General features: G+C 47.2%; 11 protein-coding genes and 1 non-coding gene across 18 annotated transcripts; 8 read left to right on the forward strand and 4 right to left on the reverse strand.

Annotated features, from left to right (window-relative positions):
* Positions 1-31312: 31312 nt before the first annotated feature.
* LOC120683504 (NAC domain-containing protein 41-like) lies at positions 31313-33525 on the forward strand. Of its 2 annotated transcripts, XM_039965589.1 has the most exons (4): positions 31314-31874; positions 32003-32292; positions 32914-33079; positions 33146-33525. In XM_039965589.1, the coding sequence occupies exons 1-4, from the start codon at positions 31700-31702 to the stop codon at positions 33280-33282; spliced, it is 768 nt and encodes a 255-aa protein (XP_039821523.1). In that variant the 5' UTR covers positions 31314-31699; the 3' UTR covers positions 33283-33525. The 2 variants fall into 2 exon arrangements, with proteins under 2 accessions (XP_039821517.1, XP_039821523.1); XM_039965583.1 differs by having other exon boundaries at positions 31313-31874; positions 32914-33525.
* A 409-nt stretch (positions 33526-33934) lies between these two features.
* Positions 33935-35533, forward strand: LOC120695423 (predicted GPI-anchored protein 58). The gene is made up of 2 exons (XM_039978678.1): positions 33935-34373; positions 35478-35533. Exons 1-2 carry the CDS (start codon positions 33935-33937, stop codon positions 35531-35533), a joined length of 495 nt encoding a protein of 164 aa, XP_039834612.1.
* A 506-nt stretch (positions 35534-36039) lies between these two features.
* Positions 36040-41324, forward strand: LOC120683494 (pyruvate dehydrogenase E1 component subunit beta-2, mitochondrial). The gene is made up of 14 exons (XM_039965573.1): positions 36040-36278; positions 36389-36469; positions 37177-37257; positions 37342-37368; positions 37473-37535; positions 37626-37712; positions 38236-38361; positions 38797-38930; positions 39008-39080; positions 39328-39393; positions 39713-39751; positions 39872-39996; positions 40074-40188; positions 40974-41324. Exons 1-14 carry the CDS (start codon positions 36240-36242, stop codon positions 41040-41042), a joined length of 1125 nt encoding a protein of 374 aa, XP_039821507.1. The 5' UTR covers positions 36040-36239; the 3' UTR covers positions 41043-41324.
* Positions 41325-43160: 1836 nt separating this feature from the next.
* On the forward strand, positions 43161-49149 carry LOC120683519 (uncharacterized protein At2g33490-like). Of its 3 annotated transcripts, none has more exons than XM_039965606.1 (10): positions 43161-43506; positions 44404-44476; positions 45065-45139; positions 45767-45828; positions 45917-45985; positions 46526-46554; positions 46633-46840; positions 46939-47175; positions 47538-48518; positions 48722-49149. In XM_039965606.1, the coding sequence occupies exons 1-9, from the start codon at positions 43375-43377 to the stop codon at positions 48516-48518; spliced, it is 1866 nt and encodes a 621-aa protein (XP_039821540.1). In that variant the 5' UTR covers positions 43161-43374; the 3' UTR covers positions 48722-49149. The 3 variants fall into 3 exon arrangements, with proteins under 3 accessions (XP_039821540.1, XP_039821533.1, XP_039821548.1); XM_039965599.1 differs by having other exon boundaries at positions 43193-43506; positions 47535-48518; XM_039965614.1 differs by lacking the exon at positions 43161-43506 and adding an exon at positions 43640-43663 and having other exon boundaries at positions 47535-48518.
* Positions 49150-51149: 2000 nt separating this feature from the next.
* On the forward strand, positions 51150-56705 carry LOC120683541. 2 transcript variants are annotated; one of them, XM_039965626.1, is made up of 7 exons: positions 51150-51313; positions 51951-53520; positions 53615-53866; positions 54432-54515; positions 55545-55686; positions 55766-56184; positions 56527-56705. In XM_039965626.1, exons 2-7 carry the CDS (start codon positions 52288-52290, stop codon positions 56581-56583), a joined length of 2187 nt encoding a protein of 728 aa, XP_039821560.1. In that variant the 5' UTR covers positions 51150-51313; positions 51951-52287; the 3' UTR covers positions 56584-56705. The 2 variants fall into 2 exon arrangements, with proteins under 2 accessions (XP_039821560.1, XP_039821567.1); XM_039965633.1 differs by having other exon boundaries at positions 51156-51313; positions 54435-54515.
* Positions 56706-57469: 764 nt separating this feature from the next.
* Positions 57470-63334, reverse strand: LOC120683556 (acyltransferase-like protein At1g54570, chloroplastic). 3 transcript variants are annotated; one of them, XM_039965642.1, is made up of 14 exons: positions 62824-63322; positions 61551-61602; positions 61420-61475; positions 61065-61223; positions 60868-60972; positions 60454-60557; positions 60187-60308; positions 59888-59996; positions 59639-59769; positions 59097-59466; positions 58871-58984; positions 58472-58557; positions 58270-58379; positions 57470-57793 (listed from the first exon to the last, which is right to left on the reverse strand). In XM_039965642.1, exons 1-14 carry the CDS (start codon positions 63278-63280, stop codon positions 57603-57605), a joined length of 2166 nt encoding a protein of 721 aa, XP_039821576.1. In that variant the 5' UTR covers positions 63281-63322; the 3' UTR covers positions 57470-57602. The 3 variants fall into 3 exon arrangements, with proteins under 3 accessions (XP_039821576.1, XP_039821591.1, XP_039821582.1); XM_039965657.1 differs by lacking the exon at positions 62824-63322 and adding an exon at positions 61887-61923 and having other exon boundaries at positions 57603-57793; XM_039965648.1 differs by lacking the exon at positions 57470-57793 and having other exon boundaries at positions 58270-58395; positions 62824-63334.
* Positions 63335-78700: 15366 nt separating this feature from the next.
* TRNAN-GUU lies at positions 78701-78774 on the reverse strand. Its single transcript has one exon. It is a non-coding gene; the product is annotated as a tRNA-Asn (tRNA).
* Positions 78775-78813: 39 nt separating this feature from the next.
* On the forward strand, positions 78814-81133 carry LOC120683587 (cysteine-rich and transmembrane domain-containing protein WIH2-like). The gene is made up of 3 exons (XM_039965679.1): positions 78814-78973; positions 79213-79489; positions 80901-81133. The coding sequence occupies exons 1-3, from the start codon at positions 78934-78936 to the stop codon at positions 80947-80949; spliced, it is 366 nt and encodes a 121-aa protein (XP_039821613.1). The 5' UTR covers positions 78814-78933; the 3' UTR covers positions 80950-81133.
* A 785-nt stretch (positions 81134-81918) lies between these two features.
* LOC120683596 (cilia- and flagella-associated protein 20) lies at positions 81919-86387 on the forward strand. The gene is made up of 6 exons (XM_039965686.1): positions 81919-82108; positions 83698-83777; positions 83871-83902; positions 84652-84893; positions 85696-85932; positions 86023-86387. The coding sequence occupies exons 2-6, from the start codon at positions 83725-83727 to the stop codon at positions 86029-86031; spliced, it is 573 nt and encodes a 190-aa protein (XP_039821620.1). The 5' UTR covers positions 81919-82108; positions 83698-83724; the 3' UTR covers positions 86032-86387.
* Positions 86388-90877: 4490 nt separating this feature from the next.
* Positions 90878-93064, reverse strand: LOC120683606 (transcription factor bHLH137-like). Its single transcript, XM_039965694.1, has 8 exons — positions 92700-93064; positions 92407-92556; positions 92227-92292; positions 92069-92137; positions 91870-91953; positions 91595-91753; positions 91356-91502; positions 90878-91177 (listed from the first exon to the last, which is right to left on the reverse strand). The coding sequence occupies exons 1-7, from the start codon at positions 92925-92927 to the stop codon at positions 91407-91409; spliced, it is 852 nt and encodes a 283-aa protein (XP_039821628.1). The 5' UTR covers positions 92928-93064; the 3' UTR covers positions 90878-91177; positions 91356-91406.
* Positions 93065-97190: 4126 nt separating this feature from the next.
* Positions 97191-110153, reverse strand: LOC120683613 (ADP-ribosylation factor GTPase-activating protein AGD3-like). The gene is made up of 19 exons (XM_039965705.1): positions 109684-110153; positions 108764-108840; positions 108508-108608; positions 108209-108279; positions 107856-107918; positions 107724-107768; positions 101716-101781; positions 101580-101627; positions 101387-101482; positions 101275-101316; positions 100584-100799; positions 100351-100482; positions 100021-100242; positions 99809-99895; positions 99381-99725; positions 98975-99117; positions 98776-98872; positions 97755-98254; positions 97191-97651 (listed from the first exon to the last, which is right to left on the reverse strand). The coding sequence occupies exons 1-19, from the start codon at positions 109726-109728 to the stop codon at positions 97534-97536; spliced, it is 2514 nt and encodes an 837-aa protein (XP_039821639.1). The 5' UTR covers positions 109729-110153; the 3' UTR covers positions 97191-97533.
* An 11370-nt stretch (positions 110154-121523) lies between these two features.
* LOC120683624 lies at positions 121524-123012 on the forward strand. Its single transcript, XM_039965715.1, has one exon. It carries the CDS (start codon positions 121696-121698, stop codon positions 122761-122763), a length of 1068 nt encoding a protein of 355 aa, XP_039821649.1. The 5' UTR covers positions 121524-121695; the 3' UTR covers positions 122764-123012.
* Positions 123013-138147: the final 15135 nt, after the last annotated feature.

The raw sequence follows: 138147 nt of genomic DNA on the forward strand, positions 1-138147 counted from the left end.
CTTTTTCCAGTGGCTTCGGGCTTGCGTTGCCATGCTGGACGCCGGTGCGCACTTCCACGAAGATATCAGCGCCATGGTCGCCGTCCGTACTCTGAGTGCCGCGGTGTATGGTCTTTTTTCCTTCCGAAGCTGGCCAAGCGGGCGGAGTAACGAAGGCTCAACTTCGTTCCCTCCGCGACTCATCCTGCTTCAACTTGTCGTACTGCTCTTGGTGCTCTGCTTCGGTGAGCATGGTCTCCTTCCCCTTCGCTCTTGTTACCATTTGCGGCTCCAAAAGCTCTGCTTCCAAAGCCTGCCGCTGAGCTCTTTGTGCCTCTTCGATGCAGGCGTCGATGCGACGCATCGCCGCAATGTCTTCGGCTGAGACGTCGATGTCCAGAAGGTTGACTTCAAGCAGGCCATCTGCGAGGGCGTCGACGGAGACGCCGTCGCTGCTAGTCCCGTGCGCCTGTGTTGCCGCCGCTTCGCCTTGCGAGGGTGTTGTCGTCGTCGTCGTTGTCGTATCCTCCAAAGTGGCTCTGGTGGTTCCCTTCTTCTTCGTCGTCATGTGGTGTATCGAACTGATGAGTGGGCGCCAAACTGTTGGTGGAGAATGTCTCCGGAACGGACGGACACTACAACAGTAATGGACAAGCACACAATTTAAGCATTAAATATTCTCTCTCTCTATTCAATGTGTCCTGACCGACGAAGACCATGGGGTCCGCTGCTTAATCCTCGCCACGATACTTGCGTCGCCCTGTCTTCGCGTGTCCTCGTCTTCCGGACCGAGGATAAGCGAAGACGGACATCTTCTTCGTTCGCTCCCGGTGTTGGCTTCGGTGTTCATTGACGCCTTGTCTTCGCGGACCTTCGGCGCTCGGACCGAAGGTGGTGTCCCCAACAACCAAGAAGCACAAATGCTAGGTAACATAACTTTTTTTCATATGGAATTATATCAAATTATGTGTGAAAATTCCTCAAAGATAATAACATTAGTTATGATCCATATGTTCTGACTGTAACTAGGACTCATGGATGTTTTGTTGTACTTGGATCCAACTACTCTTTGTTCTATGCTTTCCCAGCGAGTTGATTCTATTTGTTTGCATTGCCTGAGTGAAGTTACTGAAGATAGTTGTACCATTCATGGTGTTGAAGTAGAGATATCGAGTTAGATTAGCAGTGCAGGTAGTGTTGTTAGAATATTGTGGGGCTACTCCATTTCTCAATGTTTGCCAGAGTTTCAGCGGGCATCAATCCATGTAGTTGTTTTCCTTCGGAGCATCTATGGTTTTGTTGTACAGTTGTACTTGATTACAACTACTATGGAATGCTCATTAGCAAGGGCAGCCGCAGAAATATTCGCTGCAGCAATGGAGTGTTGCCATGCCATGTGTTATGGGATGAACTTTCTGATGAAAAGAAAATTTTCTTCTATCCCATATGAAATTCACTTGATTGAGAATCGTATTAGTTTTCTTGCTATGTTTATGTGGACTGGCCCAGTACATGTTTTATTGTAACTTACTATCGTCGGTATATTTCAGTTTACTTCCTACTGTACCAACCTAATTTATTAAGTGCGAATTTGAATTGGGCCTTGTTGATAAATGCGGAACTGCGTGTAAATCATGCTAACACTAGCACAACCAAAATCACACAACACTGCAGAAGAATGCCCAGCTAAACCGTACGGTGAGGCCATGAATAGCTATCTACCTCTATTTTAGAAAAAGAATCATGATTTATCCTCCTAAATACGTATTATCATCTGCCTATCAGGTTAGTATCACCTATAAAAAGGACCTGGCTCTGGAATACAACAGGAATAGTGGAGAAGAGGATCAATCCAAGGTCCCAGAAGATGCTCTTGACAAAAATGCAGACGTGCAACAAAAGCAATCTATAATATGACTATTTTTGCCTGCCCATTTCGGTTCTGCTATTATACTAGACACATTTTTGTGTTGTGACTGCATCAAATTTGTATTTCTTGATGTACTTCCAATTTGTATTTATTAACCTTCTGAAAACTATCAAAGTTGCTAATGGTAGTGGTGACAACTCAGATCTTTGGTTAGCTGCTAAATGGTATAGGAGACTGTTTTGTTGGATTCCTTACACTGATCAGTTTGTTTACGTGCTATTTGCAGTGAAAATGAAAAGGTTCATCCAAACCCTCACAATGTTATCGAGCAGTGAGCACGAAGTGGTCGAAGGAAAACCTCATCTTAAGTAGGTGCGTTCCTTTGTGAGTTTCAGCTAGAGATGCAGAAGTTGAAGTTGTTACGGAAATACTCTTTTTATATGTTCCGATCCTTTTTTTGTGTTCATTCAAGGAAAAGGATTGGGAAATGGCAGTTTCCTTTAGTATTTTGGACGCTTGATGGGGTGAAGCTAGGGAATGACGCACCAGTTCTTGCAAGATTATCATGTTTTGTGTTCGTTTCAGTCAGCTAAGGCTGTTAGTTTTGAAATGTATATATGTAACGATGGGCGTAGGTGCACCGTGGAGCGACCCTAGAACTATCCAACGATCCATTCAGTGAGGCAAGGAGCACCACATGATCCGTTGTTGCACCAATGGTTCTGGTGGATCGAACCATTTAGCGAGGGAAGGAGGCCTGTCTCCGTGGAAGGACGACCAATTGAGAAACAGGGCAGCCGCCGCCAGTCTTGCTACGAGGCGCTTGCTGTTGCTGGGAATGCGGACGGTTCATGCATGCGCTGCACCTCCTCCTCCTTCACCTTCTCCGCCGCACGCCGCCGCACGTCCTGCCCCTGCTGCCATGCTGACTCGTCTGTCTCGCCCTTCCTCACAACGGCATCACCGGCCAGCACCCACACATGCTTGTCAAGCGGGCTGACGAGGAGCCGGAGCTCGCGGTTGCAGAGGGGGCCGAGCTCCCATGGCAGGAGGCGCTGGCCGCGGAAGTCTGCAAGGACCACACCGCACGCGGGCGCTGCCGATGGGAAGGGGCCGGCGCCGAGGACGACAGTCGTGACAGGCATGAACGGGGCCACAGGGAAGCTCGCCGCCTGCACGCCAGCGACGAGACGGCGCCAGCGGCGGCACACAGCGGCGCAACAAATGACGTCGCGCAGCGGCGGTAGGCGCTTAAACACCTCCAGGCCTTGGCCTTGAGATCTGCCGCCTGCTCCGTCGTCACCGGCGTCGGGCGCGTGAGCTGCGACGGAGTCGAAGCCAGGCGGCGGGGACAAGCGCTTGCGGCGTACGACGAAGGATGACGGCATAGCGAGGCGCAGCGTGGTAGTTGGTGAATCCCAGTGCTGTTTTGCGGTCCTTTGCGGTTGGCCGGACGCAACTGATTTTACGGTCAATCCGTCCACCCATCCATCCACCCATTCAATTTTTTTCTTGAAACTTTCTCTTTCAAACTTTTTCTCATCAAAAATTTCCGATCTCTTTTCAATTTTTTTCTTGAAAAGTTTCTCCGAAGAATTTTTATCGAACAAAAAAATATTGTACAACTTAATATTGGTGAAAAGATTTCAATCTGTAGGAGAAAAAATTTCTCTTTCAAACTTTTTTCTCATCAAAGCTTTCCAGTCTCTTCAATTTTTTCTTTAAAAATTTTAATCGAAAAAATACTGTTCCGACATGTGAGAAGCTGCCGGTTGGAAATCTACCGTAAAGAGATCCCTTCCGGGCGACCGTAAATTAGATGACCCCTTGGTGAATCGGGGGCTGTGATGGGAGAATGGGGAGTAGGAATTTGGGGCTCCGGTTCTTGCGGCCACGGCGGCGGCGTCAGAAGAAGACGGCCAAGCCAGAGGAGGTGGCGGCGGCGGGCATGTCGAAGGGGTGGGTCGAACCTCACGACCCTTTGGTTCGTTAGTTTTTGAGCCTCTGATCCAATAGGAGCCTATTAGGGTTGTTTTGATGGACTGGATCAGTGATCCATCGGTTCGACCCGCTCCATGCCCATCTCTATATATATGCTACCATGTGGGCAAATTCTGTGACCAAAAGCTGCACACGTAATCTGAATGATGCTGAGTATCTCTGCTGTCGTTGTGTGATCTCTGACACTGGAGTTTATTCGCTGATCAGTTTTCTAGCGTAGGATGTAACATCGCAGGAACATTTCAGTATCCGGCTTTGACCTATGTGGCTTCTAAGAACTTGTTTATATTTTGTAGCAGGGGTTGCTTCCAAGAAACTATTTATATTTTATAGGTCGCTTCCCATTCCTCTGGGTATAGAATAGAAGAGACAACATCATCGCATTTTTGTTATAGAATAAGGCCCAGTAAGAGTTCAGCTGCGCAAGGACGCTAGTTTATCTGAGAAATCAGTATGTTTCACAATCGTGGTGTTAATCTTGCAAAACTTAGACATTAGGATATCACGTTGAAGGGTAACGACATGATGAGATCATCGCCTACGTTGAAGGGTGGGTAACGACATGATGAGATCATTGCAGCAAATACCTTATCGGCAACATATAATGAAGACTAATATATTGCAACTATATTACTCACCAATACAAGATCCACGTGTTTAAGATTATAGAAATAGAGAAAAATGAGATTGCCTACAAAATTGTATAAATAGCTCCATGTACTATTCATACCAAGTGCAATTTTCTCTCAATCTATTGTTCAGCTATCAGCTATGTCGCATTTTGTATATAAGAATCCTATAAACCTCCTATCCAATACAGAAAAACTGGTCCTATGAAATCAATGAAAGCTTGCACATTGGCAGGCCATAATAAGTCAGGCTCGCTGATACCTAGGAATCCTCTGATGGCGAAAAAACAGTCTTGACAGTCTATTGATGAGAATATTTGTTGTTCCATTGTTCTCATACTGCATAAATGCATTTCATTATCAATTTTATGTTTTCTCTGACCCAGATAACCAACGAGGTAAGCAGGACATAGGAGCCACAATCCTTTCCACTAAGCAATAAACTTCATAACCCACTTGCTCCATGTGTCCTTTTGCCGCTCTGTACTAGGTGGTCGTGCACATTGCATGCTTCCTTCCTCACTTTGATAAAGCATCCTGTGTCCCACATATAGAAAATACATAATCATATTAGATGTAACTGAAAGCCCAACCGTGGTAAGGAAACTTCTCCATATTCTGCCAGGATTGTTCTGCTACTAAGGAGGGTGATCCATCGGTGAAAAAGGTTGACTTGAAATGATCTGGCTACATGCCGTTTCAGACATGTGGCTCAGCAATTCAGTTATCAAAGTGGTTGTTGCTTCAGTAACTGTACTTTCATCAACATTGTCCCTCTCCATTTCTACCACGTAGTGAGATATCATAGGCAACAAGGTTGTTGTGCCACTAAAAAATATTGGAACCAATCAACAAAACATATGACAACTAGTTTCTTAAAAAACTATTCAACTAGCTAAAACTTATGTACCACGACTTTTGAGAAGTTGTGTTTAACAAAATATAGAGCAACTAGCTAAATATATGTGTTGAGAAATTGGGGTCCACGATTTTTGAGAATTTGTACCAAAATAATATGAAACCACTTGTTCCATGGACCCTATACCCACACTGCACCAAAAGGACCTTCACCTAGACACTAATATGAGAACTCAGTTCTTTATTCACCATAACTTAGTAACATAAGACTCTTGCACTTCTTATGTGGCTACTCTACCATAACGCAACTACATTACATGACAACCTTGCCATCTCTTGCTTAAGACCTCTTATGCCATGGTATGGCAAGAGGGGAGGGTAGCACTCTTATTTATAGGACTCCATGACTCGTATGGTTTTGTCATGTGTCTATTTTCTACACACTTTTTTTTATAAAATATCTAACTCTAGAATTTTTTTCATGCTTATCTAACCATACAAATATCTAATTTTTAGAGTATTCCATATTTCACCATGAAGCATGATAACCATGGTTCATGCATACTCTATAATCTTCTGGAACTTGTTACAATTATGCATTTCTATTTCAACATCATGCATAAATCTATGAGTAATTTTGCATATATACTTGAACTCAAGAAAATTTCATGTACTTACGTCTTAGGCTTCATTCCCTCATTACATCAATGACAAAATACTAAACTTTGTAAATGACTAAGTTCAATAATAAACTAGCTAATATGCCCGTGCGTTGCTAATATGTGTTCTCATTCTCCAAGTTGGCTTTCTCTACCGCAAGATCATTTAAATTAGAAATCAGACCAGGGCAAACAAGACAATCAATAGGTGGGCTAGACTCCACGACCTTAGTCTTCCCCAAAGACTTAATCAAAGCGTTCTTCTCATCTAGCTCCGACCTAAGCGTGGGACAAAGCTTACAAGCACCAAGCAGAACAGGTCTAGACCTAAGCTTCTCTAGCTCACACACAACAGTAGCAAACTTAGACTGCAAAGAAGCTAGATCAGACTTAAAGATGGAGCACTCATCACATTCAATCGCATCACTAACGATAGGAGCGTCATTGGCCAGTTCAAGCTCATGCTTGGCCCTGGCTAGCTCGTGAGACACGTCAGCCAGCGAGATCTTGGCAACATCTAAGTTCGCTACGTTCTCATCATGCTTGGCACGGAGAGCAACAAGATCGTTCATGTGAGATATGCAGCCAGCGCACCCATCCTCACCAGATTTCTCTCTAGCACACGCCAGCTAAGCCCTAAGCTGCTTACGCTCTTTAGCTGTTTCTTTAAGCAACTTTTTCTGATTGTCGAGAGCGGCGTACAACTCCCTAACTTCAGTATCAAGCAGGTCGATAGTGGAGTTTACCTCTGAATCACTCTCGGATCCAGGAGAAGAGTCGTCGTGCGTCGGTGTAGCATGTCCACCTGGAGACGCACGAGCACCATTGGCCTCACCCGCCATGGTGCAGAAACTCTTGCGCCGACCAGCCGCTAAGTAAAGGCCGATGAAACCAGTGGCTTCCTTGCCCCGCTTCTTCTTCTTCTTGTCATCGTCGTCGGAGGTCGATGAAGAAGAGCGGTCGGTGTCGGAGCTCTTGTCAAGGTCACTGAGCTGCGCCAAGAAAGCCTTCTCTCACTTCTTGGCCTTGTACTGGAAGCGCTTCTTGATCGACTCCGTGTCGAAGCGCCCTCCCTTGTCCCGGTCATGGCTGCGGTGCTTGTGGCGCCGACGCTCCTTGTTGGAGCCTCCCTTGTCGCGGTGGCGGTGGCGGTAGTAGTCGAAGCTGTTGTTCTGGCCACCGCCGGACTTCTTGGGGCAGTCGGCGACGAAGTGGTTCGGATCGCCGCAGTGGTAGCACCCGGGGTTCTTTCGCCTCTGCCTGTTGTGGTAGATACGCTGGAACTTGCTGATGAGGAGGCACAAGTCGTCGTCGCCCAGCGTCTCTAACTGCTCATCTGTAACAGAAGGCAAAGAGTCAAGAGAAAAGCCAAGAGCAGAGTTAGCGTTAGAGCTCGATCCACCTGGGCCAGTCACAAGAGTCATGCTCTTGGAAGGAGGGGCACCATTGAGCTTGGCTTGTGTCTGGTTATCCACCTCAGTGGCCTTGAGCTTGCTAAATAGCTCATTCATGGTCAGAGTCTCATAGCCTGCAGACTCGATGATCGTGTTCACCTTGAGATCCCACACAGAGCGGTCAAGTGCGTAGAGCAACTTGAGAGCCTTCTCATGCTCTGTGTAGTCAAGGGCAACAGCAGATCTGTTAGCACTGACTTTGTTCACAATCGATTGAAACCGACTGAACATGTCACCAATGCTCTCACCCGGCCCCTGTGTGAAGTTCTCATATTCATGCCAGTGAGTCTCGAAAAGTCTAGCCTTAACCTGAGGTGTGCCCTCGTGGTAGTTCTCAAGGCACATCCAAATCTTGTGGGCTTCCTGAAAACCCTGGACGCGTGAGAACTCCGCACGAGAAACACCAGCGAACAAGGCATTGACAGCCTTGGTGTTAGCCTCGTGCTCGGTCACTTGAAGAGGAGTGACCCGAACGGCAAGCACCTCGTAAGCCTGATTCTTGGTTATATCCCAAACCTCGGCTCCCAAGCTCTGCAAGAAAGCCCGCATGCGAACTTTCCAGTAGGCATAGTCTTCGCCGGTAAACATAGGGATCTTACCAAGATTTGCCATGGTCGCCAAATGGTTTTTGAACCGGTTAGGGTAATGAAAAGCTTAACCAAGCTTTGATACCAATTGAGGGACCGAAAAGGCGACCAGAGGGGGGTGAATGGAAGCCAATTAAAACTTTCTTCAGGGAAAATTTGACCTATGATCCCAAACGTGCACCACAAGCTCTCTCTTCTAGAGTGTGCACAGTGTAGCTATAGCTGAACTAGACACAAAGCACAAACCCTAGGAACAAGATGCGAAGAGATCGAATCAAGAACGACGAGCAAGCAACAGAGAAAGCACGGTATATGAGCACTGGTTAAACCGACGTGTGAAGAAGGCCTTCACCGGTTTAACCGACGTCACAGAGCCGGCAGCAAGAGAAAAGCAAGCACCGGTTGATCCGACAAAATCAAGTGTCAACGTCGGTGCAGTTGTCCAGAGACGCCTCAAAATGGACTTAAAGAGCACCGGTTAAACCGATGAAAACAAAGCCCTAGCATCGGTGCAGTTGTCCAGAGAGACTACAAAACGAATTGCACGGAGCACCGGTTGAACCGACGTTGATGAACTTCTATACGCCAGTGCAATGAGCAAAACAGCACGCAGGGATCGCTGGTGAAGCTTCACCAGTTGAACCGATGCATGTGGAACTAATGCACCAGTGCAACCAAGCAGAAAGGCCAAAAACCCTAAAAGCCAAAAACTTCTACTCACCGGTTGATCCGACGATCTTGATCTCAAGCATCGGTTCAACCGGCGATAACGAAAAACCCAGCCCGAGCAGAACTGGTGTTTCACAGCCCGCAAACTTTGGAAAATTTGATGATTGGAGTATCAAAACAAGTCCAAAGGGGCTCAAATTTTGCAGGCACGATCACAAAGACCTTGTGAACATACCCACCAAAAGAATCGACGAATCACTCCATGGTTTAGGAGGAATCGAGGAATTCCCGAGCAAGAACGGGGTTTTCCTAGAACGTGAAAAGCTTCGATTTGAGAAGACTCGTGATTCCGTAGGATTTAGCACTAGGCTAAGTGGATTAGAATCACTTCAAAGAGTCACACAATCATCACAAACTCGTGCACCAAGAATCAACAAAGCAAATTCGAAATTCATCGCAAAGAAAGCACGATACTAGCAACTGTGAATTAAATCAACAACTCTGATACCATAGAAGTTAGTGACCCTATCCACAAGCCGGAAAGAAAGGTCAACGGTTGTTTGGGAATGACCCGACGGTGTTCCAGATGTGTGTGCTAGGTTATCCTTGCAAGGTTGAATTTCGATTCAGAATCGTCCGCCTCTCACGATGAAATGAGACTGCTTGATCTCTTTGCCACACAGAGTAAGAAGAGCAACAATACTTTAATCAATCTTGATGTTTGCTTAGATTTCTACCATAATTGGATAGTAGTTGCTTACATAGAATGGTTAATCAACGAGAATCTTGAAAGCTAAAACTTGAAAGTAAGGACATACTCTTTATTGCTTTTCAGCAAAAGGAAAACCAGAGCCTCATAAAACCTTGCATAGTCTAGTTAAAGTGGGCTACTTATACCCATTGGCAGTTAAGTCTTGCTGAGTATTAGAATACTCAGCCTTGCTGTTGAAACCCTTTTTCAGGTATGAGTTTTGAGGATCAGATCGCTAGCTTGACCTATCCTTGCTCTTTGCCTCCTGGCTGGTCCGTAGAGTGGGATACGTCTGTGACCGGCAATGACTATGACGAGTGATACCATGCTTGGGCTAGCCTGGTGTACTTTTGCGACGTGTTGTAGCCGTCGTGTTTTAACTTCCGCTGTTTTAAACTCTGAACTTATAGTTGTGGCTTGTATAACTGCTTTACTACGTTTGGTCTTGTATTAATGTTTTAGAACCAGCTTGTAATAACTTTTATGCCTGTGATGTAAAAATTGTGGTTGTAATATCTCTGGACTCGCCTTCGTGCGGGGTATGCTTGTTCGATCCGAGAACCGGTGGTTGTATCGGGACGTTACCCGACAGACCAAGAATTGTTCCGTTTGAAGTGCGTTTGAGCTGATGTTGCCTTTATGGTGATGGCCTGCGCACTTGAGCCGGGATAATTTAGGCGGTTCTGCCACAGCTGGTATCAGAGCTGCAAGCGTACACCAGAGGTATTGGAACCTTAAAAATCGCTTTCCGTATAAAATTGGAACCGTAAAGAATTTCGGAAAACTACGTTGGATTCGTTAAGAGTTGTGCATAGAACGTAAAGTCCTAGGGAATTTACGAGAATTACTAGGTGGTTATTTATGTATGGTTTATGTTATCTGACTTCCAGCATGTTTCATTTTTGTCAAACCATACTCACAAGCAACTCTTAATTCTTGTAACGACGCACCTACGTTGAGGTAAGAAGGTAAGGATCCTCAATCAGCTAAGGGAGTCTGACCTTCCTGTCGGTGATGCGAGCCGAACGCTGCCCTCAAGCAGTGGCTTAATTGAGGTGCTTCCAATATATCGACGATTAGTTGACTATATTGGAAGTAAAGTGTGCTCAGTCAGCTGAGGGAGTCTGACCTTCCCATCGGTGATGCGAACCGAACGCTGCGCTCAAGCAGTGACCTACTTGAGCTGCTGCCAATATACCGATCTCGGTCGACTATATTGGGAGTAAAGGAACTTGTGAATACGCCTCTGAGTAGCGTATGTTAACGTTGGCCATACGGCGGAAATTGTATGGCTGCCGCTTCTATAGTGAGCGGTAATGTTTGGGAACGCTTTCATGGGTGCTGGCATGAAAGGTTCAATGGATATATATATGTTCTGTCAATCTTCTGCAGGTACACTAACCGCGATTTGATAAGATAAGAACGGTTAGAATGTATCGACTAGTTATATAGGGAGAGCCGTATTTATGTATACCACCGTGCTAACCACGTAAGCCCAACGATAGTTGGCAATTGTTTATCTTGTGAGAAACGAACAGGACGTGCATGCATATTTGGTTGATGTTCTAATTGATTCCTAGTCTTTGAAGTTGTTACTTGATCTTTTTAAGGAATTCCTAGTATGAATCCTCATAAGACAAGTGTTAGTGTGCCTAAACTATAAGTGGATTAGCTTTTGATTTTAGGAGCATGCGTGTTAAATGCTTAGGTTTCCTTGGATGAAAAATATGGTTTTGAGTCAGGCCTTCATCCTAAGCCCCATCTTGTTGTTATAAGGACCTTTTCATACCTTAGAATCTCAAATGATGAACCAGTACCGATTGTGGTTTATTATTTTCTGAGTTTGGAACCATATCATTTTTGAATTAGAATCACATTTGTTTTACCGCAGTCTTCTTAAAGCTTTATTTGAGAAGTCTTGAGCTAATTGTATTACTCACATTTGAATCCTTTTTGATTCAGATGGCGACTTGTTCCCAGGTCTTTTGGGATGAGGAGGGAAATGCTCATACCGATTGTCTGTACTGGGAGGGTTTTCCGAGGATTCTTTGGGATTCACTTCGTATCTTCCACTACCCAGATCCACCCGAGTACACGGGACGCCAGTTTTCGGAGGATGGAATTAAGAAGAACAGAGTTACAATGACCATTCCTCAGCACCCCACTTTGGAGTGGCCACTGATTGAGATTGAGGTGATTGGATACCGTCTTGTGGATGCTTTTGAGAAAGCAGCTCTCAACGCTATCACCACTTTTTGTGAGCACCATCCCGAGGAGGTAGCTGCATATCCTATTGGTTTGTTTCCAGCAGTCAGTGCTGGCAATGCAGAGTGGCTGTTCAGGGTCACACACTTTGGGCACTTGATTGGAGATGTAGCGGATGAGACTATCGAGGCAGTAGTCAGATATATGAATGCTCAGTCTCACTACCAGATACTTCAGCAGCGACACATGGACCAGGTGATAGACTTGGCCCAGAGTTTTCAGCGAGGCCTTCGTTTGAGGGATATTCAGATTCAGGGACTTCAGGATGCCGTTGCTGGGAGGGATACTGCCATTGCACAGTTTGAGCATCAGGCTATGGAGCATGGTGCTGAGATAGAGCAGCGCAACATAGTTATTAGTTTTCTTCAGGGGCAGGTGAATGAGCTTCAAGCAGATTGGGCTGATGCTTTAGCACATGTTGGTATGCTCCAGGAGCAACTAGATGCCCCAGCCGAGCCTGCAGCAGCAGAAGAGGACCCAGAGGAGATTGAGGGAGTATCTGACTTAGATTCAGAGCACGCACTTGCTGAGCCTAACCCTCAGCCGGATGACTCTTCTTCCGGCAGTGCCTCTTCTGTGGGCAACCTCGACGACTTCTAGGCGCCTTAGACTAGTCCTAGATAGTTCGTGTTTTCTCTTGTTGTAGCTTGTACATAGGAAAGAGATGTTGTAAGATAGCCCTAGGGAGGAGTACCACTTGTTGTATTATATGTGGTAAGGGTGAGTGATGTTAGGTTGTAAGAAAAATGCTGCTTTGGATGTGAAATAAGTAGCGACTACCAGTTTGGAAATCATGATCTTCCTACCTACCAAATCTCTTCATTTGTGTATTTTCACGCCGTTTGATGAATACTAAAGATGTTGCAAATTTTGTGGCATGTGTGCTCATCAAATGTTAGCCTGTTGAATCTGTGAGAATAAATTTTAGTCCAATCCCTTCTATGATCTCTGTTGTTTAGCAGCATAGCACATAGCGATGAAGAACGAATTGATAGATTATTTTCTTTACCCTTTGCTCTCAGCATTGAGTCTCTATACGATGGAGCATGAAGCTATCTAACAGCTGACCAGTTTTGATTTTTGTGGGTGGCACAGTTATGTATTGTGCATATTGTGCTACACCGCATCTAGTTAAATTTTGCTGATTTTGTTTTATCCAATGTATGATCATTGCACGTACCATTGATTTTGGAACCGAGAAATATATATCTAATGGATGTCTTCCATAATTACAGATGGTTGGTCATACTCGCGGAACGCCTGATGGCTTCGGTTGTGAAGCTGGCAGTGGATCTCAGCAACCACCGCCACCCCCGTCGAATCTGGCCGAGTTAATGGCCATGCAAACAGAGTTGCTTCGCCAGCTAGTCCAAGGGCAACAAAATCAGCCACGCCAACAGTATGGAGGGCGGGAGGCACAACCAGCGGGTTACCAGAAATTCTTTGGTACCCAACCTCCGCTTTTCAGCAAAGCTGATGACCCACTGGACGCCGATGCTTGGCTCCGTACCATCAATTCCAAGTTTGCTTTGTTAGCAGTACCGTATGTTGATGCAAACAAGGCCCCCTTTGCCGCCCAACAGCTTCGTGGTCCTGCACGTATATGGTGGGATAATTATTGTGCCATGCAGCCTGCTGAACATATCATATCTTGGGAGGAATTCAGAACTGCCTTCAGATCACATCATATTCCGGATGGACTAATTGAAAGAAAGCTGAATGAATTCTTGGCTCTAGATCAGGGAACCCGCACAGTTCTACAATATGCACAGACCTTCAATCATCTGTGCCAGTATGCGGACCATCATGCTGATACTGATGCCAAGAAACGTGATCGTTTCCGTCGTAGCCTCAATACCAAGCTCAAGGAACGTTTAAACTTGGTTCAGCCCAATACCTATAATGAGCTGGTTAATATGGCCATTACGCAAGAGGACTGTATTGCTGCACATCGTGCTGATAAGAAGCGGAAGGCACCAACGGGACCCTCGAGTGCCCAGTCACCGAGGTATCGTCTAGTGCAAAACACTCCACCTAGGCCTCCACCGAGAAATGCCCCAGTGGGCAGGCTTGTCTTTAGGCCGCCTCAGCAGCAAGGAGGATTCAGACCTCCAGTGCCACAGCAACAGCAACAGTAGCAGCAACAGCAGCAATTTGGTCCAAGGCCAAATGTCCCACAATTCAATAGTGGGAATGGTAATAATCGATGCTTCAACTGCGGCAGTACTTCTCACTTTGCCAAGAATTGTCCGCAGCCCAGAAGAAATAATCCAGGGCAAAACTCCAACCAGAACAACAACAAAGGCAAGGGCAAGAGGCAAATGGTGCAAGTCCGGCAAGGGCGAGTTAACTTCACCACTCTTGCAGACCTTCCCGAGGGAGCACCAGTAATGACGGGTACTTTCTCTATCCACAATAAACCCGCAGTCATATTATTTGATTCTGGTGCAACGCATAGTTTTATAAGTGCCAAATTTGGAGCAAGGGTAGGATTGGACTTTTGTCATACTAAGGGATCTTTTATGATAACAACTCCTGGTGGGAAGATAGCTTCCAATCAAATCACTAGACATGTGCCAATTAAGCTGGGTAGTAAATTGATCGAGACAGATTTGATCTTAATGAATTTAGAAGGCATGGATGTTATTCTGGGCATGGATTGGATGACTAAACATAAAGTACTATTAGATATCTCTTCCCGAGCTATTGAGATAGATTCACCACATCAAGGAGCCACCATACTCTATCTACCACAACGAGAGTGCTTTAACTCTTGTGCCTATGCCGCAAAAGAAATTAAACTTGAAGATATCCCTATTGTGTGGGAGTATGCGGATGTATTTCTAGATGATTTGCCTGGAATGCCCCCTGATAGAGATATCGAGTTTGTTATTGAGCTTCAACCCGGTACCGCCCCTATTTCTAAGAGGTCGTACCGAATGCCTCCAAATGAGTTAGCAGAATTGAAAGTCCAACTCCAAGACCTTCTTGACAAGGGATTTATACGTCCGAGTTCTTCACCCTGGGGATGTCCAGCCCTGTTTGTGAAGAAGAAGGATAACAGCTTGAGGCTATGTGTTGACTATCGACCACTCAATGCGGTCACTATTAAAAATAAGTATCCTCTTCCCCGCATCGATATTCTGTTTGACCAGTTAGCTGGAGCTAAGGTTTTCTCAAAGATTGATCTTCGTTCTGGCTACCATCAAATAAAGATCAAGCCTTGTGATATTCCAAAGACTGCTTTCTCTACCAGATATGGACTATATGAATATCTGGTTATGTCTTTTGGCCTTACCAACGCCCCAGCATATTTTATGTACTTGATGAATTCAGTCTTCATGCCGGAGCTGGATAAATTCGTCGTGGTTTTCATTGACTATATTTTGATCTACTCCAAGAATGAAGAAGATCATGCTGAACATTTGCGTATCGTTCTTCAACGATTACGAGATCATCATCTTTATGCCAAATTCTCCAAGTGTGAATTTTGGTTGGACAGTGTGAAATTCTTAGGCCACACTATCTCCAGTGATGGTATATCTGTTGATCCAACTAAAGTACAAGAAGTGATGGATTGGGAATCTCCTATTTCAGTCCATCAAATACGCAGTTTTCTTGGTTTAGCTAGATATTATCGTCGATTCATTACTGATTTCTCTAGAATAGCCAAGCCTATGACGGAGTTATTGAAGAAGGGAGTGAAGTTTGCTTGGAATGATAAGTGTGAAGAAGCTTTCCAAACTCTCAAAGCACGTTTAACTACTGCTCCAGTATTGGCTACACCGGACAGTACCAAACCTTTTGATGTCTATTGTGATGCTTCGGGTACGGGACTTGGTTGTGTGCTTATGCAGGACAGCCGGGTTATTGCTTATGCATCAAGAGCTCTCCGGAATCATGTGAAGAATTATCCAACCCATGATCTGGAGTTAGCAGCTGTCATTCACGCTATTAAGATTTGGAGACATCATCTTATGGGAACTCACTGTAATATTTACACTGACCATAAGAGCCTCAAATATATATTCACTCAAGCTGATCTCAATATGAGACAGAGACGCTGGCTAGAGTTGATAAAGGATTATGATCTAGAAGTGCACTATCATCCAGGAAAGGCTAATGTGGTTGCAGATGCACTCAGCCGCAAGTCACAATGCCATTGTCTATCTGTAGAACCATTCAATGAAACTCTATGCCAGGAAATGATGAAGTTAAACTTAGAAATGGTACCTCAAGGAAGTTTGAACCATATATCCCTTGAGCCTACACTTCATGATAGCATCATCATGGGGCAATTACATGATGAGGGTATCAAGATCATCAAGGAAAAGTTATCACAAGGAGAAGCAAAGTATAAATGTTTCCGAGTGGATCATAGAGGAGTTCTATGGTTTGAATCTCGACTGGTTGTACCCAAGGATCATCAGCTTAGAAAGCAAATCCTTGATGAAGCACATCTATCGAAGTTTTCGATTCATCCCGGTGGTACCAAGATGTACCACGATCTTAAACAAAACTTCTGGTGGACTCGAATGAAAAGAGAGATCGCCAGATATGTTTCTGAGTGTGATGTCTGTCAAAGAGTTAAAGCTAGTCATTTGAAGGTAGCTGGTACTCTCCAACCTTTATCTATTCCATCATGGAAATGGGAGGACATCAGTATGGATTTTATCGTTGGTCTACCCACTACTCCTCATAAGCATGATTCTGTTTGGGTAATCGTTGATAGACTTACCAAGACCGCTCATTTTATTCCAGTACACACAACTTATTCTGCCAAGAAATATGCAGAAATTTATCTCGATCAGATTGTTCGTTTGCATGGAATTCCTATGACAATTATTTCTGATCGTGGGCCTCAGTTTATAGCACGTTTCTGGGAGCAAATGCAAGAATCCCTTGGAACAAAATTGATTCGTAGTTCAGCTTATCATCCACAAACAGATGGGCAAACTGAATGAATCAATCAAATCCTTGAAGACATGTTGAGGGCATGTACTATTCAATATGGCAAGAACTGGGTTAAGTGCATAGCACTGGCAGAGTTTTCATATAATAACAGTTATCAATCCAGCTTGCAAATGGCACCCTTTGAAGCCTTATACGGTCGAAGGTGTCGAACTCCTTTGAATTGGTCACAAGCTGGAAAACGCAAAATTTTTGGGCCAGATTTAGTCTCTGAGGCAGAGGAGAAAGTCAAAGTTATCCAGGTTAATCTTAAAGCGGCTCAATCAAGACAGAAAAGTTATGCAGACAAAAGAAGAGATCCTTTACAATTCGAGGTAGGGGACTTCGTATATTTGCGAGTATCTCCTACTAAAGGTGTTCAACGCTTTGGCGTAAAAGGAAAATTAGCACCCCGATACATCGGACCATTTGAAATTATCGAAACTTGTGGACCCGTTGCCTACCGACTTCATCTTCCATCTCAGTTGGCTGCCATTCATGATGTCTTCCATGTATCGCAACTCCGGAAGTGTACCAGGGTACCTACTGAGATCCTTGAACCACAGGATATCGAGATTGAATCCGATCTATCTTATAAGGAGTATCCAATCAAGATTCTTGACACCAAAGAAAGAAGTACTAGAAGGGAGAAAGTTAAAATGTACAAAATCCAGTGGAATCAGCATACAGTAGAGGAAGCTACTTGGGAGACTGAAAATTTTCTCCAAAGAAACTTTCCCGACTTTCTTAGAACCAATCAAGGTACCAAGTCTTTGCATCCTTTTCTTCCTGTAATCTCGGGACGAGATTCCTTTTAGGGGGGAAGGCTGTAACACCCCGGGTGTCTGCACAGTAATTAAAAAGGTGTTTGCATAGTAATTGTGTATGTTTGCTATGCATCATGTGCTTGAATTGCTTAAAAAGGATCTTTTTGTAATTATAAAAGGTTATATGTGTAATTATGATTTTATGCAAGGTCCTTTATATAGTTATTTCTAAATATAGCTTTTGTGGAGGGTGTTTTTGTAAAATTTCAGTGCATTTAATGCATGGCAGCCAATTTTGCTTGTAAGTCTATGGTTGAAGTGAATTTGCTTTGAAAAAGACAAAATTCCTAGAATTCAAATTCCCTTCAATGTTTTTAATTTTAGCTCTTGAATCTTTGGTCAAATAAATTTTTGCACAACATCAAAGTTGTAGATCTTGAAAAGTTGAACAACTTTCATGTTGGGCACTTTTCCATTTGAGCTTTGGTTTAAAAGTTATCGCTGGTTTACAGATTAGTCCCTGGAATTTTTGGAAATTGCAAAATCGCCCTTTTCTTCCACCTCCACCCCCCTGCTCTATTCTCGCCGCCGTCCACCGACAGCGCCGCCCGCCGGCGCCTTCCCGGCCATTCCGGCCATTAATTCGCCGCGCGCTGGCACCCACGCGTCGCGGACGACCTCCTCCACCACCCTCTAGCCTCGCGCTGGCCCTCTTCTTCCCGTGCCACGCGCTCCGCCGCTTCCAGAGCCGCCCAGGCGGCCGCCACCTCGCCGTCGCCGTGGACAGCCGCGGACAGCTCCCGCCGCACCCTTCTAGCGAGCGCCTGAGTGCTACAAGAACCCCAGGACTCGATTTCGTGCGTTCCTTTGCCCTGTCCTCGCCCTCACACCGCAGAACGCCGCCACCGCGCCGCTTGAACCCCGGCGAGCTCACCCCCGCCGCGGAGCCGTCTCACCGCCGCTCCTCCGCCCGCTATGACCCCCTAGCAAGCACCGCCTCGCCCTCGCGCAACTCCCAGACCATCTCCCCTCGCCCGAACCTCACCGGAGACACCCCGCCGCCGTGCTCCGAGCTCCACCGGCCACCGTTCGCCGTGGACCGACCTATTCTCGCCCTCGTTTCGCGACCCAAGCACATCCCGAGAACCGCCTCGACTTCCTCTCCGTTTTCCCCAACCCACCCCTCGCCGCCGGTGAGCCCCTCGCCGAGAAACGGCCGGTCAAACCCCGCCTTCCCTCTCTGACCCGGCCAGGGACATCGGTGTTTGAATTTGAGAAACCCCAGGGGGTTATCTGCGTAGTCAGTGACACATTTGAATAGTGCTATAGGGACTTTTTTGCTATGATTTTCAGTGAACTTTGAAATTCAATATCAATTCGTAGAAAATTTGTAAAATATAAAATCTTGATGTTTTGGAATCCTCTTGAAGAGATCTATGCAGTAGAACCATAATATGTTAGGCTTTAGTTGCAAGTTTTTGCTGTAGATTTTGATTTGTATTTCTAGTGCATAAATATTGGTTGATTTCATCTTTTTCTTAACTACTGTATAAAGCCATGTTTTCCAGTGAAACTTTTATGGTAGTTTACTCTTGTAACACTAGCTTTTCTATAAAAATTTCATGATCAGTTCTCTTGTGTAGCTATTTATTTGATTTAATCCTTGTTTAATAGACTTTATTTATGATAAATAGTTTCTGTTCTTGATAAATCCTGAAATTCCTGAGTGTTCATCTGGAGTATCTTAGCTTGTCCAGAAAGTTTGAGCTTCAGTTCATGGCTAGATCAGGGGCTAAAAATAAATCTTGCTAATCTGTTGTCTGTTTTGTTTATTTTGTCGTATTTATTTCTGTATAGATAAAATAATGAAAAATTCACAGTTGCTAGTTTATTTCTGTGTTGACCTGCTGTTAAATTTTGAGCTTCTACTTTGCTCTAGTTTGACCTGTATAATTCAAGCTTGATCTAGGTGTTATCTGAATGAAAGAATTGTTGTGTTTAATTGGCTACATGTCTTGGCATGATTTTTGCAGGCTAGCTTAGTCTGTTCATATTTTGTTTAGGGTAATTTTTGCTAAATTTATTGTTGTTTGTGATCTGAGTTGTTGATTTAATTAGCAAACCTTGAGTTAAATGCTATAGGAATCAAACACCACTCATTTTATGAAGTTAGTATAACTTGCTTGTGCTGTTGATCATGATGCCTTGTGTAGTTAAATTTGTTATTTAACTACTCTATAAACGATTGCCCATGTCTGTTTTTAATGTTGTTCTTGCATTACATATAGACACGACTGCCTTATCGGACGGGACGTACGAGCTGATCCCGGAATCTGACGGAGGTGATCTCGAAGCTCAAGTAAACACTGCTGAACTAACTGAAGCCCCGAACCAAAGTTCGGAAGAGCCTAGAGCTGAAATAGTTAGCGACTACCGAGAAGGCAAGCCCTGGACATAACCTATATTTCAAATTATTATCATTTACAGTTGTTATTTGCTTATGCATTTACAGTTCTTAGGATTTGAATTGAAACCCTAGATGCATGATCCTAGAAACCTATGTACTGAATACTAGACTTGAGTTCGACTACTTGCTAAGCTTATAGGACCGGTAAAAGTCGAGTGATTGCCTGTCACTCGCGAATTTTATAGGAATTGATTGTTTACCTTTCTGTTATCAATATAAGGACGACAGACGGGGTTGTGTTCGACATCATGACTTTATGTGAGACCCCGTCTGTATTGATGAACTTGCTAAGGTCGCGGTGTGTGGTAGTGCTGGTTAAGTTTTTGAAAGTACTAGCCACATGCCGTAAATATGGTACGCGGCAAGTCTAGTAGCCGATTGGACCGGGGAGTGGATATACCTTTCATTCTCTTAGTAGGGATAGGTTTTATTGTTATGTTGCGCAACACCACGACTTCAAGGGACAAGGTTCGGCCTTGGAGCCCTGTAGTCGGGGAGAGTGACCCGATCCACAAGCCGGAAAGAAAGGTCAACGGTTGTTTGGGAATGACCCGACGGCGTTCCAGACGTGTGTGCTAGGTTATCCTTGCAAGGTTGAATTTCGATTCAGAATCGTCTGCCTCTCACGATGAAATGAGATTGCTTGATCTCTTTGCCACACAGAGTAAGAAGAGCAACAATACTTTAATCAATCTTGATGTTTGCTTAGATTTCTACCATGATTGGATAGTAGTTGCTTACATAGAATGGTTAATCAACGAGAATCTTGAAAGCTAAAACTTGAAAGTAAGGACATACTCTTTATTGTTTTTCAGCAAAAGGAAAACCAGAGCCTCACAAAACCTTGCATAGTCTAGTTAAAGTGGGCTACTTATACCCGTTGGCGGTTAAGTCTTGCTGAGTATTAGAATACTCAGCCTTGCTGTTGAAACCCTTTTTCAGGTATGAGTTTTGAGGATCAGATCGCTAGCTTGACCTATCCTTGCTCGTTGCCTCCTGGCTGGTCCGTAGAGTGGGATACGTCTGCGACCGGCAATGACTATGACGAGTGATACCATGCTTGGGCTAGCCTGGTGTACTTTTGCGACGTGTTGTAGCCGTCGTGTTTTAACTTCCGCTGTTTTAAACTCTGAACTTATAGTTGTGCTTGTATAACTGCTTTACTATGTTTGGTCTTTTATTAATGTTTTAGAACCAGCTTGTAATAACTTTTATGCCTGTGATGTAAAAATTATGGTTGTAATATCTCTGGACTCGCCTTCGTGCGGGGTATGCTTGTTCGATCCGAGAACCGGTGGTTGTATCGGGACGTTACCCGACAGACCAAGAATTGTTCCGTTTGAAGTGTGTTTGAGCTGATGTTGCCTTTATGGTGATGGCCTGCGCACTTGAGCCGGGATAATTTAGGCGGTTCTGCCACAGGCACAAGGAGGGAAGGGCCTCCTTTCCCATCCAATCTCAGTACAAAGTCTCAAAAATTCACACTCCAAATCCTACCCTAGAAAAAAGAGGGAGGAAGAACAGAGAGAGGGGGAGGAGGCGCACAGAGGAGAGGGGGCTCTGGGCGCCAGGAAAGGAGAGCCACCGAGGAGAGAGTGGGTGAGAGATATTTAAGCCCACTAACTCTAGAACTAAAAGACTAAACTACCCCTAGACTTAACTAGACACTAGAAAGCTCGTAGGGGCAAAACCGGAAAAAGATACAAAGACTCATCCGACGGCCAAGGTTCTTTCTTCGAGTCGAAATCTTCTCCGCGATGCCGCCGTGGGGATGAAGATCCGGTCCGCGGTTTTGGAGGGTCCGCGAAACCTGGGTAGGTGGCCGGTTTTGAGAAAACCGCCAAAACTCCACGCGCTGGAAGATTCCCGCCTCCACGCCGTGGCCTTGGATGTCGTTCCCGCCTCGGCCTTCTGACGGCCCTAGACGCCGCCCAACACCCGTCACCTCCTCGCCCGCCACGAGACCCTAGATGTCGTCGACGCCCGTTCCTCCGCCAGTCCTGAGACCGACGCCCGTGCCTCCACGACTTGGCGTCTTCAACCGCCGTCCGCCAACTTAGTTTTGTGACGCATACCAAGAAACCCGCCATCCACCGGTGCTTGCGCCCTCGATCCAGGAGTGGACGCCACAGCTGTCGCCCCGCTCGAGCTCCGGTCCCGGTTGCCCTTTACCGCCGTCCACCGCACGGTCCATCGGCCACAGCACCTCCACGGCAGCTCTCCGTCGACACTCGACGCCCGTGTATCTGCAATCAAAGACCAAGACACGATCACACCGCACGATTGACAATTCACTCATCACAGCTAGGAGAAAGTACTCAACATTCCTCAAACTTGGAAGTAAAAATCAACGCTAGTTGGTCGACAATCTAAGTGCTGCTGTGCTGTTCATCGAAAACACTATAACTCTCTGTTTGATGTAACGTCCGTAGTCTTTCAAGACTCAGGGGGTTGTTGATCGTTGAGACCTCTCTTTGCTTTGGCGGACGCGCCTAGAGTAACGGCTTAGAACTTGATTTTGTACGCTTTGTTCTTGCAATAAAGCGAGGGAAACCTTTTCTCTAAAAAAACACTATACATGTAACGCAACAGGACCAGATGAGCCATAAGCGATTCGATCATCATATATACGAAAAACAAGAGATCAGCGACAAATACGAGTCTCCATAAACTCTTTAAGAAAAGGAAAACGCCCAGGGATAAAGGGATCTGGTGCAAGGCTGTTCTCACCTCGAGTAATCGCCGCAACTCGGGCGAGTCTCCCACGTCCCTGGTCGCCATCGTGCAAGAAGCAAGAACTCCCAAAACCCTAGCTTCGCTTCGGCAGTTTCTGGCTGGATTGGAGCCGAAGAATACTGGGGAGCGAGGGACAAGGAAAGAGCGTAGCAAGCTATTATGCGGCCGTTGCCCGTTCGTCAAGAAGGTGTATCATTGCGGCCGAAGAATACCCATCAAGAGTTTGTTTCGAACTGGGCCTTAATGGGCTCAATTTGTAGGCCCATAAATACCCATCTTTCTGCATCCTTCTTCAGAGAGAAGCAGAGCTCCGAGAAGGCGAGAACTCAAAAGGCTCGTGACATGGCGAGTGATTTTGACGCTCAAGCTACTCCCTCTGTCAGTCTGTCTCCCCTGTACCAGCTCTTTTGCCATTGCCCATGCTTTCAGTCTTCAGGTAAGGTCTGTAAAACACGTGTATGAACACGTGCTCTACTACCCATATACAAATACGATGGATGTCATTAGCGTACGTTACCATCCTCCATTATCACCATCACCTCCTGGAATAATCATAGCTTACACTCTTCAGATCCAAGCGATTACCTTCTGAACTCTCTGACTGTCTGCACACACGCACACCATGATCTAGCTTAGCGCTGCAGGCTGCAGCCTTCGGACACACCGTGCACATGGAGGCATCAGGATGGGCACTGTTGTGAGTGTTGGTGGATGGCCCCTCCTGCCTGCCAAACAAGCAATCAATCAGCTTAAAAGCAAAGCTAATCTCTGACGACGCGCGGCGTCGTCCTCAGCATCCAAGCGAAGCCCATGCAGGCACGCCCCGTGCACGTGGCCAGTGGCCCGACCTACCAAATGATCCCTTGGGGCTTTGGGAGATCAAGCCGTTTCCTCCGAAAGCGAGACACTTCACATGATCACACATGTGTGCCTCGTTACTCGGTTAGCATGGGCAGTTCTGCTGTTCAGGACATGATCTTAGACAGACTATTCGCCTCGGGGCTTTGTTTGGGACGCCAAAATTTTGCAAAGGTTTAATTTCGTAGTCGCGGTTCGTGCTCAAATGCTTCAGAGACAATTATCCCTGGTCAAACAGGCCTTTTTACCTTTGGAGATAGATTTAGGAGCAGCAACTCATGCTGCTTTTGATCAAAGCTGTATCATATCAACCCGGCAGAACCTGCCTACCCCGGTTCAGAACTATGATCACAGTCAAAACTCTGGGTTTAATTACTTTGATTTTCAACATACTTTCAACATGCTAGCACGTCCTAGTCGGCCAAAAAAGTCAAGAGCTCGATCCGGCTAAAAAAAATGTTCAGAAGTCATGTCCGGTAAAAGAGAACACATGGGAAATCAAATCATTGGTCAGGTCCCTGGTCCAGTAGTTGCTTATCCGGCGACAGAAGGCATCAACCTACCCTTCCCTTTCCTATTGCTTCGATCAGGGGGCTTCGCTTTGTTTTCCCTTCTTTCTCCTTCACAATAATTTACCGGAGAAGATTATCAATGCGCGCGGGAGTTGCTTCGTTCCACGGGCAAGCTCTCGCCGCGCACAGGTCAGAGCCGCCCGCACTCCAGAGGCATTGACGATGCGCTACACCTCGGGCCCCGGCCGCCCATGAGCTAGCCGTCGATGTCCTTGCTTGCTGCAATGGCGCGTGCATGAGCTAAGGTATAGCAATTATGCAGCGATGGAGTGATGGAACGGTCTGAAAAGAAGAGTGTGTTGATCAGGCTTAGGTCGTCTTTGATTTTCAGTAACGGCGATTGCGCCACACTGTTCACATCCGCACATGGTCGATGGATCTGAGTCCAGGGGTTTCTGAGTTCCTACGTTAGGATTGGCTAGCTTGTGTTTGAGGAAACGTCGGACGTCCTAGCTAATAACCACTCCCTATCTCAATCTTCCTCTCTCTCCTCCCTATGATTGATCATTACCTACTGTAGGAAAGATATGATGCGTATAATGCGGTCGATGTATTGCAATGAACCCCTTGTGCGGTATATATAGGAGTACAGGACTTGGAGGGCAAGGCACCTCCCCTAGAGATAAGGAAGGCTATCACAGGATTACATCAATCCAAAACTACCATATCTAGAGTTGCCTAATATACTCTAACATCCCCCCGCAGTCGTAGCAGTAATAACACGAACGGTCAGACTGGAGAACAATGGAGACGTATCCCCCTTGCAGTCGGAACGTCAGTGCGAAAGCTTTGACTGGAGACTCATGCAGATGATAGCCCTTTAGTGCCGTAGTAGCCGAGGTCGAGGTGGACGTGGTCGAAGCCGTGGAGGGGGCGCGGGTCGAAGCGCCGTCGAGGTGCTCGAGTATGCAAACTCAGCAGCTTCTTGCCGAAGACAGCAGCAGGACGGTGCGGCGGATGACGATGGTAGACGGCGCGGTTTGCGACTTAGGTCATGCTCAGGACAGGGGTGGCGACGGCGCAGGTTACAACAAGTGTCGCGCTCAGATCAGGGATGGCGACGACGTCTTCCTTCAGGAACATCGGCGGCGATGTCCGCGCGAGAACGGCTGGAGGCGGGGAGGCGGATCGAGCGCCTGCTTGACGAAGACCGGCGGCGAGTGGCGCCACCGCCTGAAAAGGCGACGATACCGGTAGGGTGGCTTGATCACGAACGTCGTTGCTGCAGCTTAGAGGGCGCAACAACAACCTCGTCCTTCGAGAGGGTCGACGATGGATCGAAGACGAACGGCAGGGTGACGCAACCGATCTTAGATCGGAAAAAGGGAAAATCAGCAGCAGCATCAAGACGAACCTGCGGGTACAATCTCGGGTGCACCGAGTAATGCCCCCCCCAAACCTTATCCTCATCCGCCTGTTGGCCAGAGGACAAAGGAAGGGGCAAAAACAGAGGGGGCGAGACCCGAGCGGCCTCTGCTCCAGCTGCGGGGTGGACCGGCGGCCCCCGGGCCGCCCTCGCAACCGCATCCTCGCGCACAAGGCGGCGGCGGAAGCGGCGCTGAGGACGAAGGGGACGCAGGCTTGACTGCGCGGAGGAGAGAGCCGGCGATGGAAGGCGGGAGGGGCGAAGCCCCTGGGCGCTGCGGCCCGGCGGCGACGACGATCGGCGGTGCGGTGGCCCGCCGGCCCCAATGGCGCAGTGGCCTGGCGTCCCCGCAGTGGTCCTACGCAGCCACGCACTCGCGCTCATGGCAGCGGTGCGGCGGTGCTGGTAGGAGTCGGGACGCCTGGCCTGATGCGCGGGAGGGGCGGGCGGATCCGGATGCAGAGCCGAGAGGGAGGACGACGCGGAGGCATGCAGGCCCAGTGGCGCCCCCATGGCGATGTGGTACCCGACGGGGACGTCGAGCGGCGCCGCCATGGGGTGGCCAGGGAAGAGGTAGGTCCTTCTGCTGTGCTTGACGACAACGGCGACGCGGATCAGAGGGATCCGCGGCGCATCCTAAGAGGGCGCTGCCCCCGGCGGAGATCAATCTCGATCTCCCCGGGGGCGCGCGGGTGCAGCGGAAGCGGCGGCGCGGCAAGGGTTAGGATCTCGTAATCTAGGCGTCCGATGCCATGTAGGAAAGGTAGGATGCGTATAATGCGGTCGATGTATTGCAATGAGCCCCTTGGGTGGTATATATAGGAGTACAAGATTTGGAGGGCAAGACACCTCCCCTAGAGATAAGAAAGGCTATCACGGGATTACATCAATCATAAACTATCATATCTGGAGTTGCCTAATATACTCTAACACCTACTGCGCATACCTTTTCATGCTCGCTTGCTTGTTCTGTGCAGCCATCCCCAGGCACTTGCTGTTTGTTTAAGGAATAGACATGGCATCAAGTGAGCTGACAGCCTTGTTGGAATGGACTTTGTGAGGCAGATGCGCTCCTAATCCAAATGCCCCCCAAGTAGGCATGACTGGCTGAAAAGGGCGCGGCCTCATAACATGCTCAGTGTTTCATGGAATTCGGTCGAGCCGATGTCGACAAGCGACAGCAAATCGACGAAAAGGCGGCGACGGATGGAGCGGCTTGCTTGAAACTGGGGAGACTTTGGGGTTCCTATTTCTGGTCCAGCATTGCCTGCCTCCTGATGCCAACCCTGTGTTTGTGTAGTGGGTAGGGGGGGTTAATTCCTGTCAACATTAATTTGCATTATTGCGTGGCAGATGGTGCTGCTCTTTTGGCTTGGATAGTTGAAGGGGACCTGTTGCTTGGGCAGGCCAGCTTTGGCCTAACCCTGTCCTAGTTAAGATCAAGTGTAAGCCTGAAAACATGCATGATACTAATATTTTCTGTTCTTCATCAAGCTTTTTGAAAAGCGAAAGATGTGACCCTGTGTGTGGTGTACTGCACTTGTGCAGGAAGAATTACAGGTTCCGTTCAGAAGTTACAACACTTTGGTAGTGAGTCTATCCATCTATATCTATACTGTGAAGATAAAAAATAATTGAAAATATTTCTTACATATATCGAGTATGTCTTACCCCTCAGGTTGGACCCACATGTTAGGGTCAAGAGAGATGAGACGAAGGGTAGACCCATAAAAATCGCATATTCGAGAACATTTCTACCAAAAATAATTTTTTTTCTCCTCACCCGCCCGCACATACCTCTCTACCACTCACAGACCCTTCCTCGCCCTCATCCTCTCCTCTCTTCTCTTCTCTCAGCCTCTATTCATTCTCGGTCTGTCCCCTCTCACCACTTAGGCTCGGCCATCTTGCCCGGCCCCATCTGCACTAGGAATTTTGTGATGGATATCCACCGGATTGAGGGCAGGGACGGAGGCGTCAGGGCTAAGGAGGGGGGATAGACGGCCACGGCGGCGCGGGCAAGTTTTTGAACCCTCTCACACTTCATTGCATAATTGTAGAATTTGTTCATGTACATAGAGACACACGCACCCCTACCTACATTACCAGACCTACAATTACACAACACTAAAACAAACGCGACCTTCTTGAGATCGACGAAGTCCTCTGAACTCCGCGGGCAACGGGGACGTTGCACTCCCTCTTGCGGCACCACGCGTGAGAGAGGGTACTGATTGAAGGTCCCAGGAGATTACAGAGGAGCCACCAGCTTCGTCGCCGACGAAACACGCCACCAGACGCTGGAGACAAGCCACCAGCGCCAGCCGCGCCGCCAACCGCCGGAACCCACCGGCTGCACCTCTGCAACACCTAGACCGAGCCGACGACCACCGCCGACTAACTCTCCTGAAGACTCCACAATCCCACCGACGGCACCGGAGAGGAAGACGCCGTCGACACGGAGAAGGATTGGGAAGCTTATTCCGTAGACGCGCCAGCGCCTCCGCATCGCTGGCACGAGGACACGCTGTCGGTGAAGCACGACGGCCACCTCCAGCAACTCCATCCAACGTCCCCAGCTCGAACCGGACGAGGTGGCAGGCCACGGCAAGCACCGCGGCCAGCTCGGGGCCCAGTGAGAGCACCGCGGCAGCACCGACACCGACGTCGCCGCGACTTCCAGCCAGCCACCGCGACCACACCATCGCCGAAGAGAATGGAAACGCGGAGGAGAAAGCAAAACCTACTTATTCATAATCTAAATAGCTAGGGTATACACACCGGACGCCGATTCCGTAGCCCCCATCCGCCCCGCGCCCACAGAGGACGCCGCAGACAAACGAGCGACGGCAGAATCGGCGCAAGAAACGGAGATCGCCTTCGATATCGCCCTCGGCTACTGTAGCGTGGGGAACGGACCAAAGAGACCAGAACCTCCCCGTGGCGCGGGCAAGTTGATGCGCAAGACTCATCGCTCCTGCGCTCCCCCATGAGCCACGATGCGGAACTGCTCTTCGTTCCGGGGCATGATGGTCGACGACCCGAGGCCCATCTACAAGAACTCAAGAAGGCCCAGTCGCACCCTAAGGCCCCACCTCGGCGCTAGCCCCGCCCACCCGCTCCTCGTCCTCACGCTCCCTTCCTCCTACTCTACGACGGTGACAGGTACCACCTCGTCAGCCTGGCACCATCGGCCATGGCAGCTGGCATCTGTGCTCCGCCACCGCTGGTGCTTCCTCTTCTATTACTGAACAGCGGTCGGGCACCTCGCCTCTCGCCACGCTCTATGCCTCTGTCTCTGCCTCCCCTCCCCCTTCCCCTCCAGTCCTCGTCTCCCTCCGTCTCTCTGCACACCGCGTCCGGAATCGCTTGCCATGGCCGACCTCGCGGTGTGGGAGGAGGCCGCAACCTTAGGAGGGCCACGGTGTGGGAGGAGGCCACCGCCTTAACGGGGCCGCCCGTGCACTGCTCGCGAACTGAAGGTCCGTGGGCAGCAGGCACTGTTGGGCGCGTGTCGTCTTGTGGCGCGGGAGGAGGCTGTTACAATTTAGAATCACATATTCGAGAACATTTCTACCAAAAAATATTTTTTTTTCTCCTCACTCGCCCGCACATACCTCTCTACCGCTCATAGACCCTTCCTCGCCCCCATCCTCTCCTCTCTTCTCTTCTCTCCGCCTATATTCATTCTCGGTTTGTCCCCTCCCACCACTCACGCTCAGCCATCTGGCCTGGCCCCATCTGCTCTAGGAATTTTGTGATCGATATCCACCGGATTGAGGGCAGGAACGGAGGTGTCGGGGCTAGGGAGGGGGGATAGACGGCCATGGCGGCGCGGGCAAGTTGATGCGCAAGACTCATCGCTCCTGCGCTCCCCTACGAGCCACGATGCAAATCTGCTCCTTGTTCCAGGGCATGATGGTCGAAGACCCGGGGCCCGTCTACAAGAACTCAAGAAGGCCCAGGCGCACCCAAAGGCCCCACCCCGGCGCCAGCCCCGCCCACCCGCTCCTCGTCCTCACGCTCCCGCTCGCCTTCCTGTTCCTCCTCCTACTCTACGGCGGTGACAGGCACCACCTCATCAGCCTGGCACCATCGGCCATGGCAGCTGACGTCTGTGCTCCACCACCGCTAGTGCTTCCTCTTCCATTACTGAAGAGCTGTCGGGCACCTCGCCTGTCGCCATGCTCTACGCCTCTGCCTCCCCCTCCCCCTCCCCCTTCCCCTCCAGTCCTCGTCTCCCTCCGTCTCCCTGCACACCGCGTCCGGAATCGCTTGCCATGGCCGACCTCGCGGCGTGGGAGGAGGCCGCAACCTTAGGAGGGCCACGGTGTGGGAGGAGGCCACCGCCTTAGCGGGGGCGCCCGTGTACTGCTCACGAGCTGAAGGTCCGTGGGCAGCAGGCACTGTTGGGCGCGTGTGTCGTCTTGTGGTGCAGGAGGAGGCTGTTACAATTTAGAATCAGGTAGTGCCTTTTCAAAACACGTGCGCGCCGCGCGAGCGTTTTACCAGTGGTAGTAACGCTGAAGAAGTTACCTTGCAAGGCAAAATGGTCGTTGTGCACACCAAAAGGCCACTCAATTGGATTCGGGGCAAGGCAAGTCTGCAAGCATCTTGTTGGAGTTATTAAGCATGTATCTGTCACGGTTAACGGCGACAGGATGATCGAAGTTACCTGTTTATTCTCCTGCTTGCTTGCACGTAGTTGCTGCCGGGTGAATCCATGCTTCGGCTTCGGCGTCATCTTTTGCATGGAAAGAAATGCACTTCGACGTCATCTCTTTGCAGCGCGCAATAATCTTCTTGCACATGCCTTGCAGATCTTTTCCTCATGAACTGCTCCGTTATTCCGTGCAGCTTTTGTTCTGCTGATGCCGGGTGATTTGAGAGCAAAACAAACAGTTTGGTACTCCAAAGTCTGAAGGACAAAAGTCAGTTTAATACATGTTATGCATAACCACGCAAAGAATGTTTCATTTCTTCAGAACAGACGCAAAGAAAATTCGGCGTATAGGATCATATAGCCTGAAAAGTCAGATGCTGCGAACTTCATCCAAGTAAAGTACATTTGTTTCTTAAAAAAAAAGAGAAGTAAAATACATTTGACAGTGCCCGGCGTGTAGAAATATCTGACGACAAGTGGACCCAAAGAGCCCCATGGATTCAGGCACCGGTGGGTGGCGCTCGGTTGCTTGGAAGGAGGAGGCAGGAAGCAACCGGCCTGATAGGCGGCAAGCAAGGCTCAATGGAGTTGCAAGAAAGCGCCATGGCCCATGGGGGTTGGGGTTGCTGCATGATTTGTTATATTCAGACGCAATGGAAAAGGCGCTAACGATTCCTTGTAATCCAGATTAAGGAGTATAAAATAAAGTAGACTGATATATAGTCAAACAGCACGTACAACACATGTCATACACAATCAGCTGACCTGACCTTCTCTTTTTTTGTTGGGAAACAAATAACTGAGCTATCAGCGCTGTTGATTAACATGGAAGATAACCATATGTTAAATCGCTTTATATTAGAAAAAATATCAAATCATCAGATTTCCAGCTACCAAAACATTGATTCTACCCTTCTTTCTTTTGGCAATCATCTACATAAGCCACATCAGTCAGGTCTCACTCTAATTTGCCAGGCCAAGGCCCATGCTGCCCATGCTATGCCGCTTAATTTTGCAGCAATTACTGGCAACGCATGGGCAAACCTGCTGAAGAGTGACTGACGAACAATTTTGTATTGGGAAAATAATCTGGAGAACAGTTCTCGAATTCAGAAGGAAAGCTAGCATCCGAAGGAAGAAAAAAGAAATATGTTTGTTTGCAGCTGAATTAAGAAAGAGTTTAGATTGCTTGCGTTAATTTACTTCATTCCGATTAGCACCTGATCTTTTCGTAGCTTTGCTTTCCCTCTCTTGTTTGCAATTAGCACTCCATCTTGAAATGGACAGCAATAGAGAAGAGATCTAGAGCAGATTTATTTCTGAATGGGATGGGATCATGACAAATCTGAGAAGGAATCATACTATTTAAGCAAAGAGCAGAGGCAGCAGGATGGAGTCCGCTCCACGCCACAGGGATCCTATAAATTCCCCGCCTTTTCCTCCCCACTCCACTCATCACAGAACCTCACCTCCCCTCTCTCTCCCCCAAGGCTTCAAGCTCTCCAGCTAGACTGTCCTGCTTCGGCGCTACTGTGCACAGCCATCGGCAGCACACAGCAGAGTCTATCCTGTCCTGTGGGCATTGAGCAGCAGCAGCAATGGAGAGCCCTGCGCAGGCGCCCAGGCAGCTGCCGCCGGGGTTCCGGTTCCACCCCACCGACGAGGAGCTGGTGGTGCAGTACCTCCGCCGGAAGGTTCTGGCTCGCCCGCTGCCGGCCGCCGTCATCCCTGTCGTCCACGACGTCGCCAGGCTAGATCCATGGGACCTCCCTGGTGCGTGCGCACGCTCTCCTTTGAGCAGCCGTCCGTGATGCTTGCAGCTGCAGAGCAGCGTGATGTTCAGATTCATGGAAATGGAAGGTTGAGACAGAGTTTTGATGTTCCTTGGTTGGTGTCTACAGGAGCGAGCGAAGGGGAGGGGTACTTCTTTAGCCTGCGGCGAGCGCCGGCGACCGGCCGCGGCGGCCGCCGGAGGAGAGCCGGCAGCGGGTACTGGAAGACCACGGGGAAGGAGACGCCCGTGTTCCTGCAGTGCGGTGGCAGGCGGCAGCTGCTCGTGGGCGTCAAGACGGCGCTCGCCTTCCATCGCGGTGAGCCGTCGTCGTCGCGGACAGGTTGGGTCATGCACGAGTACCGGCTCGCCGTGCCCGGCGGCCCGGCCGTGGCGGAGCAGAGGAAGAATGCAAATCATGTAAGAATTCCCCACCAAGGATTCCATCCTTCTACTAAATTTTACTGAGTCGGCGACTTCGTTCTCTGCTGTTAATAGCACATGCCACTGTCAATTTACGGGTCACTTTAGTGGTTAAGCTCATATCGATATGCCAAAAAGCAATAGTAGTAACATATATTCCCCTAGTTATTTAAGTATATGATGATTTCAGAAAAGTCTAGTTATTTCAAAAATTAAGCACGCTAAGAAATCATAAAAATGTTTTTCCCCCAAAAGAAGCCTGAGATCAATGCTCTGTAGCATTTGCCCGCTAGGCTTATGGTTTGTGCTTACTCTCTACTAGTACTCTACAGCCTATGCTTATGTTAGGCTTATGCGTTAACACCGGCTTCGCAAACCAGAAAGTTCCATTTCTTTGGGCAACTTGAGACTGTGACAGCTTAACAGTGACTACTGAGCACACAGTAATGTTTCAGATCATGCAGATATGAGAATCTTGCCTCCTTCTGAAGTAGCTTGGTCCGATTTGCAACCTCGATCGCGATAGTTCACTGAAACTTAATTTTTTCTCAGAACTAGGAGGACCGGTTTGTTTTTTTTGTTTTGCTTGTAAATCGATAACATGCCAACGACTCGCAGGGCCGCGTTGCTGAGCCGGGGGAGTGGATCGTGTGCCGGGTCTCTCCGAAGAACAGGCCAAGAAGCAGGCTAAACCGGGATGGCGACAGCAAAGCTCCTGGAAACCGCACCTCCACCGCACACGGCGCGGCGGCGCTGCAGCAGCACCGGGAAGGCGACGGACGGCAGCTGCCGTCGCTGTTGATGTCGCCACAGCCGTCGTCGTCAAGCTGCGTCACCGGTGTTACCGGCAAGCCGCCGTCGCTGTTGATGTCGCCACAGCCGTCGTCGTCAAGCTGCGTCACCGGTGTTACCGGCATTTCAGACCAAGACGAAGTCAGCAGCATCAGTATCAGAGATGCTCCAGCAGACTCTCAAAGAGAGGCCTAGGCGTGACGAACCTGAAGTTTTTTTGTTTCCTCCTCCTGTTCCTCCCGCTCCGTTGCCAGTACTTTTCCTGGTACCATACAGTGATGAGTTAAGCATCGGGTAATCAGGTCTAAGGCAAGTCCAGCTCAAGAACGATCTCGAGATATCAAACAGCTGTGCCATCTGTATCGGTTGTAACCTGTAAGATTCGGCAACCTGAATTAATCAGGAGCAGTAGTTGCTACGGTTCAGATGCTGTTTGAAGTTCCTACAGCACTTATACCGTGTGTTTGGTTGGAGAGCGGAGCGAGCCGGGTCGGAGCGGACCCGTCCTCGCGGCTGTTTGGATGGAAGACGAGTGGGTTGGGTTGGCTCCAGGAGAGAATATTCTGCCCAGATGTGGGTTGGCTCCGTCCTCCGAAAAATGGCGGACGGAGCCAACCCAGCTGGGTTCCGTCCCTCGCGCGTCGTTGTCTCCGTTTCGCTAGGACGTCTCGGCTTCTTTTGTTCCGAGCTCTAGCCATGGAGGGTGGGGGAGGGAGCGGAATCGGTGGACGTCGACGCCCGTGCCTGCCAACCATCCCCGCCCGCCCCCAGGCCCCAGCGCACGCAAGCCCACCCCGCCTCTCGCTGCCGCTCCACGCGACCCCGGCTCGCGCTCGCCGCCGCTCCAATGCCCGCCCAGAAGCGCCCGTCCGCGCCCTCCCCCTCCGCGGCCGCTGGCGCCGGCTCGCCCCCTCCCGCGTCCTCCCTGCCGCCGCCCGCGGCCGAGTCCGCGGAGAAGAAGCCAAAGCGGGAGGAGAATGGCGCCGAGGCCAACGGAAACGCCAACGGTGAGCGTGCCCCCCGCGCCACCCCGCCCTCTCCGCTCGCCGACGGCGTCCTTCCTCCTAGATCTCGGCGCGCTGATTCCGACGCGAAGGCGGTGGCGGCGGCGGCGGAGGCGTCGGAGTCGGAGGCGGCGGACGCCGTGAACCAGGGGCACCCACGGGCAGCTCGCGGGGCGGCGGCGGCGGCCCACGGTGGCCCGAGCAGGGAAGCTCACGGGGGCAGCGGCGGGCGGGAGGCCGGGCCGGGGCGGGCGGACGCCATGGCGGGCGGAGGAGACCGGGGTCGAGACTTCGGCGGAGAGAAAAAAATAAAAAGAAAAAGAAAAAAGTGAGAGGTTGACAGGTGGGGTCCATTGGTGGTAAGTGGGACCCTCGTTAACGGTGTTATCATGCCATCCAACCCGTATTCCCAATTCCTTCAACCAAACATGAAGTGGGTTCACTCCGTCCCCAAAATCAGAAGTACAACCAAACAATGAATAGGTCGGCTCCGTCCCCAAAATCCGGGTTGGATCCAACCCAACCCATTGATCCCGCAACCAAACACACGGATACAGGCGCTGCAGCGGCCCACCGGTGTGTAAGGTTGCAGCTGACTAGGTGAATTCCTCGCGTTGCTGCTGGAACTCGATGAATAAGTTATAAGCAAATTTATTAGAAAAAAGATGTAGAACTGAAACAGGAAAGCTCATGATCAATCAAGAGCGGTTACCACCGTCCACCACCCCTTATAGCCGATCAAAATGGCTCAGAGAGTAATAAAAGAAGGCTCATAAAAAGCAATTTCTAAATGCTTGACGTCCAACTGTAAGGTTGGAGGAGGAGCAATGGCTCCTACATATAGCAGTAGATCAAGAAAAGTTTCTCAGCATGGACGCCTCATTGGCAAAATATAAACAATGGAAAGAGACAGCAGACAGGCTAGGGTGAGCACGGTGTCCATGACAACTGCCATTTTTGGGAGCATAACCCGCATGGCATCGTCTGAAACCTACTTGATTGGAGGACAACCGGATGACCGGATGAGGAGATGCTCTTGAACCTGTACAACATTCCTACAGTGGAAGAGAGAGAGAGAGAGAGTGAGTGTCCAACTAGAGAGAGAGAGCTCATGAGGTCACCTATACTGATTAAAATCAAATGACCATTGAGTTTAGTCGTTGAGAAAAGTGGGTTCTCAATGTTGCATGCAGTTTGTTTAAAGATATTTATTATTTAAACATTAATATTTTTAAGGCAAGAAAATTAATGAATATTGGTAGTTTGCTTAGGATTCCTAAATATTTATTTTCTATTTTACTATTCTTATTTTGTTGTTAGAGTAAAAAGTTTGCGGATTCGAGCATTAATTTGTTGTAAGATTCTAAGACAGATCTCCTTGTGTAGGGATAGGAGTAATACTTTTACCACAATTGGTTATTGGTTCCACAATTGGTGTGTAATGACAATTCATTAGGATTTATTAGTTCTACTGTTTCTTAGATGGGTTATCCGCTTAGCTTTTGAGGCATATCATCAGTCAAGGCGGGTTTTTGGGTCAATAATGAATAAAGAGAAAATTAGTGGCGTACTCAATTCACGTGAGTTCAGAGAAAACATCTTAGTTCCTACAAAATAATTGCTTAATTGACATGTGGTTAAGCTTACTTTCCTGCAAAAAAATATTACAAAAAGATAAATATAAATTAAATTTCTGAAGTCCTATTTTTTTAAGAGGAAAGTAATAGTTGAATTGGGGAATGGAGGAGATTTTCTGGCGATGCTTTTAACACTTTCAACAAATCAGCCCAATTTCTCTCTCAACTGTCGTTTTCACTGACGACTTGGACCACTCGCTCGACGAATGGGCCGGGCCGGGCCGTCGTGCACACAACCAGTAAAATCCGACCACGCGGGGGCTTTCCTGCAAAAAAAGCGCGCAAATAAAAATCTCACGCAGGAGACAAATCCACGCTTTCCTTCCTCCTCCCTCGCGGCCAACAAACCAATCCCTCCTCCCCTCCCTTCCTCCCTTCTTCCTCCCTGCCATTCTCCCGTTCCGTTGCGGCGTCTCTTCCCTCCCCACCCCCCGCCTCCACCGCCGCCTCCGTGCCTAGCACCCGCTCGAATTTCCGCATCCGCTGCCGCGCCCGATCGCCGAGGACGAGGATGCTGGGCGCCGCGAGGAGGCAGCTTGGATCCGGTCCCGTGAGTGCCGAGCACATCCGCCCCTGGCCCTACCGCCGCGTGTTCCTGGTCGCCTCGCGAGGTCTCGATCCGTAACGGAATTTTTTTAAATTGTTTTTCCCTGCGTGCAGATGCTGGTGCAGGTCCTGCGGCGGCTCCGCCCGGCGGCGGCGACCGAGGCGGCGAGGGGGTACTCCGCCGCGGCGAAGGAGGTGAGGCCCCGCATGACGGAACCCTACTCATTCCTCCTAAACGTGGGCGGGTCGAGGTTGCATTGGTGTTAGATGTCATGATGTGAATCGTAGTTGCGATTGTTCCGTCTGTCGATTGGTGGCCTCACTGTGACGGGGGTAGGTGGTTTAATCGGTGGGGACGTGCGGTTGCGTTTATTGCGTTTTAGTTATTGCCATGAAAAACTGTTTCTAGTTTGGTGATGGGTTCGTCGGTTTGTTATGGGAGTGGTTGGTGGGTCATGGAAATGATTCGATGCTCTAATTTATGGCTTTTGTCTTAGTGGGGGTATGCTTTGGTTTTGTGTGGTGCTTGTTAATTGACAAATGCTATTGGAATATATTCGTCAACTATATTTTCTCTGCTGAGATTACTGCCTGCCTGTATGTCACTACTAGGGAAAATTCCAAATTGGTTGATCATATAATGTTTTAAACCGTCGACAAATCATTTGTGCCATATATATATGGATGAAACATGTTTGTAGTTCCTAAATGTTAGAATTGTACGGGGGGATTGGTACGGGGCTCTGGTCACATTATTGGGTTTAGCTATATTGTTATGCATTTTAAGATTTGTTTCTTCATTCTTTTGATCTTATTTGGTTTGTCTATATGTCAGCACCTGCTAATGTTTCTGTTCCCACATCATGTGGCAAGTTTTATACATTATTATTTTACATGTTCAGATGACTGTCCGTGATGCATTGAACTCTGCACTGGATGAAGAGATGTCTGCTGATCCTTCTGTCTTCCTGATGGGAGAAGAGGTATCACTTGAAACAAATTCAAGATTATGGTCTTTTTGATCCTATTAAATGGATCTCTTATAATTCTTGTTCATTTTGTGGTAGGTTGGAGAGTATCAAGGTGCATACAAGGTGTGTTAAAATTCTGAAGATTAATGCCTTTAATACATTGGTAACTGAATATTGATATCTGAAGTCTTACCATATTGATAGTATTCATTGGTGCTCTGTCGCAGATTTCTAAAGGCTTGCTTGACAAGTATGGTCCTGATAGGGTTCTTGACACGCCTATCACAGAGGTGCGCTATTAAAATGTTGAATTGTTGCTGCCTATTTTCAGTGTATGTAAACATGATTGCACACTTACTCATTTCCCTTTGTATCCTCAGGCTGGCTTTACTGGCATTGGTGTTGGTGCAGCTTATCAAGGTCTTCGGCCTATTGTAGAATTTATGACATTTAATTTCGCGATGCAGGTGAGTTTTTTATATTGGTAACCAATAAGCAGTTTTTTACTTGTTCGTTTCAAACAATATCCTTAAATACCTGAGCGTACTTTAATGGTTGGTAACTGTATGCAATATTCATTTGTTTCTTTTGTATGGTAAATTATCTTCTGGATAGTCTTACAGTATTTCTTGTATGGAAATCATCTTGATCACTTGGCTGCATAGAAACAAACATATTTTCGCTTGCCACTTTGATTACAAACTGTCCATAGACGTGGAAAAATTTAACTTTCGTTGCTAGTTCCATTCCTCATGCTTATCTTCCCAGAATTACTGTTGAAAGCAATCATTTATGAATGCTTTACTCGTGTGACTGAGACAAGGGGTTTATAATGCATTGTCTTTTGCCATATGCTGTGTACTGATTGTAGCTTATGCACTGATACACTGATAATAATTTCTAATGTAATTTTTCCATTAATAATGTCATCAACTGAACTCAGTGTTTCATATTTTGTAAAATAATACACAACTATCTATGCATATCCAGGCTATTGATCATATCATCAATTCAGCTGCCAAGTCAAACTACATGTCAGCTGGTCAAATCTCTGTTCCTATTGTTTTTAGAGGACCTAATGGAGCTGCTGCTGGAGTTGGGGCACAACACTCACAGGTTTGTGACAGGGAACGGCTGATGTAGTTATGTCTCTCAGTGTCTGATCAGTGATCATCATCCTACCTCTTTCTAATTTTCCATTGTTACGTTGTTGCCATATTTTTTGTTGCTTGTTTCTATAAGATATACTTGCACTATTAAGATGGCAATCCTTTGATGCTCTGCGAACCTATTTGCAAGTGTGTGTGTTTTAAATTAACAGTGAAAATAAAATGATAAGTTTTAATTTAAAGAAACCGAAAATTTGCATTGTGAGAGTGTCTCTGATACTGTAGGGAGCTGAGCAGTAGCTGTGTAATACTGCAATTATTTTACTATGGTCATGAGCTTTCAAGATGCATAGTATCTGTTTTTTATACATCTTATTGCTAGCACTCCGATTATGATATTATAACTGTACTACCTTGAAATTACTAACTCAACTTTGTGCAGTGTTATGCAGCTTGGTATGCTCATGTTCCAGGACTTAAGGTTCTGACACCATACTCTGCAGAAGATGCTAGAGGCTTGCTAAAAGCCGCTATTAGGGATCCTGACCCTGTTATTTTCCTGGAAAATGAATTGCTGTATGTCAGTCTGATCTTTTCTTATTATTTTGCTTAATAGCCTGCATTTTGATGAGATTTTATAATACTATTCGCAGTTATGGAGAATCATTCCCTGTTTCTGCTGAAGTGCTTGATTCTAGTTTCTGCCTGCCAATAGGCAAAGCTAAGGTATGTTGTCGTGTCTTCTGTGCATGTGTACGGGTGTATCGGAAGAAGCTGGTTTAGGTAGGATTATTTGCATAAGTTCGTCTTGATGGTTCGGCTGGATGAGTTCTTGTTGATGAGCCTCCTTGGGTGTAGAGATCAGATAAAGACTTATAGATATCTGGAGTAACACTTTCTATTTCCAAATCAGGCTCTCCCTGACTTACATTTCTGTTCTGTGCACTTAACTGCGGGCCTCATCTTTCTGCAGGTAGAACGTGAGGGTAAAGATGTTACCATTACCACATACTCCAAGATGGTTGGTTATGCTCTCCAGGTATGTCATGTTGCTCTTGGTAAACAATGTAAAGGAGGATGAGATTTTTAAATTTTTTGTTCATTGCCCTGTAGGCTTGACAAATAATTAGCATGTTTCTTTTTCCTATGACGTGGTATTTCTGTAAGGATTTGGTTGTACTGCATCAAGCAGTTACTACTAGTTAAGCTGATCTGCAAAGTTGTCCATTTGAAAATTGTAATTTTGGTTTTTGTTTTAAGAAGGATATTTCAATGGCAGATGGTTTTTGTAGTGCTGATATCACTTATTTTTCTCCATACTGAATTTTGGTACGTTCTCATGCTCATTTTGTCTTCAGGCTGCAGAGATACTGTCCAAGGAAGGAATCAGTGCTGAGGTAATTCCTCTTGTAGAAGATATATAGTTTCACTTGTTCAGTATAACTGATCAACACAGGATCTTGTCTTTTCTATATGCCATCTTTAGTACCTTACCTTCGGTTCATATTTATTGGCAGGTGATCAACCTTCGATCAATCAGACCACTTGACAGAGCTGCTATCAATGCATCTGTCAGGAAGACCAACAGATTGGTGACTGTTGAAGAAGGGTTCCCCCAGCATGGGATTGGTGCTGAGATATGGTTCTCTCTCTCACTCGCTCGTTCACCCTCTCTACACACGCTTGTGTGTAGTTTATTCTAACACATGTTTGTTGCAGCATGTCTGTCGTAGAAGAAAGCTTTGAGTACCTTGATGCACCAGTTGAGAGGATCGCTGGAGCTGATGTACCTATGCCCTATGCTGCTAACCTTGAGAGAATGGCTGTTCCACAGGTCCTCTTCTTTGTCTTCAATCCTAGATTTTCTATTGTCTCTTGCACACACTGCTCAAGATTGCTCTCTCCTCCATGCTTATTATGCCATTTATGACAACATTTAGTTGGTTCACCTATATGTTTAACAGAATTTACGTATAGCATGCCCAGTCCTTTGGAATTTGTATTTGGGGAGGTATGCATGGGATAAATTGAGATCATCCTGACTGACTATGTGAAAGATGGGAAGTAGTCATAAAAAAAATGTTTCCTTTTGTTAACCTTTACATTTGGACCATCAGATGTGCATGCCATAAGTCAGACACTGTTTTCAGCTTCTGCATTTCTTTTGCGCACTTCTGTATAATGTTGTCTGCCACCCGGACATGCATGAAGTGTCCTTTTCATAATTAGGAATTGGGTGGTTTCTTGTCTGTCTAGTTGTGCATACCAGGTAGCCATTGTGGTCAAAGTGGTCACAGCATAGCATCACTATTATTGGTTGGCAGCTTGGCTGCAACTCTTTGATGCTTTGCGGAAGACCGGAAACTGGCAAGACTTAGGTGTGTACTGTGTAGCTCGTTTGGTAGTGGCCTGATTCATTCGTAAGACAACTGAGGGGCATCTTTTGGGTGGCTTTTGGAAACCGAACAATAAAATTTTGGTGCAATCTTATATCTCGCTTTCTAAACATAGTGTCTGCACTGAGTGCATACGCACATAATAATTACTTCCTTATTTGCTGCCGTTGGTAAAATCTTCTTTTTTTGCAGTGCCTAACATATCATGCTGCTGTGCTTTCAGGTAGATGACATTGTGCGGGCAGCAAAGCGGGCCTGCTACAGGGCAGTGCCAATGGCAGCAACGGCCTGAACCTGATCGGTGGACAAGCCTTTTTGTTTCCCTTGGCTTTCACCTTCTAGCCAGAAACATGTAGTATTCATAGTATTTCATAAGGTGGTGGCAAATTGCCCAGACCCCAGAGACTCCAAGCGAGCTAATTTTGTAGATCTGCCATGGCGTGCTTTATTCCGTTAGTCGCAGATGGATGGATGATTGCATTCTTTCTGGTTCCAAACCCCCTTTTCTATGATTTGTATACAACCTAATCATGTTGGCATGCAAACGGATCACTTTGTTGTGACGCTTCATTTCTGTCGCATCGCGTCTTTTGCTGCTTGGACCACAAGGTCAGTGGATGACGATAAACTACTCATCACAATTGTGCATGCCTACTTAATTTATTATCTGCCTGGAATTCACAGCAGTGGACACAAAATCTTCGAGTAAATGAATTACAGTGGCGTCTTCGGGTAAAAGGATTGCAATGTCCCTGCCTGTAAGTTTGTAACTGGATATCCTTTTCCGACTTGAGAATTGAAGTGTTTCCTCATTTTTCCTGCCTTGCTCAGTTGCTCTGTTCTTCCTAAGATCAACAGCATCTCTTTGCCGATCCATATCTTTTTCGCGACAACGATCCCCCACCGACACGTTGGGTACGCGGGTACACGACCGCTCGCTTAATAGAGCCCGGATCCTGTGCCGGTAAGCATCAATCAGTAGTGTATAATAATAGCACGTCCCCGTCACCGAACGCGGCTCTGTTTTCTGTCAGCACTAAACAACGCGCGAATACCCCGTGAAACGGGGACGCCGCTGATTTTGGCATCGGGATCTCGTTGAACGGAAAGATTGGTTCGGTTACTAGGCGTGGTAAAGGTTTCAAGAATTTGAACTAGAAAAATCTAAGAGCCGGTTCTTAAAAGGGCTGGACTCTAATTTTATATAATTTTGAACTAAATATTTTAAGAGCCTTGTTGGGCTGTGAAGATGCCACTAGGGCCATGGCCTATTACCACCTCTACCGGTGACTCACGCCCCTCCTAGGCCAGTCTCAGTGTTAGAGTCATAAGAATGTCATAACATTAAAATTGCTATCATGTACTAATAATATGAGGAGAAAGAAGAGATGAGTGTCATGAAATATGAGAGGAGTGTCATGGTGATGACCCTTCACTGGCACAGTTCTTAAGATTTCAGTCCAAATAACTGTGTCGATGACACTCCCACTGAGACTGGCCTTAGCGATATGGCCTTGTTTGGACGCACGTTCTCTGGAAAAAAAATCTCGCATGCATGGAATACTAAATGAAGTCTATTTACGAAACTTTTTTCTAGGAATGAGTGTAATTTTTCGCGACGAATCTAACGACGGTAATTAATTGATGAATGGCTACAGTAATACAGTAATCATTCTCTAATCACGCGGTCAAATAATTCATTAAGATTCTTCAGAGCTCCTAACGCAGGTATTATAGAGTTATTTTTATAAATTGCCTTCATTTAATACCAATAATTAACTGTCAAAATTCCCTAGCACAAGTTGTGCTAGGAACCAGGGCTAATCAGGGGCGAAGCTAGAGCTGAATCAAGGGGGTGCCTTGTTCATGGTTCTGGTGCTAGCTCTCAAATTTATGAGGTGGAAATTTAATGATTAACATTGAGTTTTCATTCCGACGTGGGTGCCCGAGCACCCCGGAGTCAACGTAGCTCCGCCCCTGGGGCCAATTGCGTCTCCTCCTTTGCTTTCCGTAAACACACCCTCTTTGACCAGACCAATAGGCCGCAACACGCCAAAGAAGAATAGGCTACGGTCTTTGATAGGAAGAAGATCATTAAAGAAAAGATTATAGAGACCAAAAGCAACACCAGCCTCTGTGCTCCGAAAACAAAAGATGGTACCATACTGGAATGTGAAGGAATGGTAGACTGCTAAGACTGGCACAAAGCATAAGCAACGCCGACGGCTCAGTTTGACCAAAACAAAGACCGGAGCAGGAACCAAAGCTTCATCGGAGACAAGCAACCGGAAAAGAGATCGTTTATATTTTGTTTTAATAATAATAATTTTATTAATAATTATTAATTAATTAATTAAAAAAATACAATCGTTAATTTAAAAAGGGCACGTTACAACACAGTGCGCGAACGGAGTAAAGAAAGCGCACCAGCGCGGCACTCGCCCTCGAGCTCCGAAAAGGAGGAGAAAAAAAATTCTCCATTTCCCCACTCGCTCGCTCGCTCGTCAGTGAGAGTGTGCGTGCTGGGGCTACGCTAGGGTTTCCGCGAGCGCGAGGCCGAGCGCCGGCGATCCGGAGCCCGATCCGGCGCGGGCGAACCGGGTCCCCCGGGGCGCGGAGCGGAGATGAAGTCGTCGCTGCGGAAGCTGCGGGGCTTCGCGCTGCAGCGGCACGAGCAGCGGGTGGACAGCGACCGCGGCCGGGGCCACTCCACCGCCGCCGTGGCTGCGGCGGACGAGCTCCTCTTGGCTGCCCAGGTGCGGGGTTTCACCTCTTCTTCATTTCGCTGCGTGGCTGCGTGAACTGGCGGGCGAGCGAGCTTGGGTGGGCGGGTGAGTCGGTCGGGACTGCGGAGATCTTGCGAGGGAGGAGCGGCGGCGGGCCGGGCCTGGCCTTTGCGGCAGGATGCGTGAGGTACGGGTGTTGGCCTGTTGGGTTCCGGGGTTCGGTTTTTGCTTGTTGGTTGAATTTGATGGTCCGGAGTTGGTTGAATTGCATGGGAAATCCTAGTGTTCGGATCTGTGTGCTCCATTTCAGCGCACGCAATTGGAGGTCGTTGGGGTTCCAAAGGGAGAAAGGAGCTTGGGCTGTTTCTAGTATTACGGGGTATCGTCAGCTTACTTTTGATGTCGTGTATTTCCTAGAGAATTTCCGTTGATCTGCTTATCATTTTACGGTTTGCGAATTTCAACTCAATTTCCATGGCTATCTGTCATGTTTAGTTTGATTTTTTTGGGGGGGGATGCATTCTCCCCAGTTCAGTGAGGTGGTAATCTAGTGACTGTGATGCCTGTGTGCGGTGCCACGCTGGAGGTAGAAAAATCCAAACATTAGGCTGGTTTGTCTGCACTAGTGTAGTGTGCCAACAAGCAACTAGTACTAAGCTAAATCCCTTGCAGTTGGTGGCATTTTGCTTGATGGGCTCATGTCTAATCTAGTTGGATCAGACAAAGCCTTGTTCAGAAGTCCGTAATTGTATATGAGGGAGTCCTGAATAACGAAGAACTGATAAACTAGCGATGTCCTGCTGTTTACCAGCTGTACGGATTCATCCAAATTTCATAAAAGATGCTATAGTCAAAATTTTCTTGCATTAAGAGGTGCTGGTTCTGCATCCGGCTAGTTTTGTTCTGAGTTGCTGCTTTCTTTGTCAGGATATGGCAGATATGAGGAGCTGTTATGATAACTTACTTTCTGTTGCCGCAGCAATTGCAAATAGTGCATATGGTAATTTTCTTATCTAAAGGTTTCTTTTGCTCCTTGAGAGCAATTATAGCTTGTGATACGTCCTCTCTAATGTTTATTAAGCTCATTTTAGGACCGGTTAGAGTGTTGAACTCCTGGAGGTGTTGAAACTCTTATCCCAACACGGTTCGAAGCACGGCACCTTCTTAGAACAAAGCCTGAGGGGAATCTACCCTTGTGGTTGATTAAAAAAGATCATTTTATCACACTAATGTTCAGTGATAGACTGATAGTTTATGGAAATATCAGTTATCATTTAAGTTCTCTTTTTTTTCTATTTATTACTTAGGTTTGCACACTGTTTTGCGAATAGATACCCATCTGCTCTCACATGGATGAAACGTTTTATCCTGACTCAAAGCTCAAAAGATCACACTGAGCGTATTTATGACCCATTTCTCAATTACACAGGGAATGCAAACTATCATTTATTTTTTCTCACCTTACTGACATCATGTAACCGTTTGTATTTGCAAAATATTAACATATAGATGGCTTTATATATCCCTGTTAAGGTTTTAGTGGCTAAAGGTCATCTTGTTGATTGGATGTCAATAATTACTATCGCAGAGTTCTCTGAAGCCCTTCAAGAAATGGGAACTTGTTTGATTAAAAGGGTTACGCCAAATAAGGATGGCATAAATGGTAATTATGTTGTGTCTTCTTTTTTCTATGTGAACATGCTTGTTTTGATAATTGACAGCAATGCATGAACATCATTGTAATGAATATTCTGGATTTTGATAGGTGGTTGTCATTAACTCATTGCTCATGTTGGCTAGTCATCATCATTTAATTCATTATCCTGAGGGTTCCAAAGTTACCAACTTGATCTTCAGAAAATCTTATACCTATGTGCATACATAATATCATATTTATACTCTTGTATGAATCCCCATTCATTTTTTTATTGTTGTGCAGTCTATCTCTAGAAAAGGTGGATGTGTTTGGATGATACTGTTAACCCTCCTGTGATCGTTGTCCACAAAAAGAAAAATATAACATGCTGCATACATAAGTTAAATAACCTCACTTATGTTAGCTGCAACTGCAATTAGGCTCTTCAAGGAGAATGAGAGCTAGTTATCACAAATTATTTACAATGCCCATATTTGCTTTTTAGTTAGTAGTCACTGTCTCATTGATTAAAATTAAGAGAGATATAACAAAAATGTGAAATATTTCCCCTCCTAATGTTTTTTTTAACATGACGTGTAACTTTCAACTACTTCTCATTTGGTTGTTTAATTTTTACATATAAATTATCTCCAGATAAGGTTTTACTGTTGCTCGGGAAATCACAATTTGAACTTCGGAAACTTGTAGATAGTTATGTAAGTTTCTAATTACCTATTTGTTTAACTTGCTAATTGCTATACTATAATTTTCTATTGCTAATCCATGCAACTTCCTTTCTCGTAGCGTGTGCATGTTCTTAATACCATCACCACTCCATCACAGTCCCTTCTGAATGAGCTTCAAACCGTGGAGGTATATCTTTCACTCTGGTACTAGGCATCATGTGCAGGCTTGTATTTTCTTATTATTTTGTTCTATGCCCTGTATCATATTTTCTGTTGTTACACCTTTTCATCCTGTTTGTGGCCTTCTTAATGTACAACTGATTTACACATGTGCTCCCTGTTTTCTCAAGATGGGTAAAAGCTATCAGTTTATGCCATACTTATTTGCAAAACCATACAAGTGCTAGTGTCTGTACAATGGTCCCTGGTCTAAAAAATAATCTTGGCCAGATCTAATATTGGTTCGTATTTGAAAAGATTCACAAATTTCCAGTATATTTCGTAATCTTACCTATGTTTATCAAAAGGTATGTTATGCAAACATGGTTATGTTTATATGCAGAATTACATTTCTAGTTTGCACCCAGTTTATTTTTGTATCCTGTTGCCGATGATAGTGTTACTTCTTGAGTTAAAATATTTATTGTTGTAAGTACTTGATTCGAGAGCTTTAGTTGTATGCCCACCAGACAACTATGTGTGATTAATAGAATGTTTCCCATTGCAGGTAATGAAGCGTCAGTGTGATGAAAAGAGGTATGGTATTTTTACAGAATACACACACAATTTTTACATTGTGAACATGGATTTTGAAGTTCTAATATTCCTTTTCAGAGAATTGTACGAGTTCATGCTAAATGCGCAGAAAGAAAGGGGAAGATCTAAGGGTGCTAAAGGTGATACAGGAGCATCAGAGCAACTGAAACAAGCTCAGGAAGATTATCAAGAGGAAGCAACTCTTTTTCTATTCCGGTTAAAATCATTGAAGCAAGGGCAGTTCCGAAGTCTTTTCACTCAAGCTGCCAGGCATCATGCTGCACAGGTGCACATTCAATCACTTGGAAAATTCTCCCTTTCTTTCTTTATGGCAATCTGTCCAGAAATTAATTTTGTGTAACATAATTATATTATGCAAACCAGCTAAATTTGTTCAGAAAGGGGCTCAAGTCCCTTGAGGCTGTAGAGCCACATGTTAGGCTTGCTGCTGAGCAGCAACACATTGACCATCAGTTCAGTGCACTTGAGGAGGAGGATTACTTTGTTGAGGATGAAAATGATGATGATTACAATGACAGTCATGATGGAGAGCTGTCTTTTGATTATGGAGAAAATAAAGAAGTCGAGGAATCTGTTAATGCTTCCAGGAGTCATACAGAGGTACTACCATATCTTGTTATTACATTATGGTTAAATATCCTAGGAAGGACATTCTGGAAGTTGCTTGATGTGTGTGTTAACATCAACACTCTTTACTCAGTTGCTCGAGTTTAGTACTGCTGTATCTTATCATATTAAATATGTAATGCTTACAATAGCACCTTTTGATGAGTGTTGCCTGTACGGTATTGAAAAAAAACTTATTTAAATTTGTTAATCAACCGTAGCTAGAAGAGAATGGCATGATTTTTCAAAATGAATTTAACACAAGTATATATTTCCCTCTAGTTTTTTTTTGTTCTTTACCATTAACTGTTTTCTTATCCTTTTTTACTGAGTGCATCTGATTTTATGATCAGCAGGATTTTTTTAATAGAACCAAAGAAGAGTATTCTTCTATTCCACGTGAAAGACAAAGAATTGTCAGTCAGTCAGCACCACTTTTTCCTGAGAAAAAGCTCGAAACAGAAGATAAAATAAAAGATTTGCGGCGTTCCGCAACAAGGAAGTTAAACACTTATGTTTTGCCTACTCCAAATGATGTTCGAGCTACTTCTCAGATAGTTTCAGGAAATCCTACTTCTGGGCCTCTCGACAGCAGAGGTGCCTTTCCATCTCCTCCCCACCCATCTGCAGAAATGGGAGATTTGAGAGACAATAAACTACATAGTCCTGCAAGATTATCTAATGCACAGTCTGTGCTGAAAGAGAGCAATATCAATACTGCAGAAACAAGGAAACTACTCCCAGTGGGTGATATGGCCTTACCTGGCTATTATGACTTGAAGACTTCTGATAATAAAAAGGTTAAGAGAGGGTCATTTTCCGGCCCAATAGCTTCCAGACCACGGTCCACAGAGAACATTGATGTTCTTTCTGCAGCGCCCAGGCACAGCTCTGCGCATCAGCCAATTCATGTTAGAGTATCCCCCGGCAACTCACCGCCGCCTATTTCCTCACCGAAAATAAAGGAGCTTCATGAGCTTCCTCGACCGCCTGTTAATTCATCAAAACATACAGCTTTTCCCAGTTTGGTTGCTCACTCTGCCCCGTTGGTACCAAATTCTGCCTCATTGGTGCCCAAAGTCCAAGACCATTTTAGGGCAAGACAAACACCACCAAGTACCGCATCGCCTTTACCAACTCCACCAACACCACCTGGGCCTATAGCCCGTAGTTTCTCTATACCTTCTCGGGGCATGAGAACAGATAGTAAAGAGACAGAAGAGCATCAGGATAAGGGAGCTGCCAGAATGAGCCTTTCTTCTCTTCCTTCAACGCAAACATTCTTGGAAGATCGTCAGCCATTGTCAGCAGCTGCAGAATCAGTTAGCAAAACATAGGTGAGTTTTCACTTGTGTTTGTCTTATAAACCTCACATGTTTCTAACTTCCGTACATTTGCATAAGCTTCTGCATGTTGATTTCTATAACCTTAAGAACAACAGTTGGACCCGTCCAAAGTTCTTATGAGATTATTATGTTTGTGGCTAATGAACCTCAGCAATGTTGTACTAATGTTGCTATCATTTACCTTTCATGTGCAGGGTATTTGGTGCTGAGGTGGATTATTACTTATTATCAAGTGGCTCGCTGGAGGAATGTTGTACATATTAGCATGTGAACTCAGCCAGAATCGGGAAGTAGTTGGTATTTCGTGTGCCCTTTGGTTAAGATGTAGTCTGTGCAAATAACGGGTTTGCGTTAATAAATCCCCATTTTTCTCACCGATTGATTGATTGATTGACGCGAGATTTGTTGTCGTTGCCCTCATTATTTGCAATGAAGCAAGTTCTGAGCGCCATCTGTTTTCTGCAGCTTATGTAATTATCACCTGGTTTCCTCTGCTTATGTAATTATCATCAGTTTCCCCACTGATCAACATTCGAACAATCTCTGGATGTTTAGGGAAATCCTGGTTCCCTCTCTATAGGATATTGGCTGAGAAAAAAACGGACAGAAGGGCTTTGTTGTTGTTGCATTGGCTCAAAATTGAAGGCTAGTTTGGCTCCACATTTACCTCCACAGGACATTATCTTGACTACCAGCACATTCTATCTTTTGGCCTTGTGAACCATGTGAAGCTAAACAAACAAGAGTAGTGTTCATTGCTCAATAAATGGTTTACTTCCCAGTTCTATGAGATGCTGTGCTAAATCCACCCGGAGCTTTGGTTGGGGAATTGTCCAAGATGCACCAAACGTTAGTCAGCAGAGGAGGTTTTTTTTTTTATTTTTTTGGAAAAGCACACCAGAGAAGATTTTGAACGGGCCAAGGGAAGGCACGGAATTCATGCTGCCTAGTAACCTGCAAGTCCAAAACGCCAGCAGGAAAGGCGCCGAACATCCACATTCGATGCCCACCAAACTAGTAGAAGTTACAGCACGAGCACGACCCTGGGTGCGGTTCTGCCACAACTCCATCAGATACGACTCTGAAAGTCGTGAGATTCCACGACGACCCGGCGATTCTGACACAACCACGACCCACCACGGCTGCGCGACCCCGGCGAGTCAGTATCACGGATCCTCAGCGCAGCTCGCGACCGTGCGAGCTGCGCAAGACGACGACACCGGCGGCGCCCACCGGCCGCCGCACCTCGTCACCGTCGCGCCAGACGACGGCCATGCGACTCGCGCGCCTTGATCACACGCCTCCTCGATCATGAACAGCAGCAGACGACGCTGGGCCTGCCACGGTTCGGGTTCAGGTACCGTACCACTCGGCACTACCAGAAGTGCAAGCTTTCCCACCATCCTGAAGCTGGTGCCCTAATTAGTTCTCAAAAAATTTTCTACAGTACCCGTATCCGTCACATCGAATGTTCGGACATATACATGGAGTATTAAATGTAATTAAAAATAATTAATTACACAGTTTAATTGATTAGCACATGATGAATTTTTTAAATCTAATTAGTCTATGATTAAATATTACTTGTCAAGTAACAAACTACAATACTAAAACAACAACTTTTCACCAACTAAACAAATCCATAGGTCCAGACGAGTAGCTGTCATGGGGATTCCTTCACAGGTCCGGAGTAGCTTTTGGTTTGGGCGTGACGCCGAGATGGTCAGGTCCAGCAGCGTCCAGTTCCGTGCGCGGTGCCGGACGTGCCTGCGCGTCAGGAGGCGCCTCCTCCCTTTTTCCGTGAGACAGCCGTGACGCCGTCCGGGGGCGGGCAGGGGAGGTGGGAGAAAATCAGAAAAAGGACGGGGCGGAGGCGCAGCTTTCAAGGCACGGGAACGCGATCTTGGCCACCGCGTGCTTTGGTCGGCGGCCACGCGCCCAGGGGCGTTTTTCTCCACGCTTTTCCTAACTCTCCATGGTTTCCTTTTTGTTCTGCCCCATTACCCCAAATGGGAGCACGCCGAATACCGCAGAAACCCCCTCGCTTTTTTTTCTAGGGATTTTGAGGCTTTTATGATCCTAGAAGTTACCTGCAGCAAAGCAATTTGAGATGAATTGTAGGACCTACAACTACTACTATTCGTACAAGCGCCGTGATTGCGTGGCTGACAAGGCAAGAAAAGACATGGGTATAGGATTGGCGAAGTTACGTAGAGCCAGCTATTAAAGAAGCAGAACATTGCTACCGGGTACAGATTTCAAATGTTAGACGTAGCTTGATTTTATCGGATCTCAACAGATAGAGAGAAAAAAATTATGTGTAAAAAAAAGCTGAGCAAGTAAAACATCAAGAAGAGCCGGTGTAAAGGTGACCTGGTATCTTGAGTGGACGAATGATTCAAACTTTGTGCCTTTTTGTCATGTTAAATTCTTGCAAGGGGATGTATCTCCGAAAACCAGAGGTATTCTTGCACACAAATATTTCTTATCTCAGAAGTATAACTTTTTTCCAATCTTATCTCAGAAGTAGAACGCCGTTTAGCAAATTTATTGACAATTAGGACCAAAACACAAACAATCCCACACGAAAAAAAAAGTGGAGAAAAAGGGCCACAATGCTTATTGTAGGAATCTACTCCGATAGTCCTATTTAGCCATGGAGAAGGATGGAGGAGAGAGGAGAACCCAAGCATTCTCAAAGGGGAGGCCGAGGCCGCGACTCGCGAGAAGAACCACGCGGAAACCAGGAGGGGGAATCGCTCGAAGAATGCCGCATCAATGTCTCGGTAATTCCTGTTGATCTTGCGTTAAATCCCCAACGGCTGCGACCGAGTTCACCCGGCAGCAGAGTACGATTCGTTTGGGGCCCGATCGGTGTGATGTGGCTGTTTCTGTTCGCCGCCCTCCGCGCCGCCCGATCGCGCCTCGATCTAGATCCGTGGAGGGGGCGCCGTTGGCCGTCTGGACCTGAGGAGTTGATCTAGTTAATCTCTTCCTTGGTTATAGGATGTGCTTGCTTGCTTGCAGTTGCAGGGATTGCTTCTTCTTCTTCTTCTTTATTTTTTTTATACTGTGGAATCCTTTTCTCTTCGTTGTTGTGAGCCCTGGGATCCAAATGCGTGTTTAGAAAATACAGACCAGTTCATCCGATTTGCTGGTTGCTTGCGTGGTGGAGCAGATAGTAGTAATGTCGGTGGTTTGCTTTTACCTTTCAAACTTTTTGGGGATTGCTAATTTTTCTGCATTGCATCGTATTAGCATTAACTGCTGGTTCATAGTTTTTTTTGTTAATATTCCTAGGATGACTTTGCAGCTTAATTAATATTGGCAATTTGGAATCATCTTTGTGATAAAGTCTGAAGAAATTTTGTCATAAGCTAGCTTATTTAGCAGTGTAGTGACAGCCTTTGACTATATCTGCAGGATAGTGATCTGATCTCTTGGTATGGTTCATCCGAGGTTTCTTGTTGCTTGTTCAGGCTCCAAGTTGTGCTTCATCTCAAATTGTCGCAGTAACTATAGGAGCATGATTGGTGGTGGGACGGTGACATCCTCACTAGTGATGGGTTTGTGTCAGAAATCTAGATGTGGTTCTAAGGTAACCTTCTCGCATTGACAGAGTGGGATAGATAATTATTGGAACCTTCTCTTGTTGAAATTACTGGAAGTTGGAAAGTAAGGGGTGTCACTGTAACATCTGAATAAACACCTTCTGGAAGAGCGAGTTCATCTTTCCATTTGCTCCGTAAACAATATTGGGATGGGTTTGCCTCAAATTCCTATGGTAAAGGAGGAAGTGCCAACGGAACTCAGTACACCTGTAACCAGTCCTCATTTCAGTGTTAGTGGCCCCTGCAATTCGGGTAACCTTCCTGTAGGACGCTCAAGTAGAAGTGCATTTCCATGCCCATCCACCAGTGATTTCAAGAGAAAATCTGCATTGGGCACGTCGAATGAATTCAATAGCCATTTCAGAACCATCCATTCCACTTATGATCCTGCAGGATGCCAAGGCCTAAATCCTGAATCAAGAGATCCAAGTTATATGTCATTCCATAAATTCAGATCTACTGTCCAGATGCCTGCAATGAGGGTTGTTGGGTTTGATTCAGGAACTGCTTGTTCCACCACTATTCCTGATATGACGGTAGCTGACAAAATGCATTCATCTTTAGTCATTGATAATAGTGGCTCATCGGCTGGACAGCATGGACTTCAGGCAAGGAAAAGGGTATTGTCACCATTAACAAATGTGCTTCCTGCTGGACAGTTCCATGGTGATGCACTAAACATAGGTTCTGACGATGTCAAAAATCAGCACAATCATTGTGTTAGACAGCTCTCTTCATCTGGCTTCCATGACAGTAAAAAGGCCAACATTGGAACTCTCGATTCCTTTAAGTCACCTACTGAGGTAGCATTGAGATACTCCAATTGGAGTACAGACCGGGGTGTCGGAAAGTTTAGTTCTAATGTATTCACCGATGGTCCTTTGCTTGAGGGCAAGGAATTCTTTTCAAGCTCAGATCAACCAGGAGCTGAAAGGTTTATGAATCTTTCAAGGGTGTCTGTACCACCTGCAAGATTATCACATTCTCCTCCACTCTCTCTTTCTCCGCTTGGTCCAAAATGGATGCACAGAATGAGGACTACAAGAGCTCAGAGGGATCTAACGGGAGAAATTGAAAATGATTTCCTTGGCCTGAAGGAAATGGGGGAATCAAATTGTGAGGATTATTCAGAGTATGGTGGTAGAATAAGGATGAGGAATATGTTAGAAGAAACCAGTATTTTTCATGATGGATTCGATACAGTGACCCCTAAGAGGAGTTTTGATAGAAGATATCCGAATTGGATCCCAGAATCTGCCCCTGTGTCTCCAGGCATTGGATGTATTAGGAGTTTGAACCTCCTCCCTGTAAGGAGGTCATTGGTTGGCTCCTTTGAGGAGTCTCTCTTATCTGGTCGCTATTCATGTGGAAAAGACAATCAGGTTCGCCGTGTTTTCTATTACTCCTAATTTCTCAACTTTTGATGAGGATATCAGACATGTTGTTTTGTCTAAATTTCTTGTTCTCGTAATGCAGAGTATTGATGGTTTTCTGGCTATTCTTAACGTGACTGGTGGTAACTTCTCTCCCCCAACTCAGAAGCTTCCGTTTACAGTAACAAGCATCGATGAAGATAGCTCCTTGTTGTACTATTCGTCAATTGGTCTTGCGGGGAGGTTGCCCCCAAACAATAGCAAAAGCCCAAGACTCAAAAGAAGCCTCAGTAACAGTGATTCGCGGTCAGCAAAAAGTCGGCTACGCATACCTGTTAAAGGCCGCATACAGCTGGTACTGAATTGCTTGACCTTATAATATTTTTGATTGGGATGTACTATGGTATGATTGGAAAGTTTCTGTGCACTTAACTACCTGTTGTTACTAATACATGTACCTTTTTCCCTTCCTAATAAAGTTGCTATTGTTTGTACAGTGAAGTTCAATTTCTACGATTTATTGTGTATGCATCAAATATGAACATATCATTTAGTTTGATAAACCCGCATATTTGGAGCCCCGAGCACGTTTGTTCATGATGGCACATATTGCACCTTGACCTTGAAGTCTGCATGCCCTTATGTATTATATTATATTTAAACTTTTAATTCAGTTGATGAGCAGTGTAAAAGGAAACTGCAGCACCTTTCTGCATCCAGGGAAAAAAGGACTGCAATTGTGTTATTACTATTTTGACTTATAAAATTGTGATATGCCCATTGAGCTCATGATGCTACCTTCATTCCATGCACCTCACCTCCCCCAGATTGCTCTTTGATTGGATCTTCAAAAACTTTTATTAAATGGTCATATTTCTAGTGATTTGTGTATTTCGCATTTAAGGAAAACTCTTGTTTAGCAGGTGGTCAGTAATCCGGAGAAGACACCACTTCACACCTTCTTCTGTGCTTATGATTTGAGTGACATGCCTGCTGGAACCAAGGTATGAGAAATCAGTACATGCTATTGCCTTTCCGGTGGCACCAAAAAAAGGCCCCTTGTCAGCTGTTTCAGAGTAATACGAAACCACCAGTTGCTTAATACCTGACAACAGGCAAGTCCTGGGCATCCGGTTGGTACGCCCTGGACAGCCGGTCTCCGAGGCCTTTTCTTGGTCCTGCGCAAGAGAACCTTCTCTATGCAAGGAAAACCTCACGGGAGGTCCCCTGGGACCGAGTTTTTTTATTGCCTCTTGAACATATACATTTTTTGCTTATTGTCTTATCTTTATGTATGTCTCAGATTCTTATTTCACATCATGATAGAAATGTGCAGCATGGTGACATACTCTGCTGTGATTCTTGATTTTGTTGATTATTAAAATGTCATGTTTTTTTCTTAGTTTTTATGTTGAAATTCAATTAATATTGCTGGATTCCATATACTTATTGAGACACATGTGGTTCAGTGTTTCTTCTTAATATAATGATGCGCAGTTGTCCTGCGTGTTCGAGAAAAAAAACACATGTAGTTCAGTGCCATTCATGGACTTCTATTTTGGTAGATAGACAAAAGAAGAACATTTGGGTCATCTCAGTGTTCTTATTAGAGTAGATTATAGAAAGTCTTCTAAATTCATTTTATTATATCTATTAATTTGGGTGAGGGGAGGTGGGGTTACCCAATATCAAAGCAGCACTTTCTATGAGTCTTTACTGGTTGTTGTAGCCAACCAAGGCTGCCTGCTACCAATCTAGAAAACTAATTTCTGCCCGTTAGTGAAAGTGTTGCCACTTCAGTTTAATATTGGTGTACTTGGTGGTGGGATCAAATGAGTAAATTGTGATGTATCATATGCTGCAAATACTTGATCATCCGGTACCATTTTGCATGTACTGCCAGGTGCATGAATGATGTATGCCTTTCTTATGAAATGGATGTCTAATGTCTTCCTTTAGGAGTCAATTATTTAGTTTGATTTCTTTACTTCTTTTTTCTCAAGTCCGTGTTCTGATATTGTAAAATGGGGCAGACTTTCATGCGGCAAAAGATCACTCTATCCTCTGCCTGTGTCTCTTATCCAACCAAAGAAGGAAGCAAGGCCAGTGACGTAAAGGTCGAGTCAGTCCAGTGTGGAAGTGAACTTAGAGAGTGTGGTGCTCTATTTTCCGAATGTAATAAAGCCAACGCCATTGTTAGATAAATCCAAATTACAGAGTTCAAGTTAATAATTTTATTATTATTATTTTGCAGGTTCTGAAAAGGGGCATAACTGCTACTCAATTGATGAGTCAGAAAAGGGAGTTTACACAGATACAGGATGTTGCTCCATGGAATGTGACATTATAGTACGGAATTCAGAAAATGAAACCAATGCTGATGGCTGCTGCTGTCAAATAGACACAAGTCTGTCAGGTGGAAGTAAATCTTGCTGCAACTCTTCCAAGGTCAATGATATTTCAGCTGGAGGTGTTCTTCGCTATGCTCTGCACCTACGTTTTCTGAGCCCTTTCTCCAAGAAGTCACCAAAATCAAGGCAGCAATGCAAATCTGATGTCTCATCAGATCTCCACAGTCGCAGTACTCAAACCGAGGGAGAAAGAAGATATTACCTCTACAATGATGTTAGAGTTGTCTTCCCTCAAAGGCTCTCAGACGCGGACGAAGGCGAGGTATGTGGCAATTAAGATATTTCAGGCTGTATATTTCACCCTTCTAGCTCAATGATAGTTTTGTTTCTTTATGAAACAGTGAGGTTGAAATTTCTGAACCTATAACATAGAAAGCACTCAGTATCCACAAAACTGCCAATTGGGATGCAAAAATTATAAGCTATCTTTTGTTTGTTTTTGTTTTATCTCTTTGTTCCAATATATTTGCATTACTAGATATACATCAGTCCTGCCATGTTTTAAGTACGTTTCATACGACTTAGCACATGACATCTTTTAAAGCCGACTACTGTCCATCTTGTTCCATTTGACACTGGCTAACTGATTCTTTTTTCCTGGCAGCTGCGGGTTGAGCATGACTTCCCAGCTAATCCCAAATACTTCGACATAGGCAACTAAGACCCTGTACACTCGTGTTAGCTGCAGATGAAATTTGTGCATATCGTTTCCTCACTAAGGCCGTGTTTAGATGTTTTGCAAAAAAAATTTGTGATGGAATCTTGCTAATTTGAAGTACTAAATGAAGTCTATTTACAAAACTTTTTGCACAGATGGGTTGTAAATCGCGAGACGAATCTAATGATGCTAATTAATCTATGATCAATTTATAATTAGCGGATGGTACTGTAGCATCACTGTTGCAAATCATGGATTAGGTAGGCTCATTAGATTCGTCTCGCGATTTACAGCTCATCCATGCAAAAAATTTTGTAAATAGACTTCATTTAGTACTCCATGCATGTGTCGAAACATTCGATGTGATGTTTTTTTTTTGCGTTTACGGGGTTTATGGGGTGGGAACTAAACAGTGCCTAACTTTTATCTCTCTTCTGTTTATTCCCGTTATCCAGATGTACAGTACTAACCTTCTGATCAAATACTCATTCCATCTACTTTGATGTATGATCTTCAATTAGAGTGTTGCATTGTGACTGAATGAATATGTCATCATCTTCTCTTGCCAAATCAGATCCAAGAATAATCTCTCTTCTTGCTTTGCACCCATGCACTGTTCTGATGAGATCTTTTTTTTTAGATAACGCAAAAGGAGTTTTGGCAATGCATACAGCCCCAATTCATTCATTGTGCACAAGATATCCTGCCTAAATAAATACTTCCTTCGTTCCAAAATGTAGATCATTTTGGCTTTTTTAGATTCATAGTGTTTGCTATGCACATATGTCTAAATGCATAGAAAAAATTATAAATCTAGAAAAGTTAGAACAACCTACTTTGGAACGGAGTACTTTTTTATGAACTGAATTTTATTGACCAATGCTTTCAATGAGCTTCAATCAAATCGATGAACATAATTGTGTTGAGGATAATGTCAACAAACCACTTTGTTGACAAAAATATAAGAATAATATAAACAGTTGGTGTGGATTCTAACTAACGGTATTCTCTAACTGAACATCTCACGGTTCAAATGTTGGTATTTCTGTGTTCGGACCATGAACTGCCTGGTAGAGAAGCCTGTGCAGTATACTCCTATAGGGGTCCTTTTCTCTTTTCTCCTTTAGATAGTTGATACAGCTCTCCACTTCATATTTGACTTGCAAATAGAGGCGTTGGGCCTCGTCTCTGTCTCTCAGTTCCTTCTCTCTCCCTATGCAAGCAAGTAAATCTAATGAGAAATTTTCTAAAAAATATTACCATACATCAGGTACGAGAAACACATCAGTATGTGTCCTGCCTTGTCATTTGGTGCCAAACTGATAAAAGCATGATAATTTCTCAAGAGAGAATGCATGAAAAACACTAGTCCTTCAATTCGTTTTTTAGTAGGTAAATTAGTATTTTCAAAGGTCATGCTTAATAAATTTTACCGATTGTATATATTAATCAAGTTATATGCATACTTAGTGTATAAAAGGTTATATGAATATATTCATATTTCAAATATCTTTTTATATGACATTAGCTCCGTAGCAATTGATGTCTCAATTATATTTGTAAGAAAAATTGATGGTTAAAGTATACCGCTAAAGACATTTTAAAATCAAAATCCTAACACGCCTATTAAAATGAACGAAGAGAGTAAGTTTAAGAGGGTGTCATCTGATTGTTTTTTGAATTTTGTACCTCTTGTTTCAATAGGCTTTCCAAAGATGAAATAAAACCGCCCAGGTACCTTCGGCGCAACCACTACAGGGTGCATTCCTTGATCTTGTAGCTCCCCCATGGAATCAGTCCTTCGAAACCACAACTCTACATCAGGACATTACACAGAACCCAAAAGGGAAAAAGAGAAAAGAAAAGAGGTCTTTGAATTTGAGCAGCAAACCTTAACTTCAGGCCATCACGAGTTAGCACCTTGTCAAGCATATCATAGAAGGGAAGCTTCTGAAGATCATTGTAGTCTAGCAACAACTGAGGTAGTAGATTAATCATCAACCAAGTTTGTGTTCAACCCAACTGAGATATTCTTTTCATTGGAAATTACAAGCCGTATTTGTTTCATTAGGATAAACATTTTACCAATACAATTACTCTATGAATACATAATTCTTGTGCTGCCATTAGTCCCCAGTTCAAAAGTACTTTCTTATGAGTATACTCTGATATTCACATATAAAAGAGCAGTTGTTGGTCAAAGTCTTATCCAGGAATGAAATACGCATTGTAATTTCAAACTTAGGAAGTAGCATAGTGGTCCACTGGTCCGTAGTAGGATAGCACTTACATCGCATATATCATCTTCTCCCACAACTCCAAATGGTATGATCGCTGCTCCAAACCTGGACGCCATTCTCACAAATTCAGGTTGGTCCGGCCAAAACAACTTGTACTCCTCTCCCTGTAAACAACAGCCCTCAGTGAGTCCATCTCACCCTTACTGCTTTGACTTCTCATGGTCTCCGAGATATGACTTGGTCAAAAGCAAATAAAATAAAATGCCAAACCCTCACCTTCCTATGAAGGGCTTCCCGCGCGCCTCCAGGGTACAGCAGCACAAACTCCTTGTCTGCGAGGAGTTTGTAAAAATTTGACCCTGTGACAGGCACCGCACCCATGATCCGATGAAGATCAAAGTGCGCCGAGTCTGGCATGATCTGCTCTGAGTTCTTATCGAACATGAAGGGGTGAGCCAGGCCCCGGATGTGGACTCCGGTGCTGCTCGGCACCCCTGTGACCATGGGTCCAAGCTCAAGCCCCAGGAGCATGTGATACCCAACCAGCACGGCAGGACCCTCCCTTGGCAGCCCGGCCAGTCCCCTCACTATCTTCCCATCAGGCAGTGTTGATAGTAGCACTGGGTCAGTGATAAAGTTTAGGATCCTGAAAGTTTTCAGAAATTCAGTAGCTTTCAGGAACTGTTAGGAATGGCGACTTCACAGAATTCCTATGGGATTTGTTGGTCCAGTGATAAAGCTCCCCCTCTCCCCCACTCTAATACCGTTTGTTGTAAAATTGTATTGTTACATAGGTATAAGTTGCTAGAGAAATGTACCTGTCACGATTGATAGCCTGTTGGAGCTCATCAGGAGTTGGCGGTAAATAATCTGAAACAAAGTCCGTCTTCCTGGAGCGGCGATAGTACCCAGCTCCTTTGATGGTGGTTGCGAGATCAAACTCAGCTTCCTGTCAGGTATTTTGTGTAATTGTTCAAGACTTAGATATGCTTGTAAACAGTAGCTGGCCGTGGCCATAACCCATAAGAAGAGTGATACAAAAGAGACCAAATATTTAGCTGGCATACCAGTAAGATTTTGTGGCCATTGTCTCTGAAAAGACGTGTTCTGCATTTCTCTATAGCATCACGTAGCTTCTCAGCCTCTTGGCTGCTAGGCAGCAATTCATCATTTCCACTGGCAAAACAATATCAACTTTGGATCAAGTCTGAAGCAGGAAAATATGTACAGATAAACTTTTCATGCATTTATTCCATGGAAAGCATGTTTCAGACTGTTAGTCTCAAAACTTTTAAGAGTGACGATAAATGGAAGAAGAAAGAGCATTCTTCCCTAATTTGCCTACATGGCCCTCTGTGAGTCTTACCTGGCTAGTACCAAAGTCTGGGCTTTGACTGCATGTAAACGGGAATTGACAAATGATGCTGCTGTCTTCAGTATTTTCAACTTCCAAATAATGGATTCCTTTGTCAAAATATCAACTAAAAACTGCAAGAAAAAAATGTAAAAAAAATTAAGATTGTGGCGTAGAAATAAAATTAATTGCTGTAACAGATACGAACTAAAAAATAGAAATAGCATCAAAGTGATCATAAAATCAGTTTAAAAAAACAAACAGTACTTTTGAACTCACCATAAGGGAAGACAACAAACTGGAGGTGATCTCTGATAATGTATTGTCTTCTTCAGGAGAGAAGCCACGTCCAACAACAGTTGATGGCATCTTCATGAAATTCCCTAGGAGCATTAAACTATAATAAGCACTCAGTAGATGCAACTCAAATGAGTACACATTTCATGCCATAGTCAACTATCTCCAGCCATTGTGCAATGTTCAGTGAAGAACTACAAGAAGCAAGATCTGACAAGGGGCAGCGAATGTGTTCAATACATTGAGGAAACGGATGATGGCTACATCTCATCCACCTAAAATTTTTGCAAAAGTACTTGCTTTCGAGTGAATCAAAGCAAGCATGACATTCCTCTAAAAAACAAAAGTTTTATGTAGAATTTCTTAAAAGATTAGTGTAAAGAAGTAAATCAAAACCTGTCAGAAAAGTTAGCAGTTGTGGAGTGGTCAAGTGAAGGGGTTCAGGGACAAAATTCAAGAAGGCTGAGAGAGTTTGCAGCTGTGACTTATGGAATGATGTTCCTGCAAGATGAGGCAAATTCCATGAGTCCGGGAAAAAGTTACCACTGAAAGATTAGAGGAACACAAAAAACCGTAGTCACTTGCAGCAAGACCTGGGTTTACTAGGATAAGTACCAGATCGATGTCTGGATTTCGCACTGCCACAGCTAGGGCGATGCATGCTCCTACTGATTCTCCAACAAGATAAACTGGTCTGTCTGATGCTCTTGAGCTCTCTGACTTCACTGTTGTCTCCACAAGCTCAACAAGTCCTGCATTATTTGACAATGTTTTTGGAGATTATATAAGTAGGAAATTTAACTTTAAATCCTGTATGTTTCAGGCATGATTGAAATACTGAAATTGTGATAATTTTGGATGAAACCATCTACGCATTCCCATGAACTGTGGAAGAAAAGGCATGATGCTGATTACTTGATTCCGAAAAATTGATATATAAAGACGTACCTTCAAAGGATGTGCGATCTTCAACTGGTATATGCAAGCACCATAACTCAAACATCCTGCAGCTTGGAACAGTTCATCGGTCGCATCCAAGAAAAAATAAGTCATGAATTTCCATCAATAATTGCTCTTACTTTGCCAATTTCTCATGGTGGCGGATAAGTCCTAAACCAATTCCATCGATTCCTGCAAGGATCCGAGATCTAAATCAGATAAATTTCTGAGAAACCAAAGTAATGAAATGTACCAAACGTTTGTGTTCTAACATTACAGGTCAGCTCGATTTCACTTAGATAGAAAAAACATCACAGGAGGATTGTATTTTCAGCATTGTCTGAATATATAAAAAGACCAAATTTCCGATTCAGTGCTACTACAACTATCGTTTCGGTCCACCTAACAGTCAAATAGCACACATGTCGGCATGTCGCTGGTCATTAACCATGCTACCTCCAGCAGCCATCACCTACCACACAATAAACCGTTTGCCATTTTCCTCATGCTAATAGTGAGAAAGTAGCACATGGTCCACATAGATTTTGTCAGACCCTCTTGGTTTTGTTTATGCCATCGGCATGACCTGCAGATGAGCGAGCAAGTCAACAAAACTAATTGGGTGGCATGAGCAGGCAAGCCACCAAATCGTCGGCAAGTTGCCTATAATTTAGTGCTGTGCTATGTTCATGATGCGCTTAAATAATACCGCAACTGTTGGCTTGAATTATTGTATCTGCACTGCTGCCTATGGAACGCACATGACACGCAAGATTTAAATGGTGGATGATAATGTATAGAGTCTGAAAAGGACATAAAAAAATCGAGACCACAATATAGCTCCGAATATTTAACTCAAACTAATGCTAGATCCCTTCTGCATAATGTTAGTATTTTGTTATTAGTGCCTGCACAATATGACAGTTTACATCCCTGGCACGTAAGCATGTTAGATACAGCACTGCAAGTTTTTTCTTTTCTTTTTGATTGCTGAAAAGGATGGATGACAAAAGGTAAAACACAGCAATAGCTTCTCCATATTGGAATATTCAGGTTAAAGTTAAACTCATTATGCGGCGAACAGAAAAACAGTGTTGGCTGGCTAGTGGAGTAAAGTACTGCTGGCTGGCTGATGGCTGTTAGATGCACTAAAATCTGTTCGCTGCAACCAGCCAATAGTGTTTTTCTCTCACACCAAACCAGCACCCGCCACCAGTCAGCCAACGGTACTTTTCTCTCACAACAAATCAGCACCAGCCGCCAGCTACAGCTCAGCAACTCGTCAGCTGTGCTTTGTCAAATATTCAAATTTGAAGGAGCGCACTCAGATTGCAAAATCAAAGGTAGAGAGATCACTAAGCGAGAACGATGCATTATATTTATCGAGGGAAATGGTCGTACATACTAACATACCGGGCAGGTAGAGCAGCGTGGGCGCGCCGGAGACGCGCTCACCGCCGGCGCCCCCGCACTCGAGCGGCGAGAACCACCGCGGCGACCCGCCGTCCTTCCGCCGCGCCATCTCCCCCGCCGCCTCCACGTACTCCCGCAGCCCTCTTCTCCTCGCCGCCGCCGCGCCCGGCGGGGGTGACGCCGACGCCGAGCTCGACGCCGCCGCCGCCACCACCGCGCGCGGCCTCCTCGGCTCCCATCCGTGCGCGGCGGACGCGCGACGACGGAACGGCGCGCGGGCGAGGAGCGGCCGCCGGGAGCGAGGCGGCGCGACCGCCGACGCCGCGGCGTTGGCCGCCGCCGGCATGGCTGGTGGCTGGAAAGCTAGTAAGCTAGTAGGCGATCGACGGAGCGAGGTCGGCTGACCACCCCAGTGCGCGCGCTGTGTATTGCAGCGTGATTGGCTGGCGACAGACATTAAAAAAAGGGGGGAAGCGACGCACCAGTAGAAGCTCGCCAAATGTGGGCCGCCCTTGTCAGAGAGAGAGAGAGAGGGGCAGCTCGATCGCTCGGACTTTTTTTTGGGGACGGGGGGATAAAAATACTGAGGTTCTCGAGTTGGGCACGCTTCCTCGAAGTCGAAGGTGAATTGCAGTCTGTTCGGCAGCTCCGGCAGCCTTCAATTCAATAGTATTTTTTTTATTCAGTTCTAGTATTAATATCTAGCCATCAACTAGTCAATAATATTTTTCTCTCACAACACTCCAGCCATAAATTCCAACTCCAACCCAACTAACAGAGTGTTGGTAGTGGCGATGCGAGTCGACACCTCTCATTCTCAACGACTGGTTTGCTGGAGTTGCTGAAGGCCATCAGGCGTCCGCCTTTCTTCGCCAAGACATGCGTCCAAAGCCATTCGCCCTGATTGCTAATATAACCCCACACGGAACAACTTCAACTCCCGATCCTACTCCTACCAGGTACTGGTAGCCGGTCCGCAGAGCTAGCACCACGCACGCAGCTGACCAGTCCAGAGAGCTAGGTAGCCTAAGGCTTCCTCCAACGGCGCCCTGTAAAGCGCCCCCCACCCTACGTAGGGGGGCTTTGGGGGAGCGAGCGGTCCAATGGCTCCCCCACAGCTCCCCCTGTATATGGGGGGAGTTGAAACTCCCTCTATATATAGAGTGAGTTTCAACTCTCCCTATATCTCTAATCACACCGTTTCTTCATGATATTAATCTCGTTTGAGCCTCGTAACATGATGATAATGCGTATTATGATAGTACAAATATTGTATGATTTTTTTAAAATTCAAAAATGATAAATAAATAGTTAGTTAATGAGTGATAGTATATAGAGGGAATAGATATGGGGGGAATGGTTGGAGAGAAGGAGTTATAGGGGGAGGAATCTTTTGGAGGGAGGTAGTAAAATATAGTAAATAGTACATTTGGAGAGAGTTGAAAGGGGGAATGGTTGGAGATAGCCTAAGTAGGCCAGGCACTAGCAGACGAAGCATGCACATCCAAGCCACGTCCGTCCGCGAGGGATGCCGCTGCCGCAAGTGGAACCGGCCGCTGTCGGTCGGCGTCGTCGGGCGTGGCCCTGCGGCCTGCGTCGACTACGAAGAGCATCAGCCGTGCAAGATATATATACTCGGACGCATCGGACTCTTATATTTGTACAATTTTAAGTTAAAAAAATATGAGTATTATATATGGACCCAGTTAACGTACGGCCGGCTGTAAATTAGACCGGCCGTACAGCCTATCCTTTTTTGGAAACCAGAATCTTCCAGCTTTATCCACTTTCTCTTTTTGGAAAAAAAATAACACTGCAGCTCAAATACGCTGTCACAAGATGATCTAGGACCAGAAAAAACAGTATGAACATAACAATCAATTTTATTCAGAATGTACATATGTTTAGATATACAACATGGGCCCAGCTAACGTACGGCGGCCTATCCCTTTTTGGAAACCAGAATCTTCCAGCTTTATCCACTTTCTCTTTTTGGAAAAAAAATAACACTGTAGCTCAAATACACTGTCACAAGATGATCTAGGACCAATAAAAACAGTATGAACATAACAAGCAATTTTATTCAGAATGTACATATGTTTAGATATGCAACATATAACTTAGAACTGCAAATGATTGCAAACCTAGTAATTTGGTACATAATAGGCTATTTACACAAACATATTTGCCTCTGCCTCCGTGAATCCAAACTACCTCCACAGGCAAAACTGAACATTCATAACTCGTAGTGCCGCGATTGACTAATTGCCTCCACTTTGTACTGATCAAAGAAAAGATAGAGCTACTACAACTACTATCAAGCTGCTCGTTTAACTGCTGACGATGACAATCCAATAAACTTTGAAGCCACCAAACACAAACCGTGAGAAAAAAAGTCTTCATTATGTATCGAAGTTGGAAACTTATAAGGGATGAAGAGCATGTTATAGTGCTGATTCGCTTAGGAATCTTGCAAGCAAAAAAAAAGCACATCAGATTTCAGGTCCTAAACACCATTTTGTGTGACTGAAATGAGGAAACGAAACATAGATTAGTGAAAGAATAGCAAGTGCAGTTGATATTAGGAGTAAATATTAGCTAAGTTGACTATCTCTAGTAACAAACATTGCTAGTTCTATATGACCTAATTCATTATCATATTTTTGCTAATTCAGAAACACATAATTGCATAAGTTTGTGGCCATGTTATTGTAATTCAGAGCCACAATATTGCCTAAAATAATTTCATAATTTGTCTAATCTAAATAATATTACTGCCTAATAAAGTACATATTTAGACAAATAAGACAAGAAATATACTCGCTCTTGCTACATATGTACTTATTTACTTGATCTGGTTCACCTGCACATCATATTTGCTCCATACTTTGTACTTGATCTCCCCTGCCAGATAACTTGGGGACCTATAATGTAAGAACCGAAAAAATAAACCAAAATTTGAGAAGAAAGAATGTTATAAAAGATGTCGAGCGATTTGCACTATTTTACCTTGACCTTACGACAGTATTGCTTTATTATAGTACCATTATTTGCCTCTTCTCATAGCTATTATTCCTTTCTGACAGTCTAATAAAGTTAGGTAACTAATCAGATGCAACTATAGGCATGTCATACTGGTGATATCTCAACTACAAGCCTTGATAACTCAACTAATCTAGCTGCCGCTAGTCGTGCAATACATCGCTAAACATAAACAATCCACTAAAATTGAAAGTTAAATAGTAAAAGAAGAAAAATGTGCTAGCTAAGGGGATGAATGCTCAGGCAAAAGAGGAAAGAAGTGCGAAATTTGCAAGTCAACCAACTCCACTGCTCCAAAAATGTATTGAGAAAATAAGCAAGGAACTTTTGATTCGGAAAAAGGCTTTTGCTGAACTTAGTCTATTTTTCTTGTGATTGTAATAATGTAAAGATTTGGTTCCAGACAAAAGTAGAGTCTATCAGCTGTCACGTGAGACATATGAAATGTAAAAAGTTTGCTTGATCTGAACACCGACACTCTGCATTAGGTTTCTTTTTGTCCATCAATGCATAACAGGAGTTCTAGGCACAATATAATGAACTCAGAAGCAACTTAAAACAAGTGAGTAGGCAAAAATAATCAAAACCCACACACAACCTAATTCCTTGCATTTTATATCCTAGTAATCAACTCAACAAGTTACAATAAGCAATTTTCTTAAACCTCCTAAGCAAAATTTTGAAACATTACGAGACTGAACAAGATCTGTTTGTCTATATTTTAGTATCTTATAAATTGCCTATATCAGACTGAAAAAGGACATAACTAAGCCAATTAAAATGCTTATGAATTTTTATCAAAACTGCTTACATCTCTAACACAAAAATCATGTATTAAAACTCAAAAAACTATAGATTGGTTGCATACCTGGTTTGTGAAATCCTACTCTAATACCAAGCACCATCGTCGTGAGCAGCAGCATAGATTGGTTGCAATAATCCCTAACCAAAAACAGATGGCAAAGTCAACAACAACGCTAGAATCACACAGTACCAAATCAACCAAATCAAGTGGTGCACCATTGCTGCAGGTAGTCCACGCTGCTGCTCCTAACGAGGCGGAGGATGCGCTTCCCCCATGTTCTTCCTACACACAGACACCCAAACAGCATGGAGGAGTCCATCAAAATTACCAAATAACTCAAAATTTACCTCTGCGCACGTGCGTACAAACCAACAAGGAGGAGCGTGAAGCAACACAGCATACCGGAGCCTAAGGGGCGGACGACGGACGATGAGGGAGGGGCGGTTGAACGGCGACTTGAAGTGGACGTAGCGGAGGTCATCATCGTCCTGGAAGTCGTAATCCACGGCTCTGTTCATCTTGGCAAGATACTTCCTGACCTTGCGTATGGCCGAGCCTCAAGTTCCTCTCTGATTTGGTGATCGATGTGGTGACGAGAGGAACACCAATCGCTGGAATCACTGCCAGCTCTCCGCCGCCTGCACCCCCCAGCTCCATCCTTCCCTGGGTGATGGAAACGAAGCCAAAAGTCAAAGGCACCCCAAATCAGAGAGGGAGGGAGGGAGGGAGGGAGAGGGAGGGAGGACGGGGAGGGGGAGGGGGAGGGCGGGGGAGCGGGAGAGGGAGAGGGAGAGGGAGAGAGAGATTTCAGGTGTGGGGGCGTTGCGCAGGAAGGCACCCCAAATCAGAGACGAACTATTTTTGCTCCTGTTACTAGCAGCATGCAGAATCCGGATGTAACATTCTACGGAAAAATACTCATTGTAACACATATTATTGCCTAATTCCTATATATTATTGCCTAATAAAAAACTAGTGATGCTTGTATCATAAAAAATGTAGTATCTAGAACAAATGCTACCACGACAAGAGAAAAAGAAGCCTATAATTGAGAGTAGAAACATGATGTATATATAATTCTGGTTAAATTTATATGCTTCTAGATCAGAATAATATGATGGTGCATATCTCAGTTTTTTATATCCAGTTCTGATTAAGATTAGCACAAAACACAAGAAACACATTTGCCAAAATCAGAAAATGTAAATTGCTTATCATAAGCTATAGAAATGCTATAAGGAATGAGTATAATTGCCGGTGAAAAATAGTATAGTTGTCATCGTAATTAATATTTGTTAAATAAAAATAGGAATAAGTATAATTGCTTGATTGAATGCTGATAAAAAATGCTTGATTAGATTGATTTGCTGAACAAACTAGCAAAAACTGACATATACGAACGTCTGAACAAAAACTTAAATCATTCTCAATTAAGTTTTCAGTTAGGCTACTGTACTAGTCCAGTTATAAAATATAAATTAAAGGTTGTTCCTGTGGTATCCGATAATGCATAAGTATTCATTCAAATGCTTCAGTAAAAATAATGCATAAAAGTATGAGATATTATTGCTTATCTAGAACAATGTTATTGCCTGATTCATACCTATATTATTGCCTAAATCATGTCCATGGCATTTGCCTAATGGCATGATCCTTTAAGCTAAAAAAAGGCGTACCCAGTGCCGTAGGCTTCCCGCACTGTGCGGGGTCTGGGGAAGGGTTATTTTTAAGCCCCAAGCCTTACCCACACAAATGTGCAAAGGCTGGGGCTCGAACCCGGGACCTTCCTGTTACAGACGGTAGACTCTACCGCTGCACCAGGCCCGCCCTTCGGCATGATCCTTTAAGCTGAACAGAAAAAAACTGCAAAGCTAAAAGATACAATGAGGTGCCAGACATGTAGAAAAAACATATTACAAAATTGAATACCCTTAACTTTGCTACCTTCTCAAAAAAAAACCCTTAACTTTGCTAGATTATCAAAACACTATCAATTGCAAAGATCAGATTCCCATGTTCATGTATTATCAGGACACATCTTACAAAAACAAATGTAACTAACAATGATGGGCTCTCAAACATTAACTGAACCGATCAACCCATTTAACGCCTTCCATGTGTGCTTTAGAGAAAAAAAAACAGTGCAAATCAGTAGAGCCCCTCTCCCCTTATTGTCCCCAATTTCAATTCCCTATGCCAATTAAAAAACAAACAAAAAAAATCAGGTGATTCAAATACCAGGGAGTGTGAACGTGGAATGAATACCCATAACCCCAAAAAGGAAAACTCATCTTCATGTTGGTCTGCTCCTACCTCCAAGTATCGATCTGTGCTTTAGTATCCAGTAAACTGTCCACAGAAAAATACTTTCGAATCAGTTAATTTGCTGGAATGATTGGGTAAAAGATCCACATAGAACACAACCATGAGAGGAGCAATAACCTTCACTTGAATCGACCTCCTCGGTCTTAGGCTTTGCGCTTTGCAATCCACCAGAAATCTGAGTGGAGAACCTCCAAAATCAGTCAATTCACATAAGCCAAGGACTCACCTCGAGTGTGGCCCTCCCTATGCTTCCGATTTGTGGTTCCCCTTCACAAATCGATGGGATCTGGAGAGAACATGGAGAGAAAGAGAACCCCCTTCCTGGGAATGCAAAGAGAGATACGGACAGAGAGAGACCTAGCAAAGAGAGAGGAAGGCCAAATGAAATCAGCCTGTGTCCCAAATAATCGTGGAGAGGTCGTCGGAGTTCGGAGATGTCTAGGCGGGCGTGGCAGCAGCAGATTGCCGGGGGAGGGGGGACTTATCTCTTCGAGGTTCGGAGCTCGTCATCAGGCGGCCGGCGGCTTGGCCTTGGCGGCGAAGCAGGCGGCGGCGCACTTGCAGGAGCGATAGAGGCTGAGCATGGGCAGGCACTTGGCGAGGGCGTCGCCCAGCCGCGGCGACCGCGGCTGGCCCCGGCACACCCTCCAGTCCTCCACCCCAAGCACCCCGCGCGGTCCGACGGAGGGTGGATCCATCGCGGCGGCGGCGGCATGCGGCGGCGGCGAGAGGGAGCGCCAACCCTAGGGTATGCGAAATGGGGAACGGAAATATGAAATGAGAGAGGCAGAGGAAAAGGAGGATGGGCGTGCGGGATCGTGGGTCCTCAAGCCGGGTGCGTGGACAGTTGATGAAGCCGGCCGTGCGGATGCACTATCGTACGGCCGGCCGTGTTAGAGTCATTACCATCAAATTAAATTATAAAGCTAGCAGTAAAAATCTAAGGTCATGATCGGTTATTACGACGCCCAGCTGTACCGGGGCCGCCGTGAAGCCAGGTCGTTCCGGCGCCTCACGCGTGGAGCACGTGCATGTGAGCACGTTGGCGAGGGAACGCGAGGACGTGTGCGGCGGCGGCCGACGCACGTGGCGGGCACCGACCAGTGGCACCCGAGGAAAGCGTGCACTGCAGGCAGGATTGTTTTAAGCTGGGCCGTGCGTGCAGGTGTGGCAATCCTATATATACAAAAATTTTCCTTCCTCACTTTCTAATGTTTGAAATTCGTACAAATCATCGTAATTATTGGATCTCCTCAACTCTAATCTGCGCCGCCGCCCCGCCTGACTGCTGCGCTAACGCGGCTGCTGCGCTGCGCCGCCGCTGTCCCACCCGCCGAATAGCCGATCAGCGGCACTCCTCTCTGCCTGTCTGGTTTGTTTGGATCCGCCGAAGCAGGTCGCGTACAAGAGGCCCGGTCGAGGGGAGCGCGCGACACGATACGATACGGCCCTAGTGATCATATCGGCCTAGTATGCCACTACCCTCAAGAAGGAAGAAAAAGGAAAAACGCCGAGGCTTGCTCTTATAGACATAAGAGAGAGAAAAGATACGCCAAGGCACGATCCCACGGAGTAAATGATGAGATAAATAAACAGTTAGGTCCTCTTTGGCATGGCTTCAGATAGCTTCGGCTTCGTGATTGTAGCGACACTGTAGGCCATTGTAGTAAAGCCGGATGAAGCCTCCAAAATCTGGCTTTATCGGCTTCTCACTCCCTCGCATTGACTGTAGACTGAAGCTGGATGGGATTCGATGAACAGCACCGTAATAGTGCGATACAATGTTATACAGTGCCCTTGAAGCTGAAGCTGAAGCCGGCCCAAACTATACGAAAGGGGGCCTTAGTAGGTGTTTGTTTGAGAACCAAATGGAATGGATGGTTCCGTTGCGGTTTGGAGAACGGGTTTTTGGCCGACAAAGGAATAGGTTGCATCTAAAACTGGATATCAAAAGCCAGCTCGGCTCGTTATCAAAACGGGTTAGGCTTTGCTCGTTTGCCAGCTCGAGTTGATTTGTTTAGCTCGTGAGCCAGCTCGAAAAAATAACAAGCATGAGCCAGAGCCATTCCGCGCGCCAGGGGAGGGGGTAGGTACCGACCGGAGTCGGGGCTGGGGTGACATGCCGGCAGGGCCACGCGCGTGACGGAGGGTGGGGGCTCTTCGGGCGGGGAGTGCCAAAGGCCGAGCAAAACTGCAAGAGGGTGGAGGGTCAGGGATTTGAGGTCGAGCGGCGGCCGGTAGGCACAAGGTCGGGGGAAGGGGTGTAGGTAGAATTGTAGAGCCGAGCTATAGTTTCAGAAGCATTTCGTGAGCCTAGCTTTTGGACTTTAGGCTTCTAACGTTGGCTCGTTTGAGCTCGCGAGCCGTAGCTGGCTCGTTAAAGTGACGAGCTAAAATCTTAGCTTGGCTTGGTGATATTTTTCAACAAACCGAGCCAAGCCAAGCCAAGCCAAGCCATTAACGAGCTGAGTGAGTTTAATGAGCCACGGGTTATTCGTCCAGCCTTAATTTCATCCTACTTTTTTTTGTTTGGTTCAAACCATGTCGTTTGCTACTCCTTACCATTCAAATGGTCGTGAACGGATGAACCGGCATGTCTAGGGTAATTCGCGATCTTGCCGGACTACGGGTGGAAGAAAAAACAATAAGTTTGGAGCTAAAGACCCGGGGGGGGGGGGGGGGGGGGTGCGCTTCCTCTTTGGAGATAAGAACAGAGAGAGAGAAAAATACATCGCCGCGTATCAGTGAATAACTAAAGGGCACAAATAAACAGTCGAGGGGAAAAAGATTCCAATGGTTGACCGAAATCTGCGATCGCGAGCGACAAGTTATCCTGGGCTTGATTTAAAGCCGGAGCAATTGAGGTCACTGGTGACGTTCAGATAGCCACGCCGAATTGTAAGACGCGATAGAAATGGAAAAAATTCCCATCACCACTAGTTTCCGTTAGCAGAATAAGAGCAACTCCATATGAAGAGCAAATAGTCTTCCATATCAAAATTTAGCTGGTGGACATCAAAAATTAATCTCCAGCAGGGGGAGTAAATGGGCTGCCATTTTGATAGGCCTTCCAAATTTCTCCCCCCACCCCCCAATTTGATGACCCTTTGTTTGGACTGCCAACTGTGGGCCCCACGGGTTTCTATTTTTTTCATTTCCTCCCTATCCCCTTGGGCCCCGCCCCCGCCATGCCACGCCGCCGCCCCTGCACCGCCTGCCCCGTCATCTCCCGCGACGTGCCCGAGCGCCGCCTTCCCGCCTCCGACGACGTCGCCTCCGCCCTCGCCTGGCTCTGCGCCGCCGCCGCGGACGACCCCCGCCCCGCCCCGCCCCGCCACGCCACCCCCACCGGCGGCGGCGGCCCCACCGCCCCTGCCACGGGCCTCCTCCTGCCCAGCCGCCCGCGAGCACGCCATCCGCGCGCTCAGGAACCACTATGTGCCCGCCTCCTCCCTAGCCCCGTAGCGCCGCCGCCCCAAGCTCCTCCACCCACCTCCGCTAGCCGCCGTGGATCCGCCTTCTCGCTCCGCCCTAGCCCGAGGTGAACAGATGAATCGAACCCCCTCGCTCTCCTCTCCGTTTTCCCCCATGTCCCAGCTGCCGCCATGACCTAGGTCGCCGGCGCCCAGGGCGCTGCCGGCGCCACCGCCCCCTCCCTGTTCTGTCGGCTGTCCCGAGGAAGAAGAAAATGACACTTTTGCCCAGAACCCCCTCCCTTCCTTTCTTTTCTTTAAAGAAACATCTCCTCTCTAGTTTCTTTTCCAAAGAAGCCCCTTTCTTTGTTCCTTTTCAAGAAGCAACGCCTCCACTACACAAAAATAGAAGCCCAATTTACTCAGCCTGCTGGAGTGGAGGCCCATATTTGGGTGAGTAAAATTTAGAAGTGAGCTTCTAAATGAGCATTTGCTTATCCAAATTTAGAAGTGTTACTGGAGTTGCTCTAATCAGCAGTAGCTGCTAGAGCCACATTTTTCGGCTTTCACCGTTTGACACGCGCCAGTATATAGACACTCAAAAGAACAGAACTGTACGTTGGCTACGAAACTCTGCTGCGTTCCATGCGCGTTCTTCCAGCACATCGGAGCAGGGATTTAGAGTCCAATGGCCTCGCATTCTGCAGAGCTTCTTCATCACAGATTGAAGAAGAACAGCATCACTTTTTTGTAAAAAAAAAAATCAAAAACTGAAAACACGCATGTGATGTTTTAGCTGTTTGTTTACCGTCACTTTCAGAAGGTCAGCAGATCTCCTCGCCGCAAGTTGCAGAGATGCCACCGCGTGGCGCTCGACCGGGCGGCATGGTGGGGGCCGGACGAGCATGGGCAGCTGCAGCGGCGCCGCACAAATCATTGCGGAATGGGGAAGAACATATTCCTCTACATTTCCAATAAGGGAAAAAGATCGGATCAGCGGCATGGGCGCCGTCGACCTGACCCACCCGTTCTCGGTCCCCGTCGGCATCAACTTGATCCGCGGCTGCTATAAATAATGGAGGCGGCGAGGTGCCGCAGAAACCATCGGCGACGACGACGACCAGCCCAAATCGGGAAAGTGTAGGTGTGAGCGAGAGCCGGGGAGGTGCAGCACGGTAGTAGTGAGTCTGTGAGTGGGAGTGAAGGAGAGGAGGGGCCTCGCATGGCGGCGAGAGCTCTGCTCTGGTAGCCAAGGATGACTTGCCTGTGTTGGCCTCCGGCTGCAGGAGGCGAACGCGCTCTTCTGCCGAGTGGGGTCTCGCAGGCAGTCTCCTTGGCTAGCCTGAGCGGCTCTCGTCCTTCATGCCAAGCTCATCTCCTCTTCAGTTCTTCCGCGAACTTGCGTATTTCTCCTCTTCAGTTTCATCAGTTTCTGCACCGACTTGACAGAACAATATTTGCTAAGAAAAAAAACTTTTTTTATCTGCAATGCATGCTCAGATGCAAGCATTGGCTGATCAATGGCTACATACATTAATGCATAGCACTTGGCTCGTTGCGTTGCTCTTCTTCTTTCATGAATGTAATTTGATAGCCCTTCGCTTTACTCTTGGTGTGTGCAGCAGCATCATATCAGGAGCTAGCACTGTTCGTTCATCGACGAGAAAGCATGGATGCATGGACCTGCAGAGAAATGCTATGCAACCGACTGTTTTTTATCGCCCGGCGCCAGGGACATTGGAGCAGGGGTTCTTGTTGAAGGGCACGTCGAGGTGAAGAAGGAACAGGCGAGGGTGCAGATGAGCAGAGGTCATGCACGTACATCAATTATTTGCCCTTCTGCTGTTTCATTTCCTTTTTTAGCTGCAGGCAGAGTTAAGTTAGATAGGTTTAGGTGGTTATGCTGTGGAATGGCACTAATATTCTGATGTACCATTTTTGTACCTCTACTCCACTGTTACATGTTTTTTATTTTGTGAAAATTTCTTGAAGAACTGTAAAAAAACTTTTTCGGTTAAGGAGAGAAGATAGAAGCACAGGATAGAGAAAATCTTTGTTCTTTTTTCTCTCGGATGAAATAACTCCTGGAAGGTGGCTAGAAGATCATTCACCAGATTATTTCTTTGTCTGGAGAAATTTACATTGGCTGTCTGAACAATATGCTTGAGAACTGATTGTTTCATGCAGCATATACTAACAAAGAAAAAGAATAGTGGATACATACAACACGAAAACAATTCATGGCATACAACAATGATGACAAGATAACACACCGGTTGCCAACGCATCTAATGGCGACCATGCACGCCGCAGTAACAGCCTCTATGAGTGGGGATTGCTTCTCTGTCTATGTTTTTATCATTGAGCTGGTGTTATCCTAAACACTAAACAGTAAACAGTCGGTCACCTGCCTTTACCCTATTATTCAGGCAAAACGGTGTTTAAATGGGCAAAACGTTTGTTTAAACGGTCAAAACAACCCGAAACGGTGTACCACTGTGTAGCGTTCAAACGGTGTGTAAATGGGCTAAACGACCGTTTATTAGGCCAACAGTTACAGGGTGATAAGATCTACTGCTTTCTGCCTCAGTAACTGCTCCTTGTTGCAGCTCACAGTTTTCCAGTACCCTTTTTGTCAGATTTGGAACAGTCAGCCTGCTTTAGTTCTTCCTCCGATCATTTGTTTTTCTTCGAGCCTAGCATCTCTGTTTAGACATTCTTCTTGAACCAAATCATTCCTCATTTAACGAATCAGCAGAGATTATTAGAGATAATGTTCACTTGCACACGCTGCATCACATTTCCATTCCGCAAAAAAAGAGAGAAAATGTGCACTTGTTCAGATTTTAAAGCTATTATATTTTGACTACTCGTGGCAGCAGAACTTCAAAATACAAGAGCAAATTTTCTGAAGGTCGTTGCATAGCATGAGAAAATCACAAGTTGGATTGGCGATCACCGAGCAACATCACTAGTTCAGTAATTGGTCAGAGAGAGGTCAACATCCATGATGGGCCCATGGAAAACGCAAGAACGATACACAAGAACACTCTTCTGTTCTTTTGCGCCGGCCAGTACAGCTCCACCAGGGATCAAATCCAGACCTATATCCCAACAACTTTATGAAGGTCAACACAGATGACCCCAACCCCTGTGAAGGTCAACATGATCTTCGCTGAGATACACAGGCACGCGTTGCGAGAACGATGGCATATATTCCCGGTCCCGGGTTTTCCGATATGATTTCGGCAAGGGATAAGGTGCCCAACCAAATCATCGATACACAATCTGGATGGGATCTCTCCACATCTCTAGAAAAAAAAGAAAAAAAAAGAGGAGCTGAGCATACGTTGGATGCTGCAAGGGTCGATCTCTTTGGGGGAGGAGGGGAGCTTTGGCAGCTTCCACATTCCATTTCTGTACTTGACAGACAGTATAAATAGCCGATGGGCACGCACTGGGTTGCACACAACAAGACACACTCACGCACACCGTGTGAGAGGAAGAGAGTGGCAGTCGATAAGAGTCTGCCCAGATAGCCAAGGATGACTTGCCTGTGGTGTGGCCTCGATCTTGGAGTGAGCTTGAGCCTAGCTAGCCTAGCTAGCCTTGCTCGCATGCTTGCTCTTCCTGTGGTCTCACAGGCAGTCTCCTTGGCTAGTCCGGGCGGCTCTTAACTGAGCTGATGATGAGCTGAGCTTCTTCAGGGGCCATTGAAGCATGCATGGTGCTAGCTGGGCAGAGGAGTGGCCTTGCATGGCGATGGGAGCTCTGCTAAGGTAGCCAAGGATGACTTGCCTGTGTTGGCCTCCTGATGCAGGAGCAACGCGTCGCGTGGCTATGTGTCCTGCTGCGCTTGGTCTCGCAGGCAGTCTCCTTGACTATCCTGAGTGGCTCCCATCTCTCATGCCAGGCTCGCCTCTTCTTTCAACTGAAAGCTTGGCACTTGACAATTGACATGTGGCACACGTTGTTCACCATTTTTTCCTGCACTTAACCCGATCGATAGTTTCACACTTTCACTTGACTTGAAGTGTGCAGCAGAAGCATGTAACCATGAGCACTGCGTAGGCTTGGATGAAGCATCCATGCTGGACGGAAGAACCCGATGAAATGAAATCATCCCAGGCAATGGGCAGCCGGCAGGGTTTCTTGTTGAAGGACACACAAGGGTGGAGACCAGATGTGCCAAAAAAAAAGAAGAAAAACTCGTTATTATATTCATTTCTTTCAACTGCAGCCTGCAGGCAGAGTTGTCAATTAAGCTAGATATATAGCTGCTTGTTATGAAATTCAATGACACCGTTATCTCTTCAGTTAGGTGTGAGAAAAGATAGGATCATAGAATGTATGGAAATGCTTGTTGTGCCTTGTGATTTACTAAGTAATGAGAAAACATTTGCACTTTGTTAATTTGGTTGGAGAAATTTGGCTGTATGAATGCTTTGTCTGAGACACTTGCCAATGGTCCGATGGAAACTGACATCTATGTTATGTTTCTGACTCTTTAACTCCCACATTATTCTCGAATGCAACAGAAGAGTTGTATGATAAGAAAGGAACATCTCTTATATTAGTAAAAAACTAAAAATTTGTGGAATTAAAGAATGCAGAATGTTTCCACAAATGTCTATTTGAAGTGAAAGTTACTTTGCAGCTAGGAATTATGGAAATAAATAATAAACAAACTATGAAAGAAATAATGAACTAATTGCTCGAGAAAAAGGAATAATGAAATACTTGTACATGTCTCATCGGATTCCACCTCTTGTCGGTAATCCATTGTTGATAAAATGGATTTACTACTTGGGCCTTCTCCTTGAGCAAAAATGTATCTGCTCCAGTAGCAACGCATGCACATTATCGTGTATGTTTCAGTCATCGAATAGGATGGTAAGCTGCGCTCCTTACTTCCCTTTGTTGCTGATCTTTTCAAGCTCCTCCATGGGATCCCTCTCGCTTGTCGGATTTGGAACAGTATTCAGTCTTTGTTTACCTTCTGCTCTTTTTTGGACACTTGCCATTTTCCCTAAGAATATACCCTCATTCCTTACAAAATCAATATTCAAGAGCAGCTCAAGACAATGTTCGCTTGTCAGAGCTACTATGTTGATTGATGGGAGTAATAGAAATGCAGGCGCCGTCTGAAAATTTGTCAAAACCAGTGCAATAAATGACAAACTCAATGTGCCAACATATGTATGATGCAGCTTAGCTGTGAAGCTAACTGAACAACTAACACGGGTTGTTCGATCAACATGTCTGACCTCAGTCCTAGTGCAGACAGGAGGGCCTTGTAATTTGTCAGGCACTCAGGCGGTTGAACAGCCACGCGCGTCCATAGAAATACACCTACACAATTGACACCAAATTCTCCCATATCCGAACAACTTTATGAAGGTCAACAAAGGATCCAACCTCATGAAAGTCATTGCATGATCTTCGCAGAGATATGCAGGCACGCATTGCAAGAAGGGGACATATATTCCGGTCCCAGTTTCCGATTTCGGCAGCGATAACATGTAACCGAATCATTTACAGGAATATGTATAGTCTGGATGAACCTGAATATTTCTAGGAAACGGAGGAACTTCGGATATGTTCGATGCAGCATGGGCCGTTCTCTGTCAAGAGAAGGCTTTGGTTGCTTCCATCTTTCATCTCTGTACATGTATAGACAGTATAAATAGCCGACGGAGGCACAGCATTGCATACAAGACACACAAACATGACTACACGAGGGGGAAGGACCGAAGGAGGTAGAGAGAGAGGGAGTGGGAGATGGCGATAAGAGCTTGTCAAGGTAGCCAAGGATGACTTGCCTGTGCCTGTCTTTGAGTGAGCTCGAGCTGGTTGCTCTTTGTGTAGTTTTACAGGCAGTCTCCTTGGCTAGTCCAGACAGCTCCTATCTGCATGCTATATTTAATATCTGTGTTTTGAATATTGCAGGAGGCATCTCTTCTTTACGCAAACACATATTCAATCTAGAGCAACTAACACTTCGTATATGCACAAATTTATTTAGTTTCCGTGCTCTAAATATTGCAGGAGCCACCTCTTTTTTATGCAAACACATTAGTTGAGAGCAGGCATCTATTCTTTATGCAAACAAATCTTGAATTCAGAGCAATTAACACATCATATATGCATAAATTTGGTTAATCATAGAGCAAAATCAAATGAGATGGGTTTATGCAAAAAAATCTTGAATTTAAAGCAATTAACACATCACATATGCATAAATTTGGTTAATCGTAGAGCAAAATCAAATGATATTGGAAAAAAAATAAAACGCTAGAGGAAGGGCTTGAACCTTCGACCTTGTGGTTAACAGCCACACGCTCTAACCAACTGAGCTACTCCAGCTGAGTGGACAACCTTTTATCATTGAGTTATTATCTTAGTCGTGTTGCAAACGTGGACCAGCCAACAGGCACGAGAAGCTAACGCCCTCCGGTTCGTCGAAGAAGACCAGGACGAGAAGCGATCGGGGGCATCGGAGTAAGGCGAGGCGACGACGGCGCGATGAGCTACCAGAAGGTCCCGGAGTCCTACCCGCCGCCAGGCAAGTCATCTTCCTCTCCGTTCTCCCAATCTTTCAGTAGCTAAAACGTTTCTTGATCCGAATTCCCCGTCAGAGATCCCCTTCTCCAACTCCAATCCGTCAGCTACAGATCGACCCGTCGCCCTTCCGGGAGTCGGGCGTGAACTCGCCGTGCAATGCAGCGCCGGATCTTCTCTCGGACGATTGGAGATTGGAAAGCTCGTGACCTATCTGATCCGGGTTCCGTTCTGTTTCCGCAGGGTACTCGCAGCCGTACCCGCCGCCGGGCACTCAGTATCCGCCTCCCCAGGCTCCACCGCAGGGGCCTTACTACCCGCCGCAGCAGCAGCCACCTCCGGGGTACCAGGGCTACTTCAACGACGGGCAGCAGCTCTACGGATATCCGCCACCGCATGGTGGACATCACCACCACGGCCACCACCATCACTATGATGACCACCATCATCACCACCATCACCATGGTCACCACCATCACCACGAGGAGGATGACTGCTGCCTCGGCTTCCTGAAAGGATGGTAATACAGACCTTTCTCTGATCTGATCACCCAAGGATAAAAAAAAGAAATATATCTGTTTAAGCAATTTAGATACTAAGAAGATGTCCTGTGCTGATGCCCTTTATGTTCCTTTCTTTGGGGGGAAATATATCTGTTTAAGTAATTTAGATTTAGATACTAAGGTATCAATAGGAACACAGTAAATTTTGTAAGTTGTGTCATAAGAAACTGAATTGCCAATATCTGAAATGGCGGTGGATCGTCCAACATGATTATGATAGTTATTCATGTACTGTTGGAACAAAAATGGAGGCAAATTTGCTCTGTGAAGACCTCTTAATGAAGTATAAGTTTTGTTCATATCTAGGCTTAATAAAAATGTATACTGATTTGCTATCTCATTATCAAAATGGTGGTTAGCCTCAAAAGTAAAGTCATATCATGAAAGCTTTGTAGCATTTTGCTTATTCATGTCCCCTTGATAACACTATTCACTATCATTCTTAGTTCCCTTACTGTATGGCTATTTGCACATCTTTGGAACAATAGAGTTGAATCCTGAAATGATCCACAACTGTAGAAATTGAAAACATGTATACAAGGAGGGCTAACAAAGGTGCTTTTCGTGAACTGATTTTGACAGGTTTTATTTACTGTATGAATAAGAGCAAACATGTTTTCGTGATTAATACATGACCTTGCTAATGCTCTGAAATGGTACCATGCAGTCTTCACATAAAAAATTGAACTGTGGCTGTATGTTGACTTACTGAGCTTGGTGGATAACTGTCTGATTCGCTCTGAAGTAGTTTATATAACTGATATGCTAGATTAGTTTATTTATCTTGCGGTCTGAGGTACATATGTAGACATGAGTTAACCTGACAGCAATCTCAATTACTTTTTGGATCTAGACTGCATTTTCATCAGTCACTTATGTTGACTAAAAAATATTCATTGTTTGATGAGGGCATTGACCTAGTTTCAGTATAAACATGTTGAGTTCAACAATTCAAAGAAAATAGTACACAGATTGCCCTCTGTGTTATGGAAGCAATCGTAAAATATTATTGTAAAAATTAAAGAAATATAATTTTTGGGCTTGAGTTGACAAATCAGTCGAATTGTACTTTCCATGCAAAGTTATGTAGAATTACACGAAATCTTACATAAGCACTGGAACTTATACATTGAGTTAAACCTGGTAAAATGACAACCTTTATGAGGTTTTGGATGCGCAATGTTTGCTGAAAGCAAAGTAACCCATACAGACACGTATGCCTTGATCTAAAGGTTGCTCAAGAAAATTATTATCTTTACCGAGTGAAATATCAGAGAAGGCTGCAGTGCCATCGTCTATTTCAGTTTTCTTCAACAAGAAAATGCAGGGTTCTAAGCTTAATTTACCCGCCTGTGTTTCCTTTTACAGGTTGGCCGCTATTTGCTGCTGCTGCATACTGGACGAGTGCTGTTTCTGACATATATGCCTTTGAAGCCTCCTTGTGTCTGGCATCCTGCGACAGCAAAATTTCTCTCTGTATTTAACTTGCTATGATTGTTGGACAGTATAAAAGTGAACCTTGGTTGTGTTACTCTTCGTAAATAAGTTGGTTGTCGATTTCTGTTATGGTAATATAAAGGTGTTCATACAAATTACTATGATTTTTATAGACTCCGGCCCTGTCGCTGTACCAGAGCTCTCATTGCCCAGTCAGCCCATAGGAGGCATGGCCGGCAGTAGGCCGCAATGGGCAATGCTTCTGCCATGCTGAACGCGAACCATCTCTTTTTCTAAAAAAGCAAAGCAAAGAAAAGAAAATGTATTGGCTCTGCACAGCTAATATTATTACATTATCCTTAGCTGAAAACTGATAAAAAAAGGGGAAGTTGTATAATAAAGAATAAAAAATTTGAAAGCAAAGTGCATTCATTATTCTTAGCAGCAACGCTCGCAATTTCAAAGAAGTATCTTCGGCAGATAATGTAGGAGCTTCAGCGTAGGACCGGACAATGCAGCAGTATGTCATTTTGAGATTGAAATTCACAGTGTTGGATTGAGATTATAGATTGACGTGAACTGAGATTGTGGCTCAATATTAAATGTGATGGTTCAATGTCCTTATCAGTTTGAGTCTGATTTGTCGCGCTAATACAAGAATGAAATCCAGTGTGGCAAAAGATATTGAGACTTGCAATAGTGTAACAAAAGGATGTTTTGGGGGCAAAGTCATGTTGTCCCCAGCATTTCTACATTATAGTACATGTTAGTGCCGGAACACGAGTAACAAAATAAAGAATAGGGCTTTTGGATTGACACCCTGAATGGACATAGAGTCGTCTGATGCAATTACAACCTTCACATTCTCAAATTGTCACAATTACCATTCTCAAATTGAGCAAGACACCCGCACTACATTTCAGGATGCAGTCGTCGGATGCCAAACGGACGGCCATCAGCAAGCGACGTGCTGACTGAATAACTGCGGAGGATCTGGTATTCTGGTTCCCGTCAGGAGAGACCTCTTTCTCTCTCCGCCTCAGCTTCTCCTTCCTAGCGGCGATCACAGGGCGAGCAGCGCCGCCTTTGGCCGGGCTCGGTCTTCGTCGGGCGCTTCGCCGGCGATGAGCATCCGCCAGGTATGCCCGGATGCCCGCCCAGCCCCTTCCCTTCCTGCTGTGCGAAATCGAAAACCCCAAACCCTAACGTATGCTATTTGCATTCGGAGCTGACCATGTATTTTACCTATTAACTTCGATTTTTTTTTGAAAAAATTATAGACCCTATTTGGATGCGATTATAGATCGATTCTAGATGAAAATAAACTAAAATCCCACCCAAATATATCCATCAATTTTCTCCAACGCGTTCCCGAGCCCGCGTAGCTACTAAGCCAGGGCCGCTTCCTCTCCGTGCGCCGCCTCCATCTGGTGCTCCAGCGCCCCTGCCCTCCACCCGCCTCCCGCGCACCTTCCTCTGCACCCGCCGCCAGCCATCCCCTCCCCTGTCCCTGCTGTGCGCCGCCGAATCAGGCGACGCCCCTGTCCATCTCGTGCTCCGGCGGCCTGCCCTCCCCCCGCCTCTGCCGCACCTCCCTCGACCCGCCTCCTCCCCCTTGCCCCTGCTGTGCGCCGCCTCCCCCCTGAATCGGGCCTGACACAGCAAAGGAGCCGCACCTCTCCACCAAAGCATCAGAGGCTCCACGGCAAAAAAAAAAAAAAAAAAACTAATTGCCATTGTACCGGATCTGCTTTGCGGATGCGATTCTGAGTCTTTGGACTAGAGCATTCTGTTCTTGTTTCAGTGCTTGGTTCATTTATATAAAGAGAATACTTTTTCAGTGTCGGTGGGAACCAGAGTAGCTTCTTCTTGTGTTAGCGCATGGTCTTGACTACTCTGTTGAAACAAATTAAATAGGCTATTGCCATAGGATAATGCATGTTTTACTGAATTGAGTTAGTGGATGATTGGCTAAATTGTTGCGTGTTTTGGTGCATAGATGCTGCACTACGTGGATATGGGTGCATTGCGTGATGCTATCGCTACCACTATGGTTTCATGATTTAGTTCTATCCATCATTTAATGTACTCAGAATTTTAGAAATTAGCGTTGGTCTATATTTTGGTATATTTGTGACCTTAACATAAATTTGATACTATTGTAATATATAATTATGTAGTCAAGATACTAAAAAAATATAAGAATTATTAAGTCTTGCTCGTATTCGGTAAAAAAAATGAGATAGCATCAGCCTCAGTGGCACTTCAGACATTTTATCACTCAACTCAGAGAATCGACTCAAAATAATTAGGATTGCCAAACACCTAGCTTATCTAAACAGCCAATTCTCCAGACAGCTGACTTATCACAGAACCTTGCTTCTCAGAAAAGCAAGATCCAGATAAGCGGAAACAAACAGGACTATAGGAGTGTACATGTGTATACCCATGTTCGAGTTCCGCCCCTGAGGCTGGGAGTTAGGAGTCACCTTTGTTGTTGAAAGAAGAACTCTCAAGCACCTTCGTTTGTCTATTCATGCTATTGACATGGCTGATGCCATTTTACCTGTAACTGTCTTAAGAATACAATGGTCTAATCAACAAACGGTATATTATCAGAGGAACAAAAACTTATGTCATTACAATCTCAAACTATTTTAATGTTTCTAAATGTTAAGCTTGAGCCCCTAAGTGAAAGTTTTCTTATTTCCTTACCTGTATTTTGCAGTTTAAGTGATCCTACAAGCTTCGGAAAATGTTCAAGAATACATTTCAATCTGGGTTCCTGTCTATTCTTTATAGCCTTGGGTACGTAGTGTGGTTACCCCATATTGGTTCCTTTTTGCACTTCATGCGATCTTGGACAAGATATCTCATGCTTTTGTGTTGTGATTTATTCAGGACCAAACCATTGCAGATATGGGACAAGGAAGGTTCGTTATCTTCTTGATGTCTCTTCTTTAGTTTTTTACGCTTCTATGCTGCAAACACTTCTTTCTTTGTTCTGTTGACAGTCAACACAGAATCAGAGCATTGTTTAATTTGGTTAGGGATCGATCTTTCAGCTGCTGAAGCACTGCTTCTGATTGTTGGTTTTCTTAACTCATCATTTGCTTAGTGTGGTATAAAATATAAATTTCATTTGCTAAAACATCATTGCATTGGAAATTTGGAATTGATCATTGGATTCCAGACTGAGATAATATGTTACAATAATAAGTTATTTGCTGGAGTAAGAGTCATTCTACTAGAAGATTCTTTACAGTTCACGTATTTCTTTTGGGTGAACACTGTGACCTTGAAATTGAATAGTGCTTTAGGTATCTTCATGACATCTGAGATTATCACTCAGCAACAATATAAAATTTATGTGAAATAGATATTATGAAAATGTGAATCGTAAGTTCCTCTGAGTTCTGCTAGATAGCTGATTTGTCCTAGTTATAGTGGCTGTACTCTGGTGAGGGTTGACTCAAAAAAGGGTGAGGGCAGCATTTAAATAATAGAAAACTAACATATTTAAAATTAGACTTGCCCATCAGTATATTATGTTGCAACTTGCAAGTGTGTAAACTTGTGCTGGAACCTAAATACATATATGCTTCATTCTGACTTACCACAAATCTTTTTGTCAAGTGCATCATTTGTGTTGATAATGCTTTGTCCATAAATCCATATGCAGTTGTGAATGGGCACATTAAACGACCTCAGGATGAAGATATCCAGTCTAATGTACTTGAAATCATTGGAACAAATGTACAGTCAACTTACATCACATGCCCAGCTGATCCTTCTGCTACTCTTGGAATCAAGCTTCCGTTTCTGACGATTATTGTGAAAAATCTTAAGAAATACTTCACATTTGAGATCCAAGTTCTGGATGATAAGAATGTTCGACGGCGATTTCGGGCATCAAATTTTCAAGTGTGTAAGAGCTGTTAATCATTCCATTTTCTGCAGAAGTAAATTCTGTGATGTTCTTATCTGTTAGATTTTATTCTATTTCATCACTGACCCCTTGTCATTACCTTGTGCTTCCTAACTTCAGTTTTGTTGATCCTTTTACTGTTGAAACATCATCAGCTGTCTGTAAACAGTATTTGACATGAGCATAGATAGATCCTAGTGAAAAACATGGTGGAATCGCATGAGGTTCTAGGATCAATATTCCGTACTTGCAATTTTCTATTTCATACTTTCGACCAATATAACTATATTGGTTCTTGGATAAAACAAACAGTGCTGCAAATTTAATTTCTTGAGTAGTGTCATCCGCTCAACAAATGTCTTCTACCTCACCTTTAACCTTGGGCTTTGGGAATCTGGAGAGAATGATATGGGAATCTGGAGAGAATGATATACCATTAAACGCTGCAAACTTCTACTCATTGACTTCTGTCAATCTAGTCCTTAGTGCCCCTTACCTGGGCCAATAGATGGTTCATTCACGTGTGGTGTACACTGTTTTTTGGCTTCTGTCAACAATATGGCTTTAAAAATTCTGCAGTCACCACGTATTCATGCAGATATTTAGTCTTATGTGTGCCTAGTTTTTCCCTTCCTTTAGGCACCTGAACATAATTGTAGACATAATGGTTGATGTATTCTATCCTGAGGTGTATTTGAGTTAATTGGCATATTCTATTTTTGAACCTTTTTTTTTCTTCATTTGAGGCGCCTAAAGTGTGTGCACTCAATCATGCTCACTTGCAAACCCTTTTTGTAGTCTGTTACAAGGGTAAAGCCATATATCTGCACAATGCCACTGAAGCTTGATGATGGCTGGAACAACATTCAGTTGAACCTCGCTGATCTTACAAAGAGAGCATACGGCACAAATTACGTCGAGACACTCCGGGTACAAGTTCATGCAAACTGTCGACTTCGCAGAATTTATTTCTCCGATCGCCTGTACTCGGAGGAGGAGCTGCCACCTGAATTCAAGCTCTACCTTCCAATCCAAGTGAGAACTCCTGGATGTCTGTATTTTGTTACCTTGTTATAGATATTTCTACGCTTCTTAACTAGATATACTATTTTGTGTGAACTTCAGAAATCCTAGGAACCGGAGCAAGCATGGAGAGACTTGGGCCACCAGGAGCCGTGCCACATATCAGTGTGATGATCGCTTGCACAAAGCTGCGTATTTGCCTCCCTGAGACCAAGAAAAGTATCAGAATGTTTTTGTTAGTCTGCTGAATGCTGTCTACGGGATGACTAGGATCTTTTGTTAAGATAAGATGACTGGTTGGGCTCTTTACCCAGTGACCTTTGTCTATGTGACTGGAAATGTCAAAACCTTTTGCTACTGGTCCTTCTGGTCCAGAGCAAAACCTACCGTTACTGGCTGCTGCCCGGCCATTCAACGTGCCTCTTCCCCTGTGGTACTATCTCTATGATGATAGTGTCATGTGACCACTGATCTGTTGGGTGCATGTCAAGCGTGATCGCATTAAAAGCTTCCACTTTCTCTTCAGCGAGCGTCAGTCTGGCTCCCTGAATGTACCCGACGAGAGAACTGCGTGTTGCTCCAGAAATCTGGGCCCCTCTCTGCAATCTGTATCAGCTGTAACTGTTCGTATGATTCACACGAACTGATTTTTTTTTTAACCCAGTCCGATTGCTCAGGCCGCGGTAGCACTAGCAGATTCGTTGACGAGAAAAAAAAATAAGAAATTTGGCCCTGTTTAGTTTTCAAAAAAATTTCTAGAGTATCCGTCACATCGAATATTCGAACACATGCATAGAACATTAAATGTAGTTGAAAAAATATCTAATTACACAGTCTAACTGATTAGTACGAGATGAATCTTTTAAGTCTAATTACTTCATGATTGAACATTATTTATTAAGTAACAACAAAATATGCTACAGTAACAAAATAACAACTTTTCACGAGACCTTCAGTTTCAGTGGAAACGCTGCTGCCGAACCCCTGAACCATGCCGCTCTGATGCTACCAGCGTTGCGGCGTCGTTGTGGTTGCCGTCGAGCTAATGGCTGGGCAACACGCCGCTGCGGGCCAAGCTGCACGCCAGGGCCGCAGGCCTGGGGACCGGACCAGTGCGGGGCGGTGACCACCGGCCGCGCGGCCCCGTCGTCCTGCCGCCTGGTGCACGGCGCCGAGAGACGGGGGCGGCAGGGGATCGGAAGGGCCGGGGGGGGGGGGGGGGGGGGGGGGCGCCGCAGCCGCAGGAGGGGCGAGCCGAGTAAAAGGCGCCGCGCAGGGTGCCAGCGGCATGCGCCGCCCGCCACGCGCAGCAGGCGCCGCGAGCAGTGAGCCCGCGCCGCGCCCACCACCCCACCGTGCAGCGCGGCCGTGGGTGCGCGGGCCGGGGCGCGCGGACGCTTCGAGCTCCCGGCGGCGTCCACGGCGCTGCGCGCGTCGGCCGGGCCGCCAGAAGCTGGCGTGCGTGGCCGGCGCGGCGGTGCAGCAGGTCAGGTCGGTTACTTGCCGTTGTGGCCGGTACGCGGCGCCACCCGCATGGCGCGGGAACGCCACCGGGGCCTCGCCATAAATGAAGGCGCGGAGGGAGGATCATCGCGCCATGGCATTGGCGTGGATCCGTGGATGGCAGCTCATCTCCGAGGCAAAGTCTAAGTGGAGGTTTCATCAAGAGTTTCATGATTTCCAAACGAGACGGTGACAGTAAAAAAACTCGCCACGGCGGCGAACCCGGTGGCGACACGTAGCGTCCGTCTAGGACAAGCACCTGCGCTTGTGCGCCACCACGCGCCAGTTACAAACAGCTCCATCCAAAACCCTCGCGCGTCGCGTCTGCGTCAGGCAGGCGGGCGCCCTGCTGGCAGCGTCGGCTTGGCTCCCACGCACCGCCCCCCCCAGCGTCATGCCATGCCATGCCATGTCCCCAGGCAGCGCGCCTCCCTCTTCCGAGCCGCCGGCCCCAAGGACAAACAAGCACCCCCCCTGGCCGCGGGCCGCGGCCACTCCTCGGCACGGCGCGTCCACCACGCAGACACGCCGCCGCCGCCCGCCTGCCACCCGTCCGTCGCCGTTCATGGACGGAGGAGCTGCATGCTGCTGGGCGCCCAGCACGCGCATGCCGCCGGCCGGGCGGGCCCCATGCGCCCGTGTCCCGCCCGTCGATCCCACGGCTGGTAGGGATCCAGCCCCCGCCCATGGCACCGGCGGCCCCGCGCGGACAGAGATCGGCCGATGGATCGATCGATCCCGTCCGGGCCTGCCCTGCCCCGCGTTGGATCGGCAACCTCCGCCTCCATCCCTCGCTGCCCCATGGTGGTGCCCCGTGCATGCATCTCCTCGGAGGCAGCCGGCCGCGCGTCGCGTCAGCGAGTGTGCGTGCAGCGCGACGCGACCGGTGGGGCGCCAGCGATCTGAAGATGCCTTTCCGAACGTAGCTGTGTGCCGGATCGGTTGGAGCTGCCCCGAGTGGGGCAGCGACAGCGACAGCGACGGGGACGGGGAGGGCACTGTTCGGGTGGCATGGCATGGCGCTGGCCGATCGACGTCTCGACGGGACGCCGCCGATCGTCGCAGGCGGGGGGGATCGCATTGACCCGGCGAGCTCGAGCGCATCTCGCTGACCGGACGGCAGGCCGGGATGGGAGTCCGGTGACGGGCGGACGATCGGTCGAGACTCGACCTCGACTCGAGAGTCGAGCTGACAGCCTGATGCAGGCATGCAGCGGTCGCGGCCAACCGAACGATTAGACAGACGAGACCAAGAGCTCCGTCCCGTTCCCGACATGGACGCTGTCTCCACTCTCCTACCCTCGTTTTTTTCCTCAAAGAAAAAAAATCTTTGGTTTTGCAGTTGCAGCTGCTGTTGCATTGAATGTATTGGCTCTTGCAAGTTGCAACGACGACCGCGGTGGTTGCTGCTTTGCGCCGGCACCCGGCACCAGCCAGCCTTTGCGTTAATGCCGTCTGAATTGATTCAGGTTACTGTTCTTGCGGCAGCTGCCACAGGAAGCGTAATGCGCGCGGATTCAGCAGCAGTGGTGGCATCATGGCGCTGTACTGTGTGTGTAGTACCCCCCCTACCGCTCGATTGTTTTGACCGAGCCGTACGCTGCAACCGGAAGAGCCCCCTGCCAGGCCGTGAAAACTGAGGAAGAATCAGGGGCGCAGCGCACCGTGCAGCACAGAGCAGACACATCGTGTCTCATTATTTCTCCACATGACCACACGCATGGATGCATACAATACACCTTCGATTCATGCATCAAGCATGTGAGCTCTTCTTGCAAAGAATTGGATGCCCAAATTTTGTAAAATTTACTTAAAAAGAAATCAAAGCTTGAATCAGAATACCAAGTGAAAGGTACCATAAATACAAATATATGTGCAGCCAGATTTGTTTCTGCAGCTAGACCGGTCCTACAGGGACGTTAATGGCACAGGAGACGTACCACCCTATAGCAGCTGGGTATGGCTAGCCCTAACACGCTAGATACCATTTTCACACGCTGTTAGTTGTTCGTCGTTGGCCCACGGAGCCAGCAGCATCAATCAGTCAGGCGCGCACTTTTTAATCGGGACAAGATGAAGAACAATGTGATTAGGCAAGTACCATGTCCCCTCTGCGAGCCAGCCTCGACCTGGCCCTGGCCGCTGGGGGCGGCGACCGCTCCGGGACACGGCCACGCATCGCCCCATGCGCCCGTGCCGGCTCGCTGCCGCCCGGCCCCGGCGCTTCCTAGCTTGCCAGCCCACACGCATGTCGGGGCGCCGCCGTGCGCGTACGTCCCGTCCGCCGTCGCGTCGTCACCGGGCGATCGATCGGACGCGCAGCAACAGCGGCCTGTCGCTTCGGATTGAATCAACCTCCGCATGGCTCGCGATCGATCGATCATGCCGTTCGCGTTAGCTGCACCATGTCAGCCTCGTCCACCGCGGCCGCGGCGGGGTCCGGGCGGATCGGAGCCGATCGATCGCCGTCGCCACCGACTCGATCTCGCCGTGTCGCGCGGCCGGGACGCCAAGTTGACGTGCTAGCTAGCGACGACCGCGTGCGTTTAGGGCCGGCCGGGGAAAGCTGTAGCTGATTGGACGGCCGTGGGGATCATGCGCCGTCGTCCACGCGCTTCCAGTTGTTCCATTTCCATCAGGTGGCACCGCGCGCGCCATCGCTCGATGGACACGGATGAATTGTTGGCGTCGATCAAGTGGTGCTGGTGGGCAGTGGCAGATGGAGGAGGCGTCGCGAATGATTGATCTGCTGCTGGAAAAGCTTGGCCATCCGCCTGGCTGTTCACTGAACTTTCCGGCTTTAATTTTAACCTGTTCTGTTCATGATGTTTTCACCAGCAAGAAATCGCCTACCATGGAGGTGAAGGTGAATGATTATTCCCTTGTCGTTGGTTGCAGTAGATGTAAGGGCCGGCATGATGGTTGTGTGTGTTCTGTTTCTGTTGTGTCAGCAGAACGATGTGGTTGAAGGCTTCGGCCAAAAAAAAAATGGTGGATCGGAATAGACGGCGTGCATCTTCTTTGCATTCTGGGAGATGCAAATTGTTGTTAAGGTACAACGCCAACCTGAAGAGGAATCGGAGCTCAACTTATTGTCCATGCAGGGACCAGTACGTACCCAATTGGTACAGAGACATTTACTACACAATATTCAGTACACTATTCTAGCTACTAGGTTAAAAAGGGTTAACAAGTAACAGAAAATCAACAGTTCAAAAGTACTCCCATCATTGTATTTTCAATTGACATAAGATCACTCTCATCTTAAAGCTACTTTGGATACAAATCTATTGATGTAACTTTCTTTGAATTATTGGTCAAAAAATATAAAATTGGATTTTTCTCTAGTCAACATATTCTTACACTGAAGGATGGATGGAGTACATAACACTGACCATTTTCCATGATGTAAATATTCAGATCTTACTGAGACACAGTGGTTCAGGCTTCAGAGTTAAGCAGCAGAAATTAACCTTTTTGTGTGAACAAATGATTTTTTTTCTTTTTTCCAAGCAGAGTACAATGGCAGGCAACCCTTGGGAAGAGTCCCCATGAGCAACACTGCCTAACTGAGGTGATACTAACAAAGACTTCAAATATAACAGCGTGTAACCAAGTCTACTACAACTGCTAATAAACGCTAACTACTGCAGGTTCCCGTTACAGCCACCAGACAAGGGGATGGATTACGTCCAACATCACAAACTCATCTGGTGCTAGCTTCTACCTCCGTCGATCTCAGCATTATTTCCTCCTGCAGACGCAGAAAGCAAGCAAACAAACACAAATATTCAAAATGGAGTTTGAAAAGGGCCGGGTATATAAATCAGCAGGATTTGAATCCTAGTTGTGTTCTCTCAAAAAAAAAACCTAGTTGTTTTGGAACATAGCTAGAACTTCAAACATGGCTCCACTAAACTTTGCTGCATTACCTGTCGTCATCAGGTAGGGTCCTCTACTCGTTTTTTTCCTCGCTCTCTTTCCTACTGGAAAGAGCACATGTGGTTACTGAACGCCACTTGATTGAACAGCTCCTGCCTTGGCTCACCTACTGTTTGCACCATGTAGCTGCCATTGTCCTGAAGATTATGCAGACAGCTCAGGGTCAGCTGATCTCGGTACATTGGAGCTGAATGATCTGGTGGTAGAGGACAATGAACAGAAGACAAACCTGAGGGAAAGAGATGCCGGTGCCGCCATCGCCATGAACCTCGTCGTAGGAGGGAGACGAGGTGGAGGTGTTTGTGTCCATGATAGCTTGAGATGGAGCTCGGTTCATGACAGAAGCAGGCATTGCAAGCACCTCATGGTTGAGCATTCCTTCCATTTTCTGAAACAAGTGAATTGGCAATTGCGATTGTGAACATCATGACAAGAGGGGATGGAAAAGACAAGGTGAAATGAAATATATGGGGTTTAGAGCAAAGATTGCAGGATGTTGCTTACTTGAGTGTGGTCACCGAAGGCATCACTGTCCATGCCAAAACCATACAGCACAGGGCTCAGGGAAGCAATTCTCATGGAAAGGAACTGCAACGCAATCAAGAAGTGAACTTGTTAGTTAGTAAAATCTTTATTTTTTAAACAATATGAACATGTATCACCTAGTCTAGTTTTTATTTGTTTATTTTCTGATGTGTATTACCTCAACTTGGTTCTGCAAGGACTGAACATAATTGATAATCTCATCCAAAATGAGGGCTTTGCCAGTAACCTACATCAGAAAACAAATATTTTCCTCTGAAAATTAGTACCGTGCATTAGTTGCAACAAGCAATTAATTTGGTGGTTAATAGAATTGACCTTATCACAGCCAGGGACCAGGGCCTGCAGCACCCTCATCCTCTCACTGATTCTCTCCCTCCTCACCTAAGAAAAATGCCACAACAAAATGAGCAAAAAAGAGGCCCAAACAACCACGCAAGCTACAGAAATCAACAACAAAGATGATGGCAAAAATTTGCAGGCAATGATGCACAGTACCCTCTCTGCAAGGCTGTGGCTGTCTGTTGCTTGCCCTCTCCTTGCCCTGACATGGATGTACCCCTTGGGCTCCTCCTCCTCATCTACCTCCTTGCTGCTTCTCTCTCTTTTTCCTCCTTTCTTTTTGGTGCTCTCCTTTGAGTTTGAGTCCTGCTTGTTCAACCACGCAAGATCAACAGACTGTGTGCCACATGTTCATGAAACTAATCTCCATCAAAAACTCTAAGCTTTTGTTTATAACATTTTTCTAGTGTTGGATGTAATAGTGCTCATTCTAGTAGCAAGTTAACTACCTTGGATTGCGCAGAGCTGAGGCTGGCACTATCTTCTCTGGGCTTCCTGATCTTCTTGTCCACAGAAGCAGTGCCTCGTGGAGAGGTGTCAAGAACCCCAGATGAGGTCTCCAGCGAGGTTGAATCTGCCGCGGCTGCCCCATGGCAGAACAGGAAGCTCGGCATGGCGTGGGAGGCGTTGGCGAGGCCGTGCTCCATGTGCTGGGAGAGGTGCGAGAAGTTTGCCATTGGCCAGAACCTAGGCGCTGTGTGTCGATGCTTTTAAGCGTAGTTTTCTTGGCAAGGAGGTGGAGTGGAGAAGCAACAGGCTGGGGGTTCAATGGTGACTCGCCATTGGTTTGTATATATACAAGCAGCTGGGGAGGGAGACGAATGAGAATGGGAAATGGGGAAATGATAAGACCAAATCATTACATCTCTATTGATGGATAAGTTGGCGCTGGTAAGAAAGGGCCCGGGTGTCCCTTATTGTAATGGGATCAAATAATTGAAGAAATGTCAATCAGCCATTCAGCATATCGGTATGGTCATGCGGGTTACCCTTTCCTCTTTTCTATATTTTGTGCCCATTTTTTATTTTCTTTTTGGGGGTTAGGACTATTTGATGGTCAAGTTGTGTGTGCAAGGCTGTAAGCACACTGTTTTCTAGCTCTTTTGGCAGAAGCTGTTTGCGTCTAAGAATTCAGAGGACAAAAGGGAGCCTCTGGCTGGGTTCGATAGTATGATGGATGGTAATGTAGCCAACCATGGTTTGACCCCTTTTGCTTGTAATGGGATACATAGCAGGTCGGCAGCAGTTTCATACTGTTGATGGTTACATGTTTTTCAGAATTCCTGTTGGTCAGACGGGTTTTAATTTGGTCCATCAATATGTGGAGAATTTATAAGGCTTAGTTTTAGTCTATCAGTAGTTCAACTGTTGAACTATAATCAAATTAAAGTTTGTGAGCAGTAATCTGCAGGCTAAGCATTCCAGGAGAAGGTTACAAAATTTTGTGGAAGTTAAGGATAGAAGAAAAATGAATTTAGCTGCAGTGTGTGGTCCTGGGTCATAATGGAAACCTCAAACGTGATTGATCCTGAGATGAAGGCTGCCCTTCTGAATTCTGATCTCTGAGCTTCTTCAGTCCCTTGCAACATCACCTACAAAGTAGCTGCGTCATTAACTGCTACTAGTAAAAACCACGTGGCAGTAAATGGTAACTATCAGAGTGACACAACAGATCTTCTTCCTGGCATGGTCATCAGGACGGGGTTTTGAGTGGCAGCATGCATGCATGCATGCAGGAGCAGCAGGACGGTCCACGACGATCGATGTGTGTCAGTCTACGGCCTTTTATGTTTTGACAACACTTGTGGTTGGCCGGACGCAAAAATTCAGGTCTTTGCCAAAAAAAACCGCAGGTTTTCTCTCAGCAAAATTATAGTACCCTTTTCCATTTCTAAGATGACTTTTGCCAGACATTTTTTTTCTCCATTTGGAGAAATAGGCTCTTGTTCAATCTCTCTCAGCTATGAATATCACTGGTCTACGTCAACAGACAGAGGACAAGTTTTGTGAACGACCAAACCCTCTTGAATCTTGTGTGTTCGTTGTTTTCTCCTGGCGTTGAATATTACTTCTGCATATTTACTGCCTTAGCATTCTAGCTTAGCAGCAGCAGATTGCAGATAGCTGGCCGGCCGATCAGGATCGATGCTGCTCAGACCTCAGAGGATCAAACTCTAGAGCTTGATTGCCACCGGTTTAATTAATCTGAGCCTGAACAAAACTGCAAGACCTCTGCGAAGCTGATCATGTACGAATGCAAGTGGGTACCCAATGATGTTTTATGGATCAACTAAATAATTACGATGACATGCCATTTTAGTCCATTTATCCTTCTAAATTAATTACGCACAGTGCCATCTTAATTCATTTTATCAAAATTTTGGGTTGACCCAATGACCCAAAATAAATATAACTTGCATCCCTATGTACTGCACATGTTAATGAAGATCTAGATCGATTCCTCAAAAACGGGGAAAAAAAGATCTTATAGATCGCAGGTTATCTACGCGTCCATGTGCGTGTACCTAGCTATAGCTAGCTAGCTCTCATCTCTCATCAGTTACTGCCTAGCTTACTGGCCGGGAATACACTACTCAAGCTTTCACGCGCTGCAAGGACCGATCTTTCCTACACGTACGTGTACGGTGTACCCCGTTTCTGAATTCTGCCGACGGGCCGTACGCGTACGTGCAGCTCAGGTAGGAAACAATGTATTATCTATGAAACCCCTAGCTAGATGCTTCGCAGCTGCAGCCAGCCGCTACATGTTACGTACTACATCTGTGCGTTTGGGCGATGATGAGATACTACTCACATCCATGTGGACCGTCATCATCAGGTAAAAACTCTTTTCCTCGGTTCAGAGTCTCTTCGTCAAATCCTCGGTTCAGTGGTCGGAACTACTACTCCCTCCGTTCTAAATTATAAGACATTTCAACAATATTGGAGAGTCAATTTTTTATATGTTTAACTAAATTTATATAATAGAATAATAACATTTATTATATAAACTAAGTATCATTAGATTCTTTATTAGTTATATTTTTATAGTACATCAATTTGATATCATAAATCTTTATATTCTCTCTATAATCTTGGTCAAATTTGAGATTATTTTGTCTCTCTAAGATTCGTGGGATGTCTTATAATTTGGAACGGAGGGAGTAAGAGTTTGGGAAAAAAATCTTGAAAAAGAATTTGGAAAACTATTTTGGTATTTAACGAACCCAGCCGGCCGGGGGCAAAGAAAACAAATAAATAAGCCCATTTGTATGCACATATACATATATATAAATGGTAGCTATACATGCACCATGTGTGTGTTGTCATCACGCTGGTACTTACCAAATTTATCATATACTAGCATGGTGCACGTGCGTTGCTACGGATAATATAAATTTTTATCCAGACCTACTTAAGACCACCAACTTTGTACTCTTTCACTTCATGTATGTGTTGTGTCGTACATTGATTGTCCAGGTTCCGATTAGAATTCCAATTGATTTATCCGTGTTCTGATTGATTTGTCCGGATCCAATTAAAATTCCGATTGACGGACCAAGGAAACAATTCTTGCTTTAGAAATAGGTACAAATGCGTATAGCGAAATGCGTGCGCTACTGTGTTGTATTGGACCCACCAGCGTCCGTGTTCATCGCGTACGTCCTGTATACCGCACGGGCGAGAGAATGAAGTTGCGTAGTACTCCGTATCTCCGTTCCGTAGGCTTTAGAGACCTTTGTATGCAGCCACGTACCAGTACAGCGTGCAGTACCGTGTCCGTGTGTGGTTATTGTTCTTCATTGCAGGCTGCACTTCCGGAAGTTTATTTTGACCTCTGACGCTACGTAGTAATGCATCAGTCTTGCTTTAACTCTTCTTCCCACGTACTACGTACGGTTCGGTGGGCGCCAAAATTCTAGGCACGCACGTACGTGCCACTCGGGCACTACAGCGACCCGGCCAGAAATGTTTTCGGGGAGCCAGGGGCTGGTAATACAATAGGCATGTTTGGATTGGGGTGACTAAATTTTAATTTCATAACGTCAAAGAAAGTCTTACTATTTAAAAGTATTAAATAAAATTTAATTATAAAACTAATACCTGTAAATAACAAGTTTAGTTTACAAGTATTAAATAAAATTTAAGTACAAAACTATTACTCGTAAATAACAAGATTCTCGTTCGATTTGACTAAAGTTTAGTCCGAGAATCCAAACGATTAGTCGCCCTCTCCCCCGTGTTCTCAACGCCCGCTCAGCGTCGCGTCGGCACCACGGGTTTGGCCTTTGGCGGTTCAGCCTGTTCTCGTACGTACGCCATGGCCACGCTCGTACAGCCCTTGCATCTCGGCGCATGCATGCATGGGGGCGCGTGCACGCGCCCCCAGGCGCCAAGTGGGCGGCCCAGCTGAGCTGAGCGACCGGGCGGGCGCCTCGTTGTTGGCTGTTGGCTGTTGCCTTGCGATTAACTCTCCGGCATTGACGCCTGCGACGCGCGATTCAGCTTTCCCGGCGCGCGGCGACAGCGACGCCTGATCGATCGCCTTCTCGGGGGGAGATCTGATGCAGATGCGGCCGCGCCACCGGATCCTGCACTGGACTCTGTTGTCACTTGTCAATCGACAGGAACCGGCTGCAGAGCTGCTCGCGCATCCATGCTCAAGCCCTTGTTCAACCTGACTCGGCAGCCAGTGCTAGCAGTGATGCAGTGTGTGTCAGTGTGTGTGAGAAAGAGAGATTGCTGCACGTCATAGCATGCGTGCAAGATGGGTGTAGCAAGGCTGTGGTGCTGTGTTGTACGCCTTGCTCATCAGATTCAGAGCAGCTTTGCTGTTCCGCGACATTGTAGAGCGGCGGAGTAGAAACATCAGGAACAGCGGTTTCAGCTGTATAGGCATTCATACTCTTCTGTATCTGATCGGCCAGGAGACGGCAGCATTTCCCACCAATCTAATCCTTGCATAAATTATGACGACACATCGCTATATGTACAATCTGTCACAACAACGGCAGCCACTCCCCAATGTACAAACTTTTACACTGCAACATCTGCGAACAAAACCAAACAGATTGCAAACTGCACCCACGATGAACAGAACAGGTCACTTTTACTCTAAACGTGACCAGAACAGCGGATAGCCCTAAAAAACTATAAACTTGCTCTTGACAGAAACTGAGAATATCGGCAAAGGTATACTTGGCGCCGTGCCAGGTGACTGCAGTAGGAGGTCTCAAAGGCGCGCAGTACCGCCAGTACTGGAGAGTTCACTACCTACATGATTTATCTACTTGGGTCCTCTAACAAAACGAGGATCTCTTCATCGTCTATGGTTCCGCTGTCAATTGCATACTGTAAAGCTGTTCTACCATCTCGGTCCGTGACTTGAGAATCAGCCCCCCTGCAAGGGAAGTACAGCGAGTAAATTAGAATCTATACATATTTCTAGTTCCTTAATTATCCCAATTTTCAGTTAAGCTATAACCAACAAGAACTTTGCATACCTGGAAAGCAGCAGCTTGGCGTAAAAATGTCTGCCTTTCATAATGCAGTGATGAAGTGGTGTTCGCCCTCTTGAATCTGTAGAATTTACATTGGCGCCATATTGCAGGAGTAGCTCAACCATGCCCAGGTCCGCAACACGGCATGCTAGATGTAGCAAAGACAATCCTTCAACATAATCATCCAATTCGTCTATACGGGCACTTGTGCTGGCAGGAGAAATAGAGTCCCCAGGAGAACCCTTCTCGAGCGGATTGCGGTCAAAACATCTAGAGCTTCCATTTGATGGTGAACCTGGTTGCTCTTGTAGGAGGAGCGCTTTTCCCAGAGTCAAAGCCGAATTAAATGGTGTATGTCCATAAGAAAAATTTACATCGGCATTTGACCCCACAATCAGACTGTACAACCCCTTCTTGTTGTTTGAACTTACATTATCCCACATCTGTTGTGCTAGCTGAATCTCATCCATGTTATGTTTCCGCACAAAATCCTTTTCAGCATACTGAAAATTAAGAAAAAAAATAACAGTCGAGTATACTTTACAAAGTTGCAAATAAAAAGATGTCTCCCAACTTTATTCTTTTTATACAAAATATAATTAGTGACAATGAAAGGGGGTGAGGTTCAACGAGAGGCCAATTCAGTGCTATGCCTATCAAGTGATCATCTAAGAGAAAGCAGCTAGGCTCCGCCCCAGTTTCATAATCCTAGAACCAAGGGCTAGTTTGGAAGAGGGGAAAGTTTCTAGGAACTTCCAAGGTTTATCACATTCTGCTAAATCAAAGGATTTATTTCCCAAAATCGCCTTTCGAAGCAGGGTCTTAAAGTTTCACGGACATTTTCTAAGAACAGATCTAACCTATAGATGCTGCACAAACAACATCATTTGACATATGCAAATTCACAATATCGGTGCTGATAAGTCCTCAAAAGAAGTATTAGCTGATCATGATCAGTGATATAGTAATTGTTTGTTGAAAATTTATAATTTAGAATAGACAGAAGTGACAAACTATGAAGTACCTTGGCATGAATAAATTTCTCCTTTACTGCAATAGGATCAGATTGTTTAGGCTTGCTGAGTGCAAAGCAGTGCGATGTGTTTTCTAATCTATCAGCCCTGCATAGCAGTAGAATTGCAAGTTGAATGAATGGCAATAGAAGGATTGTAAATTCTACAACTTTTGTATGTTTGTTTCTATAAACAGCACCACAACGCTACCTTGAAATATCACCATGGTCAGCACAGCTCAACGAAGGTAGCATTTCCTCCCAGACAGTATTGGCAAACGCGTTGCCTAATGACTGGAAGAGATTGATAACAGATGGCTCCCAAACTCTGACATCAAGCGTCAGAGATCTTACCTGCCAATGCAAGATAAGTTCAGTCTGCTACTCACATATTTGATTCAATCCAACATACCAAATCTATAGTAGAAAGCCTGGATATCTCACTACTGCAACCTACAGTGCCTGGTTGGCACAAAGCCATGGGCACTGGCACTGCACAGATACACATCATCCAAGACCCCAACGAATTCTGAATGCAGAACAACAATGTACCTGAATTCTACAGTAATGTGATGAAAATTTTGCTTATGTAAATTGCAGACATACTGCTTGTTTACCTTGGATATATGCACACCCATATTTCTGTGTACCCCAGAACACTCTATGCATAAAAGAACTCCAAGGTTCAGGGATGCCCAATCAGGCTCTGACGCACCACAATCAGCACAGTTACCATTGCCCGCCACTTTCCTAAGCAAGTCAATTGGCTTATCAGGCTTCATCATGCTTGTTCGGTGATGCTGTGTAGCCCTAGCAGAATGCTCGAAATAACCACTCCCTGAGTTCTTTTCCAGCATGCGATCTTCACTTATTGAATGTTCAAGTTCTGTAGAGCTACTGAAAGAACTGCTTTCGCTGGCAGTTCGATGATGACTGCTGCCCTTAGGACTCAGCAGCAGACGCTGTAAACAAAATATAATTTCATATAAATCAATTTCAGCCTTCAGGTATATAAATAATGCAATGTAGGACACTCATCACTAACCCGTTCAGGGGACTGGGAGCTCAACAAAGAAGCGATGACGCCAGTAATTTTTTCTATCCAATCCATCTGATCCATTGCACTCTCTGCCTGCGCAATGTTAGGTTCATGTCACTAGATAGAAATCAATATGGAAACTATGGCTATTAAACAGTTTCGTACAGCATCATTCTGATAAAGAAAGACAAATCAAAATGTACGCTTAAACTTCATACCTGCAATGTATAGTTCTTTGTGGGAGAAATTATTCTGAAGCAGAACCGCAGATCCGATTGATCTGCATCAACTTTAATAGTCGATGTTAGCAAGTTTACAGTATGGCGTGCAACAGATTTCTCATCATGCACACCGCCATGATAATGAGATGAGAACCATCTGCTGAGCAACCCAGAACCATGTTCGGAGGGAGTGCTAGTTCTTTGGTTAGAATAACCACTCTACAAAATCAAAATCAAAACAAAAGATGATGAAATAATATTCAATGAGACACTCCTTAAGTGTGCCAAAGATATTATGCAAGTATTGTGACTTGTGAGAGTACATACGGACGGCCTACTGTTCTGCTTGCGATAATAGTATAGCATTCCTCGACTGTCGAGGACAAAGAACCTCCTCTTCCAATCACCTCTCAAGTTTGAAGACCTCTTGGAAAGATAACCTTGTCGAATGGTCTGAACCTGAAAATAGTTACTTTCAGTATAAAAAGCATTCCCCTTGTTGAAATTCCACAACCATGCATGCGTGAATATTGTCTTCAGATACCACCAGTATATGTTACCTTGCCCTGTGAAGCTGATTGCATCGCTGCTTCAATCATCTTATGAGAACTTCTACCAATTGCTTGTATTCCATCACCATTAGGGGAATCATTCATTCCATTTGGTGACCACCGACTTTCCCGATCAATTTGTCGTTTAAACTCTTGCATTCTCTCAACAAGAGCAGCCTGCTCATAGTTAGACCTTTCTCTCGATTGCTGTGCGTAAGCAAGAACCTGCAAAAGAAAAAGGCATGATGCACGATGTAAACAACCTTTCTTGGATTCAGAAAAATAGAAAGGGAAAGAAAACTCTAAAGGGGGGGGGGGGGGCACAAATCAAGTCTGGAATACAGCTATGTGAACAATTGCAGAAATAGTAACCAAGGGTGATGCATTGTAATTCATGAAATCATATACACGAAGGTTATACCCATTCAGCACAAAAAGCAAAACGATTTGAGCAATTAATGAAGCAAATCAAGCAGAAACACCTAACACCTTAATTACAGGTATTGCAATCTTGAAGCAGGAACAAGAAGGCAGTTATGTGTGATTGCCAAGGATAATGAATGGTGCATCAGTTCCAGAATGTGTTGTTAACTCCATAAAGCAGGACATGTTTACTGCCTCAACAAAGTTGACCACTATACAATATATTCAACTAGAGCACTAGAAACAAGAAAGGAGATATCATGGCTAAAAGAGTTACTTGATTGATATATGGTTCCATCTGATGTAGTAGTTCGTATCCCTGAACAAATAGCAGCAGAGTGAGCTTGAATCACATTTGTAGATCAATGTGAAAACAATAGCAAACATACTTGTTTGAAATAACGAAGGTGTGCATCCATTGTCCCACTAACAGCCTCCAAAAATTCAAACCTTTTCTTAGCCTCGATATTCGAAAGTACGGTCACCTGAATATAAAGTTATAAATACAGATAAGGCAAACAAAGGCATCACACCAATCCAAATAAAGAATCCTTGACAGTGACAAGTAGAGAGTGTATGTACCAGATTGAAACGCGCTTGCTCAAATGAAGATCTAGCACTGTGAAGCTCCTGAATATGTCACAAACAATTTAGTGACATGTAGTAACCTTTATCTTTTAAGTTTGAAAAATACTCAGTAAGGTCAGAGTAAACGTACATCCTCTACAGCAGTTGCTACATCAGTCCTTGTACCTTTCTTCAAGGATAAATACTTCTCACGAGCCTGGACGAGAAGAAAAACAAGTGGAAGTCAGGAACAGGCCTTATGAATAACTTCTTAAGTTTTGTGAAAAATGCGCCGTCAACTGACATGTCAAGCATGATAACACGTATGACAGAGAAAAGAAAGTGTTAGACAGAGTCCTGATCTTGTACGGCTTAGAGCCTGGCTATCAGCCGGCCAGCCTTGTTTAGTATGTTTGATTAGAGATATATGGGGAGGAGTCCTGATCCTATACGAGGTTTCCTTTTGCCTCACGATCCTCCTCCCCTATATATGTAAATGTATTGTCTCTCAATTAATCAATCTACTATTTCCACAAATCCAATCTCTTTCATGGTATCACGAGTCTAGGGCTAAGCCCTTCTCTTCCGCTGCACGTGCGCTGCCCGCCGACGCCGCCTCTCGCGCGTCCGCCGGCTTTGCGCCCGCGCGCTGCCCTCCGTCGCCGCCCCCTGCGCGACCGTCGGCCCTGCGCCATCTTCCCCCGCGCGCCCCTGCGCGCGAGATTCCGCGCCGCCAGCCACGCGGATCCCCCGCGCGATTCCGCTCCGAGCTTCCGCGCGGCCCTGCGCTGCCCCACAACGCTGCTCACCTGCGCGTCCGCCGGCCCTGCGCCATGGCTTAAGACGGCTCTGATGTCGAGACCGAAGCCGAGATCCAGGCCCGCAATGAGAAGGCGCGCGCTGAGCAGGAGGCTCGCGACGCCGCTCGCCTGCGCGCCGAAGAGGCCGACCAGGAAGCCGCTGCAATCCTGAAGGAAATCGAGGCGGCCTCCGAGCGCTTTCGCGCTGCCCAAGAACGCGCCGCTCGTGAGTGTGCTGCGTCTCAAATTCATGAAGACAACCATGGCAGCACTGATGATGACGGCTCCGACGCTGGCGGCCCCCACGGTGATCCCTTCGTTGCTGCGCTTCTTCAACAGGAGGCCTCTGTCCTCCTCAATCTTCACGCCCAGGCCGTCTCCGTCCAGAACATTCGTTCCCTGGTTCCGCTACTCCTCGACGTGAACACCACCTTCTACGGCCGCTGGAAGCAATCGTTCCTCGACGTCCTCGGCAAGTACTCGCTCCAGTCCCACGTACTCTCCGATGCCGTTTCACCCCACTCACCTTCATGGGTGCGGATGAACTGCGTCGTTCGTACCTGGCTCCTCGGCGCCATCTCCGACGACCTCGCCGACACCGTCTCCGAGCGCGACGCCTCCGCTCGAGTGATCTGGCTCGCCATCGAGTCTCAGTTCCTGGGGAACCGCACCACCCGTGCCCTCTACGCCGACCAGGAGTTCCGCGCCTTCACTCAAGGCGATCTGTCTGTCGTCGACTACTGCCGCCGCTTCAAGCGCATGGCCGAGGATCTTCGCGATCTCGGCCCGCCTGTCTCCGACGAGACGCTCGTCCTCAACATCGTTCGCGGGCTGAACAAACGCTTCCAGGCTCTTGGTCTCCACATCAGGCGCACCACCCCCCTGCCTTCGTTCTTGAAGGTCCGGGATGACCTGCGCCTTGAAGAGATCACCATGGCCAAAGCCCCTCCAGCAACCGCTCTCGCTGCTGTCTCCAATGGCGGCTCTAGCAGCAGTGGTGGCGGCTCTGGTGGCCCCAAACCACAGGCCAAACAACCACAACAGCGTCCCTTTCAGCCGCCACAGCAACAGCAACAACCTCGTCGTCAACGTGGCGGTAAGCGGTGGAACAAAGAAGCCAAGGACAGCACCTCCCAGAGTGCTCCCACAGGCGGTGGTGGCACCTCTACTCCTGGTGGCGCCCTTCCCCTTGGCGGCTACACGTACCGGAACACGTGGACTGGTGCCATCTTCATGTGGCCTGGACCGCAGGCTGGACGCCCTCCATGCCCCAGCAGGCGCCTCTCCAGCAGCTGCAGGCGCCCCAGACCTACATCGCCGGTCCTCCTGGCCAGTGGGCCGGCCAGTGGGGCGTTCCTCCTCCCGCTGCTGCTCCTCCCTCCTTGGCGCAAGGATGGGATCAGCAGTCCTTGGCGAGCAACTTCCAGACCATGACGCTTCAGCCGCCGCCGCAACATGAGTGGTACTTCGACACTAGTGCCACCAGTCACATGGCATCTGACTCCGGTATCCTTTCCTCTTCCTCAGTTCCTTCCAGTCATTGTCCATCCTCTATTATTGTCGGTAACGGGAACCTTCTTCCTGTCACTTCCACTGGCGCCACCACTCTTCCACACAAGCTTCATCTTAATAATGTTTTGGTCTCACCTCACCTTATTAAGAATCTTATCTCTGTCCGCCAGTTTACCACTGACAATAACTGTTCTGTCGAATTTGACCCTTTTGGTTGCTCTGTGAAGGATCTACCAACCAAGAACGAGATCGTCAGATGTGACAGTTCCGGGCCTCTCTACCCATTACAGTTTTCAGCATCAGCGTTCCTTGCTAATACTTCGACGCTTTGGCACCAACGTCTTGGGCATCCTGGTCATGAAGTTCTGTCCAAATTAGCACAATCTTCTGCTATTACCTATCACAAGAGGAGTAGTGAATCTTTGTGCCACGCTTGTCAGCTTGGCCGTCATGTTCGTCTTCCGTTTCATGTGTCCTCTTCTCGCGCCTCGCGCCCTTTTGAGTTGCTACATTGTGATTTATGGACATCACCAATCACTAGTGTTTCGGGTCATAAATATTATCTTGTGATTCTTGATGACTTTTCACATTATCTATGGACATTTCCTTTGCGATTGAAGTCAGACACGTTCTCCACTCTTTCTGATTTTTTCGCTTATGTGCGCACCCAGTTCAATGTTGTTGTGCAGGGAATTCAGTGCGATAATGGCACAGAGTTTGACAACTCCAGTTCGCGCATCTTCTTCCTCGCCAATGGCATTCGTCTGCGCATGTCCTGTCCATACACCTCCCCTCAAAACGGTAAAGCTGAACGCATCATTCGGACCATCAACAATATCATTCGCTCTCTTCTTTTTCAGGCTAGCATTCCTCCCAGGTTTTGGGCAGCCGCACTCAGCACTGCTACATATTTGCTGAACATTCTTCCCACCAAGACACTCGATTTCTCCACGCCGTACTTCTCCCTTCTCCAGAAGCAGCCGACGTACGACCACTTGCGTGTCTTTGGCTGTAAGTGCTACCCAAATCTTTCTGCCACCGCCGCTAACAAACTTGCTCCTCGATCCACCTTGTGCGTGTTCCTTGGCTACTCTTCACACCACAAGGGCTATCTGTGCCTTGATCGTCACACCAATCGCATCATCATCTCCCGTCATGTAGTCTTTGAGGAGACCTCTTTCCCGTTCTCGGAATCCTCTTCTACTCCTACACGAGCCGATTTTGATTTCCTGGAGGAGTTTACTAACCCGGTGGCTGTTCACTTTCCGCCATCACCTTTTTCTCTACCTGCAGGTCCCCCTGGTGTCTCCTCTGCCCCTGCGCCTAGCGCTGGGCCATCTCCGGCCTCGCCACAACCTGCGCCCTGCGTGGTTCTGGCGCCCGTCTCTCCAACCGCGCCACGCGCGGCCACGCCTCCTGACATCGTCCCCGGGCCACACGCGGCACCCGACGTCGATTCTGCGCCACGTGCGGCCACTCCTCCTGACGTCGTCCCCGCGCCACACGCGGCCACCGACGTTGACGCTGCGCCACGCGCGGCCACGCCTCCTGACGTCGTCCCCGCGCCACACGCGGCCCCGGACGATGACACTGCGCCACGCGCGGCCCCGGCACCTTCGTCCCCGGCACCTTCTGTACTGCGCCGTCTGCCTCCTCCCTTCACTAAGGTTTACCAGAGGCGCCTCCTTGGACCAGTCTCCTCCACCAGACGCACCCCTCCGGTCAGTGTTCCGGTTCTTGCTCCTGGTCCCGTCGGCCCTCCACTGCCTGCTGGTGCAATTCCAGTTACTCCGGTGGCAAATCAGCATGCCATGCGTACGCGCAGCAAGTCTGGTTTTCGGGTTCCAGCTCTGTTTCAGACTGATTCACTGTCACCTATTCCACGGAGTTATCGTGCTGCTCTTGCTGATCCAAACTGGCGAACAGCAATGGAAGCTGAGTTTTCTGCCCTCTTGTCCAACAACACTTGGGATCTGTTGCCTCGGCCAGCTGGAGCTAATATGGTTACCGGCAAGTGGGTATTCAAGCACAAGTTTCATGCTGATGGGAGTTTTGAGCGCTACAAAGCTCGTTGGGTACTTCGTGGATTTACTCAGCGGCCTTAATTATGAAGACTCCTCGTGCTTGGTTCAGTCGGTTTGCTTCGCATCTTCTGCAGCTTGGATTTACTGAGGCAAAGTCAGACATCTCGCTTTTTGTTTATCATCATGGAGCAGATGTGGCATATCTCTTGCTTTATGTCGATGACATTGTCTTGACAGCCTCTTCACCAGCTTTATTGCGGCAGATTATTGGTGCTCTTCAGCAGGAGTTTTCTATGAAGGACCTCGGGATTCTTCATCACTTCCTCGATATGCATGTTCAGCATCTGGGCTCGAATCTTTTTCTGTCTCAGCAGCAGTATATGATTGAGATTCTTGAGCGTGCTGGAATGGCTGATTGCAAGTCTTGCTTGACTCCGGTGGATCCTAATCCAAAGTTATCTGCTGAAGGACCTCCACTCTCGTCTACGGGTGCCACGGATTTTCGGAGTCTCGCTGGTGCTCTTCAGTGGCTTACCTTCACCAGACCGGATATTTCCTACGCAGTTCAGCAAGTTTGTCTTCATATGCATGATCCTCGGGAGACACACCTTGCTGCTCTTAAACGCATCCTGCGCTATGTTCGTGGCACGCTACATATGGGTTTGCTCATTCGTCCTTCTACACCAGCTGATCTGGTGGTCTACTCTGATGCTGATTGGGCCGGTTGTCCGGATACACGCAGATCTACCTCGGGTTATGCAGTGTTCCTTGGTGACAATTTGGTGTCATGGTCTTCCAAGTGTCAGAATACCGTCTCTCGTTCTAGTGCAGAGGCCGAATATCGAGCTGTTGCCAATGCTGTTGCTGAAGCCACCTGGATACGCCAACTTTTGTCTGAGGTGCACACTCCTTTGCGCAAGACAACCTTGGTGTATTGTGATAACATCAGCTCTGTCTACATGTCTGCCAATCCTGTTCAGCATCAGCGGACCAAACATATTGAGATTGACCTTCACTTCGTCCGGGAGCGTGTTGCACTTGGTGATGTTCGAGTCCTACATGTGCCAACGACTTCTCAGTTCGCTGACATCTTCACCAAGGGGCTGCCTTCTTCGGTCTTCACGGAATTTAGGTCCAGTCTAAATGTTCGGTGTTCCGATGATTCGACTGCGGGGGGGTGTTAGACAGAGTCCTGATCTTGTACGGCTTAGAGCCTGGCTATCAGCCGGCCAGCCTTGTTTAGTATGTTTGATTAGAGATATATGGGGAGGAGTCCTGATCCTATACGAGGTTTCCTTTTGCCTCACGATCCTCCTCCCCTATATATGTAAATGTATTGTCTCTCAATTAATCAATCTACTATTTCCACAAATCCAATCTCTTTCAGAAAGCTACAAATTCAGTGCTACAAAGTAGCAAAATTAGCCTCGTGAAACAAATAGCAGACTGCTAATCCTACATAACTTACTAGAACAACTTGCTTTGGGTTAGAATTCAGTAGCTGGAAAAGAAAACAAAGAAATAACACCTAAGCATAGTCGGCCAACAGATCATTCTGACTCTAGTGCAAGGTGGCTATTAGTTTTGAAGATTAGGGTGAATGGAATAATAGATCATTTCTACCAAAATAAACTACTCCCTCCGTTCCAAATTACAGGTTGTTTTGGGTAGTAAAATTACAGATCATTTATGTATCTATGTATAGTGTATGTCTAGGTGCATAGTAAAATTTATAAACCTAGAAAAGCCAAAACAACCTATATCATATAAGCTTTTGAATGTGATTTTATGACCATTGTAAAATAGCATCAAAGCAGTATTACCTGGTCATAAAGAAGGGTAGCCTTGTCAAAACGTTTCCTAGCATCCTGCACAAATGTTATCATATTAACACCATATACGATTCCAGGTGTGAATTCTACAGATTCAATGTTCACAGAAGACTACGCTCGTACCTTCATTTCATGTAAATCAATGTCCACAAACTGGAGCAGCTTGTCATTTAGCATATGCTCAACCTATCACAACAATACATCAGCAGTTACGCCACTGAAGGTGAAATTGTAATTGCAAGTTCTAACAAATTGGATTAGTTCCACTCTTAGAGATGAATGCAAAGGGATATGATTTCAATACAACCACAAGAATAAATTTAACCATGTAGTTGTCAAAATAACATAAAAACAAAATCTTGTAGAGCCAAGGTGATGAGTCATAGCCAAGCCACACAATATCTTAAAGATGGGTGACAGACAAAAGCATTCTTAATGAAAATGCTTCCATAGTAACGTATATACAGATTCTCTACCTGGGAGCGCAGTACTTCCTTGTATGTTCCAATTTCTCTCAAGGCAATTGTAAATTTGGTCATAACAGGCCCTGCAAAAGAAGTGTCATGAGTTACAAGAGAACCAACCAATTAGGAAAGTGAAAAGGGTTTAAAGAAACAATGCTGATGCTAGGAATCTAGTAAAGGTGACAATCAAATTAATCAGTTTCAACAAACATTAAAAGAAAAAGCATTTACCATGATCCTATAACAAATTGAACGTACATAACTAGTACAAAGCTGAATACGTATATTTAAAAGACAACCAAATAACTAACCTCCAAACGCAACACTGATTGGATCATTATGACCCCCTCCAAAAGTCTCCAGTGAACTTGCGAATGCAATATCTCCATCATATGCTTCCCCTAGTCCTTCCCTGAAACAAATGGAGAAATTAGGGTGGCCTAGAGAAACCCTGTTAATTAATGCACAGCCCATATAATCGAATAGAATTCACAAATCAGAAATAACACTTTTCAAGTTTGGTAAGTCCAAATGTGCCACATAAATGAGAAGTGAATGATCACTTACGTGTATTTGCGGCAACCTTTGTGAAACTTTAAACATCTCTCTCTTAGCAATTCAGCACCGTCTTCTAGTGACTGCATCTATTAATGCAAGAAAACAAATTAAGCAACATCTGTGAACCAAAGGAAGCAAGCACCGAAATATAATCGCAAGATCCCTAAAAATAATACAAAGCTTAGGTTGGCCTCACTGAACCAATACTATGTTTCACACAGAAGTTAAACAAGCTATTAAGCATGAATAAAATCGAAGGCGCCTACTTTACAAACAATTTGTGACTCCTCATACTCCTTGCATAATTAAGGCAACCCCTTTTCAGTCCAAATCATGACAAAAACTAAACCAGGCAACCCCCAACTGACAAATGAATCAAACATTTCCAAAAATGTACACCAAATGATCACAATGCATGCCAAATTTACACATTGACAAGCAAGCTGTGCTACCTAATTCGCATGAAAACAAACAATAAACTATCCAAAGAAAATAGCAATCAAAAGACCAGAACATATAGAACTGACAAACCGAAACACTTTAAAGGGCAAAAGTCCCGTCACCTGTTTGCATCAGTACAGTCTAGCAACACAAAGTGCACGGGTGAAACCAAGTGCAGTCCTCGAAAACAGTTAAAAGAAGCGATTAAACCTGCAGGTCCTACACTATGAATTCAAAATTGATTGGAAGACGAAATTACGCCGTAAGGGATCAGAGTCTCCGCACTCACTCCCCATCAGCACAACCCAGAAGGAAGGGCAGATCCGCGCGACCACCGGCAGCCCAACCCGGGAGCCACCGGAGCCGAGCATTGCACCCAAAGCTGAAACCTTTATCTCTCCCGCTCGCCCGAGAGGCCGAGATCAACCTCACAGCCGCTACGCAGGATCCCCAGACAGCAGAAACCAAGATCCGGCGCGACCCCTCACCTGCTTCCTGAACATGGGCGAGTCATCGAGCCTGCTGAAAAACATGGCTGCCTCCGCCGCCGCGGCCAACTTATTCGCCTCCCACGGCCGCACTACCTCCACATCGACCCCCGCGCCGCCGCCGCGCCTGAAAGACTCGCTCGCCGGAGACCACCCCGCTCCGCAGCCACCGGGACCACAACCACCGCCACCTCCGCCTCCTTCCCCACGGAGAACCGCCACTCCAACCTCCGGCCGCAGCGCGCGACGCTGAGAGCGCGGCCCACGGCCGTAACCCTCGGGCAACGCTGGCACCGGAACCCTAGGCGGCGGCCGGAGCCGGCGAAATGGCAGCGATTCGCGTGGGGGAGCGCGCGGAGAGAGGAATCGAATGGCTCGGCGAGAGGGGAGGGGACACGCAGACGCAGGGGGCAGACAGGGAGGCGGGGGGGGGGGGGTAAAGAGGAAAGTGTGAGATGGAAAATAACGGTGCGCTTTATTTCTGATTAAGCCTATTTGAAATTTAATATTCGGGTTTCCGGGGGTTAATTTAGTGGCTGATCGTGTGGGAGTGGCGTGGTAGCCTGGTGCATCGTGGTGCCGGGAAGTGGGGCCCGGGATACAGCGAGTGGGGGTGGGAGGGGGCGGGTGACTTACCGTTGATTGTATTGCCCGTGCACGGCTTGCAGTGTGCACTTGTCCATTTCATCTTTGCACTGATTAGGACAAGATGAGCCGTCGAGTTGTACTAGAACCAAGAGTAGGACGGGAACTAAGTGCTGTCATGTACTTTTAAGAAAAATGTTGTCATGTCGTTCGCACTTCTAATTTGTTCTGTTCTTTTTTTTTGCTAATTTAATGCTCAATTCAACTAAATGCAGTGTTTTATAATTAGAATTAGGGTTCATCGGAAAAAAATAATTAGAATTAGGGTTAGGTACATAGAGAAATCCTGAGTAATAGTAGGAAATAACGAGGCTCTAGATAGTTCACAACTAAAAAATCATAAAAGATCGTTAGCGAAGAGGAACGGAGGTCATATGTAACACGTTGGGCATCGGTGGCAAGAAGAACATAAAAAGAGGTGGAATAACACTGCCATTCGTAATAGTAGAAAAGATCGACAATTGGATAAGGTATATTATCTTGATGAAACATTCGCGAGGTACAATAAAGGTCCAAGTTGACAGAGAAATAAGACACTAATATATATGGTACTATATTGTGGGAAATTGGTCCAAAGTGGTCAATATTCATGTTGTAAAACTCCCGTAATAAGTATGCCACGAAAATCGCAAACTGTGGTCCCTCTACATATCGAGTCGAGCATAAAAACAAAACCGGAAGATAGACGGAACTAGGCAAATAAACTTAGAGGTGGTAACCTCACCGGTGGCCCGGCACCACGAGCGATCGTGAGGCGCGACAGTAATCATGGCACGAACAGCGCAGCTCTCGATTTAAATTATTATTAATATTGGTTGCGGGACTAAACAAAATCTAATTTTTACGAGAGGAACCGGGCGAAACAGGAAAGGAAAATCACACAGCTCGTGGGCGCCCATGAGTGGGCCGCAAATGCGGCCTCTGCTCCTCTTCGGCTTTATTGGATGCCAACCCCCTTCGGCCCCACCAACCCCCTCGAAAAAAATGCTACGCGCATGCTAATGCTAATCTTGTTATCAAAATAATGCTTCACTCGTGAGCTTGTTTCATCGGCCTTGGAGAGCAAATTTTGAAATGAACTTTTTCTAAAGATTTTGAGGGAGATTGAATGAATTGTTTATTAGCTGGCAAAGCCCCCTCATCAAGAAGGCATGAAACTGGACAAGCGCATGAACTCCTTTTCGTCCATTGTGCCGCCCTAATCATGCTAGTGTTCTTTTCCATGTAATTAGTGTTCGCCGTTTGTCCTGTCTTTGTTTATACTTTCAAGAAAAGTCCTGTTTTAGCTTGCTCTTAATACGTCCACGCATAAACTAATTTGCACTGCTTTGGACAGTTTAGTTCATCATTATATTAGTCAAACCGATTACCTTATTCACCCACGATCAGCGTGATATGGCTTAATTTGGCTGCTGGATTATGAGAACAGATAACAGATCGATAACACCTTAGCTCGCCCTCGCTAGAGGCTCTGAGCACTCAAGGATTATCTTTCTGCCTAACCCTAATGAGCCGCAGCTCTTACAATTATATAGAGTCCGAAAATAACAATTCACTTCCTAAAATACAGCCGAGAATAAAGGAAACAAAACCAAATCTAAGTAGCATCGGACGCCTTGGCTGAAGATACGATCTCCTTCTTCTTGCGTTGATATTTCTTGCCAAAGAAGGTGTCCACAACACTTCCCCTCCCCCCCCCCCCCACCAAAAAGCTCGTCCTCGAGCTTGAACGAAGAGTACTTGTGCTTGAACTCCGGCAATGGCTCCCAAGTAGCTTCTGCTGGACTGCGCCCGTCCCACTGGACTAATAAATCCCAAGAGTCTCGTGCCGGTGTAGCTCAAAGTACTTTGGCCGGCACTGGTAACACCCGGCCATGAGCAATAGGCGGCAAGGCAATGATGGATGTTGGCGGCTCACCATGATACTTCTTCAGAAACACGACGTGGAAGATGTCATGAATGCGCGCCTTAGGAGGAAGCCGTAAACGATATGCCACAGAACCAATCCGTTCAAGCACTTGGAAAGGACCATAAAACCGTGGCGCCAGTTTGCCTTTCGAGCCGTCCGTGATGCCGGCAGCTGAACGTTGATGAAGACGCAGTCAAACCCAGTCATCAGCTGCAAAGACCACTTCGCGATGCGCCTTATCATGGGAAGCTTTCATGTAATCCTGGGCCTGCAGAAGCCGCTCTTTGATTTCGGCCAAAAATGCATCACGTTGCCGAAGCTGCTTGTCCACGGCTACCACGCGTGCCAAGCCCTGTTGATACGATGCCAAGGACGGAGGCATGCGCCCATATACCACTTGAAACGGCATGGTACGCAGCGCGGACTGGTACGATGTGTTGAAACAAAACTCCGCCCACGGAAGCCAACGAAGCCAACTGCGTGGTCGATTACCTGCAAGACAGCGTAGATACACGCCGAGCACCCGATTTGCCACCTCCGATTGACCATCTGTTTGTGGCCGGAAAGCTGAACTGAGCCGGAGTTTGACACCGGCCAAAGTGAAGAGCTCCGTCCACAAATTGCTGGTAAAAACCGGATCCCTGTCACTGACAATGGAAGATGGAAACCCGTGAAGCTTAACAATGTTATCAAAGAAAGCCTGAGCCACCGTGAGTGTTATATAGGGGTGCCCGAGTGGCACGAAATGTGCCATCTTTGAGAATCAGTCGATGACAGTCAGCACCACTGATTTACCGCCAACTTTGGGGAACCCTTCCACGAAATCCATGGAAATATCGCTCCACACCATAGACGGAACCTCGAGCGGTTGAAGCAGACATGCTGGGTGTAGGTGTTCCGTCTTGTTCCTTTGGCATACCAGGCAGCCCCGAATGTACTCCCTGACGCGCTTGGCAGCCCGAGAGTTGTAGAACAAGGAGCGAAAACGAACTAGGGTTTTCTGCACACCTTCGTGCCCGGCACCATGAGCATGTTCCAGAAGTTGAGGCCAGAACGAGGATGAGTCAGGGATGAAGATCTTGCCCTGGTGTAGGACAAAGCCATCCACCTCAGCCCACTCCTTGCTTGCTGTGCCAGCTGCTATCTCTTGCCGTTTGGAAATCACCTCCGGAAGCACTGTGGATTCTTGCCGCAAGTCATTGAACAATTCAAACTCCGGACGAGAAATCGCACAGGCCCGCGCGGACGTCTCATGCTCATCACGCCGTGATAGAGCGTCAGCCGTGACATTCAGTTTGCCCGGTTTGTACTCCACTTGAAAGTTGTAACCAAACAACTTGCTTACCCACGTGTGCTGGGGAATGGTGGCGAGGCGCTGGTCCAGGAGATGCTTGAGGTTGCAGTGATCTGTGCGAATGATGAACTCTGTGGTCCAGAGGTACGGCCGCCAGTGACGCACAGCTTGAACGAGGCCAATGAGTTCGCGCTCGTAAGCGGCCAGTTTGGCGTGCTGGAGAGCGACCGAGCGACTGAAAAACACAATCGGACCAGACCCTTGATGCAGCACCGCGCCAAAGCCCGTGCCGGGGGCATCACAATCAACGATGAACGAGGCGTCGAAGTCCAGTAGTTGAAGTACCGGTGCCGTTGTGAGCGCGTGTTTCAGCGCGTCAAAGGCCGTCGTTGCTGATGAAGACCACTGGAACACCTCTCTTTTAAGGAGGGCCGTCAGTGGTGCCGCGATGACCCCGTAGTTGTGGATGAACCGGCGATAGTAGCCGGTGAGCCCGGGGAAGCCACAGAGTGCCTTGACGGAGCGGGGAAGAGGCCAAGCTTGCACCGCACTGACCTTGTCGGTGTCCATCGCCACGATGCTGTTGGCAATGACATGACCCAAGTAGTGGATCTGTTGCTCCCTGAATGAGCACTTAGAACGCTTGACGATGAGGCTGTGTTCACGCAGGGCGAGGAAAATAGCCCGGACGTGTTGTAGGTGTTCCGACCATGACCTGTTGAAGATGAGTATATCATCAAAGAAAACAAGGACGCACCGATGGAGGAACGGTTGTAGCACGGCATTCATCAATGCCTGAAAGGTCGACGGAGCATTGGTAAGGCCGAATGGCATCACGAGGAACTCAAAGTGCCCATGGTGAGTCCGGAACGCCGTCTTGGCGATGTCATCCGGGTGCATGCGGACCTGGTGATACCCACTGCGCAGGTCTAGCTTGGTGAAAAAAAACGGCACCCTTGAGTTCGTCCAGCAATTCTTCGACGACGGGGATGGGAAACTTGTCGCGCACCGTCTTGCTGTTCAAAGCCCGATAGTCCACGCAAAAACGCCACGAGCCGTCGCGTTTTCACACCAAAAGTACCGGCGAGGAGAAGGCGGATGTACTGTGCCGAATAATCCCTTGCTCCATCATCGTCTGGCATTGAGCTTCGATTTCATCTTTCAGGAGCTGGCGTAACGGTATGGGCGCACGGCCACCGGCGGCGTTCCTGGCAGCATGTGGATCCGATGATCGAACGCGCGGAGTGGCAGAAGGCCCTATGGTTCTGCAAACAGATCGGCGAACTCATCCAGGAGGGCGGTCAGGAAGTCACTCGCCACGGTCGCCGCCATGCGCGGAGGAGTCTGGTTGTGGACGCCGCTCCATTGGACTTGGTGGTCGTGGCGCCAGAACACCATGGTCAGATTGGAGAAGTCCCAGAGTATAGGGCCGAGCGAACAGAGCCAGTCGCAGCCGAGGACGACCCCGAAGCCGCCTAGGTGGATGGCAAAGAGATCAATCATGAACTCTTCCTTGTCGATGAAGAGGCGTACGACCTTGCACAAACCCGCCGATGCCACGCGGTCCCCATTCGCCACGCCAACGGAGAGGCCAGGACGGGGCTCCGGGTTGAGGCCGAGACGACGCGCCAGCGACTCGTCGATGAACGAGTGTGTGGAGCCGGAGTCGACCAGTGCCACGGCATGTGTGTCGCAGATGTTGGCGGCCAGGTAGAGCGTGGCGTTCGTGTGGATGCTGGTGATGGCCGCCACTGAGATCTGCAAGTCGCCGTCGGAGTCACTGCCTTCTGGCGATTCCTCGTCGGCAGCCAGCTCCAGGAGGTAGATGCCCTTGCCGGAGCAGTGCTTGAGGTGGTCGCGAGAAAATTTCTCGGGGCAGTTAAAGCACAGACCGTCGCGACGGCGTTGTGCCATCTCTTCTGGTGACAGGCGCTTGAAACGCCCATCGGGAGCGGTCGTCGATTTGAGCGGCGCGCCGGGCGTGGCTGGTGTAGAGCCCGGTGTTCCGGTCGGGGAGCCGTCTTGGAGGTCGGCGCAGGCGCGCGCTGAGAAGGGCGCGCTGGCAGACGGTTGCTGGCGGCGGGTATCTCCGTGCTTGCAAATTGGCGGCATTCGTACACGCGCGCCAGGGCCATGGCCTCCTCTAGGGTGCTAGGCTTTGCCAGTTCAACGTCTGTGTTCAGAGGTTGTTGAAGCCCAGCCAAGAAAATCGCAATCTATTGCGATTCGGTGACATCGTCGCAGCGCGCCAGAAGCATGAGGAAGCACTCCTAGTATTCATCGACGGAGCCGGTGCGGCGCAAATGGGTAAGTTCGCCGAGCGGATTGCTGCGGAGCGCCGGACCGAAGCGGCGATTAATGCCCTCGACGAATTGCGGCCAGGACGGGACGCCCTGGTTCTTCTCGAGTCGGTAGTACCATTGACTCACGGCGGCCTCCAGTTAGAACGACGTCGTGGGAACCTTGAGATGATCGGGCGTGCCGTAGGCGCGGAAGAATTGCTCTCCCTTGTGCAGCCAGGTGATGGGGTCGTCGGAGCCGTCGAACTTGGGGAAACAGAGCTTGTGAGAGGGCGCCGCCGAGGGGCCGGACGACGTGGAGCCATTGGTGTCGAAACGGCCCTGGCTCTCCAAAACTTGCGTCTGCACGTTCTTGACGGACACAGAGATCAGACGGATCTCCTGGCGAACCTCCGCCATGTCCGCGTCCAGCTTGTTGCCGTTGTTGCCGACCAGTTTGACGAGTTTGTCAACCACCTCATCGAGGATCGCCTTGGTGATAGGGGTGTTGGCGTCGGCGTCGGCGTCAGCCATGGCGGGGTGCGGTGGGGTTTAATGGCGCGCAGGGGAAAAGGGGTGAGGGCAAGCGATGAGATGGGAACCAGGCCGAGGAAGATCCCTAGTTTGGTACCAGAGTTGATATGGCTTAATTTGGCTGCTGGATTATGAGCACAGATAACAGATCGATAACACCTTAGCTCGCCCTCGCTAGAGGCTCTGAGCACTCAAGGATTATCTTTATGCCTAACCCTAATGAGCCGCAGCTCTTACAATTATATAGAGTCCGAAAATAACAATTCACTTCCTAAAATACAGCCGAGAATAAAGGAAACAAAACCAAATCTAAGTAGCATCGGACGCCTTGGCTGAAGATACGATCTCCTTCTTCTTGCGTTGATATTTCTTGCCAAAGAAGGTGTCCACAACACAGCACGATTTATGTCGTTAAGGTCCGCATTCAAATACTAAATCCTTTACAACCACCAATCATAGTGAAAGACTTTTGAGCGTACAATATTTAATCATTCAAACAATGGCGGGATGCAGGATTGAGCTCTAGAGGAGGCTCTCTTCTTGTTCCTCCTCCCGCCTTTCTTCCATCTTTCTTCCTCCTCAAATTTGTAGTGGGCCTTGTGAGGGCTCCAATGGAGTTCGTGGGGGGTAGGGGGGGTGGAGCCGCCTGCACCCACGCTGACTCCGCCCCTGCATTCAAATGATTACTGAAAATGCCTGAAACTAAAATATCCCTCCATTACAGTAAAACATATGATTAAAGAGACACTCACTTTCTTTTCAAAAAAAAAGACACTCACTGAAGATCTCCAGAATCTGTAATGTGCTCCCATTTTGCCCCCAGAGCATCAATACCCTTTTTTCAGCCCATTTTGAATATAAAGATTCATGACATCGTTAAACATATCGTAAAACCAAAAAAAACTGCAAAATGGTGAGGTAGGCATGCCCTGGCATTGCCGCACTTCACCGGTTTTTGGTAGGAAATGAGTGGACAGAGTAGTAGACAGAGGGTAGGACGGTGACGGATAGATGCGACATGATTGTGCTCAGGTTTCCCTCCCTCTCTGACTCCCTCCTCGGTTTGAGTGGGGTTGGCGCCCACTTCTGAGAGTCCGCTGTTTCTCTCCGGTCTGCTCACCTATGCATCCTCCTCTCTCCTGAATTGAATTTGTCAATGCTGCTTGCTGCAGTCAAAATTCAGGAAGAAGTTGCAAAAGGGAATTTCAGAGCAATTTTGAAAGTACAGAATATGGCAGCTATGGCTCGCATCCCCCAGCTATTGTTATTTAAGCCTTTCGCCGCCACAACCGTGGATGTCTCAGCAAAAAAAAAGAAGAAGAAAAAACGGCTAGGTAATAACCCCAAATACCCAATGCTGTTATCCCAATCCCATGCGTGAGCTCTGACTAAGCTGTGCGAGAGGTGAAACCCAGCACGCGAGCAGGCGCCACGGCCAACGGGGGGGACAGCAAAGCATGTCGTCGCAGACACAACTCTAAAGACGCCGCCTTTCTTTTCGGGCGGCAATGATTCCTGCACGGTGCCACGGCCTGTGGCTGGTGGCCGGCACGCCCAGCACGGCGGCACTGCCGTCCCCATCAGTCCTCCCCGCTCACCGGCGGTGGCCGGAGCGCCGGCGTCCGTGCGTGAGCGTGAAGGACAAGGCTCCCCCCGCTCCGGCCTGCCGCCGCCTGACGCATTCCCGGGCCCGGCCAGCAGTGGCAGTTGGCACAGTGAGCCTGCTGGTAACACTGGGAGTTTGGTGAGGAGCATTGAACGGGTCCGCGGGCTCACATCCGCCTACAGTTTACCCCAGGAATCTCCCTCTCCGTTCCTTGCGGGCGGCTCGCTTTCTGGCCGTCCACCTGGAGAAGCTTTGAGGCGGCAGCGCCCTCTTTTCTCCACCGCTCTGCCCCAGCCCATCGACGACGGCAATGCCTTTTTTTTCCTTTTCCTTTTTCGTGCGTTGTTGATCCTCCGTCTTTGAGCAGAGGAGAAATTGGTGCAGCCCGGCTGAGCTTTCAAGGCTTAAAAAAAACCCACGAGGACAGAGGTTTCGGATAAGAATAAACCACGAGATCCGCAGATGTTTTGTGGTTGGTGCTTGCAGTGCAAGCTGGGCAGCATCGGTCGCAGGGTGGGTCCAAGGGTGCCCGAGGAAACCTCCCTTTTTCTCAGGGGCACAAGGTTTGTCCCCGGCCATGACGCTGCCAGAGACTGGCAGGTAGCGGGAGCATGCAGGCAGGCAGTGAGGAGGACGCGAGCGGCGGCGAGCCCATGCGCGCCCGGGGGAGCACGCGAACAAAAAGATAAAGGCGCGGCCATGCGGCGAGATGGGCAGAGGCGGATGGGCGCGGGCGAGCGCCCTCTTGTCAGGTAGTCTCTCGGACGCCGGTGGCGTCGGTCGCGTTCGCTCCTGCCACGCCGCGGCGCGGCAGGGCCTCGTGCCCCGCCGCGGCCGGACGCGCTGAGGGTGTCGCGCGCGTCGCGCCGTGTCTGCTCTCTGGCACCGCGCTGTCGGCGCGCGCGTGGCGGCCGCCCCGGGCCGCGCCGCGCCGCGCCGCGCCCGTCTCGTCGAGCGTTTTCTCGTTCCTGTGCGCAAGTAGCTGCTTGCAAATGTGTCCCCTGAATCCCTGATAGATCGGATCGGATCGGAGAGCGCAGAAATCCTGCAAGAGGCTGTACGGGTTCTGATCCAGCGGGGGGGCTGCCTGCCGTCCCGGGACTGCCAGGGGCCCGCGGGGGTGTCTGGCTTTGGCTCTGGCATCGCCGTACCTCCTCGGCAAGCGTTAACAACGGCCGGCCGGGCCCGGCGTGCGTGTTGGCGTGGCAAACTGGCAATACGAGGGTCTCTCCAGCTTCTACGCTACGCCGTCGCGTCACGTACGTCCGGACGCAACGAGCCCGGCACCGGCGCTGGCTGCCAAGTGCAGCGCGGGTACCCCACCAGCTGACGTGCGACGCGCAGTTGGCTAGGCCACGCCGCGCCCAGGCGAGGCGAGGCGAGCACCGGAAAAGAATCAAGTCAAGGTGCCGTGCCGGCGGTGGTTCCAACCGCCAGCGGCCGTGACGACGCACGCTAAGCTATAGGGCGCTAGGTAACAAAACAGTAACACAGAGATGGGTGCGGCAACGCCGTGGCGCCAAGAACTGCAGAAGCGACCAACGACACCAAAAGCTCGACCTGTGGTGTTGCGCTCCATAGCTTTTCTGTTTGTTTTCCTCTTTGAGTTGTTCAGACCTGTTTGCTGGTGTCGTGAGCTTAGCTGCAAAAATCTTCTGCCCTCCCTATACTGCTGTAGGAGTTAGGGAGTGTTCTTTGAACTGTGCTGTAACTTGAAAACAGTTTGCCTTGTTAATCCAATGGGGCAGGGCGTTTTTGCGCCTGTCAGTTCTAAAAAAAAACGACACCAAAAGAACACGTCCGAAGTGTGCCGATCCTTGGAGGCACGGCCACGGCCGAGGGGCAAGGGCAACAGCCAACAGGTAATATCAAAGCACCAACTTCTGAATGCAACCGAGTAGTTTCAGAGAACACGAGGGTCTGCTGCAAGCAGGCAAATGGTCCAGTCCCGGAAGACGCTCATCAGACTACTAGAGTCGATGGAATTCTCACGTTTTTGCCTTTTTGGACGAGGTTTCTCATGTTGTCCCCGAGTCTCATTTCGCTTAAAGCAAAAAGGGCCTAATCTTCTATGACTGGGCCGAGCCCATACTCTCCCGTACCACACCCCCGGCCTTTTTCTTCCCGAAGTCCAAGAAGGCCTCTCGCACCCTTTGGGTTTCTTTTATGCAGTGGGCCAAAAGGGCCACGGTGTGAACTGACTGTCGTGCCTGTCTAGATTCTCACCTCTATGCACGAACAGGAAACGTACGAAATCGGGATGACACATGTGAACACGAACGGAACTACTTGCCTACGGTTCACACGCGCCAGGGCGCGCGCGTTCCGATTCCGCGCGCTCATACCGCAGCTGCACAAAAAGCTTCCCCACGGTCTTTCAAATAAAAGCTTCTTCAGACGTCAGGCGGCCTGAAGAAGGACGGATGGCACGCTGCAGCTACGAGCCTGTCTGATTTGTTTGTTGAGCCAGGCTGTGTTTAGTTGCGAAAAGGATGTGAAAAGTACAGTAGCATTTTCTGTTTGTATGTGGTAAATATTGTTCTACTATAGTCTAACTAGGCTCAAAAGATTTGTCTCGCAACGTACATCAAAACTATGCAATTAGTTTTTTTATTTACCTACATTTAGTACTCCATGTATGTGTCATTTGCTATATTTAATGTTTCGATGTGATTTTGATGTGATGGAAAGTTTGGAGGAGTTGGAGGGACTAAACACAGCCCGAGCAGAAATTGCGGCCAATCTAAACGGTTTAGCGTCTGCCTCCTACCTACCGCATATGGCCTTGTTTGGCGCGCACGTTTTTCGAGAAGAGAATCTCGTATGCATGGAATACTAAATGAAGTCTATTTGCAAAATCTTTTCAGGGATGGGTGTAACTTTTCGCGACGAATCTAATGACGGTAATTAATTAATGATTTGCTACAATGATGCTACAGTAACCATCCTCTAATCACGCGGTCAAAGATCTCATTAGATTCGTCTCGCGATTTACACGGGGGTTGTGAAGGTGGTTCTGTAATTAGACTTTACTCCCTCCTTCCCTGTTTATAAGGCATGGTGGAATATAACACGGTCTTCTAAACAACACTTTGACCATTTATTTATCATATATTATATCACTTTTGATTATAAACTTATAATCATTGTAAACTATAATTGATTATGAATCCAATCATATGAAATTTGCATTATAAAAACAAAAATTTAATAGTCAAATTATTGGTCAAAGATGAGAAGGTTTGAATCTTGATATACGTGTATGCCTTATAAACGGGGAAGGAGGGAGTATTTAATACTTTAAATTAATGGTCAAAAGTAGAAAAAAATTCCATGCAAACTAACCAAACACGGCCATATATTCCGACAGGCACCGATCGATCTGCTCCCCGTGTGAATGTCCGCTGCGACAACGGCGTGGTGTGCCCTTGACTTGGTCGAGATGCATATGAAGCTGATGCGGCGAAACTTCCTGCCCGGGCGGGCTTGTCCGTTCCCCGTTTCCCACTTGTGACGACGAGTCGTGCGCGGGGCGCGGCCTTGGTTATCATCATTCCAGGGGCTCGCGTCAAGAAATTAAAACGGCCGCTCTCGCCGTCCGGTCCCTTGATTATTCTTCGTGTGTTTGTTGGCGACGCTTGTTGCTGGTGGCTCTGTTGCTGTCGTACCAAATGTCCTTGCAGATTAATGGCACAGTGTTAGTTGACTGCAGCTGCTTATTAATCCTCTGTGCTATTCAGTTAATATGGTGTTAGCGTCATGGAGAGCAGTTGGCAGGGAGAGCTTCCCTATATATACTACACGGGGGGTGATCAGGAGTTCCCAGTTCGCTTCGTTGTCTTCTCGTATGGTGGTGTGTGGTGGCTGGAGAGGGTCCAAGCAGGCGCGCCCGGGAGGCATGCACGGCGAGAGAGGTGCCGTTGCTCCTCGGCGGGGCGCGGAGCGAGCAGCTGGGCCCGGCGGGTCCCTCGCCCACAGCTGCTACTACTCCGCGGCGCGCGCCCACTACGACGTCGCCGTCGTGGCCGCGGCGCTCACGCGCGTCGTCTGCGCTGCCGCCGACCCGATGGCGACGCCGCCGCGCGGGGCCGAGGCGGCGGCGGCCTCGGCGATGCCGCCGGCGCCGCGGCCCCCGCCCCTTTGCTTGCGCGCTCACCGTTTCGGCATTTTCATGGGTGCGCGTGAATGCATGTGCGGTGCTTGTCACGTCCCGTCCCGTACGTGTACGTTTCTGAGTTCGCGGTTGTCACGGCCGGGTCATGGCATGACGTGCGCGCGCGTGCGTGCAGGGGGAGGCGGAGGAGGCGGGGCGGAGGCGGAGCCGCCGCGGGCGCAGCGTTACAGGGGCGTGAGGCGGCGGCGGCGGGGCAAGTGGGCGGCGGAGATCCGGGACCCGGGGAAGGCGGCGCGGGTGTGGCTCGGCACGTACACCACGCCCGAGGAGGCCGCGCGCGCCTACGACGCCGCCGCGCGCAGGCTCAAGGGCGCCAGGGCCAAGCTCAACTTCCCCTTCTCGACGGCGGCGCCGTCACGGCCCCACCGACACCACCAGGCGGTAACGGCCGCGCGCCTGCTGCCCGCCGCGTCGCCGCCGCCGCTGTCTTCCCCCGGCTTCGCCGCGGCGGCGGCCGTGGAGTTCCCCGGCCTCGGGCAGTACGCGCGCATACTTCAGAGCAGCCACGCGGACGTGAGGACCGTCGCGTCCGTGGCGCCGCCGCCGGTGGACGGGCACGACAGTGATGGCTTGCATTGGCAGCAGCTGCAGCAGATGGTGAACAAAGCGTCGCACGGTGGGATCATGCGGTTGGGCTGATGCTTCACGACTTCACGTCACGTCTTCGTCGCACATCGTCAGCGCTGCGGACGATCGAGCAGTTTGCTTTTCAAGCTAGCGTGTGACATCGACGTTGTGTGACGCCTGATGAGGGAGGGTGCTTGCACCCGTGCATCGCGTACAATGTACGTGCACATGTGGAAGCTCGCACCCACATGTCCATGTACTGTGTTTTGTACAGGGCCGTGTGACATCGAAGGCCTGCTAAAACTGAAAGTGTTTAATGAACGTAACATTCCAAAAATTTACCAAAACAAATTACTCGCTAAAAATAATTTTCAAAACTTTTTCGTCGCTGAGCTCGAATCGTTCAGAATTTTTTTCCGTCCGATCTCCTTTTTTTTTCAAAATCCTTCCCGCCGTTTCGCCGTCGGACACCAAAATCAATCACCGTCCCTTCTCTTTCTTTTCCTCGTCCCGCGTGTCGCGCTGCGTGTCGCCCGACCGCCGCGCTTGCTCGATCGACCCCGCGGTCATCGCCGCGCGTAGTCGACAGTCGCCGCGAATCCCGCCAACCGCCGCTCTTTTTCTCTCTTTTCCTCCCTCTCTTCCTTTTCTTTTCTTTTCCTTTTTCCCTTTTTCTTTTTCCTCTTTTCTTTTTCTCCCTCCTCCATTCCTTCTCCTTTCTTCTCTTTCCTTCTTCCTGCTCCCGTCCACGCGCACGCCCCTGCTCCCGGCCGCCCCCACGCGCTCCACGTGACGGGATGCTCGCCGCGCCGCTCGCCGCTGCCCGACCCATCCCATCGCACTGTGCTCGCCGCGCCACCCGTCGACCAGCGCAACAATGCCGCCTCGCCGCCCGAGCCCGCACTGCTCGCGAGCAGGGCTCGACGCTGAGCTCCACGCTGAGCAGCCCGGCCCCTCAACTTGCTCACTGGTGCGCCTGCCCGAGCCGTTCCGTCACCCTGTGCCGCCTCGCCGCTCGCGCCGCCGCTCCACGACGGCCAAACCCGCCCCCACGCCATTGAAGGCGAGCTGCAAGCCACCGGCCGACCGGCCACCGCTGCCCCTTCCTCCACTGCCTTGCCCCGCCTTTAAATAGGCTCCTCGCATAGCTCATCCTCCCCACAACCTCATCCGCCGCCCTAGCCCTCCTCCCTAGCCCGCAGTGCCGCCTCCACGGCCGCCTCTGCCGCTCGCCGCCGTGGACCGACCTCCTCGCGCCGCCCCAGCCCGAGCCGAGGTAGGGAATAGGTTCCCCTCGTCGCCCTATCCCTTTTCCCCCACAAACGCCCGCCCCTGGCCGCCCCTGCCCACGTCGCCACGACAGCTGCCTGCCCGCCATGGCCATGGCCGTCGCGCCCCTCCCTGCAGGCCCCCTCCTCTGAAATTGAGGAGGGGAATCGATCCCCCGTGCCGCCCCCTCTCTCGTCCCCTTTCCCCAGCCGCCGCTGTGGCCCAGGACGTCGGCAATAGGGCCGCCGGCGCCCCAGCCCCCTCCTCTGTTCCTGTCGAGAGGAAGAAGAAAGGGGGCGTTTTTGCCCTTAGGCCCCTCCCTTCCTTCCTTTTTATTTAAGAGTCCCCCCTCCCCCTCTTTACGTCCTTTTCCAAATAACCCCCTATTCTCTCTATTTAAGGACTGACCCCTCCACCATATAAAAATAATTACATATAGGCCCCTGCCCCTTTCCAGAATAGCCAGGATATTTTTAGATATTATAATCAAGTCCTTTCACTCTCAAAACTAATTACAAATAAGCCCCTGGACCCTTATTTAGCCCCTAAACACCCCGTTAACTTATCATTTCATGTGCCAAAAATCCTCCAATTGCCTCCAAATTCGACCACGCCATTTCTAATATAGTTTTGGCCGTGCCATTAGAAAATCACTCGAAAATATTATTCCTATCTCCATATGTTAATTTTCTCTTATTCGAGCTCAACGATAAAACATTTATTTCTTTTTATTTATTGTGTGTTTGTTTGTGAGAGCCGTAGATACCGATGTGAACGAGGGAGAACCCGTCAAGGCGTTTGCCGAGCAGTACCGTGAGCCGGAGCCAGAAGACCTGTACCGCGAGCAGGAGCTCCCGGAAGGATTCGAAGACGGGAAGTTCAATCTCATCCTTTGATTGCATATTTTAACCTAGTTTTATAAACACAATCTATTGGCCTGTTTTACAAAACTGCATATGCTTTTACTGCTGAAAACATGGTTGGATAGCCACCCCTTGATTTGTTATCACAATTCCCTGACTACCTAGATTAATGTCTAAATATGATTTATTCTATTTGGATGTTAATCGCTGCTAGAACGCTTAGGACCCTGCGTTTAAATTACGGCCCAACGAACGTGGTACAACTTGTTTTATAAAAGGAAAACGAGTGAGTGTGTGGGAAAGGGAAAATGTGAAATTTTTGGAAACTAAAAAAAAGATGTTAAGATGTTAAGGATGAATGGCATTCCCTGAGTGGATTGTCATACGTTGGAGGCTCGTACCGTTGTGGTAGAGCAAGAAGGTTGGGAGATATCCATCCTGTCACAACTAAGGACCGAGTTGATGTGTCATCTTGCCTAACTCAATTATCGTGCAAACCACTCGACCGTTGTGTGTGGCAACGGCTTAGCATAAACCCCACTAGTTAGTCTGATAGCCTTCAGGAGAGCTGAGAGCAACGGATGATCAAGGAGAAGAGATATGGTCGTGGTGACTTATGCCCCGATTAAACCTCAGTGATAGGTCAATGGCTCTTTGGTAAAGTCCGTGTTGGCTAGTCAGGTCTAGCTAAGGTGGGTAATGGTTTTGTTGGGATCTGCACAGACACTAAGGTGATCGTGCTGTGGTACCCCACTCGTGTGTAAAGTTGCACACCTCTGCAGAGTTCAAACCTATTCGAATAGCCGTGCCCACGGTATTGGGCGAGTTACGGTTTGGTCACACAACTAGTACTTATTCTGGGATTGGGTTGGGTTGGCGTGAGTGTTTTGGAAAGTGTCCGGCAGTCGTGCCGTGAAGCTACTGCGGATGAGGAGTCCGGTAGCGTTAAAACTTGGATCCTTTGTGTAGGATCAACCCCGCTTATTACTCGGTTAGTAATGAATCGCTTTGAGAAAACCCTTTTCAAAAATAAACCCTTGCATGTGTAAAATCCAGTTTTACTGCAAATGAACCTTAGTCTTATCCTTGAATTATCCTGTGCATATCTGTGTTATCCCCCTCCGTGGATGGGGTTGGACTTGTTGAGTACTTTTGTACTCACCTGATATATATTTGTGCTTTTTCTTCAGAAGAAGATCCGGACTTCGTTGTTGAAGACGTTGAGTGGAGGTTGCGTCCGCGCCCAACCTTGCTTGTGGTGTTGGTCCTCTGCAAGATGCTTCTGCTAGCGCATTACTCTGAGCCCGAGCTGGAAACCGTCTGGATCGTGCTTTGGTGTATCACCGTAGCTGTTTTATTACTTATTATCATTTGTATCGAGTGTTCGCCTCATCGGAGGTTTGTACGGTGACTGAACCATCTGTTGAATAAATATGTTATCAGCCTCCTGGGACTGATATTTATATCATATTTAGTCTCTACTTATGTAGGGACGCTTCAGGTGGTATCAGAGCCGTAGGTTGGCCGTAGGACGTGACCCTTAGGATCGAGGACCTTTTCTAATCCATTTCCCCTAGAACTTTCCCTACCTAGCCCATCTTTCCACCCAACACTTACCTTTGGCCTTTGCCTGGTTCCAGATGGCTGACGACAAATGGAGTGGCGGAATCTGCCCCGCAGAGCCTGGCCTCCCTAAGTTGTTGCTACTCAGCTTGGAACGTGTCGGAGTTGTGGACCCACCGGAGTACATCTACCGGGAGTACGACTCCAGGGGCACCCTTCGATGCGACATGATGATCTTCATGGGCAAGAGCACCTGCTATCCCGACGTGGAACCTTGGTTCATCTCCACCACTGGCTTTTGCTTCCCAGACACCTACCGAAAGGCTGTCCGTAAAGCCCTGCGACGCCTGCGTGTGGTTTACAAGCATCATCTCCAGCAGACTCCTATGAGATTTTTTCCGCCTACTGGAGGAAGAGGACGCACATGGATTGCCCGGATGAGAGGACTTGGGAGAGAAGAAAAAGAACTAGAAGATACGGTCTCTCATCTATCCATCTACCTCACCGGCTTGGACCAACTCTATAAAGAACATGCGGCACAACTGAAGCACCAAATCAGTAGGGCAGAAAATGCAATCCAAGATATGGAAGTACAACGAATAAGAGCCATACGAGCCAAGAACTCCCTAGCCGCTCTCCAAGCCCAATGACAAAACCATGAGGCGCCCAGGACAGAAGCCGGGATGTTAGAAGAAGAACCCGAAGAAACCCATTGGGATAAGGGTACTCAGACCGAGGATGAAGAGCACTGTCTTCCACCAAAGAAGCGCCGCACATGGGTTGAGGAAGCATCCCCATGAGTAGAGAATAGTATGTATAGGCTAGAACCGCTATCCTAATAATGTACCCATGAACCATGTACCCAACCTTGTGATGAAATAAGAACCGTCTACTCCCTTTTGTACCCAAGTACTGATGCAAAGCTTGTTCACCCTATCTTTATTTTCAGATGGCCGAGGAAGGATGGACCCAGGGCATTTGCCAAGCTGCACATGGCTTCCCCAGCCTTTTGATCAATGCCCTAGAGAACCTTGGTGTTACGGAACGCCCAAGGTACTACAGCAGGGAGTACGAGCACCATGGTACCCTCCGCTGCAGGGTGATCCTAGTCATCACCAAAAGTGACCGCTACCCCGACATCCAGCCATGGCGAGTGACCGCCACGGGGTTTAGGTACCAAGATGCCTATCCCTTGGATGTCAGAAAGGCGCTCCGTTATTTGTGCCAGATTTTTTAAGGACACCTCGCCCCCACACCAATGAGGTTCTTTCCTCCGGCCATCAGAACCCCAGTTTGGGAGGCTCGCATGAGAAGCCTGAAACGGCGCCGCCATGAAGAGAACCCCCTGTACCAAGTAGCTACCTACCTAGCCTCCTTGGATCAGCTCTTTGATGAGCAAGCCAGCCTCCTAAGGGAGCAGACCCATCGGGCCGAGCAAGCAGAGCTCGCGGTAAGGATGCATCAGATCCGGGCGGCTCAAGCCGAGGCAAGAGCCGCAGCCACTATCAGTAGCGAAGCAGTTGCCAGGAGAGCCTCAAGCAGGCCCGGGACCGGTGTATGCAAGAATGGACCAGAAGTGGAACGCCAGTCCCGGCAATTGGGAAAAACCATGTCCTACTTGAGACGCCCATCATAGGATGGGGACCACTTTTTGGGACCCCACAAGCTCCACCTGAGAATCCTGAAAGATCAAGTGCTGCAGTCGAAGAAGAGGCTACTGAGCAACCCCGGGAAAATGAAAACCTAGAGGACGGCGAGCAAGGACTGCTCATCCCCCTGGAGGCACACTCTGTCTCAGAAGAAGGCTCGCCCCGCTAGTAGCATGCCCCGAAGCCACCCTAGTGTTGTACCCTCCCAGCCCCTATGGCTTAAGTTGTACCCTTAAGTGTGGCCTTTGTACCCGATCGTGTAGTACGCGTTTGGCCTTGCCCCTGTGTTGTACCCCCCGTGCAGTAATAAAATTGTTTGTGCTTGATGTTCTGTGTGCTCGTTTGTGTGCTTTTCGGCAGGAGTAAGATTCTGCCTTTTAAAAAAAATACAAACTAAATAACTTGAACATCACTTAATCCTAATCTCAGTCTCACAAGGACTCTACTCAATCTACAGATGTCTTCCCGACGCGGTTCAAGAGCTTCCCACAGTCGGACCCCTGCAACCCCTGGCGCAGGAGGACCGCAAGATGAGCATGGACAAGACCTAAATCAGAAGGAGCAGGAGGTAGACCAGCAAGGAAAAGGAAGCCAAGGGGGAGTGCTACTGCCACCACCACCTCCCATCGGGGACCTGGCACAAATAATACACAATCAGACCCTCATACTGGAAACCCTGGACAATGCCCTCGTCAATAAGCGACCAAGAGAGCAGACCATGAGTGACAAGCTGACAGCTTTTCTGAGAACCAAGCCACCAACCTTTGCTGGATCCAGCAACCCCTTGGAGGCAGATGACCGGCTGCGTGTGATCCAGAGGAAGCTCGAGCCGTTCGAATGTCAAGATCGAGACAAGGTTCTTTTGGCAGCCTATCAGCTCACCGGGACTGCCTTAGCTTGGTGGGAAAACTACTGTGCCGCTGCCAAAGACGCCTCCACCATCACTTGAAAGGAATTTGTGAAGGAGTTCTGCCGCTATCATATCCTCTCGGCCACCATGAAGCGCAAGGCGGATGAGTTCCGCGAACTGCAGCAAGGAAGCATGTCAGTAGAAGAGTACACCTACCAGTTCATGGAGCTGGCCGTCTATGCACATGAGGAAGTGGATAAAGATGAAAAGAAGCAGGACATGTTCAAGAAAGGATTGAGCCCAGAACTCCGGACTTTGTTTACCCCTCAGATATACTCGGACTTCAATACTCTAATGAACATGGCCATTCTTACAGAAAGGTCCAAAGCAGAAGAAAGGAAGGAAAACAAACGCAAGTTCCTAGAAAGCAATGCCCGCCAGTAGGACCACTTCCAGAAACCAAGAAGCTCCAGCTATACTGCACCAAGATCTCAGGCCCCAATGCAGTATAGGACCCAGTCCCAAGTAATGGGCCCCCAGGCCTCTAACACACAGTTCAAGAACCAGAACACCATGAAGGCCCCGCAGAGCAATACAAGCCAAGTCACGACCAACAACAACAATGCTAGGGCCTGTTTCAACTGCCGCGAGAGCATTACATTGCCAACTGTCCATATGTCAAAAACAGGCCTGTTGCATCGGCTTTCTCCAACTCGGTGAATGGGCCTAGGCCACCGGTATCCGGAGCCAACCGTGTTCCCATCGGCAGCAACAACAAAGGCAACAACAACATCAGCCAGCAGCCTTATGGACGAGCCCGCGTCAACCACATCAACGCATAGGAGGCTTAGGGTGCGTAAGGAGTGGTACTTGGTGAGTTCCTAGTCAGCTCAACTCTAGCCACAATATTATTTGATTCTAGAGAATCACACTCATTCATATCGTCAAGCTTTGTGGATAAGTATAAAATACCTACGGTACTACTAAAAACACCCCTATTAACCCGAACGCCTGGAGGTGACATCAAGTGTCAACTGGGTTGTTCCCGGGTAAGGATCAATTTAAGTGGGGTAGAATTTCTAGCAGACCTAGTAGTACTTAGGTCTAAAGGAATAGATGTGATCCTTGGAATGAACTGGTTAAGCCTACACAATTGTCTCATAGGTTGTGCTGACAAGGTAGTACACCTAACCAACTCAGATGGGATATAAGTGACCTGTCATACTCGGGGAAGTGGACCAGACCCAATGGTTTTCAGTATGGAAGTGAGATCCTTAGAGGGAGTTTCCGTTGTAAATGAATACCCTGATGTTTTCCCCGACGAACTTCCTGGAATGCCACCAGACCGGGACATAGAGTTCTCCATTGACCTTGTCCCAGGGACCTCTCCCATAGCCAAGAGACCATATATGATGGCAGCCCCAGAACTAGCAGAGCTGAAGAAACAACTAGAAGAGTTACAACAAAGTGGTTTTATCAGACCTAGTTTATCCCCATGGGGAGCCCCAGTTCTGTTTGTCAAGAAAAAAGGATGGAAGTATGAGGATGTGTGTGGATTATCGCACACTGAATGAGGTCACCATCAAGAATAAGTACCCTCTCCCCAGAATTGATGATCTCTTCGATCAGCTAAAATGAGCCAAGTACTTCTCCAAAATTGATCTGAGATCAGGATATCACCAGCTCAAGATTAAGAAAAGTGACATCCCAAAGACAACTTTTGTCACCCGCTACGGACAGTTTGAGTTCACTGTGATGTCTTTTGGACTCACTAATGCACTCGCTTATTTCATGAACCTCATGAACAAGGTATTTATGGACGAGCTGGATAAGTTTGTTGTGGTATTCATCGACGACATTCTGATCTACTCCAAGAGCATACCAGAACATGAGCAGCATCTGCGGGTAGTTTTAGAAAATTGAGAGCGAACAAACTCTATGCTAAATTCAGCAAATGTGAATTTTGGTTAGAGAAAATGGTTTTTCTTGGTCATATTTTGACCGCAGAAGGAGTAGCGGTCGACCCTGAAAAAGTTGAGGCAGTTTCCAACTGGCAGCAACCAACCAATGTTAGTGAAATCAGAAGTTTTCTTGGATTAGTCGGGTATTACCGGAGGTTCATTGAAGGATTTTCCAAGATAGCTAGACCCATGACAGAACTACTCAGGAAGGATAAGAAATTCATGTGGACTGAGTCATGTGAGAGGAGCTTCCAAGAATTAAAGAAGAGATTAACGACCGCCCCAGTACTAACCCTACCGGATATTCATCGGGATTTCATCATCTATTGTGATGCATCCTGACAAAGATTAGAGTGTGTCCTTATGCAAGATGGAAAAGTAGTTGCATATGCTTCCCGACAACTCAGGCCTCATGAGCAGAATTACCCAACACATGATCTGGAGTTTACAGCCGTAGTGCATGCCCTTAAGATTTGGAGGCATTACTTGATTGGAAATAAGTGTGAGATTTACACCGACCATAAGAGTTTGAAGTATATCTTCACCCAGCCAGATCTGAACTTAAGGCAAAGGAGATGGCTAGAATTGGTTAAGGATTATAACTTGGAAATCCATTACCACCCCGGAAAAGGTAACGTGGTAGCCGATGCCTTAAGCCGGGAATCTTATGGACCCAAGGATGATCATCTGCGAGAAGAAATGGCACGATTGAATTTGCACATTGTTCCTCGAGGCTCCAACCACACGCTAAATGTCCAACCTACCCTGGAGGACAGAATTAGAAAGGGCCAAGGTTCGGACAAGGATTTAATGAGAATCAGCAAAAATACCGGAGAAAACAAAGCACCGGATTTTCGAGTGGACGATAAGGGAACCTTGTGGTATAAGGATAGAATTTGTGTACCCAAAGAAGGGGACTTCCGGCAAATGAACATGGACGGGGCTCATAACTCGGCATATTCTATTCACCCACGGTCCACCAAAATGTATTTGGATTTAAAACAAAAGTATTGGTGGAATGGAATGAAGTCAGACATTGCCCAGTTCGTGGCCCATTGCGACACATGTCAAAGGATCAAGACTGAGCATCAGAAGCCAGCAGGCTTACTACAACCCCTGCCTATCCCAGTTTAGAAATGGGACGAGATATGAATGAATTTTGTGGTAGGACTGCCCAAGATCCAGAAGGGTTATGATTTCATTTGGGTAATAGTGGACCGGCTCACCAAGGTCGCTCACTTCCTACCCGTACGGACCAACTATGGAGGAGAAAAGCTAGCCCAGCTCTATGTGAATAATATAGTAAAGCTGCATGGTATACCCAGTAGAATCGTTTCAGATCGAGGAACCCAGTTCACCTCCAAGTTTTGGAAAAGTCTGCATAAGGCCATGGGGACCAAATTGGATTTTAGTTCGGCCTATCACCCGCAGACTAATGGACAGACTGAGAGGGTAAACCAAATTATGGAGGATATATTAAGGGCATGTGTCCTTACCTATGGTAAAGATTGAGAACAGAGTTTGCCCTATGTAGAGTTCTCATACAACAACAGTTATCAGGCAAGTGTTTAGGTATGTCGTCATTTGAGGCTCTCTATGGGAGAAAGTGTAGAACCCCTCTGATGTGGTCAGAAGTAGGAGAGCGTTCAGTAGTTGGACCAGCCCTCATAAAGGAAGCAGAAGAAAGAGTAGCAGAAATCCGTGAGAAGTTGAAAGCAGCCCAGTCCAGACAGAAGAGCTACGCGGACAAGAAGAGACTAGAAATAAGTTTCAATCCAAGAGAGTTCGTTTATCTCAAGGTTTTACCCATTCAAGGAACCCGAAGGTTTCAAATACATGGAAAGTTAGCCCCTCGGTACATTGGACCGTATCAAGTATTAAAGAAAGTCGAAAAAGTGGCCTACCGACTTCAACTACCAAAAGGAATGTCAGACATACACCCAGTGTTTCATGTCTCACAACTAAAAAAGCGTTCGAGGGTATCCGAGTCATAACACGTGCCAGTAGAGGCAGAACATGCCGCCGCGTGCAGGCTCAAGGGCGGCAGGGCCAAACTCAACTTCCCCTTCTCTACGGCGGCGCCGTCACGGCCCCACCGCCACCACCAGGCGGTAACGGCCGCACGCCTGCTGCCCGCCGCGTCGCCGCCGCCGCTGTCTTCCCCTGGCTTCGCCGCGGCGGCGGCCGTGGAGTTCCCTGGCCTCGGGCAGTACGCGCGCATACTTCAGAGCAGCCACGCGGACGTGCGGACCGTCGCGTCCGGGACGCCGCCGCCGGTGGACTGGCACGACAGTGATGGCTTGCATTGGCAGCAGCTGCAGCAGATGGTGAACAAAGCGTCGCACGGTGGGATCATGCGGTTGGGCTGATGATTCACGACTTCACGTCACGTCTTCGTCGCACATCGTCAGCGCTGCGGACGATCGACCAGTTTGCTTTTCTAGTAGCGTGTGACATCGACGTTGTGTGACGCCTGATGAGAGAGGGTGCTTGCTCCCGTGCATCACGTACAATGTACATGCACATGTGGAAGCTCGCACACGCATGTCCATGTACTGTGTTTTATACAGGGCCGTATGACATCGAAGGCCTGCTGAAACTGAAAGTGTTCAATGATTGCAACATCCAAAAATTTACCAAAACAAATCACTCGCTAAAAATAATTTTCAAAACTTTTTCGTCGCTAAGCTCGAATTGTTCAGAATCTTTTTCGGTCCGAGCTCCTTTTTTTTTTCAAAATCATTCCCGCCGTTTCGCCATCCGACACCAAAATCAATCGTCATCCCTTCTCTTTCTTTTCCTTGTCCCGTGTGTCGCGCTGCGTGTCGCCCGACCGCCGCGCGTGCTCGATTGACCCCGTGATCACCGCCGTGCGTGGTTGACCGCCACCGCGAATTCCGCCGACCGCCGCTCTTTCTCTCTCTTTTCCTCCCTCTCTTCTTTTTCTTTTCTTCTCCTTTTTCCCTTTTTCTTTTTCCTCTTTTCTTTTTCTCCCTCCTCCTTTCCTTCTCCTTTCTTCTGTTTCTTTCTTCCTGCTCCCGTCCACGCGCACGCCCCTGCTCCCGGCCGCCCCCACGCGCTCCACGTGCCGGGATGCTTGCCGCGCCGCTCGCTGCTGCCCGACCCATCCCATCACACTGTGCTCGCCGCGCCGCCCGTCGACCAGCACAGCAACGCCGCCTCGCCGCCCGAGCCCGCACTGCTCGCGAGCAGGGCTCGACACCAAGCTCCACGCTGAGCAGCCCGGCCCCTCCACTTGCTCGCTGGTGCGCCTGCCCGAGCCGTTCCGTCACCCTGTGCTGCTTCGCCGCTCGCGCCGCCGCTCCGCGCCGCTCCACGATGACCAAACCCGCCCCCACGCTTTTGAAGGCAAGCTGCAAGCCGCCGGCCGACCGGCCACCGCTGCCCCTTCCTCCACTGCCTTGCCCCGCCTATAAATAGGCTGCTCGCGTAGCTCATCCTCCCCACAACCTCATCCGCCGCCCTAGCCCTCCTCCCTAGCCCGCAGCGCCGCCCGCCTCCGTGGGCCGACCTCCTCGCGCCGCCCCAGCCCGAGTCGAGGTAGGGAATAGGTTCCCCTCGTCGCCCTCTCCCTTTTCCCCCCACAAACGCCCGCCCCTAGCCGCCCCTGCCCACGTCGCCACGGCAGCCGCCTGCCCGCCACGGCCATGGCCATCGCGCCGTCCCTGCGGGCCCCTCCTCTGAAATTGAGGAGGGGAATCGATCCCCCGTGCCGCCCCCTCTCTCCTCCCCTTTCTCCGGCCGCCGCTGTGGCCCAGGACGCCGGCAATAGGGCCGCCGGCGCCCCAGCCCCCCTTCTCTGTTCCTGTCGAGAGGAAGAAGAAAGGGGGCGTTTTTGCCCTTAGGCCCCTTCCTTCCTTCCTTTTTATTTAAGAGCCCCCTCTTTACGTCCTTTTCCAAATAACCCCCCTATTCTCTCTATTTAAGGACTGACCCCTCCGCCATACAAAAATAATTACACATAGGCCCCTACCCCTTTCCAGAATAGCCAAGATATTTTTAGATATTATAATCAAGTCCTTTCACTCTCAAAACTAATTACAAATAAGCCACTAGACCCTTATTTAGCCCCTAAACACCCCGTTAACTTATCATTTCATGCGCAAAAAATCCTCCAATTGCCTCCAAATTCGACCACACCATTTCTAATATAGTTTTGGCCGTGCCATTAGAAAATCACTCGAAAATATTATTCCTATGTCCATATGTTAATTTTTTCTTATTCGAGCTCAACGATAAAACATTTATTTCTTTTTATTTATTGTGTGTTTGTTTGTGAGAGCCGTAGTTACCGGTGTGAACGAGGGAGAACCCGTCGAGGAGTTTGCCGAGCAGTACCGTGAGCCGAAGCCAGAAGACCCGTACCGCGAGCAGGAGCTCCCGAAAGGATTCGAAGACGGCAAGTTCAATCTCATCCTTTGATTGCATATTTTGACCTAATTTTATAAACACAACCAATTGGCCTGTTTTACAAAATTGCATATGCTTTTACTACTGAAAATATGGTTGGATAGCCACCCCTTGATTTGTTATCACCATTCCTTGACTACCTAGATTAATGTCTAAATATGATTTATTCTATTTTAATGTTAATCGCTGCTAGAATGCTTAGGACCCTGCGTTTAAATTACGGCCCAACGAACATGGTACAACTTGTTTTATAAAAGGAAAACGAGTGAGTGTGTGGGAAAGGGAAAATGTGAAATTTTTGGAAACTAAAGAAAAGGATGTTAAGATGGGATGGATGAATGGCATTTCCTGGGTGGATTGTCATACGTTGGAGGCTCGTACCGTTGTGGTAGAGCAAGAAGGTTGGGAGATATCCATCCTGTCACAACTAAGGACCGAGTTGATGTGTCATCTTTCCTAACTCAATTATCGTGCAAACCACTCGACCGTTGTGCATGGCAATGGCTTAGCATAAACCCCACTAGTTAGTCTGATAACCTTCAGGAGAGCTGAGAGCAACGGATGATCAAGGAGAAGGGATATGGTCGTGGTGACTTATGCCCCGATTAAACCTCAGTGATAGGTCAATGACCCCTTGGTAAAGTCTGTGTTGGCTAGTCAGGTCTAGCTAAGGTGGGTAATGATTTTGTTGGGATCTGCACCGACACTAAGGTGATCGTGCTGTGGTACCCCACTTGTGTGTAAAGTTGCACAACTCTGCAGAGTTCAAACCTATTCGAATAGACGTGCCCACGGTATTGGGCGAGTTACAGTTTGGTCACACAACTAGCACTTATTCTGGGATTGGGTTGGGTTGGCGTGAGTGTTTTGGGAAAAGTGTCCAGCAGTCTGTGCCGTGAAGCTACTGCGGATGAGGAGTCCGGTAGCGTTGAAACTTAGATCCTTTGTGTAGGATCAACCTCGCTTATTACTTGGTTAGTAATGAAACTCTTGCATGTGTAAAATCCAGTTTTACTGCAAATGAACATTAGCCTTATCCTTGAATTATCCTGTGCATATCTGTGTTATCCCCCTCCGTGGATGGGGTTGGACTTGTTGAGTACTTTTGTACTCACCCGATATATATTTGTGGTTTTTCTTAAGAGGAAGATCCGGACTTTGTTGTTGAAGACATTGAGTGGAGGTTGCGTCCGCGCCCAACCTTGCCTGTGGTGTTGGTCCTCTACAAGATGCTTCTGCTAGCGCATCACTCTGAGCCCAAGCTGGAAACCGTCTGGATCGTGCTTTGGTGTATCACCGTAGCTGTTTTATTACTTATTATCGTTTATATCGAGTGTTCGCCTCCTCGAAGGTTTGTACGGTGACTGAATCATCTGTTGAATAAATGTGTTATCAGCCTCCTGGGACTGATATTTGTATTACATTTAGTCTCTACTTATGTGGGGACGCTTCAATGAACCAGGCTGTAAAGTATCTCCAGCAGTCCCCAATTTCCAATCCAACTACCATATTACAAGAATAGATTAAAAAAAGGTAAAATAATTATTTTGATTCCTCAATTTTATTATAAGTGTCAAATTCGTCCGTCAACTTTAAAATTGACCAATATAGTCCCTCAACATCCATTTGAGGGTCACGTTGGTCCTTATGCTGATATTATACTTCATAATAACATTAGATAAATTCAAAAAGAACTTTTTACCCTTGGTATATTCTTCCCCTCCTTAATTTCAGCTCTTCATGCGTCCGAAATACAGTACAATGCATAGATAATTAAAATTCTATGTTCTAAATTTAACACTTGTGATGTTCAGCTCCTAAATGCGTTGATGCTCATGCCATACTACACTTATTTGCTTGCATTAGCTAAATATTTTTTAGTAGTAATAAACTATTGAGAAATTTAGAAGGGGAAGAAGACATGGGTAAAAAGAATGTTTTGCATAAATCTTATGTTATTATAAATTATAATATAGCACAAAGATGAGTTTGACCTAAAAATAAAAGTTGAGGAACTATATTGGCCTATCTAAAAGTTGAAGAATGAATTTAACCCTCGAATCAAAGTTGGAACAGGCCCCCAAGACAGGCCCCTTGGCAGATCAGAAATTCTATACATCTTTCGGAAGATAAGAACATCATTGAACTTCCAGTTTTTGAGATCCGTGCAAAATACATTGAACGATGAGATTGGAGCAATTGGGGAGCAGAGCTGAGCGCATGTGCGCCTCCACCTCCGCAGTGTGCATGGCTGGACGTTGGTGGGTGTGCGTGGATTCCATTTAGATTCAAAACTTTAATCCTATTTTTCTTTCAAACCGTAAATATATTTTGGATTCTGGTTGAAGCATGATGCTATTTGGAATTTATGCAACAAAATAAGATCGCATATGCATATATTTTAATTAATTTTATTTTTTCGAAAAAATCAACATTCGAAGTATACTATTGCAACTTTTGAGTATACACATGTTCAACATTTTGTACATATGGTTTCAACATTTTCATATAAAATATTTAACTAGTTCATAAGAAATATTGTATTAAGTTTGAATGAATGTTGAATCCTATATTTTAAAATATTGACTGTAGCGGTTTAGTGAAAGTGTTACTTGTTGATGCAGCTTAAAAAGGGAAAAAAATGAAAGAACATCTACCAGCACATGCACTTTTCAACTAGTGGCGACGTGCAAACTTCACATGCTTACTGCATGTGCTTGCATGATTCAGACAATGGAGCGGGGCATTGGCGCTGTGAGACTTTAATGGACGGTGCGACACAACGATTTATATAATGAGCTTTATAAATATGTCTGTTATCCAACTTCCGAAAATGTAGAGGAGCCCCCTCGGCAGATGGGCTGTACTTT

The sequence above is a fragment of the Panicum virgatum genome, chromosome 2K (genome assembly GCF_016808335.1).
Source record: "Panicum virgatum strain AP13 chromosome 2K, P.virgatum_v5, whole genome shotgun sequence".
NCBI lineage: Eukaryota > Viridiplantae > Streptophyta > Magnoliopsida > Poales > Poaceae > Panicum > Panicum virgatum.

Coding starts and splice junctions, on each gene's coding strand:
- LOC120683624 (XM_039965715.1), top strand. CDS start 121,696: ATGGTGTTAGCGTCATGGAGAGCAGTTGGCAGGGAGAGCTTCCCTATA.
- LOC120683504 (XM_039965583.1), top strand. CDS start 31,700: ATGGAGAGCCCTGCGCAGGCGCCCAGGCAGCTGCCGCCGGGGTTCCGG. Junction 31,875..32,002: donor AGATCCATGGGACCTCCCTG/GTGCGTGCGCAC, acceptor TGGTGTCTACAG/GAGCGAGCGAAGGGGAGGGG. Junction 32,293..32,913: donor AGAGGAAGAATGCAAATCAT/GTAAGAATTCCC, acceptor AACGACTCGCAG/GGCCGCGTTGCTGAGCCGGG.
- LOC120683519 (XM_039965599.1), top strand. CDS start 43,375: ATGAAGTCGTCGCTGCGGAAGCTGCGGGGCTTCGCGCTGCAGCGGCAC. Junction 43,507..44,403: donor AGCTCCTCTTGGCTGCCCAG/GTGCGGGGTTTC, acceptor TTTCTTTGTCAG/GATATGGCAGATATGAGGAG. Junction 47,176..47,534: donor CTTCCAGGAGTCATACAGAG/GTACTACCATAT, acceptor TTTTATGATCAG/CAGGATTTTTTTAATAGAAC.
- LOC120683541 (XM_039965626.1), top strand. CDS start 52,288: ATGGGTTTGCCTCAAATTCCTATGGTAAAGGAGGAAGTGCCAACGGAA. Junction 53,867..54,431: donor TTAAAGGCCGCATACAGCTG/GTACTGAATTGC, acceptor ACTCTTGTTTAG/CAGGTGGTCAGTAATCCGGA. Junction 56,185..56,526: donor CAGACGCGGACGAAGGCGAG/GTATGTGGCAAT, acceptor TTTTCCTGGCAG/CTGCGGGTTGAGCATGACTT.
- LOC120683587 (XM_039965679.1), top strand. CDS start 78,934: ATGAGCTACCAGAAGGTCCCGGAGTCCTACCCGCCGCCAG. Junction 78,974..79,212: donor GGAGTCCTACCCGCCGCCAG/GCAAGTCATCTT, acceptor CTGTTTCCGCAG/GGTACTCGCAGCCGTACCCG. Junction 79,490..80,900: donor CTCGGCTTCCTGAAAGGATG/GTAATACAGACC, acceptor TTCCTTTTACAG/GTTGGCCGCTATTTGCTGCT.
- LOC120683556 (XM_039965642.1), bottom strand. CDS start 63,280: ATGTCTGTCGCCAGCCAATCACGCTGCAATACACAGCGCGCGCACTGG. Junction 60,309..60,453: donor GTTTGTTGTCTTCCCTTATG/GTGAGTTCAAAA, acceptor TTTTTCTTGCAG/TTTTTAGTTGATATTTTGAC. Junction 59,467..59,638: donor CAGGCTATCAATCGTGACAG/GTACATTTCTCT, acceptor GAAAACTTTCAG/GATCCTAAACTTTATCACTG.
- LOC120695423 (XM_039978678.1), top strand. CDS start 33,935: ATGCCCGCCCAGAAGCGCCCGTCCGCGCCCTCCCCCTCCGCGGCCGCT. Junction 34,374..35,477: donor GGCGGGCGGAGGAGACCGGG/GTCGAGACTTCG, acceptor CTCCTTGTGTAG/GGATAGGAGTAATACTTTTA.
- LOC120683494 (XM_039965573.1), top strand. CDS start 36,240: ATGCTGGGCGCCGCGAGGAGGCAGCTTGGATCCGGTCCC. Junction 37,258..37,341: donor TCTTCCTGATGGGAGAAGAG/GTATCACTTGAA, acceptor ATTTTGTGGTAG/GTTGGAGAGTATCAAGGTGC. Junction 37,713..38,235: donor CATTTAATTTCGCGATGCAG/GTGAGTTTTTTA, acceptor ATGCATATCCAG/GCTATTGATCATATCATCAA.
- LOC120683613 (XM_039965705.1), bottom strand. CDS start 109,728: ATGTTTTTCAGCAGGCTCGATGACTCGCCCATGTTCAGGAAGCAG. Junction 108,841..109,683: donor CGCCCATGTTCAGGAAGCAG/GTGAGGGGTCGC, acceptor TTGCATTAATAG/ATGCAGTCACTAGAAGACGG. Junction 98,255..98,775: donor AGAAATTTATTCATGCCAAG/GTACTTCATAGT, acceptor CTTAATTTTCAG/TATGCTGAAAAGGATTTTGT.
- LOC120683596 (XM_039965686.1), top strand. CDS start 83,725: ATGTTCAAGAATACATTTCAATCTGGGTTCCTGTCTATTCTTTATAGC. Junction 83,903..84,651: donor GCAGATATGGGACAAGGAAG/GTTCGTTATCTT, acceptor ATCCATATGCAG/TTGTGAATGGGCACATTAAA. Junction 84,894..85,695: donor TTCGGGCATCAAATTTTCAA/GTGTGTAAGAGC, acceptor CCCTTTTTGTAG/TCTGTTACAAGGGTAAAGCC.
- LOC120683606 (XM_039965694.1), bottom strand. CDS start 92,927: ATGGCAAACTTCTCGCACCTCTCCCAGCACATGGAGCACGGCCTCGCC. Junction 92,557..92,699: donor TCAGCTCTGCGCAATCCAAG/GTAGTTAACTTG, acceptor TTGAACAAGCAG/GACTCAAACTCAAAGGAGAG. Junction 91,954..92,068: donor CCTTGCAGAACCAAGTTGAG/GTAATACACATC, acceptor ATTGCGTTGCAG/TTCCTTTCCATGAGAATTGC.